Here is a 144,179-nt window from a genome sequence, read left to right on the forward strand (position 1 = left end):
GCCTAGTCCCTAGGGTTACCCAACGTGAACCTCTCCCCCATACATATTCGAATCACTCGCCAGTAATATTGACCATGGAGCTCTGACAATGCCAGACCTCTGCCTTTACTTGGCGATTCCCACCGTACTCTCTCCTAGACTCCGCCTTTAAAGTGGTCTGGGAAACATTCAAAGTTTATATTGGGGGTATAGTTATATCAAAGCACTCAGGGGTACTGAAATCCCTCCGGAGAATGTGAACACTCCTAGAAAAAGAAATATCGGAGCTAGAAACAGAACATCAGTGGTTGGGAGATGAACAATCGTTAAGGTACATCCAGGTTATACTAGAAGAGTACAATGAAATAGCAGCCTAGGAGTTTCAGCATATGGGACAGTATGTGGTGCTAGAGCATAGGGAGAAGGGAAACACCCAGGGGCAACGCTAGGGGCATTGGTGCGCCCTAGGAGAGAGGTAGAGACTCTGTTGGAAGAGTTAGATGAAGATGACAAACCCCTACATGGGCCGAATTATATAGCCGAGAGATTTCGCAAATACTATGCTGAGTTATATAGGTCTTAAATAATCCAGGATGAGGCAGCCATGAATGACTATTTGGAGCACATTAAAATGACGTGGGAGCATCTGATGGCTCCGCTGGACCCGGAGAAGATCCGTGCCGCACCAGCGGGTATGCAACCTGGGAAAGCACCAGGGATGGATGGGATAACTGTGGCTTTTTAAAAAGCATATCAAGATGTCCTGATACCACACTTAGTCATGCTCTATGAAGAAATGGTACAGACCGGAATAATACCCCTTTGATGCGCGAGGCCCTCATAGTTGCAATACCTAAACCTGGCAAACCTCCCAATGCCTGCTCCTCCTGTGGGCCTTTATCATTATTAAATGTTGACGCAAAAATATACGCTAAAGTATTTGCCAAAAGACTGGCGTTGATATTACCAAGGGTGGTGGGGCCAGAGCAGTCGGGATTTGTCCTGGTTCGGAGTCTGCATACTAATCTTAGGACGCTGCTGGAAGCAGTACAGATCCTGGATCCCGAAACAGAAGTGGCAGCAGTCTTTCTGGGCGCCAAAAAGGCGTTTGACTCAGTTGAGTGGGTATTCATGAGAGCAAACTTGAGACTGATTGGAGTGGGAAAAGTATTTCAACAATTGGTTAGGACACTTCACAACAAACTGGTGGCACATATTCGTATTGGTGCAATAACCACGTCCCAAAGTCCGATTACAAGAGGCACCCGTTAGGGCTGCCCACTATTGCCCCTGCTATACGCTCTCATAGTGGAGCTCCTGGCGTGCGAGCTCCAAGAATATCATGGTCACAGAGGGCCGCGATCCCCGAGCTACAGACTAGTCATATCAGCATATGCTGACAACATGTTGCTGTATGTTCGGGAACCAGGGAACAATCTTACGCTTATGTTAAGAGAAGTGGTACGATTTGGGGGGTCTTTCAGAGCTAAAGGTTAACTGGGATAAGTCCATCATTTTACCACTTACCCCCATCCACGACACCACCAGTATTGGAATTCCCCTTACGATAGACGACAGAAGCAGTACGGTATTTGGGAATACAGATTCATACAGACCCAGCAATAGTCATACTTGACGACTACGGTAAGGCAATACAAATGTTAGAAGAAGATGTGAACCGCTGGGTCAAACCACAACTCTCTCTCATTGGGCACATAGCTCTTATGAAAATGGTAGTCCTCCCTAGATTTCTGTTTCTGAACATACCTATTCTCCTGCCTAAAGCGATTTTTGCGACATTATGCAGTTTTCCTACAAAATTAGCATGGGCGGGAAAGCAGCCAAAGGTTTGGTGGGAGGTCCTCACTCTACCTTATGACATGGGGGGTCTTAATGCGCCAGAACTAGAATTGTCCTATAAAGTGGTGCAAAGCTCCTTCGCCTACTACTGGATTCATGGCCCACACGATCTGCCTAATCAATGCTTGGAGTGAGACGCCGCACACGCCCACACACTGCCACAGAAACTTTCAAGGCTCCAACCCGCCAAATTGGAGTCTTTGATCTACTAAACACTACATCACATGCACGGTGGAGCTTGTGAGATAAACAAGGAGCATATTCTTGTATTCCCGCATGTTACACTGGAATGGTGCACATGGCTCTCGTTGGTACTGGAAACAAATACAAGAACTGCCCTGCAAACGCAAGGGGTAACATTGGCTTTAAAAAACTAACACATGCCTTTGAGAGATCACACGGGACATTTGGGTCCATGTGCCAGAATATGTGTCCCAACAGAACTTATTAAAATATAAAATTTCATTTAATATTCACAATCACTCACACATTGTCAAAACTGACGTTCAATGCTAATAAGGAATGGGGATAGTATAATTGAGGATCTTAAAATTAGCCTGAAGATATTCTACTCAAATCTTATCCCCCATTGATATTAACGTGGCCCATAAATTAGTTGCTAATATTTTTTACTCCATCTACTTCTAATTTTCCTATTGAATAATGTGGCCCGTAGTTAATCAAATAACCTCAATAAATTTCGATATACAAGATACCAAAAAACAGAGTGGGATCAGTAACATAATCTGATCTCCGGGACAATCACAAATATATATAGGATCTCTTGGCTCATCTATATCAAGGAATGCATGGTTGTCTTGATATCACAAATTGGATTGGCTTTAAGATGACCTGTACACTGTGGTCTCTTTTTCGTCTTCCTTGGCTTACTAGTATCTACACCAATTTGAACCAAATACCTCTCTAAAATGGCGACTTGATATCGGCCCGATGACAGCAGAAGTATGTCCGTTCTTGATTTTCATTACTGCCCCATATGAGCGTTACTTAACGTTTTAAGCTCTCTCTATCCTCTTCCGGAAAAACCAGGAGAGGTATTATTATTTCCTCTCCCGCCCTTTCTTTTTCTTCTCTCTCTTGTTGGCAGAGCATAAATAGACAAATATAACCCTCCCTATTAAACGAGAGTCTTTAAATCTGAAAACTATTTGTTTGGTTTCCGGTTCAGTGTCGGAACATCCGGGTTAAATAAACGAGCCCGAGACTTAGAATCTCACCACGGGACCCTTTGCGGCACACGGCACCCCTGTGAAGATACTTTACACCACAGGAGATTTAACTCCAAGTAAGTGCACTACGCGTGTAGCTATGCTCTCGCCTCCCTCTCGCTTATGCTCTGCCGAATATTTAGAGAAAAAGCCGCAATTACTGGGTTCTTTTAACGTGTTCGAGAACGGTGACCTCACTAACCACAAAAAAAAAAAAACAGGGGCACATAAATGTTACCCCATGTCCTATATAATATAAACAATAAGGGGCCTTGTCGACTAAACAAGATTTTCCTGCTTTTTTCCGCCCTTTGTAAATATACTCTCAACCGCATTAATGTAATGCTCTCTAATGTGACGGCAAATTGGGTCGTCTGTACTTCCCTGCGTTTTTGTTTAGTTTGGCTCATCGTTGCCACCCGTTACCTTACATCTTCCTCGCTTAAGAATGGGGTACTACCAGGGACAAATGTATGTCCTTTTTTTGCTAGCCATACTGAAAAACGTTAATCCCTGTTCGCCTAGCTATTCATGTATATCGCTGTCCTCTAAGAACACAAACTGTTGCATTTCTGCGCATGTTTACTAAACTGAGCGCATAGCGGGGCGTTTGGGTTTTAATACACTTCCCGCTACAGCCTGAGATATGGTCACTTTACAATCCCTCCCCATGCACATGTTATTGAAAAATGTCGATAAGTAATGCTTAATATTTGCAAATGATAACCATCCCGCTGTCCTATGAAAAAAAGTTTAAATAATAATTTCTCTTCCATAAAAACATGATACAACCTTAAAACGCATTTTAGAACTAAAAACAGAATTGTCGTTGATATTGGGAAAGAAACCATTTATTGCTGGCTGATTTACTATAAATGCATATAGCTGTCGATTTTTAGCATTCACCTGGATAATGTTAGAAGCATAAGTGAAATGAACTTTGTAATATCGTTAATGCTGTGTGAAGGACTTTATGATACAAAATGGTGAGCTTTATGTAAAAAAATAATTGTTAATGATATAATTTCTAAACAGATTTAAGCCTCAGTAACTTCTGATGCCGGGTGTACTAATTAATGATGACAATTGGAATAACACACAGAATGTATAAATTAATTTGGAATAGGTACTGGTTTTACTGTCGTTTGAGAATTTACAAGAAACTCCCTTTGCACTGATGTTCTTTGGGTGCTCTACTCCCCTTTTTTTCCCCTTATTCCTTTCTTTTCTGAATAATGTGGTTTTATTAAAATGCTATTTGGAAACACACTAAAGCATTAGATCTAAAACATCTTATCACCAATACTGCATGTAAACTCCATCTGGTTTTCCTTAAACATCCTCACCCCTCTCTACATCACCACCCTACCATCACTGCTAAACTAGAAATTCTTTGTAACTCCTGAAAGCCAATGACAACACCTCAATACAAAGAATCAATCAGGCTTTTTATTTTTCCTGCTTAAATCTCCACTATGCACTTTTTAGGTCTCCCTCCAAAAATATTTTTTTTCTTCTCTCTGGGGTCATTCCAATTAATTAGCACTTTTCATTAAAATATACAATTTTCCTTTGTTACAGCCTTGAGAAAGCCCTGGTGCCACTCACCATGTAGGGCGAAACACGTGTCGGCTGTCAATGTTCGAATTTACACTAATAAAGTCTTTTTTCTCAATTGGAGCGACTCTGTAATTTGAATGGAACTTTTAAATTTTGAAAACAGGATTCAGCCTTAAAATAACACGTATATAGAAACGCCCAAAACCTCCTGCCAAGTGATCTCCCGGCCTGGTGTTAGCCTGCAGGCGCTAAGTGAGGTGGGTGGAGGAGTTTCGGCAAAACGTCCAGTCTCCCCCGAGGCCGGCTTCACTCCCCGCTGGTCGTCTGATAACCCTGCCACCAACGTGAGGAAAGCGAGGTGCCAGTTGGCAGGAAAGCCGGACAATCAGGACGAATACCCCCAGGAACCGCCTGGCCTGAGCAAAGGACTTCAAAGAGGGGGAGGCCCTATAACTGAAGGCCCTTCCCCACTGGCTGCAGCTGTCTTTTCGGAACCTGGAGAGCCCTGCTGACCTCGTCGCGGCTTGGTTGCCTCGGACCCCCAGAGCCTTGCTGACGTTGTCACTGCTCTGCAACTCGGACCCCCATAGCCCTGCTGACGTTGTCGCGGCTCTGCCGCTTGAACCCCCCAGAACCCTGCTGACGTTGTCGCGGCTCTGCAACTTGGACCCCCAGAGCCCTGCTGACTTCGTCGCGGCTCTCCCTTGTGAGTACGGCTCGTACCCGTGCCCGCACCCGCTGGTGCGCCTTGTGGATTCACAGCTGCCGGTACGCTCTGTACCCCTGCACGCACCCGCTGGTGCGCAACCGTGATTTCCAGCTTGTGAGTACGGCTCGTACTCCTGCCCGCACCCGTTGGTGCGCCTCATGGATTCACAGCTGGCGGTACGCTCTGTACCCCTGCACGCACCCGCTGGTGCGCAACTGTGATTTTTAGCCTGCGAGTACGGTTCGTACTCTTGGTCGCACCAGCTGGTGCGCCTCCGTGATCCGCATCCTACGAGTACGGTTTGTACTCGTGCCCGCACCCGCTGGTGCACCTCCGTGATCCGCATCCTGCGAGTACGGCTCGTACTCTTGGTCGCACCCGCTGGTGCGCATCCGTGACCTTCACCCGGCAAGTACGCCTCATACTCCTGGACGCACCCGCCGGTACGCAGTGCGGCTGCCCAGTTAGCCTGAAGGATTACCCCGACCAAGGAGTGCGGGCTGTACACTGGGTACGCCTCACGCGTGGGCACCTTCGTATCACGCAGCTCAAGGATTGGGAGTCGTACGCCTGATACGCCCACAGCAGCCTTCCATCAATACCCCCGTGGTTCAAGGATTGAGAGCCAGCCGTCAGCCGGCCCCACCACTGCTGATCTTCACGGTCTTGCGAGACCGACCCGGGCGAGAGGCTTTCAGCCCGTGGACTGTGAGTACTGAGAACCTATTGCAGCTATATCCTGTTCAGACTATCCCCTGGATCCTTCATGCCGAGGGATGCCCCCACCCCTATCCTGACAAAGTAGTGTACTTGTGGACCTTTTAATCTCGATGACAACTGTTATATAAAGAACCTTTTTGACCTATAATTAACTTGTGTGTTGTTCTTCTGTGGTATAGTGGGATCTCTCTGTGTGCAACTATAAATGCCTAACCCTCACATCTGAGGGTCAGACCCCAAACGCTTGGCAACATTCCTGGGAGGGAGAGGCCCCTGTGTGGTCAGCAGTACCTATCGCTGCCACCCAGGGACAACCCCCTTCCAACAAATTATTATTTTTTTTTTTTAACTAAGTGGCAGTGCTCAAAGCCACCGCTGTTGCTGCACACGTGCAAAGCTGACGCTGCACCATTAGTTTAGTGTCCTATTGGCTAGTTCTGCTGCTGGGGGAGTAAATCATTAGGGGCCACTTGTGGGAAGCATTTTTGCAGTCGGAAACGTCCAACCGCAAAAATGCTTTTACAAATGTACCAAATACAAATTGTGATTCAGTAACACGCTACCTACTCGCAATTTACGTTTGCGATTTGGTATTTAAAAGGGGCGTGTTTACGGCATTTCTTCCAATTACTGAATCCAAATGGACCACGAGCTTGAGATTCTTCCAACATGCTTACCTTCTATTATAGGGGGCGATGTCAACACCACCTTTGAACCGCTTGGCCAAGAAGACCAAATTCTAACAGATGAAGAAGATAGCAAATGGGGTATCCCGCAGTTAGAACTCCCTGTAGTTAATAGATGGACAGAGGCGGCTATCCAATTGAAGGCCCTATGCCTGGCTAGAGGTATTAGAGCAGCAAATGGAAGAACTCCATCAGATCGACAGGGTACCAACACATTTAATAATGGTAGGTCCGCTAGTCGAATAGATTATATCTATGTGGATGTCAGGCTATGGAACAGCGTGATTGACATGGTGGTTAAAACTCGAATAGAGAGTGACCATAATCCCCTCCGTATGGCCTTCAAAGCAAATGTAGGGTCAAGGAAATTAAATATAGGAGAAGGTAAAACCACCCTAGATATAGTATCTTCGAACAACCAATGCCACATTAAATGGGGTAGACTTATCGAGAGCTCAGAGAGATTAGAGGACCTAAAAAAGTTGTGCTGGAAGAGGTCGCTGAGATAAATACACATGTCAACAAGGAAAACTTTTCTGAAATTATGCTTGACGCTCATTCGACCTTTTTTACAAAGCTCCAGGGGTTTTTCAAGAGGGAGAATAAAATAGGACATGCCCAGAACAAAAAGCCCCCACAAGGATGGTATGATAAGACCTGTAGAGAAGCCCGTAAGAACCTCAGCTTAGAACTCAGGAAAAAGAATACTCTAGGGGTGAGAAAAGCAAGAGATAATTATAGGAAGGCACAAAAAGTGGCCAAGAAAAAGTGGGATGAGGCCCATTGGCGTGACCTGAAAACAGCCTGTGACACAAGGAACCAGAGTCACTTCTGGGCTCTGGTCAAATGGGAGAGAGGAGGGGTGGCTGAACCCCCACAAAATAACGTAGCCCAAAATCAATGGGTAGATTTTTTTAGACCCCAATATGCTTCTGTGCAAACTAATGATGAATACATTTTACCCCCCACAATCTTTTATAAATATCAGCTATTTACCATAAAAGAGGTTAGCATAGCATTGGATTGTGTGACCAGGGGCCGCTGACGTTGTCACGGCTCTGCAACTCGGACCCCCATTGCCCTGCTGACGTTGTCGCGGCTCTGCCGCTTGAACCCCCCAGAACCCTGCTGACGTTGTCGCGGCTCTGCAACTTGGACCCCCAGAGCCCTGCTGACTTCGTCGCGGCTCTCCCTTGTGAGTACGGCTCGTACCCGTGCCCGCACCCGCTGGTGCGCCTTGTGGATTCACAGCTGCCGGTACGCTCTGTACCCCTGCACGCACCCGCTGGTGCGCAACCGTGATTTCCAGCTTGTGAGTACGGCTCGTACTCGTGCCCGCACCCGTTGGTGCGCCTCATGGATTCACAGCTGCCGGTACGCTCTGTACCCCTGCACGCACCCGCTGGTGCGCAACTGTGATTTTCAGCCTGCGAGTACGGTTCGTACTCTTGGTCGCACCCGCTGGTGCGCCTCCGTGATCCGCATCCTACGAGTACGGTTTGTACTCGTGCCCGCACCCGCTGGTGCACCTCCGTGATCCGCATCCTGCAAGTACGGCTCGTACTCTTGGTCGCACCCGCTGGTGCGCATCCGTGACCTTCACCCGGCAAGTACGCCTCATACTCCTGGACGCACCCGCCGGTACGCAGTGCGGCTGCCCAGTTAGCCTGAAGGATTACCCCGACCAAGGAGTGCGGGCTGTACACTGGGTACGCCTCACGCGTGGGCACCTTCGTATCACGCAGCTCAAGGATTGGGAGTCGTACGCCTGATACGCCCACAGCAGCCTTCCATCAATACCCCCGTGGTTCAAGGATTGAGAGCCAGCCGTCAGCCGGCCCCACCACTGCTGATCTTCACGGTCTTGCGAGACCGACCCGGGCGAGAGACTTTCAGCCCGTGGACTGTGAGTACTGAGAACCTATTGCAGCTGTATCCTGTTCAGACTATCCCCTGGATCCTTCATGCCGAGGGATGCCCCCACCCCTATCCTGACAAAGTAGTGTACTTGTGGACCTTTTAATCTCGATGACAACTGTTATATAAAGAACCTTTTTGACCTATAATTAACTTGTGTGTTGTTCTTCTGTGGTATAGTGGGATCTCTCTGTGTGCAACTATAAATGCCTAACCCTCACATCTGAGGGTCAGACCCCAAACGCTTGGCAACATTCCTGGGAGGGAGAGGCCCCTGTGTGGTCAGCAGTACCTATCGCTGCCACCCAGGGACAACCCCCTTCCAACAAATTATTATTATTTTTTTTAAACTAAGTGGCAGTGCTCAAAGCCACCGCTGTTGCTGCACACGTGCAAAGCTGACGCTGCACCATTAGTTTAGTGCCCTATTGGCTAGTTCTGCTGCTGGGGGAGTAAATCATTAGGGGCCACTTGTGGGAAGCATTTTTGCAGTCGGAAACGTCCAACCGCAAAAATGCTTTTACAAATGTACCAAATACAAATTGTGATTCAGTAACACGCTACCTACTCACAATTTACGTTTGCGATTTGGTATTTAAAAGGGGCGTGTTTACGGCATTTCTTCCAATTACTGAATCCAAATGGACCACGAGCTTGAGATTCTTCCAACATGCTTACCTTCTATTATAGGGGGCGATGTCAACACCACCTTTGAACCGCTTGGCCAAGAAGACCAAATTCTAACAGATGAAGAAGATAGCAAATGGGGTATCCCGCAGTTAGAACTCCCTGTAGTTAATAGATGGACAGAGGCGGCTATCCAATTGAAGGCCCTATGCCTGGCTAGAGGTATTAAAGCAGCAAATGGAAGAACTCCATCAGATCGACAGGGGACCAACACATTTAATAATGGTAGGTCCGCTAGTCGAATAGATTATATCTATGTGGATGTCAGGCTATGGAACAGCGTGATTGACATGGTGTTTAAAACTCGAATAGAGAGTGACCATAATCCCCTCCGTATGGCCTTCAAAGCAAATGTAGGGTCAAGGAAATTAAATATAGGAGAAGTTAAAATCACCCTAGATATAGTATCTTCGAACAACCAATGCCACATTAAATGGGGTAGACTTATCGAGAGCTCAGAGAGATTAGAGGACCTAAAAAAGTTGTGCTGGAAGAGGTCGTGAGATAAATACACATGTCAACAAGGAAAACTTTTCTGAAATTATGCTTGACGCTCATTCGACCTTTTTTACAAAGCTCCAGGGGTTTTTCAAGAGGGAGAATAAAACAGGACATGCCCAGAACAAAAAGCCCCCACAAGGATGGTATGATAAGACCTGTAGAGAATCCCGTAAGAACCTCAGCTTAGAACTCAGGAAAAAGAATACTCTAGGGGTGAGAAAAGCAAGAGATAATTATAGGAAGGCACAAAAAGTGGCCAAGAAAAAGTGGGATGAGGCCCATTGGCGTGACCTGAAAACAGCCTGTGACACAAGGAACCAGAGTCACTTCTGGGCTCTGGTCAAATGGGAGAGAGGAGGGATGGCTGAACCCCCACAAAATAACGTAGCCCAAAATCAATGGGTAGATTTTTTTAGACCCCAACATGCTTCTGTGCAAACTAATGATGAATACATTTTACCCCCCACAATCTTTTATAAATATCAGCTTTTTACCATAAAAGAGGTTAGCATAGCATTGGATTGTGTGACCAGGGGCCGCGCCCCAGGAATGGATGCCATCCCAGCAGATGTGTTCTTAAGTGACCGCCCATCCTGGTGCCAGTATTTTGTGTGGCTAGCAAATTCTGTGGCTAGAGGCGCACCCATACCTGCCTCCTGGAAGGGTGTCAAAATTATCCCGGTTTTTTAAAAAGGAGATAAATCATTACCCAGTAATTACAGACCTATTAGTCTTATAGACTCTGCCCAAAAAATTATAGGTCGGTTAATACAAAATAAATTACAAATCTGGATTGATGAAAATGATATCCTGAGCGCCTTGAGACCTGCCGGTGAGTTGGCGCTATAGAAACCGAAATAACAATAACAATAACAATAACAATAACAATATCCTATCCCCATATCAAGCCGGGTTTCGCCCCTGTACAAGCTCAGTTGACCAGGTCTTTTTCTTTATAGCCCTGTACTGGAGAAACGTGTTACTTACCAATGGTACTCTCTACGCTGTGTTTGTAGACTTAAAATCAGCTTTTGATTTAGTACCCCGTTCCAAACTTTGGGGGGTACTTGCGGAAGCTGGTTTGCCTCCGGAACTATTGACGTTACTCGTCGGCTTACATGAGAACAATTTCGCGAGAATCAGGTGGGGTGCTCAGGGCGAGGTGACAGACACATTCCCCGTCGAGCGACGGGTACGGCAGGGGTGTGTCTTGGCACCAACACTGTTCTCAATTTACATCAATGGGATTGTAGACTACCTAAGCCGTTCCCCCACTGAAGCACCATTTTTGGCTGGAGCTCGAGTACCCGTTCTCATGTTCGCGGACGACACGCTCATAGTTTCCCGTACACCAAGTGGGCTCCAGAAGGCAGTTAATGCCTTCGGAGAGTTTTGCAAAGTTCATGGACTCGAGATAAATACATCTAAGACTATGTTCATGTGCTTAAACTAGCGGAACACCTTCAGGGGTTCTATAAATTTCGATGGTACCCCATAGGAACAGGTTGAAGCTTTTACATATTTAGGTATAAGCCTCCAAAATAACCTGAGCTGGAAAAAACATACTGACATGGCTGTATTAAAGTTCCATCAATTGGCTGGCATAGTGGCTCTTAAACATAAACCTTCATTGACCAAACCTATTACCCCTGCACTAGAAATTTACAATATGAAGGTAGTCAGTGCCTCTTTATACGGTTCGGAACTATGTGGTTTCTCCAATATGAAGCAACTAACACTGGCGGAAAATAGTTTTCTCCGTCGTTTGACTGGGGTCCCCCAAAGTACTCCTACCGTAGCATTGACCTATGACCTGGGCAGCAAAAGGATTAAGGATCTAGCAAGGCTGCGTCCGTTGCTATATTGGAGACGTTTAATGACCACACCAGAACTTGTGCAATTTGCAAATGCTCTAAAAGACATCACAAGGGCAGATCGTTTCCATTCGATCCTGTGGTTAAAAGAAATAAGAGCACTGCTTAGCAAGCTGGAACTTGATCACTTATGGAATTCTTCCGACATCGAAAATTTTCCATCTAGGGCCATGTTAAAGAACATGTATTGGGAAATGGTATGGCTATCTACCCAATGCACAGGCTCTAGCTCAAATTTAACAGCGCGTTATTTGAATATCAAATCCACACCTTCTTGTGAACTTTATTGGGACATTATCGAAAAAACCCTTGATAGAAAACTGTATTTCCAATTTAGGATTGGGTCATTACCAACAAAGGCGTTCACCTGTAAATGGTCGACAAATACAGATGATAAATGTCCCAACTGTAAAGATTTGATAGAGTATGCAGCCCATTTATTGTTTGTTTGCCCCTTGTATGCCATCCCATGACGTAAATGGATAAAACCAGTGTGCCTGAACTTAGGAACACGTAGATGTACAGAGGCATTAAGAATATTGGAAACAGACTGTACACCCCATTTGGCGATTGCTATCGCAAAGTTCCTAGGCTGGTCATGGATCATACGTACTCGCACTTTACAGCAGCTAGGCACAGTTTGAAGATACCATAGATATGGTTGATTATTATATTTTAATGCTGCTAATTTCGTAACAACAGTGATATGTTTAATCAGTTTTTTAACGATGTTTTTTTAACATTGTTATAGTATTTATTGTGTTGTGTAAGTAGGGATTCTAGAAATGCTTTTATGACTGTTGTCGAATAAAGCTTTGAAACTTGAAAAAAAAACATAAAAGTCCAAGTTACATTGTAGCGTACGGATCCCGTCCATGAATATCTTTGGTCAATGGTTACAATTCATTATAAAGTAGATTTTAAAAAAGTGCATAAAAACGTATCTACATCTAACAGAAAAATGACTGATAAAGCTGGTAGGTGGGCCATGGTACAAGTGACATTGGAATGCTTTAAATATATAATATGTGGGATTTATGCCTCTAACCAGGATGAACCAAGAATAATTGACCAGGTTAATATGGAGCTGCTTACATGGGAGGGGGAGCGGATAGTGTTAGGAGATTTTAACTGTATCATGAATTATAATTTGGATACTACTAGAAAGGGCTTGTTTCAGAGGATGCGTAAGACGAGGGCAGCGATTCTAGACTTGGCCACTATACATGCAATTAAAGATGCTTGGAGGTATTTATACCCCTATATAGCAGGCTATACTTATTATTCAGCTGCTCACAAACTGTGTTCTCGCATCGATATGGTCTTTGCTTCTGACTCTATTTTATCAGCCAGTACAATGTCAATATGCCCTAGGGTAACATCAGACCACAACCCGCTTTTATTTTCAATAGAAGTTGTTACAGATATGCGTCCACCTAGGCCTTTCTCGTTTCCTAGGTATTTATTCTCTGATCCTGAGTTTGTGAGCATGCTAAAAGAACACATAAAAGATTTTACTGATATAAATAGGTTCTCTTCATCTCCTTTGATGGCATGGGACGCTTGTAAGGCTAGCATCCGTGGGTTTACCCAACAGTTTGTCTGGCAACAAAATAAAGCTGGTAGAGCTCAAAACAAAAAATTACTAGATGATATATCTAATATTGAAGATAGGCTATCTAAGATGTTAACTACTAATACAGGGGCAAATGAGGTTGAGGCTTAAATTCAAAATTAATGGAACTAAGATTAGCATTGAAAAATCTTTTTAGGGAGAAATGTATCTCCAAACTAGCTAAATATAGGCTGGATCAATATGAAAGTGGGGAGAGGATAGGAAACATTTTGGCATACAAAGTGGCAGAAGACCGAGCCCAAATGTTGATTAAGGAAATAAAAGGCGACGACGGACAATTACATCAAGACCCCAAATTAATTTTATCTCAGTTTGCTTCCTACTACCAAAAGCTATACACACCTGAAACGTCCCCATTAGGAGATAATATAAAGGCCTATTTGATTGAAAATATGGTACAGAGTATTGAGGAAGAGCAAGCTGAGCGTTTAGAGGCAGATATAACAGCAGGAGACATTCAGGTAGCTATTGATTCCCTAGCAATGGGAAAGGCTGTTGGCGAAGATGCAATTCCCCTAGAGCTTTACAAAAAATGTATGGAAGAATTAATTCCACTCCTATTAATGGTCATTAAAGCCATTGGCAGAGGAGAACAAGCCCCAAAATCTTGGAACCACACGAAAATCATATTTTTTCTTAAAAAGGGTAAACTCCCACAAGAGAGAGGGTCATACAGACCAATATCATTAATTAATGCCGATGCAAAGATATTTGCGAAAACTTTAGCAACTAGGCTTGCACCATTACTGCCACAAATGGTTTCACCATTTCAACATGGGTTCATTCTTAAACGGGACACTACTGCCCATATTAATACTGCTATAGCTGCATTTGATGTTGCCAGGACGTGTCCCACCCCGCTCGGTATGATCCTTTTAGATGCAGAAAAGGCATTTGATCGCGTGGGGTGGGACTTCCTCTGGGCAGTTCTGGCCGCATTCGGCATAAAAAGACAATACATGAAATGGGTTAAATCCCTATACGATCAACCAAAGGGTAAAGTATGTTATTCAGGACTATGCTCACCTACTTTTCCAATTGAACGTGGTACAAGACAGGGGTGTCCCCTATCGCCTTTGTTATTTGCTTTAGTAATAGAACCTTTTTTGATTGCACTGTACAAACAAGAAATGATTATCCCGTTTAAAAATGGTCTTAATGTACTAAAAATAACTGCTTATGCAGATGATGTGGCAGTTTTTTCTACAAATGTCCCTGATGCGATACTAGGTATTGGCACCGAAGCAGAGAAATATGGTTTAGTATCAGGGTATCGACTAAATATTAGCAAAACGCAAGTAATCATAAACTTTCCCTCACCCACACCATTAGTAGGGGTATGTAATGTGGCAACATATCTTGGGGTAAAAATATCTTCTAACCCTGAATCAATAATAGCACTAAACTACGAACCTCTACTAAAAGAAACCTCTATTCTCCTTAAAAAATGGCATAAACTTCCGTTGGGGATTCTGGGTCGAATCAACTTAATAAAAATGAAGATCCTGCCTAGATTCTTATACCTTTTTCGGTCTATACCTTTAAGAGTGTGTAATACATATTTTTGTAGACTGGAGGGTATCATCAGTAGCTTCATATGGGGGTATAAGAAAGCACGACGGGCTTTATCTCTGCTTAAACTACCCTTTGATCATGGTGGACTTGGGTTACCAGACTTCAAATTGTACTATTGGTCTGCTTTTTTAACTCGTTTTCGCAGTTTGCTTGTCCCTGAAAAAAGCCTTTTTTTTCATAGATTCATACTAGGGGGGGAGGCTATGATGTTTTTGTATAGACTTAATGACCCTAACTACTTTAAACGAGTACGGTTTAAGACGATCCGAGACACGGTTAATATCTGGCGTTCCATTATTAATAAGAGTAATATCTCTCTTTTTCATGCCAAAACTCCCCTTTGGTCTAATCCAGGTTTGCCAGAAGTGTTTCATGATCCTGCTAACACTATGTTCTCTGATCATGGCATAAGTAATTTTGGAGATCTGTTTGATCATATTGGATTCTTTACTTTTGAAAAGCTGAAGATAACGTATAACTTACCAGAAGGGGCTTGGTTTAAATATAATCAGATCAAAGATTATCTTACTCGTAGGTTAGGCCTTAACAGCATAGCTGAATCCGAAGTCTGGAGCTGTATGTATAGAGATTCTGATAAAGCATTAATTAGTTATGGATATAGGACTTTTTCTGTTTTACACAAGGACGACATCAGCAAGGTGGCAGAAAAGTGGAGTACTAAGTTAGAGGTGAATGTAACCCCTGATATGATAACTTCTTCACTGAACAGTCTAAATAATGCAGTTCAATCGTCAAGTCTGAAATTACAGCTGTTTAGAACATTATTCCAACTGTACTATACTCCAGACAGGATTCTAAAATGGGCTTGTGATAACGATTTGAGTGATCGTACAAAATGTCCTAAGTGCGCACTTAAAGGGGCAGATATCATTCATATGTTTTGTTCCTGCCCTGAATTATCTATTTTTTGGAAGAATGTAGTTAGTGTTTTCTCGGCCAAAATGGCTAGGCCAATTGTACTCACCCAATTGGATATCATGATCGGGGTCGATGGGGAAAACAATACACCTAGGGAATTAATGAATATACTTTTGACATGTGCCAGACTAGCTATTGCTAGGGTGTGGATTCAAAATCATCCCCCCACGGTTATGGAATGGTGGCTTTTGGTTAAAGACATTTATAATATGGAAAGCTCTTTGGCGGTAACTAGGGGACATGGGAAAAAACGAAAAATGGAAAAAATATGGGGATCAATTATGTCCTAATGTTTTAACTGATACAATGATTTTCAATACTGTTTGGAGCTATGCTTTATCTATTTACTTATTTGTTTTTTTTGTTTTTTTATTATGCCTCTTCTGACCCTTATTATTTTTAGCTTTTCTGAGCTATTTGTATCTGATGTTACTCATGATGCTAATAAAAAATTTTGAAAAAAAAAAAAACGTATCTACATCTTATATAAATATCAAGAATGATCACACTTTCAGGACTACATCATATATGAAATGTAGTTGCAGCTAGATCTAAGCCTAACTGTTACCTTTAAAAAGCTAAGAACGTGCCATAAAGTGGACCCCGAAAGCATGGCTAAAAAGGTCAAAGCAGGGCACACTTGCGTGAAGTTAGCTTGTTTTAAAACGGGGATTACAAACATCTCTCTTGGCACCTCATAATAACTACAAAACATTAAAAAATGAGTCATATCCTGAGGGGATTTGCCATCGCAACCACATGGCAACAGAGTCTCGCCTTTTCTACTCTCCCGCGGGTCGGCGAGGAGAAGGTGAAATAAATCAAAAAGTAATCTTGATAACCTCTTCGGTGCTGGCGTTGGCTAATGGCCGTCGAGCGCACTACCTTCGTAGTGCTGCGCACGTCCGTTGGCTGCCGCGGCCCCGCCCACTGTGCAAAACCGCTGCACTGCGGCGGAATTGCCGCCGTGGTTAAGCAGTTAATAAAAAACGGTTATGCGTTTTGGGAAGCCCTACGAGATACGGTTCTATTGTGGGTACGTCTTAAGAATAATATATTTATGTACACTGGGCTTCATTAACTCACGCTCTTCCCTGTTCACCAGCCGCTGTCTAAAAAAAGTCTCCTTGGCCCAAAGAAGATCTTTTCTTTCTTTGAATTCTGATTACTATAGAGATCCGACCTACCAAGAGTCCTATATCCATCCCAGATGTATTTTAACCAAGGAATGTAGTGGGCATGGTTCAGAGCCATACAATCCCTTAGGATCTCTCTATTTAGGGTGGTACCCTTGTTCAACCAGACTTTGAGCCAATGAGTAAGCGGGCGAAATGAGTACATGTCAATTTATTGCATCTGGATTTACCTCACATCCTAGGGGGGTCCTTATCTGGGCCGACAATAAGGCAGGTGTGACGATAAAAAATGTACGCATTGATCCAAGTGGTAGATTTGTGGTGGCCCGTTGTTATAAGGAAGGCGTAGCAGTCCTGTTGGTTGGACTCTACGGTCCTAACTATGGTGCCCCGCAGTTTTACCACACACTCGGCGTATACCTGCACCAGGACGATGGCCTGCCTCAGATTTGGGGGGGGGCTACTTTAATTGTCTCCTGGAACCTGCTAAGGATAGATCAATTGACCCAACCCCCAGACCGGCAGCGACTGCAAAAACGATCACAGATATAATGGACTGTTTGGGAATGGTGGATATATGGAGACATTGCTCAAATACGGGGGGCGGGTATGTGCACTATTCCACCGTACATGACATACCCACTAGGATAGATTATTGGTCAATATTTAAGAGCCTAGTCCCTAGGGTTACCCAACGTGAACCTCTCCCCCATACATATTCGAATCACTCGCCAGTGATATTGACCATGGAGCGCTGACAATGCCAGACCTCTGCCTTTACTTGGCAATTCCCACCGTACTCTCTCCTAGACTCCACCTTTAAAGTGGTCTGGGAAACATTAAAAGTTTATATTGGGGGTATAGTTATATCAAAGCACTCAGGGGTACTGAAATCCCTCCGGAGAATGTGAACACTCCTAGAAAAAGAAATATCGGAGCTAGAAACGGAACATCAGTGGTTGGGAGATGAACAATCGTTAAGGTACATCCAGGTTATACTAGAAGAGTACAATGAAATAGCAGCCTAGGAGTTTCAGCATATGGGACAGTTTGTGGTGCTAGAGCATAAGGAGAAGGGAAACACCCAGGGGCAACGCTAGTGGCTTTGGTGCGCCCTAGGAGAGAGGTAGATACTCTTTTGGAAGTGTTAGATGAAGATGACAAACCCCTACATGGGCCGAATTTTATAGCCGAGAGATTTCGCAAATACTATGCTGAGTTATATAGGTCTTAAATAATCCAGGATGAGGAAGCCATGAATGACTATTTGGAGCACATTAAAATGGCGTGGGAGCATCTGATGGCTCCGCTGGACACGGAGGAGATCCGTGCCGCACCAGCGGGTATGCAACCTGGGAAAGCTCCGGGGATGGATGGGATAACTGTGGCTTTTTAAAAAGCATATCAAGATGTCCTGATACCACACTTAGTCACGCTCTATGAAGAAATGGTACAGACCGGAATAATGCCACCTTTGATGCGCGAGGCCCTCATAGTTGCAATACCTAAACCTGGCAAACCTCCCAATGCCTGCTCCTCCTGTGGGCCTTTATCGTTATTAAATGTTGACGCAAAAATATACGCTAAAGTACTTGCCAAAAGACTGGCGTTGATATTACCAAGGGTGGTGGGGCCAGAGCAGTCGGGATTTGTCCTGGTTCGGAGTCTGCATACTAATCTTAGGACGCTGCTGGAAGCAGTACAGATCCTGGATCCCGAAACAGAAGTGGCAGCAGTCTTTCTGGGCGCCAAAAAGGCGTTTGACTCAGTTGAGTGGGTATTCATGAGAGCAAACTTGAGACGGATTGGAGTGGGAAAAGTATTTCAACAATTGGTTAGGACACTTCACAACAAACTGGTGGCACATATTCGTATTGGTGCAATAACCACGTCCCAAAGTCCGATTACAAGAGGCACCCGTTAGGGCTGCCCACTATTGCCCCTTCTATACGCTCTCATAGTGGAGCTGCTGGCGTGTGAGCTCCAAGAATATCATGGTCACAGAGGGCCGCGATCCCAGAGCTACAGACTAGTCATATCAGCATCTGCTGACATGTTGCTGTATGTTCGGGAACCAGGGAACAATCTTACGCTTATGTTAAGAGAAGTGGTACGATTTGGGGGTCTTTCAGAGCTAAAGGTTAACTGGGATAAGTCCATCATTTTACCACTTACCCCCATCCACGACACCACCAGTATTGGAATTCCCCATACGATAGACGACAGAAGCAGTACGGTATTTGGGAATACAGATTCATACAGACCCAGCAATAGTCATACTTGACGACTACGGTAAGGCAATACAAATGTTAGAAGAAGATGTGAACCGCTGGGTCAAACCACAACTCTCTCTCATTGGGCACATAGCTCTTATGAAAATGGTAGTCCTCCCTAGATTTCTGTTTCTGAACATACCTATTCTCCTGCCTAAAGCGATTTTTGCGACATTATGCAGTTTTCCTACAAAATTAGCATGGGTGGGAAAGCAGCCAAAGGTTTGGTGGGAGGTCCTCACTCTACCTTATGACATGGGGGGTCTTAATGCGCCAGAACTAGAATTGTCCTATAAAGTGGTGCAAAGCTCCTTCGCCTACTACTGGATTCATGGCCCACACGATCTGCCTAATCAATGCTTGGAGTGAGACGCCGCACACGCCCACACACTGCCACAGAAACTTTCAAGGCTCCAACCCGCCAAATTGGAGTCTTTGATCTACTGAACACTACATCACATGCACGGTGGAGCTCGTGAGATAAACAAGGAGCATATTCTTGTATTCCTGCATGTTAAACTGGAATGGTGCACATGGCTCTCGTTGGTACTGGAAACAAATACAAGAACTGCCCTGCAAACGCAAGGGGTAACATTGGCTTTAAAAAACTAACACATGCCTTTGAGAGATCACACAGGACATTTGGGTCCATGTGCCAAAATATGTGTCCCAACAGAACTTATTAAAATATAAAATTTCATTTAATATTCACAATCACTCACACATTGTCAAAACTGACGTTCAATGCTAATAAGGAATGGGGATAGTATAATTGAGGATCTTAAAATTAGCCTGAAGATATTCTACTCAAATCTTATCCCCCATTGATATTAACGTGGCCCATAAATTAGTTGCTAATAGTTTTTTACTCCATCTACTTCTAATTTTCCTATTGAATAATGTGGCCCGTAGTTAATCAAATAACCTCAATAAATTTTGATATACAAGATACCAAAAAACAGTGGGATCAGTAACATAATCTGATCTCCGGGACAATCACAAATATATATAGGATCTCTTGGCGCATCTATATCAAGGAATGCATGGTTGTCTTGATATCACAAATTGGATTGGCTTTAAGATGACCTGTACACTGTGGTCTCTTTTTCGTCTTCCTTGGCTTACTAGTATCTACACCAATTTGAACCAAATACCTCTCTAAAATGGCGACTTGATATCGGCCCGATGACAGCAGAAGTATGTCCGTTCTTGATTTTCATTACTGCCCTATATGAGCGTTACTTAACGTTTTAAGCTCTCTCTATCCTCTTCCGGAAAAACCAGGAGAGGTATTATTATTTCCTCTCCCGCCCTTTCTTTTTCTTCTCTCTCTTGTTGACAGAGCATAAATAGACAAATATAACCCTCCCTATTAAACGAGAGTCTTTAAATCTGAAAACTATTTGTTTGGTTTCCGGTTCAGTGTCGGAACATCCGGATTAAATAAACAAGCCCGAGACTTAGAATCTCACCGCGGGATCCTTTGCTGCACACGGCACCCCTGTGAAGATACTTTACACCACAGGAGATTTAACTCCAAGTAAGTGCACTACGCGTGTAGCTATGCTCTCGCCTCCCTCTCACTTATGCTTATGCTCTGCCGAATATTTAGAGTAAAAGCCGCAATTACTGGGTTCTTTTAACGTGTTCGAGAACGGTGACCTCACTAACCACAAAAAAAAAAAACAGGGGCACATAAATGTTACCCCATGTCCTATATAATATAAACAATAAGGGGCCTTGTCGACTAAACGGGATTTTTCTGCCTTTTTCCGCCCTTTGTAAATATACTCTCAACCGCATTAATGTAATGCTCTTTAATGTGACGGCAAAATCGGGTCGTCTGTACTTCCTTGCGTTTTTGTTTAGTTTGGCTCATCGTTGCCACCCGTTACCTTACATCTTCCTCGCTTAAGAATGGGGTACTACCAGGGACAAATGTATGTCCTTTTTTTGCTAGCCATACAGAAAAACGTTAATCCCTGTCCGCCTAGCTATTCATGTATATCGCTGTCCTCTAAGAACACACTGCTGTTTGCATTTCTGCGCATGTTTACTAAACTGATCGCATAGCGGGCGTTTGGGTTTTAATACACTTCCCGCTACAGCCTGAGATATGGTCACTTTACAATCCCTCCCCATGCACATGTTATTGAAAAATGTCGATCAGTAATGCTTAATATTTGCAAATGATAACCATCCCGCTGTCCTATGAAAAAAAGTTTAAATAATAATTTCTCTTCCATAAAAACATGATACAACCTTAAAACGCATTTTAGAACTAAAAACAGAATTGTCGTTGATATTGGGAAAGAAACCATTTATTGCTGGCCGATTTACTATAAATGCATATAGCTGTCGATTTTTAGCATTCACCTGGATAATGTTAGAAGCATAAGTGAAATGAACTTTGTAATATCGTTAATGCTGTGTGAAGGACTTTATGATACAAAATGGTAAGCCTCAGTAACTTCTGATGCCGGGTGTACTAATTAATGATGACAATTGGAATAACACACAGAATGTATAAATGAATTTGGAATAGGTACTGGTTTTACTGTCTTTTGAGAATTTACAAGAAACTCCCTTTGCACTGATGTTCTTTGGGTGCTCTACTCCCCTTTTTTCCCCTTATTCCTTTCTTTTCTGAAAAATTTGGTTTTATTAAAATGCTATTTGGAAACACACTAAAGCATTAGATCTAAAACATCTTATCACCAATACTGCATGTAAACTCCATCTGGTTTTCCTTAAACATCCTCACCCCTCTCTACATCACCACCCTACCATCACTGCTAAACTAGAAATTCTTTGTAACTCCTGAAAGCCAATGACAACACCTCAATACAAAGAATCAATCAGGCTTTTTATTTTTCCTGCTTAAATCTCCACTATGCACTTTTTAGGTCTCCCTCAAAAAATACTTATTTCTCTTCTCTCTGGGGTCATTCCAATTAATTAGCACTTTTCATTAAAATATACAATTTTCCTTTGTTACAGCCTTGAGAAAGCTCTGGTGCCACTCGCCATGTAGGGCGAAACATGTGTCGGCTGTCAATGTTCGAATTTACACTAATAAAGTATTTTTTCTAAATTGGAGCAAGTCTGTAATTTGAATGGAACTTTGAAATTTTGAAAACAGGATTCAGCCTTAAAATAACACGTATAAAGAAGCGCCCAAAACCTCCTGCCAAGTGATCTCCCGGCCTGGTGTTAGCCTGCAGGCGCTAAGTGAGCTGGGTGGAGGAGTTTCGGCAAAACGTCCTGTCTCTCCCGAGGCTGGCTTCACTCCCCGCTGGTCGTCTGATGACCCTGCCACCAACGTGAGGAAAGCGAGGTGCCAGTTGGCAGGAAAGCCGGACAATCAGGACGAGTACCCCCAGGAACCGCCTGGCCTGAGCAAAGGACTTCAAAGAGGGGGAGGCCCTATAACTGAAGGCCCTTCCCCACTGGCTGCAGCTGTCTTTTCGGAACCTGGAGAGCCCTGCTGACCTCGTCGCGGCTTGGTTGCCTCGGACCCCCAGAGCCTTGCTGACGTTGTCACGGCTCTGCAACTCGGACCCCCATAGCCCTGTTGACGTTGTCGCGGCTCTGCCGCTTGAACCCCCCAGAACCCTGCTGACGTTGTCGCGGCTCTGCAACTTGGACCCCCAGAGCCCTGCTGACTTCGTCGCGGCTCTCCCTTGTGAGTACGGCTCGTACCCGTGCCCGCACCCGCTGGTGCGCCTTGTGGATTCACAGCTGCCGGTACGCTCTGTACCCCTGCACGCACCCGCTGGTGCGCAACCGTGATTTCCAGCTTGTGAGTACGGCTCGTACTCGTGCCCGCACCCGCTGGTGCGCCTCATGGATTCGCAGCTGCCGGTACGCTCTGTACCCCTGCACGCACCCGCTGGTGCGCAACTGTGATTTTCAGCTTGCGAGTACGGTTCGTACTCTTGGTCGCACCCGCTGGTGCGCCTCCGTGATCCGCATCCTACAAGTACGGTTTGTACTCGTGCTCGCACCCGCTGGTGCGCCTCCGTGATCCGCATCCTGCGAGTACGGCTCGTACTCTTGGTCGCACCCGCTGGTGCGCATCCGTGACCTTCACCCGGCAAGTACGCCTCGTACTCCTGGACGCACCCGCCGGTACGCAGCGCGGCTGCCCAGTTAGCCTGAAGGATTACCCCGACCAAGGAGTGCGGGCTGTACACTGGGTACGCCTCACGCGTGGGCACCTTCGTATCACGCAGCTCAAGGATTTGGAGCCGTACGCCTGATACGCCCACAGCAGCCTTCCATCAATACCCCCGTGGTTCAAGGATTGAGAGCCAGCCGTCAGCCGGCCCCCCCCACTGCTGATCTTCACGGTCTTGCGGGACCGACCTGGGCGAGAGACTTTCAGCCCGTGGACTGTGAGTACTGAGAACCTATTGCAGCTATATCCTGTTCAGACTATCCCCTGGATCCTTCATGCCGAGGAATGCCCCCACCCCTATCCTGACAAAGTAGTGTACTTGTGGACCTTTTAATCTCGATGATAACTGTTATATAAAGAACCTTTTTGACCTATAATTAACTTGTGTGTTGTTCTTCTGTGGTATAGTGGGATCTCTCTGTGTGCAACTATAAATGCCTAACCCTCACATCTGAGGGTCAGACCCCAAACGCTCGGCAACGTTCCTGGGAGGCAGAGGCCCCTGTGCGGTCAGCAGTACCTATCGCTGCCACCCAGGGACAACCCCCTTCCAACAAATTAATATTTATTTTTTTAAACTAAGTGGCAGTGCTCAAAGCCACCGCTGTTGCTGCACACGTGCAAAGCTGACGCTGCACCATTAGTTTAGTGCCCTATTGGCTAGTTCTGCTGCTGGGGGAGTAAATCATTAGGGGCCACTTGTGGGAAGCATGTTTGCAGTCGGAAACGTCCAACCGCAAAAATACTTTTACAAATGTACCAAATACAAATTGTGATTCAGTAACACGCTACCTACTCGCAATTTACGTTTGCGATTTGGTATTTAAAAGGGGCGTGTTTACGGCATTTCTTCCAATTACTGAATCCAAATGGGCTGTATGAAAGTTTTGCGACCGAATTAAGGTCATATTTTACTGACTCCTTGAAGGAGGTGGTAACCCATTTGCAAGAAGATAGGGGTCCTTTAAAGAATGGAAACAAATATTTTTAAGAGCAGGCAGCTGTTCCACGGACCCCACTGTCTACTCTTAAAAAATTAAACGGAAAAGCTTTTTTTTTTTTTTTTTTAAACGCATCCCATTATCCTTTAAGGAAAACAGGCTGCATTAAAAAAAAAAAAAACAGACTGCTTTATTAAAAATCAATCATAGACATGGTGGTCTGCTGTCCTCAGCAGGCTGCCATCCCTGTGATGGCTGTTATTCCTAATGGGTCTCAAATTGCGACCTACCACACTAATATGCATGAGGTAGGTCTATTTGTCACTCGCTAGCAATCGCTAATGAAACTCAAAAGAGTTTCATACATTAGGAATTCCGATTTCCAAATTTCGACTCAGAGAGAATCACAATTAGGAAATCGGTATTCCTGATGCTAGTACATCCTGCCCTAAGTCTTGTTTTATTTTGCATTCTTCGACCAGTGCCAGGACACCTTTTTGATAATAGTGCGCTTAATAAATGTGTAAAATAAATAAATAAAATAAATTCGAATGAGAAAAGCAAAAAAAGGGCTGGGATAAAAAAAGAAATAAAAAAATCAGTCTGGACACAGTACTTACTCCTTACAAGAGGTAAATCAAGTTATCCCTGGCGGCACTCAGGGATACGGGGCTTCTTGGTGGGTTCGCTGCTTTCCAGTTGGCTGCTGCAGCACTCTTCACTACCGAAGCCTGAGCGCTGTAGAAATTACAGAGCGACACAAAAATAAATGTGCGTCCTATAGAAGGGGATCTTAAATGAACAGAATGCTGACTCGAACCCATTGAAATGAAAGATACAGCAGGATTTATTTAGGAAAAGATGTCTACATACATCTGCAATAAACACAGTTCAACTACTAACTCTTAAACATATGTGGGAAAAGGTATGATGGGAAGGGAAAAGAGCCCACGTTTTTTTCTGCATCTCCAACGTTAATCAGGCACCACAAAGAGCAAGCAGCATCTGGGCTGAAGATGGAAGCAAGAGGGGCTACGGGCTTCGATTTGTTAGGACTTTGGCATCTGCAAATAGGGGGCTGTGCTGAGAGCCCTACCTGTGAGCTCAAAGTTGTTGTGACGTGTAAGTAGTAGTTTAGTGTGTGTTTTGTAAGGCAGTGAGAGCGCGTTGGGGCTGTGCCCTCATGTAATGCATGAGAGAGGTGGTACATGAATCCTATATTCGGTTGGTACAATAGAATCAACTAGCAGTGAGAAACGCTCAGCACATTTATAAAGAAATTAGATTAGTTGGCGCGTTTGTAGATTTGCCTTTTGATTGAAGCTCTTCTCGCACACAGTACAGCGAAAAGGCTTTTCTCCTGTGTGTGTTCCCTTATAAGCAAAGCGCTGGGAACACTCAGTGCAGTGATAAAGCTTCTTTCCTGTGTGTACGATTTGATGCCGTACAAGGGATCCCTTATCAGCAAAGCGCTTGGAACACAGAGTGCAGTGATAAGGCCGCTCTCCTGTGTGTGCTCTTTGATGCCGTACGAGGCCTCCCTTTTGAGAAAAGCGCTTTGAACACACAGTGCAGGGATAAGGCCGCTCTCCTGTGTGTGTTCTTTGATGCAGTACTAGGTTTCTCTTCTGAGAAAAGGTTTTGGAACACACAGTGCAGTGATAAGGCCTCTCTCCGGTGTGTGTTCTTTGATGCAGTACAAGGGTCGCCTTCTGAGAAAAGTGCTTTGAACACACAGTGCAATGATGAGATCTCTCTCCTGTGTGTACACTTTGATGCCGTACGAGGTCTCCCTTTTGAGAAAAGTGCTTTGAACACACAGTGCAGTGATAAGGCCTCTCTCCGGTGTGTGTTCTTTGATGCAGTACAAGGGTCGCCTTACGAGAAAAGCGCTTTGAACACACAGTGCAGTGATAAGGTCTCTCTCCGGTGTGTATTAGTTTGTGCTTTAGTAGAGTTGTCTTTTGATTGAAGCTCTTCTCACACATGGTGTAGCGATAAGGCTTTTCTCCTGTGTGTGTGCGTTGATGCTCATGGAGAATTTGCTTTTGAGTGAAGCTCTTTGCACATACATTGCAGTGATAAGGCCTCTCTCCAGTGTGTGTTCTTTGATGCTGTAAAAAAGTTGCCTTTTGAGTGAAACACTTTTTACACGTTTCGCAGGGATATGGCCTGAGGCTCGTGTGTCCTTTTTTGTGCCTCACAAGAAGTTTCTCATTGATAAATCCTTTGTCACATACATTACAAACAAAGCGTCTCTCCCTCATGTGCATTCTGCGTCGTTTTTTAAAGTAGATATTTTCAGTAAAATTCATCTTTCCTCCGGGACCTTTATGGCTTTCTTTCCCATTCATACTTTCTAGATGTGATTGTTGTTCTGCAAAATAGAAAAAAACATTGAAAATTTCATATGGAAAATACTTCTTGAAAAAGCTACATTGTTATAATATGGAAAAGTGAACAGTTACAATTCAGGGAAAAAAGTGTATGTTCTAAGAAGAAGAGTCACACTTCTCTTTGAGACACACATGGTGGCTAGTCCTACACAAAGTGCGGTGACCTGGTCCTGCAGCAGGAGCATGCTGGGAAATCAAGTGATTCACAAGAACCACTGTTGGACATGGGGTTTCTGGTTGGCTAGGGTAGACACCTAAGCCAGGCAGAATCCACCACTCTAGTCAGGGTAAGCCAGATACACACCCGAGATAACCTGCGCTCACCCTCTGGTAGCTTGGCGCAGAGCAGTCAGGCTAGTTTAAAGAGGCAATGTGCAGAGCATTTGTGCAACACACTAGAGCAGCAACACAGTGAGTAAACCACAAAAGGGAATCCACGCAGGATTATGTAAAAATAAATTCTATATTGTACATCAAACAAGACCAAAATGACTTAAATCTCTTTGTTCCACGATATGTAGAGGTGGTACATGGATATTTTGACATTTCAGTTAATATCCCTCATATCATCCCGGTAATTAACGTGGGGGCAATGAGAGGGAGCTCATTGAAAAAATCGATAGGGTTGATGGGCAAATGTTGATATTTGTATTGATAGTTTTTATTTAAATAGTTTTTATTGATCCAAGGATATTCCTTGTGGGGAGTGGAGGTGATCAGTTGATTGAACTTTTATGTCAGTTGGCCCCAGGGAATATTGTCATTCAGGCATCTCGTGTTAGTGCCAAGTCTAAACACCCACCTTTGTTCCTTTTCAAAAAGTCCCAGTTCAGATGGAAGTTGTTCAACTATTGTCCACCTTATGCCGTTTACACAGTGTCCTTTTTCAATGAAATGTGTTGCCATTTTTGTCGTTGTTTTCTTGCATCGTATGTTACTCTTATGCTCTCCAATCCGTAGTTTTACTGGTCTTTTGGTCATGCCAATGTACTCCAGACCGCAAGGGCAGGTAATCATATAAATTACGTTCTTGTTGTTGCAATTGGTTAGTTTTCGTTGCTCCCATTTGGTTCCATTTGCGAAAGTTAGATCTTTGCTCTTTTGAGTCAGGTTATTTACAACAAGGGGTGGTGATGGACAGAGTCTCTGAATTAAGCAGAGTACTCTCACCCAGTCAAGAGATCAGGGCTAGATCCAACACCGTTTTTTAGCTCATTGCACCATCCCAGTTTCAGAACCTGGCTGTATGCAAATTAGTCTGTCCCTGGCCCAGTGCATCATGGGAACAGGGCAGACCAGACTACAAAAGCCAATTCTTACACTGGGAAGGAAACAAGCTTCCGGGGACCGGTTTCTGCCATTTCAGGCGTCTTCGGCCTGGCTTGCTTGAATCCTGATGGTGCAATGAGCAAGGGACTCACATCTGAGTATACCCTTCCACGCTTAGGGTGGACAAAATTATTTACAACAAGGGGTGGTGATGGACAGAGTCTCTGAATTAAGCAGAGTACTCTCACCCAGTCAAGAGATCAGGGCTAGATCCAACACCGTTTTTTAGCTCATTGCACCATCCCAGTTTCAGAACCTGGCTGTATGCAAATTAGTCTGTCCCTGGCCCAGTGCATCATGGGAACAGGGCAGACCAGACTACAAAAGCCAATTCTTACACTGGGAAGGAAACAAGCTTCCGGGGACCGGTTTCTGCCATTTCAGGCGTCTTCGGCCCGGCTTGCTTGAATCCTGATGGTGCAATGAGCAAGGGACTCACATCTGAGTATACCCTTCCACGCTTAGGGTGGACAAAATTATTTACAACAAGGGGTGGTGATGGACAGAGTCTCTGAATTAAGCAGAGTACTCTCACCCAGTCAAGAGATCAGGGCTAGATCCAACACCGTTTTTTAGCTCATTGCACCATCCCAGTTTCAGAACCTGGCTGTATGCAAATTAGTCTGTCCCTGGCCCAGTGCATCATGGGAACAGGGCAGACCAGACTACAAAAGCCAATTCTTACACTGGGAAGGAAACAAGCTTCCGGGGACCGGTTTCTGCCATTTCAGGCGTCTTCGGCCCGGCTTGCTTGAATCCTGATGGTGCAATGAGCAAGGGACTCACATCTGAGTATACCCTTCCACGCTTAGGGCGGACAAAATTATTTACAACAAGGGGTGGTGATGGACAGAGTCTCTGAATTAAGCAGAGTACTCTCACCCAGTCAAGAGATCAGGGCTAGATCCAACACCGTTTTTTAGCTCATTGCACCATCCCAGTTTCAGAACCTGGCTGTATGCAAATTAGTCTGTCCCTGGCCCAGTGCATCATGGGAACAGGGCAGACCAGACTACAAAAGCCAATTCTTACACTGGGAAGGAAACAAGCTTCCGGGGCCCTGATCTCTTGACTGGGTGAGAGTATTCTGCTTAATTCAGAGACTCTGTCCCTCACCACCCCTTGTTGTAAATAATTTTGTCCACCCTAAGCGTGGAAGGGTACACTCAGACATGAGTCCCTTGCTCATTGCACCATCAGGATTCAAGCAAGCCGGGCCGAAGACGGCTGTAATGCCAGAAACCGGTCCCCGGAAGCTTGTTTCCTTCCCAGTGTAAGAATTGGCTTTTGTAGTTTGGGTTGCCCTGTTCCCATCATGCACTGGGACAGGAACAGACTAATTTGCATACAGCCAGGTTCTGAAACTGGGATGGTGCAATGAGCTAAAAAACGGTGTTGGATCTAGCCCTGATCTCTTGACTGGGTGAGAGTATTCTGCTTAATTCAGAGACTCTGTCCCTCACCACCCCTTGTTGTAAATACTTTTGAGTCAGGTGGCAACTTGCACAATTCCCACATGGGTAGTGACCCCCCCAGGCCATGTAAATGAAGCTGCGAAGACTGTTGTTGTTTGGGGCGTGTATGCCCTAGCATGTCCTTGAGATTTTTACCTCTCTTGTGAGCAAAGAGGGGTTTCTCAATGTTTAAGAGTTTGGAAACCTCATTGGTTTGGGAACTGTAAGTAGTCACACAGATGGGTCTTGTGGCTGCCTGGTTCGTCTGCGTTTTGTTTTCCAAAAGAGCTTCTCGATGATTATTTCTCGCCCTTTTCATGGCGTTGTTGATGATTCTTTCAGGGTACTGCCTATTCTGTCATTTGACTTTCAAGTCCTGTGCTAGTTCCTTGTAATCCTGGATTTGTGTACAGTTCCTCCTTAGTCACAGGAATTGTCCATACGGCAAGTTGGTTCGTAGGTGCCGTGGATGGAAGCTGTCATAGCGTAGGAGACAGTTCCTCGCCGTTGGTTTGAAGTGGGTGGTGGTACACAGTTTCCCATCCTTTGGGAAGATGTTTAGGTGGGGCAATAGTAATCCAGACTACAGCAGCATACAGGAAGGAGTGCCTAAGGCTACTGTCAGACCAACGGAACTACACCATCCTAACCCAAGATCCAACAGAATCAATTAGGATCACCATCGGAGCTTTGGTGGAGGAGGCCCTGGCACACAATTGGCTGTCGAAATAGGAGGCAGAATTTCTGGTTCAAAAAACACCAAAGACACCGTATTTTTACAGCATCCCCAACATTCACAAAGACCTGGAAAATCCACCGGGGAGACCCATTGTCTCGGGGATAGGCTCCATCCTAGAGCCTCTGTCAAAATTCTCGGATGCCTTTCTACGACCCCTAGTTCAAGGGACTAACACCTACCTTAAGGACACATAATCAGTCCTACAACTATTACAAGAACTGACTTTCGATCCGGATAACCAACTACTGCTAAGCCTGGACGTGGAGAGTCTGTATACAAGCCTCCCACATGAGGAAACCATAGCCATCATAGAGGAGGTTCTATACAGTGCCAACTGGAAATACCAAACCCCGAGAGACGTGGTGATGGAATGCATTACCTTGGCACTGACGAGAAACTTTTTCGAATATGAGGGGACCCTCTACCTCCAACGCCATGACACCAGCATGGGCAGCACATTTGCGCCGAGCCTGGCGGGTCTATACGTACACCATTTGGAGAGCACAAAAATCCTACATACCAGCAACCCATATAGACACCACATAAACACGTGGAGGAGGTACATCGACGATGTGCTTGTGATATGGCATGGTAACGAGGATACTGTATCAGAGTTCATGGTTTGGTTAAACCAACAGAACCGTTTTCTTAGGTTCACCCATACAGTGTCAAGAGAGACACTGGTATTCCTCGACCTAAACATCTTCCCAAAGGATGGGAAACTGTGTACCACCACCCACTTCAAACCAACGGCGAGGAACTGTCTCCTACGCTATGACAGCTTCCATCCACGGCACCTACGAACCAACTTGCCGTATGGACAATTCCTGCGACTAAGGAGGAACTGTACACAAATCCAGGATTACAAGGAACAAGCACAGGACTTGAAAGTCAAATTACAGAAAAAGCAGTACCCTGAAAGAATCATCAACAACGCCATGAAAAGGGCGAGAAATAATCATCAAGAAGCTCTTTTGGAAAACAAAACGCAGACGAAGCAGGCAGCCACAAGACCCACCTGTGTTACTACTTACAGTTCCCAAACCAATGAGGTTTCCAAACTCTTAAACAAACATTGGCACATCCTGACAAGTGGCAAACTAAACATTGAGAAACCCCTCTTTGCTCACAAGAGAAGTAAAAATCTCAAGGACATGCTAGTGCATACACACCCCAAACAACAACAGTCTTCGCAGCTTCATTTACATGGCCTGGGGGGTCACTACCCATGTGGGAATTGTGCAAGTTGCCACCTGACTCAAAAGAGCAAAGATCTAACTTTCGCAAATGGAACCAAATGGGAGCAACGAAAACTAACAAATTGCAACAGCAAGAACGTAATTTATATGATTACCTGCCCTTGCGGTCTGGAGTACATTGGCATGACCAAAAGACCAGTAAAACTACGGATTGGAGAGCATAAGAGTAACATACGATGCAAGAAAACAACAACAAAAATGGCAACACATTTCATTGAAAAAGGACACTGTGTAAACGACATAAGGGGGACAATAGTTGAACAACTTCCATCTGAACTGGGACTTTTTGAAAAGGAACAAAGGTGGGTGTTCAGACTTGGCACTAACACGAGAGGCCTGAATGACAATATCCCCTGGGGCCAACTGACATAAAAGTTCAACCAACTGATCACCTCCACTCCCCACGAGGAATATCCCTGGATCAATAAAAACTATTTAAATAAAAACTATCATTAAAAATATCAACATTTGCCCATCAACCCTATCAATTTTTTCAATAAGCTCCCTCTCATTGCCCCCACGTTAATTACCGGGATGATATGAGGGATATTAACTCTGAAATGTCAAAATATCCATGTACCACCTCTACATATCGTGTAACAAAGAGAAATCGATATATTTTTCCAATATAGCAAGAAAGAGGATTTGTTTGAATGTTAAACATACACGCCTTCCGTAGCGCTATTATAAGAAAAATACAGAAAATAGTGCAAAGAAACAGACACAGGAGACTACGCATGCGCGTATCACAACTAGAACGCCTATACAGACGCATGCGCAAAAGAAAGGAACCAATGCACTCGAAGGCGCATGTGCGATTCGAATACACTGCCGCAATGAATCGCGAGCAGAAATGACAAACAACCTTATATGAGCATAAGGAAACCGTAATTATCCAATTAAGAAATTAAATCTATGGCGGGAGAGGTAAAAAAGAAAACCAGCTTCGAGGCTCCTTCTGACAGTATCGCCAGAGCCACAAAGGGGTCAACTGGGAGGAATTTCCTTGCAGAAATCGTGAGTAACACAGGTGTTGGGGAAAACGCGAGTAGGATCACACGACGGAAGTGTGAGTGTGGTGATGATCTGAATATTTCTTCTTTTCCCAAACAGGTGCTAGTTAGCACACCAGACCCTGACATTTGGCTCATGAAGCTTTTTCAGCAATCCAAAAACAGTATGTTGTGAATATACACAAGCATGAATCATTTCCTCTTTTCTTGACAGGGGCACAATACAAACTCTGCCTGTATTTTATTTTATTTTTTGCTTGCCATCAGGTGTTACGCTCACAAACGAGTTTAAAAACCAGAACTAAGTTTAACATGTGTGTGTTTAATGTTTTATGTCAATATGTCTAGTGTGTTTTTTATAAAGTTTTGATCCCACTATAGGCACATTTTTGCAGCTATTGTTTGTCACCTGAAACCACTGGTCATTTTCCCTATGGTAATGGAGAAGTAGACTACCAGAAAAAAAATGTTGTCGCCTTCTCTTCACAGGTTGATCAACGGACAACATTTTTTGCTAGGTACATTGTTTTACCTGCACTGTAGATTTTCTCACTTTTATTAAAAATTATTAAATACGAGTTAGAGAAACGTGAGTAAGGTGGGGATTTGTGCACCCCGTCCTGAAGAAGGTGTTGTTTAACACCGAAACATGTTGACGCACACAGAGAGGAGGTAACGCACATTGTCAGCGTAATAACCTCCCACACTTTATTTTATTAGCACCAGCCCGGGGGCTTATTAAATACTCTTTAGTCACCCCACGAGCCAGGTCCTTTTTAACCCTCACTAATTTCTAAACCCCACTTAACACTCACATACATTTAAAAAAAAACTCACTCACACCACACATAGTCCACTAAGTGCTCCCGCGTATTCGTAGGTCGCAGCACGCCGTACCCCGTAGAGGGGTACGATGACCCCGATGATGAAGCATGACACCAAGGGGCCTGTTGGTGTGTGAGGGGACCTAAAAACAAGAAGGCTGTTCCCCAGTGTGGAGGATACAACTAACCCAAGGAATGGATTCTGTTTGTTTATTTACATAGACTTAGGGAGAACGAATCCCTTCTGATTTCTCTCTCTCTCCCCCCGTTGTTTGTTAAAAAAAAAAAAAACATTTCTTGAGAGCCCACGAGGCTCAGGGGGCATTTATTTGTCAAATCCCCCGAGCGTGACTCCAATGAAGCCGGCATTCGTGATTTAGCCCACGAGGGCTTCAGGGGGCATTGAGGCATTTCTTAAGAGCCCACGAGAGGCTCAGGGCACATTTGTTTATTTCGAGTCGCCCACGAGAGACTCCAATGTTGGTGCCACATTTGTTGCAAGAGCCCACGAGAGGCTCCAGGTTCCCACGTTGTTTGGGCCCCTTGTCCCTGTGGAAGCCCAGAGGAGTTCTACAGCTGCCCAGCACTTAGTGGGCAGCTGCTTCGTTTAGGCTTTCCCCTGTGCGCAATCTTCCTTTGGCTGCCCTGCACAGCTTGCCCTGACATTGCTGGATACAGGGCGTTTCAGCCCCGGAGTGGCCAGTCGGCCTGGGGGACAGTTCTAGTGTTGTGACCTTGCATGGGGTACATGTTTTTGGACCTATGTGATCTTTGCACAAAAGTGAGTTCCTGCCGAATGGGATTTCTGCATCATGTGTAATGTTTTATACCTCTGAATGCATGTGATGCTTAGGAGGTTGTTTTTCCTAATCTAGGTCCCACTAGTGAGTTCATGATTCCCTGCGTGATACATTCCTATGGTGGTTAGGGTTGCGTAGGTGATACTTACCTGTTACCAGTGGTTACTGGTTGTGTGTTTATTATCTAATGTGTTTGGTATAATACAAAGGCTATTTTTATATATATAACCTTGTGTAGAGTTTCCTTTGTGGTGGGCCTTGGGTGTTGTTGCTGGGTGCACGCGCAAACACTTAACCTACATTGCCTCCGGGATTAGCCTTGCTGCTCGCGTCACGTTACCTAGAGGGTGAGCAGGGGTCATCTTTGGCGTGTAATTCCCTTGCCCTGACTAGAGTGGTGGTTTCTGCCTGGCATTGGCGCAAGCTTTAGCCAACCGGAAATCCCATTTCTAACAGAGGACAGTAGTGGTCTCTCAGGCGCTTCCTGTGGAACTTGATCAGACAGAGCTTCTCTAGTGCCTCGTGATGTGCTGGCTTCGGGGTCAGCTTGGATCTAGTCCTGGTTCTCCATCGGAGCTCTGTATGTTATGGCTATCTAAGTAGTTGTTCTGGGACCCTTATGCAGCAGCTTTGGTGGTGGGCCGCTTCGTCTGGGGAAACTCGGCAAACCCAACCCGGCCCTCTTTCTGGGATGGCTCTCCAGCATGTTGTGAGACAATGATTTGTTGATGGTTTCGGGGAGGGCATAAATCTTTGCACAATACAAGTACATGAAAGCAGATAACACTGGTCGATTTTGTGCTTAAATGTTTCTTCACAAACACCTGGTTAATCTTTGCTTCATAGCATGTAAATTTCAGTGTAATGTGTACTGAACTATTTCTGTGTGCTTTCCTTGTCCAGCTGGAGTTTAATTACTCCGCATAGCGTATTGGTAGTAATATGCGTAATGGCGTCATATATTCTATTAGAAGCTGTTTCGAATAGGTTCCTGTCCAGCGACATGTAGACTTTCAGTGTTGCTGTCTTTATCTTTAAGCATTTTATGCAGGCTGGCATTGTGCTGAGACTCCACCAGTGCCAGCATCGATTCTGCACTTCAACTGATGTTACAGATGTCCCTCCCTCCATGTCAGGCAGATACTGAACCTGTCCTCCCAACCCAGGGACCTACCCCTGCGGTTGAACACTTGCCTGGTACCATCTCTACCCTACATATACCCCCACCGTTGTCTTCTAATAGACACGTGCCCTGATGAAGGTGAGACCTCCCCGAGGTCACACACCGAAACGTACGTCGGCACAACGACTATAACCTGGCGAAACCTATCTGAACTGCCTGTTCTTTCTACGCCTTTATTGTCTCTACATGTGGAGGAAGATACTCCCCATTGCTTATCACCATTAATCCATTTAGTTCATTTATAAATTTTGTTTAACCTAGATTGCTATTCATTAGCAAATAGATACAACACTGTATTTAGCAGAATTTTTCAGTTCATCTCTCTTCATTGTATTTAGACACATAGGTTTTTGCCTCTCTCTGACTAGTTTTAGAATTTTACTTCTTTTGAATGAATGGATCTTTGTAGGATCTGGACGCATGTGATTGAATGAGTGAGAGTGGTAGTGATTGTGCGAATGTTTATCTTTTGTTGTGGGGGAAAATCATCTTTTTGCCATTGTGGTTGTTATTAAATGTCTTGAATTGTTTATTTATGAATATTGATTAAAACGAACCCATGTATCCATATCCTTTGTTGTTTTGTTGACCTACTTTCTCCTTGGAGGGAGACCTACCTATTTAGTGACTTTGTAAGCACTCATTTTTCGTTGTATTGCACTTGCCTGGTACGCCAGAACTTTTGGGGGCGCACACAGCCTCAGTCACATGAGGGTAACACATGACTCATGTTTCGTGTGAAAGTCTGCCTGGCGCAGATCTCCCAACCCCTGTTCATCTGACAGCGCGCGAAGATCCCCCAGGACAGAAGTGGTGTCACCATTGCCATTTATCGGTGACTCAGCCCTTCTGGCTGGCCCCTGACCCAGTGGTTCTTTCACTGGGGAACACATACCCCTCTCACCCTTCAATGCGGACTTCTGCACCCTCCCAACTGAAGCGGTACTGCCAGACACCAGAACCACTGGAGCTCCGTTTACAGATGCTCCAGGGTTTCCTGACACTAGGAGATCCCCCTCAAATGGCTTCCTAGTACATCCTAGGCCCTCAACCTGGTGTTCCCTTAGGGTACCCTCCAGGCCCTGAGACTGGGTTTCGGGCAACAGGGGACACACAGTCCCACGCTCACTCCTACTCCACTGAGACAGGACATGAGCCCCTACACCCCTCCCACTACACTGGGACCTAGCTGGACTACACTGAACCTCTTCCCCCACACAGGGCAGGAAAAGATAACCAAGCCGCTACTTTTGGAATCACTCTCCAATGCCTTGGCAGAACTTTGGGCACTTACCCAGAAGTCTGCCTCCTGTGCAAGTTCCCAAGGATTAAAGGACCCACACTCCAACAGGTGTTGGCACAACCCCGGCTAACAACGACTGAGTATGTGCTCTTTGAAAACCATATTGATCAGTTTCTCAAAATCATGTCGTCACCCAATCAACCAGTGCATCATAACATTCATCCGCAAACTCCCCCCAAGACTGGTGAGACAGTTTCTTACTGCCCCTGAACTTCAACCTGTACTCCTCTTCTTGGGAACAAGGTACCATACTTTGGGAACTAGGAATGGGACTTCCTGCACTGGACTCCATATTGCTGCCACCACTGGGCCCCACCCTCATTGGTGAATCCAGAAAACCACAACTGCACTCAGGGGATAATCTACCCTCCAGAGCTAATTTCTCCCTGGCGAAGGCCCTCTCAGCCTCAGCCATCATCTCCTGCGCTAAGACCCTTTCGGTCTCTAGCTTTTTCTCCTCCACCCTCAGCTGCACTATCTTCTTGGCATGCTCTAACCTGAGCTTCTCCAAAGCCAGCAATGCTCCCTTTCTTCCCTCCTATCTACCCACTTCTCTGGGGACAGGGGAAAGGGATGGACCCAGCAAGGAACTCCCTATCTATGGGGTCCTCACTATCTACTAGAGTCCCTGTCCTGTCATTTTCTTCCTCCTCTTCAGACTCCTCAGGGTTCCCCTCACACCCACCACCCTCCTGGTGTGTGGCCCGGGCCTTGTCCTCCTCACTGCGCTCACATTCCCATTCATCCTTCTGCCCTTGGATTGGGTTTTCCCGAAGTTTTGACGTGGTGTCTGACCCACTCACTGCTATGTCTCTCTCCTCACAGAACCCCACCAACTCCCACATACTGTATCTAAACAGACCATAGAAATTAAAGGCAGACTCTATTTTGGCAGGACGCTCAGAGACACCAGCAACACAGGAGACCTAGGTGCAAGAGCTGCAACAGGGGAACGTAATTCAAATATGACACTTTTAGGAGACAAAATAAAATAAAACTCAGAAACAATAATTCCCAAACACATGATTATCTAAATGCAGGGGTTATAGTGCAACCAGTTGTCGCTGTGGTACTGCGCAAACGCACGTCCTATCCTCACCGCTGACCACCAATGTTAGAAATGGGATCTCTGGTTGGCTAAGGCTTGCGCCAAAGACAGGGAGAGACCACCACTCTAGTCAGGGCAAGGGAGTTACACGCCAAAGATAATCCCTGCTCACCCCCTTGGTGCTTGGCACGAGCAGTCAGGCTTATCCCGGAGGCAATGTGTAAAGCGTTTGCGCAACACACACACACACAGCAGCAACACCCTAGGCACACCACAAAAGGAACTCCACACTAGGTTATATAAAAAATAGCCTTTGTATTGTCATAAACACATTAGAAACATAATCACATAATATACACTGTGCCAACTGGCACTATGCAATATTCACAGGGGATTATATACAGGACCAGGCCAATTGGGCCCTGGTCATAACCATCAGAACAGGTAAGTAAAACACAAGTAATGAAACAACCAGTAACTACTGGTACCATAATGACCTCAGCATTATCACCTCTAATAAACACATTATGCCTGCATCACTTTGGGCATGCACACATTACACTATCTCCTTGGGCATAAACACATTAGGATAGACCTCATACTCATAAATCACCTTAGGGCCTGGCGCTCTACACACCTATTAGTCCCCCTGGCCAACTGGCCTTCTCAGGGGCTCAAATGCCCTATGTCCCAAATGTCAGGGCTGCTGCCAATGCAGCGGAACTCGCAGTGTGCAATTGCGCTGGGCAGAGGAGCGCATCTCACTCCTACCTCATTCAGAGATGCCCCCAAAGGAATGCTCGCCTAAACGAGGCAGCTGCCCGCTACTTGCTGGGCAGCTGTAAAATCCAAAAAGATGGGCACTGGCACCCTCTGTCCCCCACTGGGACTCTAACAAAATTAATGGGCCCAAACATTGCAGCTGCCTGTGCTTTGCAGGGCAGCTGTGGGAATGCACCGGCAGTCCTGGCACTCACTGTGCCTCTGGCACCCAAAACAATGGCCCACAAGCAATGAGGACAGGCACTGTGCACATGGGAGTCCCGCCCTGAGATGTTGCAGTTGCCCACTGTCACGCTGGGCAACTGTAACAAAATCTTGCCAACACGAGGAACAGCATGGGCCACTCGTTGGAGATTAGACTGGAAAAGGGCCCCAAACGTTGCAGCTGCCCGCTTCTGCGGTGCAACTGAGAAAAAGCCACAAGTACCGACAATGTGCCTCGAGCTGCACCAACACGGCGGTGCATTCAGCCCCCTCACTCACTGGGGGTGCACTGGCACCCGGTGGGTGGGGGCAGGCACTGACGTGACTCGTCTTTCTCCCAACCCAGGGCCCCTCCTCACCTGGTCGGGCGGTCTCTCTTCTTTTGGTCCAAGGAGCGCGGGGTAGGCTCCCGTCCACTTCCATTCTCCTTTTTCCACAGGAGAGCGGGGTAAGCTCCCGTCTGCTTCCAGCTTCTTGGCGAGCGCCCTGCCCACATCCAGGCCGCTCTGCCTGGCTTACGGGGCGGCCCCTCTTGTAGATCCCTGTGTTCTCGGCAGCAGCCTCACACAGGGGGCCAGAACCAGCGGGGTGGGCTCCAGCTTCGGTTTAAAAAAAAGTAGTAATGCGTGGAAACAGCGGCAACGTGGGGTGGGCACCCACACTTTCAATATAGATCATTGCGGGGTGGGAAACCGCCAGCAGCACACACAAATGCAAGGTGGGCTCCTGCTTCATTAAGGAGCTCAGGGGGGAAACCCACATGCCGGGATTCCCTTGCAGCCTCGTGCTGTAGCAGGGCCTGCTCCTCTCCCCTTAGGCGACCCAAATACAGCACTCACGAGGCGCTAGGCCACAAAAGTCCTCAAAAAGACAGGAATAAGAGAATCCTTGGTGCTGGGGAGACCCCAGCAAAGTGCAGCCAGGAAGGCCAGCACGCAGGGACCCCCAGGACACATCAGCTGGGTCCCGCGGTGGTTCCTCCTGGCAGAGTGTCCTCCCAAATTAGGAACAAGCACAACACTTTCATGCAGTCCCAGCCCCTACATTTATAGGACAATTTCCTTTGTGTTACAGCATTGGGCTTGGGAAACCAGATGCAACTGGTTTTGGAGCACTCTGTTTACCAGGCTCCTCTTCCCTATTGTTAGGTGGGGGCTCAGTGATCAGAGGCACCACAGGGGGCGGAGCCAGCATTGTGGAGGGAAGGCACAGCCCTATTCCCGTCCCAGGTGCAACTCCTCTCTTCCATCTGCATGCAGCTCTCTCTATTCATCACTGGGCTGACTCACCCTGTCTCCTGGAGCCACCACATCATCCAGCTCATGTCACTCACAAGCCAGACATGCAATTCAAATCAGGCAGGCAGACACACAGCAATGCCAACTTCTAAAAGTGGCATTTCTCCACCAGTCACCATAAATCTGTGCACACCATTGCGCAGCATTTATTCTCATAAGTTCATACATACTAAACTCGACCCTGCGCTCCTCTCATACCAGGAATTACCATGGGCACACATATCCCCATGCATTCCTATGGGAGGGCAGGCCATTCTCACCACACGCACTCAGAGAGCGCATGCACTCTACACTGGGCCACAGGTCTAAAATCACTACCACCATGTCAGAGCTTAAGGCAAAAAGTTCAGGGCTGAACCTGCCAAAAGGGCCAAGTCCAACACAGATGAAAAGTGGGTGGAGTCTAGGGAAGAGCGAGCGCTGCACTCAGCTTTAAATTTACACAATAAACCTTAAACGGCACGGCTGAAGCGGTGAAAGGAGAGGGGGTTGTTTGTAGTGTAGCTTCTGGTGTATGGGTTGATGAAGCAATAGGAAAAAAATTTGAGTAGACTGACACCAACATACTGGTTACCTTGGAGTTCTGTGCATTATATACTAGTATCTCCAAATCTGGGGGGATTGCCGCCATACAGCATTTTTTGGAAATCTTAGACGCCACTCTACTTGAGCATTCTCAAATGCTAATAGATTTGATTACTGTTGTTTTGGCTAACAATGACTTTTTCCGGGGAGTAGTATGATTTTACAGCAAGTTGCAATAACTTATCATGGCCAGATTATCAGGCACAATCTGTTTTAGGATTTCATCCGATGCACTTGGCTCTTCACAGGGTATCTATCCTTCAGGATCACAACAGTGTTCTTCTTGTTCTATCTGGTGGCGGCGACTTAACAGCTGCATTTCTTATTCCTATGTCTTTGTTACAATTGTGTAAGATACTTTGTATATCATCTTGCAGCCTTGAAAAAGTCTCTATGACGAAACACGTGACGGCTGCCTGTCTGTAATTAATTTTACGTCTCAGACGCAAGAAAGGTGAATAATTGTGGAAACAATAAATCACAACAAACATCTCTGATCTTGCAGTACTTCTTTACTGGCCACAAGGCATGGCCATTGGACGTCGCTGAGTGCTTCAGTATTCTTCTGCTCATTTGGAAGCGAGGTGCTGGCAGGATAGGCCTCTTTGACTTAACGAGGGGGATCAGCTGTCACTTATCGCTGTTGCATATCACAAAGGCTCTGCATGAGCACTCTCACAAAGGAGTTATTACTGGTCTTTTGTGACTCCAGACAAACTGGACCCAGGGCAAGGAGGAAGCGGATGCGTGACACGTCATGGCGGTGGAAGCCTCTAGAAACTCCTACTTCAAAGTAGGCGGAAGATATAAATATTGGACTCCAGACCGCAAAAGAATAAATGAGGTCCCAGTGCCACCTACTGTCCCTTCTAATACTTCATGAAAGTAAAAAGAACTCTCAACAAAGTCCCACAAAACTATAGTGTCAGAGACAATTTACATCAATGACACCTAGTGACCCTCCTAACATATCTCACCATTAAAATGAACTCCCAACGAAGTTCCACAATGCTAAAGTGCAAGATGTTCTCTTGCGAGTAAACTGTGTCTTTATATCGACACTGTTATTCTAAGCGTACCTGGGGATTGTTTTGCCCATCTTCTTCAAATATTATCTTGTGCATATACTGTTATCTCAAGTTGATGCTGCTTTCTATCCTACCATGTGCCTATAGCAGTGACCCATCCTTTGTGAGGTCTACGAGTCTATGATGATATTGATATACTACCTATGATGTGGGTGTATAACTTGTATATATGCCCTCGAATATAAACAGTGTTTCTGCAGACTGACCAATAAACTCCATCACAACCACCAGCTCCTAGATACCATGGCCACTAAGAACCCAGTAACATCAACAGGCCCTCTGGCGCTTTTCGGCATTCAAGGCCCCCTTTTCCTCAAAGGAATCCTACCAGATCGCCTTGGTGACCTTTTTCCACACGCCTCTGACACTCACATCCCACTCTTCCAAAGAGTGCCCACCAACCGTCCACTGAATGCCCCAATGTTACAATCAGGCGGTCATCTCAGCTGTTGGAGGCTGCCTCTTGACCACTATGCACAGCTCTGAATGCATCTCCTGAAGTCTAACTTTGGTTATACCCAGAAACACCTTCTGAGTATCACTTCAAGTTCGAGAGCATGGAAAACTACGCCCCCAACTCATTTCTGCAAAACCTCTCCAAACATGCTGCTAAAAAGTACAAACACAAAATCCTTAAAGAACACCCAGCGACACTAATAACAGACATCTTCTACAATCCAACACACGGAAGTCTTAAAATGGACTTCATCTTATACACTACGAAACCCACCAAAAGGAGAGAAAACGTCATTCAACACCTTCATGTAACTAATGCTACCAATGTCCCTTATGGATCTAAACAAACTATATCCCTATCCCAGAACTTTAGTGGAGATCGGTCCATAACTATATACAGAAATGGGAACATCCTAATCCAAGCCACTGAAAAAAATAATCTATTTTCCACTTTCCGGCTCTCTGCGCCGCCATGCCATTCGCTCCCACCACCACCCCTCCACCCTCTCCCATGCATGCCCTCATCTACTAGCTGAACCTTCTACTACCAAACCCCCTCGCACTGCCCCCACCTCTACCCCCCTACAGCCTCTCTGATCCCCAGACGCATTGAAGCTTCTGTTTCGATACCAAAACTACTTGCCCCCTCTCCATGGCACACCTCCACTGCCCAGCTTGACTTATCTATCCCTCTGGAATCGTCTCAGTCCTCTAACCACAGCAGGCTGGATACTACATTAGCAAAAAACACAGTTGATGGACAGAATGTAGAACAATGTCATACATTCGCCCCAGTACAAGGATCTGGGCCTAAATCCATCGTTTGTTTGCACTCCACACCACCCTGGGTTAGACACTGGCTGAAGAGGGCTGAAAGCCCGAAACCGGTCCTTGGATGCTTGTTTCCAGTCCAGGGAGGACCTGGCTTAGCAGTTCGGGCTGGACTGTTCCCATTGGGCACAGGGTCAAGACTGATTTGCATATAGCTGGGTTCAAACTGGAAAGGCATGGTGAGCAAAAAAACAATGGATTTAGGCCCAGATCTCTGTACTGGGGTGAATGTATAACATTGTTCTGCATTCTGTCCATCACCTGTTGTTTTGCATTTGTCACCCCGAGTGGGACGGGTATGCTCAGGCGTGAGTCCTGCGCTCTCCATGCCACTGGAATCAAGCTATCCAGGCTGAAGAAGGCTGAAAGCCCGAAACCGGTCCTTGGATGCTTGTTTCCAGTCAAGGGAGGACCTGGCTTAGCAGTTCGGGCTGGACTGTTCCCATTGGGCACAGGGTCAAGACTGATTTGCATATAGCTGGGTTCAAACCGGAAAGGCATGGTGAGCAAGAAAACAATGGATTTAGGCCCAGATCTCTGTACTGGGGTGAATGTATGACATTGTTCTGCATTCTGTCCATCACCTGTTGTTTTGCATTTGTCACCCCGAGTGGGACGGGTATGCTCAGGCGTGAGTCCTGCGCTCTCCATGCCACTGGAATCAAGCTATCCAGGCTGAAGAGGGCTGAAAGCCCGAAACCGGTCCTTGGATGCTTGTTTCCAGTCAAGGGAGGACCTGGCTTAGCAGTTCGGGCTGGACTGTTCCCATTGGGCACAGGGTCAAGACTGATTTGCATATAGCTGGGTTCAAACCGGAAAGGCATGGTGAGCAAGAAAACAATGGATTTAGGCCCAGATCTCTGTACTGGGGTGAATGTATGACATTGTTCTGCATTCTGTCCATCTGTGGTTCTGAAGATTCTGGATTCATGTAATCGTTCTGGACTCGAGAATTAAAACTTCGTCGAAACATGACGAATTTGGTATCAAAAGACCGAGAATGACGAGCATACCATGTACAAATATTTTCAGCATATTCGGGTGACGATTTCACCTCGAAATCGTCATTCACGTCCTGAACCCTTGGCCTCCATTTATGTGTTGCCCTTTACATAGGCCTTAATCCAGCTGAATTCAATTCCACAAGGACACATACTCCTTAATCGACTTTCCTATGACCTGTGCAAGTTGGAACCATTGCCCCAGGCCGAACTCGTTAGGTCAGTTCCCCTCCCAGTGGCCGAACAAGATAGCATCAAGGCTCAACAGGCCATAAAACCATTTCAGCGCGCACACCTGCCGTATCTTGCTCCCATCTGTCTCTACTCTTTTTGCTTCACTTACTTTATGATGGGGAGGTGCCTGTTTTATTGGGGGTCCACCGATATCTGATGAAATGTTGGGCCTTGCCGGGTGATTTGTTGTGGGCAGCACGACGTGAAATATGTACATGTCATCATGACTCTGCTTTTCCTTTGTAACCAAAACCTGTAAATGATATATTGCAAATTCGAAGAATGTTTGCCTGAAGCCGAATATTCTGTATAAAGAGAGAAGCCTGACTTTGTGAATTCGAGCAGTCTCCTGAGAATATACTTCCCCGTGTGTTGTACTTCTAGGACACTTGTTACCTTGGTTGCAGCCAATAAATCGATCTTTGACTTCACCTAGAAGACTCTGAGTTTCTGTGGTCTGGATCAGGAAGAACCCGAGGTCTCTGGGTGTACCCTGACACCGCTGGGTTACCGGTTCTGTGCCGGTTCTTAAAAACCCAGTACTTCAGTTGGCGCCCAACGTAGGGGCGATTCCAGTGGTACCAGTCAGCCAGAGGTTCGTGAGGAGCTTCGAGTGAAAATTCCGGAGGACGGCCAACCACCTCATCGACCCCTGCAAGTCGACGTGGTCCGAAGGTCTTTGCTGCGAGGTTCCCCGCTTCCCGACGGCTACAAGGACTGCTGCCCTGGCTATCGCCCTGATTTGGACCATTGAAATTTGGTAGAGCGAAACACTAAGACGAGTCTTCTGGTGACGTCATCGATATCTCAGTTAAGTATAAGTGGAGCGTCTCCCAGTCCTTAGGTCTTAGTCTTGGGTATCCTTTGGGATAATTGTTGGTACTTGCAAGCACCAAAACCGAAGGACTCGTGTATTCACGAGAAAAATCGTAATCGATAATCCTTTGAAGTTTGGATCTAGACTAGAGAGCAAAGATGCCTAGTCTTACACTTGGAAACTTGTTTTGTCTTGGTTGTAATAATAGGGACTCCCGATTGGAGGACTCATGTCCGGTTCCTCCGGTTGGAACTCCAACTTACGAGTTATATGTGAAACATGGGGTAGGCCCCATCACATACAACGAAGTGTGGATCAAATACACCAGAAAAGATGGTGTTTTAAAATGGCCCCAATATGGTAGCTTTGATACCGAAATCTTAGATAACCTTGAAGTTAAACTTTTCAAAAAGAAAGCCCGGCCGGCGATGTTTGACTCTTTCCGCCTATGGCGTAAGGAGGCCAAACAAAAGGAAATCAAATTAGCTAAGAAAAATAAAAGAGAAGGAGGAATTTCAGTAATGCAAGCTGCTACGCAGTTTAAAGACGATGAGGAAGAGCAGATGAGTGAGCAGTTGCACAGGCAACGTAAAATGGCAATAGATAAATGTTATCCAGTTTTGCCGTCTCTTCAGCAAGAGACAGCAAAAGAGCGTGAAAAGGATCCATTAATGTCGCATTTATAAGTTCACCACCCCCCTATGCGCAAAATGCCACGGCACCCCTGCAACCTTTAGTTGTGCAATCTGTGCCTCCTATTCCTCCGCAGCACCCATCAGCTGTTCTTCAGCTGACTCCTGTCCCTACGGTGCAGCCTCCTCCAGGCCCACCGACCTCACCTGCTTCTACGATTTTGCCTAATGTACTTTCTACTTGTCCTAATGCTCCCTCTACGATTTTGCCTAGTGCTCCTTCTATTTTTCCTGATGCCTCCTCTGCTATTGTCTCTGCTCCTGCCTTATCTCACCCCGTTTTTCCACCTGTCCTTCCTTCAGTTTCACCTTCCATTCGGCAGAAAATGACCAGCACTGTCACTAACCTTTTCTCACCTCTTTTTGGGTCGCCTACTACGACCCCTAAAATGGAACGAAGACAGTTGCGAAGTCGACTGCCTGACTATCAAGAGAGAGACTCATTGAATTGTTTAGCACGGAAAAGGGTTATGGACACCGTGAAGTATGATGTAGAGTCTGTCATGGAAGTCTTCCATCAATGGGAAGCACCGACACAGAGATATGTTTTTGAACAGATGTGTGTTTTCCTTTGCGAGGATTTGGAAGACAATGATCTGGAATGCAACCCGCAAGAGTTGTGTCGTGTACGGGTTAAGTTTGGAGTGGTGAGGAAAATTGAATTTTGCCTTGTCATGTGTGCCTACGTGTTCCCCACCCTATGTTATATGTGCATGATCGATATGCATATATCCCCTTATGATCGATTAAAGACGCAATTATAGTTGTGTCCAACGTTAGTATGTCAGTTATCCGGTCCCCGTGAAAGCAACGTGAATTAGGCTTCTAGGCCTATGTTGCCAACGTTTTACATTATGCCCGTTACACTTATCGAATTGTCCCCGTTTCTAGGCCTCAAAGGGCCTGAACACCAGATTCAAGCTCCAGTCTCCTGAAACCACTCCGAGGAGCGATGCAGCCCCTCCCGCATCCCTGACCCTTCGCTTACTTCTTGCCGCGCAGCGCGGTGCCCGGCCTGGCTCTGCCTGCCTGTCTGCCAAGAATATGTTATGCCTACAGTTATCAGTTCAGCTCTCCGTCTTCACATTCCTAAGCTAACGAACCGCATAAACATCTTCAGCTATAGTCTAGTCTTCCTGTCTCCATGCAAGTGAATTACTGTATTAATATCCATAGAAGATTCATAGCACACGCAATACATGAAGAATATATGCATGCACCAGCCTTAGTGTCAAGTAGCCTTTGCTCTGATGACTTTTAGATTCTATCAACATGTTCTCTAAACACCAGATACCAGATATGCTATAGGTACATGTCGTCCTGACATCTTAGACTTTAGTCTCCTCTTCTAGTGCAGAAGTCAGAGCCCCCAGCTCTCCCTAGTTACACGTCATGGCCCGTTTGCGCGCACCACTAGGTTAAAGGTTCCAGCTGCCCAGGTAGCCCCCTCCATGTATCCACCCATTTATGACACTTCTGTGACGTCTTCATCACATGTCTACGTACACGCCTTCTTTGTACGCCCATTTGTTCTTATCTTACGTTTGTCACTTGTTACGCCTACTGTATTCAATGCAATTGTAATGTTTTCCTATATATACTATGTAATGTTGATGAAACGTTGCAGCTGCCATTCCATGCCATTCTATTTCAGGCTGTTCCGATCCTGTCCCTTCCCTTATGCCTGATTAAAGCCTGTTCGACTCAGATACCCCGGATCCTGCCTCTTATTTATTGAGCTATCTGTTTTATTTTATGCATAGAAAAATAGTACCGGTAATTAATTATTTATTTACCACAGTGGGCATGATTGTAGGTCCCGACGTAGAGAAAGCGGTTGAAATATTGCTATCATATCGGAGTAAGGGGAGCAGTTCTGGGTCACAATCTGAGCCTAGTGCGTTTAGTAGGAAAAAGGCGCGACAATACCCCATGAGAGAAGTCCCCCCACAATGGAGAGAGGGCGACACAACTGTTAACCCACCTATTCTGCCACACTTTCAGCGTGTATGGGTACATGTCCCATGGAAGCGAGCTGAAGTTTTAGCGCTCAAACAGACATTACCTGATCCGCGTAAAAATCCTGCAGGGTATTACAAAGAGTTGTCACAGACTGCTGGATCATGTATAATGAATTTAGCCGATATCGATATGTTATTTGGGAATGTTGTTCCACAGCCTCTATGGGGTAAAATTCGTCATACAGATCATGATCAGGAGTTAGGTGATTCATGGGCTAATATTGCTGCTGCAGATGCCCGACAAGTTGGTGGTGCTAAGCCTGAGTCTTTGATGGCAGAACTCCCTGGTAGAATAGTTGATTACATGAAAACGATAATGCCTGCAATACGTGTAAATTGGGATAAGTTGTCTGCATGCAAGCAGAAGAAAGAAGAAACAGTCTCAGATTTCTTCACCAGGTTTGAAGAAACATTTGTCGACCACAGCGGTCAAGATATGACCACAGAAGGTGGTCAGAGATTGTTTGTCGATAAATTCGTGCACAATCTGCTTCCAGAATTGTGTAAAAAGTTAAAGGATTCAGAAAGTTCTTGGGCAGTCTCATCTTCAGCGCAGATATTAGCTACTGCACAATATTACGAAAATGGAGACAAGGACGAGAAAGATAGAGTAGAAAAGAAAACTAAAGAGCTGAAAACAAAGGTTTTGCTACAGCAAGCCTATCCGCCACGTGGTGGTGGTAATCAGAACAATAATGGTCAGAATCACTACCAGAATAATTTTCAGCAGCCTCAACAGTATCAGAGGAACTCGCAAAGAGTCGAGTACACTCAGCCACGTGTCCCTGTAGGCCTCAACCAGTGTTCGTATTGCAAGGAAGGTCATTTCAAGTATAGTTGTCCTATTTTGTTACAACGTGCAAATGGTGTTTCTGGTGTAAGAGGTCGTGGTGTTCAGCAAGCGCCTAGAGGTAGAGGACGTGGAAACGTCCCCCAGAACGCACGTCCCCTTCCACCACAAAATTCTATGAATAGGTTCGATCAGCAGAACAACGCAACTGACAGGACAGCCCAATACTATGTTGATGATTATTATACAGAAAATTAGTATTTGGAGGTTAATGATTGCTAGGACAGCCATAGACAAAGAGAGGGAGTTGTTTCAGTTCCAGTAGATCAGAGTGGACCCTACGTCGAGGTGATTACATCAGGTGTGTCAGAGCCTTTTCTGTTGGATACTGGTGCTACAAAGGGTTCTATTATGCACTCCAAACTCCCTGGCGCACCTTTGTCTGGCGAAATGAACGTTTCTGTAGGTTTTTCTGGCGCCCCAGTTAGAAATCCGATTTCTGACCCTTTGTCTCTTTCTGTTGGTCCTTGCGAATTCGAAGCACCCCTCATTCTGACAACAGGTTGTGGTGAAAACTTGCTAGGATTGGATTTGTTGAAAAGATTGTATGCGACTTTGTACTGTTCTCCTTCAGGAGTACAACTTACTTTAGGCAAGACGGTGGTTTCTCCAATGTATTTGTCCAGGGATAAACTTCCAGCAGAATTGTCGTTTCTTCCAGATATTCTTTGGGCCACTGGTCCTAATGATGTAGGCCTTTTAGAAATTCCACCATATGTTGTAACATTGAAAGCCAACGTTAAAATGCCACGAATTCCCCAATACAAAATCACGAGTGAAGGTGAAAAAGCTTTGCTAGCGATCGTTTACGAATTGATTGAAAAGGATGTGATTGAAGAAACACGAGGCAACGTTTGCAATAGTCCTGTTCTGCCTGTTTTAAAACGAACTGACCCTTCCCAGCCACCTGTGTACAGATTCGTGATTGATCTTAGAGAGGTGAATAAAATAGTTGTGCCACAATTCCCAGTTGTCCCCGACATTACCACATTATTGACTATGATTCCAGCTTCTGCCTCTTGGTTTTCGGTGATTGATCTGAAGAACGCTTTCTTCAGCATCCCGATTGCTGAGGAAAGCAGGGATATTTTTTCCTTCAGTTTAGGAGGTTGCAGCTTCCGCTTTAAACGCGCTCCTCAGGGCTACTGTGAAAGTCCATCAATATACAGTCAAGCTCTAAAAACACAGCTTGATACGATTGTTTTACCTGAAGGTGCTACTCTTGTACAGTACGTGGATGATTTGCTCATTGCTGCAGACACTGAGGAAATTTGTAAAAAGGCAACGCTGTCATTATTGCCTCATCTGTGTGATCTTCATCACAAGGTGTCACTTTCCAAACTGCAATATTGCCGACAAGAAGTGACCTACTTAGGTCACCTCTTATCGAAGGAGGGAAGGAAACTGACCCCAGAAAGAATTCAGGCAATAGCGAAATTGAATGTGCCAAGAACACAGAGAGAAGTGCGTGCTTTCTTGGGCATTACATCGTACTGTAGACAGTGGATTCCAAATTTTTCGTTATTAGCCAAACCCTTGGTGGCATTAACGTGCAAAAATACACCCAATCCCATTCCTTGGTCTGAAGAGTGTCAGAAAAGTTTTCTCGAATTGCGCACAGCATTGTGTTCGGCTCCTGTGTTAGGTACCCCCGACTACAGTAAGCCTTTCACATTATATGTCCACGAGAAAGAGGGCTGTGCATTGTCTGTGTTGACTCAGTTGTTTGGAGGTAGGCAGCGTCCATGTGCCTATTTTTCGTCGACTTTGGATCTGGTAGCTAAAGCATTGCCAAGTTGTTTAAGAGCCACAGCAGCAGCAGCTGTTTCTATTCGACAGTCTGCTGGTCTAGTAATGAATAATACACGAGTCGTGATGGTCCCACATGCAGTAGACACGTTGTCAAATAGAACCAAGACACAGCACTTAACTAGTGCTCGACTGTCCAGTTACGAATTGACATTACTAGCGAGTCATGTGCACATAAAAAGGTGCAGTGCCTTAAACCTAGCTACGTTGTTGCCAATTGCAGAGGAATCAGATGTTTCAGAACAGCACGATTGTTTTCTCAGAACAGAGGAAGAGACGAAAGGGAGAGAAGATCTATCCGATACTCCTCTTGCTGAATGTGATGGTACATTATGGGTGGATGGTTCATGCTTTAAACTCCCGAGTGGTGACACAACTGAAGCATATGCTGTCACGACTTTGCATACAGTTGTTGAAGCTGCACGTGTCCCACATAATTCGGCTCAAGCAGCAGAATTAATTGCACTCACGAGAGCATGTGTATTGTCCAAAGGAATGAAAGTGACTATCTACACTGATAGTCAGTATGCATTTGGAGTGGCTCACAGTTTTGGGCGATTGTGGAGAGAACGTGGGTTCCTAACGTCGCGAGGTGTGGCGCTGCGGCCAGGGCGACTGACGTTGGAATCTGGGGACCACGGTTCGATCCCCGGCTCCGGCGGCAGGTTAGCCCAGCACCATGTGACTCTGGGCAATAGCTCGCTTAATCTTCCCGACGGCCCCCCAGCGCCTAGAGACCCTTACGGGTGATTGTGCGCTTTACAAATGTGGACTTTTTTTTTTTTATGGAGCTAAGATTCAGCATGGTCAGTTGGTGAATGAGCTTCTTGAATCACTGACCTTGCCCCTGCAAATGGCGATTGTGAAATGTAGTGCTCACAAGAAGGTGACTGGTGATGTTGGTCGTGGAAATGCATTTGCTGATGAGATCGCGAAAGAAACTGCAAAGAATGTAATGAGCCAAATGTATGTTGCAGGCCTTGCAAGATGGACTGGTGATGTTGGAATGTGTGAAGACACAATAGAGAGTGTGAAGTCCATTCAAGCTGAGGCCACAGAGAAAGAGTTGAGCACGTGGAGAGAAAGTACGGGTAGAATGGATGCAAATGGTTTCTGGATTGAATTATCAGAGCATCAGAGATGGTTGTTACCCGATGCATATGTGCTTGCAGTGGTTACAATGGCTCATGGGATGGCTCATATCAGCGTGAAAGGGAGTTGTTGGCCCCAGTATGGAAGAATTCAGGGATTCCCAAGTGTGCAGAGAATGTTGTCAAGAATTGCATGGTATGTCTGAAACACAATCCTGGTAGGGGAACCCCAACTCCAGCTGGTCATTTTGCACCTCCTACGTATCCGTTCGAGGTTTTGCAGCTAGATTTCATTCACATGGAGAGGTGCAACAATTTAAAATACGTACTCGTTGTTGTTTGTGCCTTCTCAAGATGGGTAGAAGCCTATCCCCTAAAAGACAATACTGCCCTGTCCACAGCAAAAGCCCTTGTGAAAGAGTACTTCCCCAGGTTTGGAATGCCTAGAATGGTCTGGTCTGATAATGGAAGTGAATTTGTGGGTTGTGTGATGAAGAGAGTGTGTGAAGGGCTAGGTATTCAGCAGAAGTTTCACGCTGCAAATCACCCCCAATCAGCTGGATTAGTAGAATGTTACAATGGCACTTTAAAACTTAAACTGGCCAAAATCCAAGCGAGCACAGGTCTTAAATGGCCTGACGCTCTACCCTTAGCACTCCTGTCCACTAGAATGACTGTGCATTCACGAGTGAAACTTAGTCCATATGAGATAGTTTTTGGCAGGCCAGCCAACATATGGGGAGTGCCTAGACCCACAAAATTTAGTGAACTGGAACACCCTGTTTTGCTCGATTATCTGTATGAATTGACGGCTAAATTGCGTGTTTTGCATCAACAGGTTCACAGCACCCTGCCTCCGGTCTCTGAGACTCCGGGTCACGCCATTGACCCCGGTTCCTGGATTCTTGTCCGAAACTTTCAAAGAACGAAGAACGACCAGCCCAGGTGGACCGGGCCTCACCTCGTCCTTCTTTCTACAAGAACAGCCGTTCGGGTGGAGGGGAAGACCAACTGGGTCCACGGGATCCATTGTAAGAAGATCCCTTTCCCTCTGCCTCCTGACCAGTGGGTCCAGAAGGGTGCCGCTGACCCAGAACCTAAAACAGTGCCACACGCCGCCCCCTTTAATGATTTGCATGTAAAAAGTACTGACTCTGAGCGAGAAAGTGAAAACATTTTGCACAAGGCTGTGCCGCCACCCAATCGATTGAACACTACAGAGCCTGACCTTTTGTTCCAGGATCAGACAATACCAGGAAGACAACGATATAATTTGAGACCGAGGAAAACGAACTAATAAAACAACTTCTTTTTCAATTTGAGACCAAGATCCATGGACTAATAAATAGATATTTCTTTTTCCTCCCAAGTACTATTTTTGAAAGTGCAGCTCTCCCATCTAAGAAACTTGCTTATTTTTGTTTTTTCGAACCGCCATCCGGGTTCCGCTGCTAGGGCAGCGGTTGATTAAAGTCTTTGGGTGCAGCTGACGACGTTAGGTCTGTAGTTCTGGTTGGTCCAAGGGAGTTGCCCTAGACTGACAGAAGCATCCCTTAGCAGAGGCAACCTACCACCGCGGGCAGCACTTTAGAGAGGATGGAGTTTCCCGACGTGGAGAGACCTGCCAAACGGACTAATTTTAAGCACGAATTGTGCAACATGATGACAAGGAAAAGTTTTATAATATTGTGTATTTTTATGCTATTCAGTGTAATGATATTTTTGATAAGTTATGTTTTATTCTCTTTTCGTGTAACATTTGCACCCACTGCATCACCCATACCTCCTCCTACTGTTTCGTCACATTCTTTCCACCCTCTGCCTGACCACGAATCAAATAGGAGATTGGAGTTCATTAATAACTCCTTTGTTCAGTTGTTACACCAACACCAACTTGTAATGAACACAACTAACTGTTGGGTGTGCGGTCTTATGCCTCACACCACGGATAAAGGTATCCCTTATCTGGTCCTGCCATTCAGTCACAATGGTTCTGTATGGGCATATAGGACAATGTTCATATATGCACACGAAATCTACCCCCTGCGTTCTGTAACAGACAATCCTAGGAAAAGTGCTCCAGTCAAGGGTATAGTAGACATGATTAAGGAAGGTATTTCTTATGAGACTATCCCGAGAGATGAGACGCTATTATACATAGGATGGAACATGACTGGATATGGAGCTACTCTGAGTGAGAAACAGCAAGCCAAGAGATCATCCCCGATCTGGATTGTACCCCATCAGGGTCATCTGTGTCTGCAAGGTAATGGCACAAATCCCAGGGCTCAGTTAGGGAAGAGTGTCTGTACTGAAACGTATGTTTTTGGATCTCAGACTTCCCCTGCGTTTTTAGCAGCTAAGGGTACCTTTTTCATCTGCCATGATAGAGCCTATACATGGTTGCCCCCCGACTTTTCGGGCTCATGTTTTGTTTCCTTTCTGTTGCCTCCCACCTACACAGCAGCGGCAGACTACCACAGGACAAGGATAGTTAGAGGTGTTTTGAGTGAAGAAGACACTGCAGGTCAAGAATTTGGGGACTTTGCAAAGGGTTTTCTGCCGTTCTGGGGATCCATGGCTAACAGCAGGAACATAAGGCAACTGACAAGGGTAGTTGAGTCCACCGTGATTGAAACTGCTGGTGCCCTTAGTAACTTGACTGCTGAGCTCCAGTCGGATCGACTTATGACCCTCCAGAACAGGGTCGCTTTAGATGTCATACTTGCAGACCGAGGTGGGGTATGCAGATTGATCCAATCTAGTTGCTGTATCTTCATCCCAGATAACGCTCCAACAGTGTACCAGGCCATCTCCAAACTACATAAGATTTCCGAATCTATTCATGTGGATAAAGGAGATTGGTCGTTAATGGGATGGTTCTGGGAACTGATATCTGCCTGGGGATGGAAAATTCTAATGATCATTGGGATGGTCTTAGTCGTTCTTTTCCTGTTCTGTCTATGCATACAGTGTGATCCTGCAATATGTGGCCTTTGCGTCACATCATGTATAAGGAAGCGTGTATCAAGAGATGAACTGAGTACTAGAATGATGTTACTGTCAGGTACGCTCCACAGGATCCGGATGACGAATATAAGGCCCACCTCCAAACGTCACAAACACTCTGATAACTTATCAACAGAGGATTTGAGCCATTAGGTGAGGGGTAAATGCAAAATAATAAACAGGGAAGGGAAGGAAGGGGACAGCTGGGAAAGGGAAGTACCTGAAATGACAGAACATACAGAGATAAGAACACTGTTCATACAGCACTGTTAATATCTAACATACTTCCTAATAAACTAGATACCTGTGGGGAAAAGCAGGACTTGGCAAATAGGTTTTCTCTGATCCCCCTCTTGTCAGTTCTGCTTGAGTCCTATATGGAATATACATAGGTTAAGAGCAATATCATATATACTACTGTAACAAACGGACCAGACAAGACACCTCCTATCATACCTGAGTAAGAGCTTAAGCTTTTGGAAATAAGGAGTTCCGGGTGTGGGTTTCCACCATAAAAGATTAACTGGACTGAGGGGGAAAAGTATAGAAGCAAATGTGTAAAAATACAGACCACGGTAATGCGTGGGAAGCAAAAACCACAGCACTCCGCTCTGTTTTGGAAATGAACACCAAGTCACATATTAGTCCTCAGGTACAAAAAATGGTAGGGTTCAACAAACAAAAACGGAAGGTTGTTGAATAGTATTATGATAGGCTAATACCATAAGAGCACAACCTCCTCTAGACTTGACAGTATGCTCTCACGGCAACGCGTAGCTGCGACCGCCACCGCGCTCCGCAAGTGATATGAAACCAGTGTGATCACACCTTAACAAGCGCTTGTTCTGGATACACGGAGCTGCGACCGCCACCGCGCACCACCTACTCAAGGTAGTAAAGAAATAAAGATTGTAGACAGAAATACACTCAATGTACAAGAAGACACGGCGGCGTGTGGTGCCCTCTACCACTCCGCTCCGCTCTTCACTCCGAATCAAATCAATCATTAATCATTCTCCGATACTAGTTATGAAACGGCAGCGTGTAGTAGAATACCACCACGCTCCGCTCAATCGAGTACCCAAACAAAGGCAAAGCGCGGCAGTTCCTTCACTGCACGCACCGAGAAACGGCAACGCGTGGGAAGCACCACAGCGCTCCGCTCAACGACGGTCTAAGAAGGGCGGGGGACCGCTCCTACCTGATGCGGAAAATCACCACGGCAGCGTCCCAGGAGTCCAACACGATACAGCAGAGAAGCGACCTCCTTCCTCCTGCTCGAGTCCTAAACACAGAATAACACGCAACAGGAAGCGTGTCACACAGTCTAAAGTAGCCTCAGCCGAGGCTTCTGGGAAATGTAGTCTTTTCATGCCCGAATAAGATGACAGTCTTATCTTCCACTTAGCGCTGTAATGCAGGCGCTTAGTCGGGCCCTGACAGTTACAGCAACATCTCAATGACTTTAGGAATATAGATCTGGACTCAGATTAACATGAGGATAGATTAATTGCCTATGTAAGGGCAAAAGGAGGGGTTGTGGTTCTGAAGATTCTGGATTCATGTAATCGTTCTGGACTCGAGAATTAAAACTTCGTCGAAACATGACGAATTTGGTATCAAAAGACCGAGAATGACGAGCATACCATGTACAAATATTTTCAGCATATTCGGGTGACGATTTCACCTCGAAATCGTCATTCACGTCCTGAACCCTTGGCCTCCATTTATGTGTTGCCCTTTACATAGGCCTTAATCCAGCTGAATTCAATTCCACAAGGACACATACTCCTTAATTGACTTTCCTATGATCTGTGCAAGTTGGAACCATTGCCCCAGGCCGAACTCGTTAGGTCAGTTCCCCTCCCAGTGGCCGAACAAGATAGCATCAAGGCTCAACAGGCCATAAAACCATTTCAGCGCGCACACCTGCCGTATCTTGCTCCCATCTGTCTCTACTCTTTTTGCTTCACTTACTTTATGATGGGGAGGTGCCTGTTTTATTGGGGGTCCACCGATATCTGATGAAATGTTGGGCCTTGCCGGGTGATTTGTTGTGGGCAGCACGACGTGAAATATGTACATGTCATCATGACTCTGCTTTTCCTTTGTAACCAAAACCTGTAAATGATATATTGCAAATTCGAAGAATGTTTGCCTGAAGCCGAATATTCTGTATAAAGAGAGAAGCCTGACTTTGTGAATTCGAGCAGTCTCCTGAGAATATACTTCCCCGTGTGTTGTACTTCTAGGACACTTGTTACCTTGGTTGCAGCCAATAAATCGATCTTTGACTTCACCTAGAAGACTCTGAGTTTCTGTGGTCTGGATCAGGAAGAACCCGAGGTCTCTGGGTGTACCCTGACACCGCTGGGTTACCGGTTCTGTGCCGGTTCTTAAAAACTCAGTACCTCACATCACCTGTTGTTTTGCATTTGTCACCCCGAGTGGGACGGGTATGCTCAGACGTGAGTCCCGTGCTCTCCATGCCACTGGAATCAAGCTATCCAGGCTGAAGAGGGCTGAAAGCCCGAAACCGGTCCTTGGATGCTTGTTTCCAGTCCAGGCAGGACCTGGCTTAGCAGTTCGGGCTGGACTGTTCCCATTGGGCACAGGGTCAAGACTGATTTGCATATAGCTGGGTTCAAACTGGAAAGGCATGGTGAGCAAAAAAACAATGGATTTAGGCCCAGATCTCTGTACTGGGGTGAATGTATGACATTGTTCTGCATTCTGTCCATCACCTGTTGTTTTGCATTTGTCACCCCTAGTGGGACGGGTATGCTCAGACGTGAGTTACGTGCTCTCCATGCCACTGGAATCAAGCTATCCAGGCTGAAGAGGGCTGAAAGCCCGAAACCGGTCCTTGGATGCTTGTTTCCAGTCCAGGGAGGACCTGGCTTAGCAGTTCGGGCTGGACTGTTCCCATTGGGCACAGGGTCAAGACTGATTTGCATATAGCTGGGTTCAAACTGGAAAGGCATGGTGAGCAAAAAAACAATGGATTTAGGCCCAGATCTCTGTACTGGGGTGAATGTATGACATTGTTCTGCATTCTGTCCATCGCCTGTTGTTTTGCATTTGTCACCCCGAGTGGGACGGGTATGCTCAGACGTGAGTCCCGTGCTCTCCATGCCACTGGAATCAAGCTATCCAGGCTGAAGAGGGCTGAAAGCCCGAAACCGGTCCTTGGATGCTTGTTTCCAGTCCAGGGAGGACCTGGCTTAGCAGTTCGGGCTGGACTGTTCCCATTGGGCACAGTGTCAAGACTGATTTGCATAAAGCTGGGTTCAAACTGGAAAGGCATGGTGAGCAAAAAAACAATGGATTTAGGCCCAGATCTCTGTACTGGGGTGAATGTATGACATTGTTCTGCATTCTGTCCATCACCTGTTGTTTTGGATACTACATTAGCCCAGGAGCGGCCAGTGCAGGTAAGAGCAGTGGGGGTCTGGGGGAATGCGACAGACAACGACAAGGGAAAATTAAATAAATCATTTCCCCCTCGTTGTCATCTATTGAATCCCCCCACCCAGCCTCACCACTCTTACCTGCATGGGCCGCTCTTGCATTAGCCTCCGCCACAAACTCTGACGAGCTCCATCACACTCCACTTCCTACCACTGACCCAACCACCACTCAACTGATCCCTACAACAGCCCAGTTTGAACTCGCAATCAACACTATTCTGGATGAAATCTCGTAAGAACGCAAAGATTACCTACTTCCTGCCCCAGCTTCACGCATCTATAGCGAACACTGATCCTGCCACAAACATACACTCTGATCCCCTATCCTTTACCCCTAGACAAACTATCCCCTATATCCATCACCAACTCAAACATAGATGCACCACGACTGAAATCACGCTACGGGAAGCTGAAATGCTGATCAACACGTATGACAATGCCCCGAGCAAGCCTTGTCGCCGCCAGATCCCGGTCATCCTTGGCACGAGTAGAACCCTGAACACCACTCGCCCTCCCAGGCGGCCTACCCAAATAACAAACATCCAACCCTGTCAGCCTGGTTCAAGATCACTACCTACACGTTGCTGCATGCTACTAAACTGTCAGTCAGCAGTTAAGCATGCCACTCAAATAGCCGAAACCATCCTAGGACACAAAATTGACTTCTGCTTTCCAACTGAAACCCAGCTGAACGACCACTCATCCTATTTTATCAATTTCCTCAACCCACAGGGCTTCTCAATCATCCGTACAACCGCTAAGATCGTATTGGTGGTGGATTAACCATTATACACAAAAACTATCTGTGCTTACCTCCATTCTTCAACACGAAATACCCTACCTTTGAATATGTAGGAGTTCAACTCTTGTCCAAAGACCCCAATCTATCAAAATTCATGTCATCTATCACCCACCTGGTAAAAAATGACAAATTGTTGAGGACTAAATAAACCTATTAACGCAAAACTGCCTTAAAGGCAACACAGACATTCTATTAGGAGACCTGAACCTGCACTTGAACAATGCCGATGATCCAACAGTACAAGCCCTATCCACCCTCCTGGAAGCGAACGATCTCACCCAACACTGCAATAAACAAACTCATACCAAGGACTCTACCCTTGATGCAATCATCTCTAAGCAGAACACCTTATCCCTCCGTTCTATCCTAACCACTGACTGGACTCACCACCACCTAATTCTTTTTAATCTCAATGCCATCCAACCAAAGGCCCATCCCCAAAATACCCGGCACAAGGACTGAGCGAGGAACATACATTGAATCTCCCAGGCAGAGTTAGAAGCGTTAGTCAGTTCCAAAATTCCAAGGTGATGATCTCACCGCCCACTACAACAGACAAGCATTTACAATGCAATGGTCTCGGCATTATTAAAGGTAGAGCTATTGGCATTGCTCATGACATTTTTTTTTTTTTTTAAATCATAAATAAATGGCATTGTCATTTACAATGCCAATAGCTTAATCACTTGCAAATGCATGACCTATTGCATTTACACCCACACAGAGCCACACACACAAAGCCACACACACACACACATACAGAGCCACCCAAACAATCTGCACTCTGCACTCACAATCTGCACTCTGCACTCACAATCTGCACTCTGCACTCACAATCTGCACTCACAATCTGCACTCTGCACTCACAATCTGCACTCTACACTCTGAATCTGCACTCTACACTCTGAATCTGCACTCTACACTCACAATCTGCACTCTACACTCACAATCTGCACTCTACACTCACAATCTGCACTCTACACTCTGAATCTGCACTCTACACTCTGAATCTGCACTCTACACTCTGAATCTGCACTCTACACTCACCAAGCACCAGAATGGTTCCATAACACGAGAGAGAATCAAGCCCCACCAATTTGAAAATCACTGTAGGGTGAAGACAGTTTAGCTGTCTGTCACAATTCTTTAGGCAGTGTGATTAACTTCGAAGTAGCCCTTTTTCATTAATAAGGATCGTCGCAATCCCAAACATGTCTTCTTGGGCTGTGGGATAAAGCACATCGCCTTATACGGATCTCAAAATATACCATACCTTCTTAGGGACTTAAACTTCCAGGCAATTGCTCTTCTCAGTAAAACTGGATTTCAGAATCAAATAGTCTCGAAGTTTATCATACGCCTCAAGCATACTCAAGTTTGAAGGTTCGTGGGGAGAGAGGACATTGCTTAGTTCTGAAGCATTAATAGGGGGCTTTTTATACAGGTAAAGTGCACACTCAAGTATCCACAAGATTTAACCCTCAACCATATGTGGCTTTCATGCCCAGCACCCCACTGGAGTTGCACCACTCTTCAGCATGGGTGCACTTTCACCATAGAACATTAGTAATTGCAAAATAATTGTTCCTGTGTATTCAGAAATAGGCAAGACATGCCATGATTTCGACATCTGTGTTGAAGTAAACTCATTCCAAGGTTTTTTATGCAGCAAGCACACCCTTTGCCATAATCTGTTGAGAGTCAAAAAAACATGAAGTATGCGGGCACAACAATTCCAATGTTCTCACATTTTTTCCCTCTCAGTTAAGCTTTTCTTTCCAAAGTCAAAGTAATTGTGTTAAAGGTGATTAGAAGCACATGAACACATGATTTCATACACAGTATTCTTAGATTGAGCATATTACAATAATTATTATAGGAGACAGTGCACGCCTGGGGTTTTGTACAGATGAATAAGTAGCTTATCGCGTATGAGGACTGCACCTTAGTATTTCATCCCAGTGCCACAGTAAATACCCCTCCTCCCTATAGTAGGTAGTAGAGGCCTTCCGGGAATCCATAAGGAAGCCATATTGGACCCACAGTGCACTTAAGGGCTGGGCCACTGAGAGTCCTCCCTTTGTTGCCTTTTTCTATGGTGAATCCCTCCCTAACACTAACCCTTAAACAACATGCCACTGATCAGTGTACGTTCTATTTCTTGCTCTTGAGTTTTTGTACTAACGCTTCCGATGGTGCACAGTGTTCACAATCCACGAACAGGTCTGCAGGAAAGTGGGTGCGCAACTCACAAAGCTGGCAAGGGATAGCCACCTGCACAATATCCTGGCCTTACTCCGCTAAACAATGGCGACGAATCGATTTAAAAATCACGAGGCAGAAGAAAAAACAAGCAACAGATGCTTCTTTGACAAAGGACCTTTTTATTCTGGCTAATTAAGCAGTTGGAAGGCCACGCTATGAAAGACGACTAATTAACCCCTAGGAGAAGGAAGGCAATACTGCACAGGCCCAGCTGATGAATGTGACAAGATTAGCATTTCCCTAAAGTTGATAGGCAAAACCTAGGCGCAGCAACGGCGTTACAGAGCAAGCATGCTCCACTGTGCTTGGGATGACATCTAAAAGAATGCTGGACCGGGAAACATGACAAATGCCATACACTACAAATTTCAGAATCACCTCGTATCCTGCTGCCTCTATGACATAATCCCAGTCACAAAATCCCATTCTTAGTTGAATGTCACTCTCCTGTTTGCCCTCTGCAGGCAGCACTGCCTCCCCACACGTAAGGATCACAGGAGACCATTATCCACACAACGTACGCTACCAACACATACGCAACCCCTTATCCCTGTGCATACAATCTCACTACTCACCGCTGTAGCCACCACTCCCCAGCCCACGGCACAGTACACTCAAGGAAGCAGCCATAGCTGCCAGGCTGGCGCTTTTGCAGTGACGACACCAGTGCGCGCCGCTCGCGGGAATAATTGAATCTGAGGGAAGCGAGTGTACAGCGATCAAGTGGCAAGCATAAACTCAGGGAATCTGAGAGTAAGCGTAAACGTTTCAGTCCGATGTGTGCATGCGAAGGATGAAGTAAGGCGTACTCGGAGGCTGAGCCAAATGACACATTTGCATGGCTTGCATGACACTTAGTATCCCGAGTAAAAGCAAGGCAGTAATGCCGGTGTAAATAGATACATTTTAAAAATGACTCCCTTTTAAGAATCAAATGTTTTCTAAAGTCCTTGAAATATCTGCACAAATTACTAAAGTGCTGATGCCAGAAAGGTGACAGTAAAACAGACAACGCGCGTTAGGTGTAGAGATCCTATCAATGCAGCTCATGGTCAGTATCACAAGCTGGGGCAGTTAGGCACAGATCAGAACTACAGTAGGCATATGGTATTGAGTGCAAACTTAGCCAAAAGGCAGCGGAGCGCTGCACAGGTTCAAAGGCAGGAATACGTTCAACGAGTCATCGGAGAGTAAGCTGGTTCTTGGAGAAAAGTGAACTTTTTCTTCATTTTGCTGTATTGTTCGTTAAGAAGGCGAATCTTAAACTCTATCCTAAATAGGTATCCTGGTAGGCATGATCTCTGGTATCACAGCTCGCGGGTATGTATGTAGGGAGCTGCCGAAAGGCATCAGACATGAAGACTACAGCCCTCCCCCAATCCCCATTCCCTGAAGAAGCTCTCTCAGCCCGTTCCGATGGAGGTGGGGAAGGTGCGCCAACCGCAGAAACAAAGACGGCTTCCGGAGAGCCCGCCCGCCCGCTTTCCCCATCCCGGTGAAAGTCCGAGGTCCACTCACCAGCCAGCCAGAGGGGTGAGAATGAGAGGCGGAGCCGCACAGACGATGCGGGGAAGGCACAGCCCCAGCTTTGTGCATGCACTCGAGGACCGGCTGCGGCGAATACCCCAGAGAGTGGACCATGGCAAAGACAGCTCCCGGAGAGCCAGCCCGCCTGCCTTCCCCATCCCGGTGAAAGCCCGAGGTCCACTCACCAGCCAGCCGGAGGGGTGAGAATCAGAGGCGGAGCCGCACAGACGACGCGGGGAAGGCACAGCCCCAGCTTTGTGCATGCACTCGAGAACCGGCTGCGGTGAATACCCCAGAGAGTGGACCATGGCAAAGACGGCGCCCGGAGAGACCGCCCGCCCGGCTTCCCCATCCCGGTGAAAGCCCGAGGTCCACTCACCAGCCAGCCGGAGGGGTGAGAATGAGAGGCGGAACCGCACAGACGACGCGGGGAAGGCACAGCCCCAGCTTTGTGCATGCACTCGAGGACCGGCTGCGGCGAATACCCCAGAGAGTGGACCATGGTCGCTGAGACTGTTGATGCAGTGGGAACCGTGTTTAATAGACTACGCACTTAAGAACACTTTTTATTTTCCTAGAGCGGCAGCAAGGCCTTGTGTGAAAGTACAGCGCAAATTAAGAACAAGGGATAGTTACCTCATGTCCAACACTGCTCGAGCAGCAAAATGGCGGCCCCAAACATCCGAAAATTTTGGATTCGGGGCGTGCTTTTGGGTTCTGAGTGACGGGTGACGTCACAGGGCTAATGAACAAAAAAAACACGCCCCCGAATCCGAAAGAGACAGGGCTTTTTTGGAGTGACTCCATTCTCCTCCAATGGCTGGCCTCCGTTTAGGAAGCCAGCCAATGGAGGAGAATGGAGGAGAGAGGCGGGTTCAAAGCCCCTAACTCCAAAACATTAATTCTTCGGGACTCCGCCCCACACTGCTTCGCAGTGAGAAGCGACAGTCCCTCGACCTAAAAAATGGGAGAACTACTTGACATAGAATCCCCTTTGAAACTCAAGAAATCATAAGTATTCCTTCCAGATCTTGGTTTAACAACGACCTCAACAAAGAGGCAACAACTCCGATTGGCTGAAAGAAACTGGAGACAACAACTCTTGTTAACACATCTTGCGATACTGGGAGCTAAACGCATTAAATACAAAAAACATATCTTCAGAGAAAAATCCCCCTTCTTCTGAGTACAACTTGACCATTCTAGGAACAGACCTAAAGACCTACTCAACATCATCAAACAGCAAACCTCCTCTTTCCCTCAACACTCAATAAATGACTCTACCATGTGCTGCAAAGAGTTAGCAACATTCTTCTCTGAAAAAATATCTAACATTGAAATCTCTCTTGACCCACCCATCTCTCCGCCCTACACCAAAGATGTCCCCCTAGCAAAGAGGGTCTACCCAAGGCCCTACCTCCAACTAATGGTCGTCTCACCAAACTCACACTATGCCAGTTGGACTGAATTCGACGATGTCCTTTAAGAAGAAGTGCTCAAATTATTTGCTTGCATTAAACCAACATCGCACATCCCCTCCCTCCTGAGCGTATCAAGAATCTCAGTCACATCATATCTCGCCTGCATGGACCAAAATCATCAACTCCTCCTTTTCGAGAAGCTCCATGCCAACCTCCCTCAAACTCTGCCAAGTCACCCCCCTCATCAAACAACACAGACGCCGACTAGAACAACCTTAACAATTACAGACCTATATTTATTCTCATTTACCTTCAGAAGCAAGTCTCATCAACGCACAAGAGTGCCTGACAAACTTAGAAGTCCATACGCTGGTACTTTTCAGACTGGATTATTGGACCTCTTTCCTGTCTGGCCTTCCCCGAGAAAATTAGCATCACTGAGAGAAATGCTTCATACAGTTATCCACTTTGTGACAGGTCACAAAGTTTTTAAATCACATATCTTCTATACTTCGCATCCTACAATGGCTTCCAATTGAAGCAACAGACCAATGTAACACTGAATGCATCACCCGCAAAGCCCTCCACAACTCCACACCCTCCTACGTGGTTGAAAAACTCAAAATCCCTGGATCTGAATAAGGATCAAGAATTCGTAAAGTCCTCCTGCTGGAACAAGCGACATTCAGGCAAGAACGCTTTATAAAGCTCGCCTTCTCTGCCAGCGTTACAAGGATCTGGAACTCCCTCCCACAACCACCTTTTAAATGTAAATGTGTGGGACAGCTGCCCGTAAGCGTCCCGGCACTGAAGACCGCTGGGGAACCCGTCCTGGCTTTCCCTGTGAGATGGTCCCTTCTGGGTATCTCCAAGGTGAAACCAGGCATCCCCGGCGTCTGTGGAGGGCCGTTGTAGAGATGAGGCAAGCTTAATGCCCAGAGTTGCCGAGTGTGATCCCTGGTTAGAGTAGACACTGAGGCAAGAATTATCGAGTCCGCTGACCCTGGTCCATGACCCTGCCGCGTCGGGAATTAAACCCTGGTCCCGGGCTGTTCTCTGCTTCCGGGTCTGCCGCCTCTAACCAGTGAGCCACACCCCTCCACGAACAACCTTGAACAACCACAAGTCTTGCCACAATTAAAAAGGAACTCAAAATCCTCCTATTTGAGAGACGCTTTGAATAATAAATCTGTGATCGCTTTTCTGCATCCACTTTTCCAATGTATCCAGATATTAACTGTTTGAACTTTCTCCCCTGACGTGATCTGTGGGAATAGTCTATTGCTTATCCGTTATTTTATGGCACATCTAATCTGCATTTTGGTGTGTCTTCTTTAGAAAAGTGCTTCAGTGACCTCCAGCCAAGATTGTACTATATAAAACCACAAAAATAAACACATATGGTATAATAAAGAGAAACCGGAAAAACTATCTTTTTGAAAAGTTCGTGCAGATATGTCAAAATTTATTAGCAAAGAAATAATTGCTTTTCAATAGAAACTCTTATAACCACAAACTACGTGGGAGGGAAGGAAGAAAGAGCGCGGAGAGAGAGAGAGTGAGAGAGAGAGAGAGAGAGAGAGAGAGAGAGAGAGAGAGAGAGGGTGAGAAAGAGAGAGAATCTACCTCACTCCATCCAATCCACCCGATCTACCCCATTCCACCCAATCTATCCCTCTCCACTCCATCCATTCCAACCCACTCCATCCAATCCACCCCACTACAATCCAACCAATCTACCCCATTCCACTCCACCCTAATCTATCCCACAACACTCTACTCCAATCTATCTAATTACACTGCACCCCATTCTACCGAAACCTACCCCATTCTAATCTAATCCACTCCACCCTACTCCAATCTACCTTACCCCACTCCACCCCAAACGTACATATCCCAATCTACCCGACTCAAATCTACTCCAATCAATTCCACCACCCTCTACCCCACCCCAACAAAATCTAACCTACACCACTCTAAATGACTCCACTCCATTCTACTCCATTCCAATGTACCGCAATCCAAACTACCCCAATACTGTGCACTCTAATCTACTCCACTCCAGTCTTCCCCACTCTACTCCAATCTACCTCATTCCACCCCACTCTTTCCCAATCTATCCCACTCAAATCCACCCCAATCCATCCTACTCCACGTCAATCTACTCCACTCCACCCAAATCTATCCCAATTCAATCTAACCCACTTGACTCCAATCTACCGCAGTCCACTCTACCCCAATCTATCTACCCCACCTGACCCCATGCCACTAACTTTTTGCCATGCCGAACAGCAGTCACACTGGTGTACATAATGGCTAAAACTTATTGCCAAAGTCAATAGCTTTCGGATAGGAGACACCTATTTGCTTTGACAATGCTTATTTTCACTGGCTTTTTTTATCATATACACACGCAACAGTTCCCTCAGCCAACTCCAAGCAGGCACAGGTGTTCAACGGTGCCCGGGCACAGCAGGGGATTCCCTAAAGGGCCTGGCTTATGTTTTTATTTTTAAGGGTTTCCAGACACTTTCCTGGGGTTCTCGGACCCTTGCAAATGAACATCACAAATGTCCACCAGGGTACAAGGCCAATTACTGTGCCTGCGCTGACACCTGCCTAAGGTTTGCGGACCTCAAGGGTCATGATGTGGAATCCAACCTCTGTCTCAAAATCAGAAATTTCTTTCTACATTTTAACATTAGGCAGCCCCTGTGCCCGGGAGAGACAGGATGGCACCACAGCTCTTTATGGCTTCTTTAGTATTCTTACAGGATGCGGGGAACAAGCCTCTTCATCATGTAATGGTTCAAGATATAGCCAGCCAATCAGGGAGCTTCAGGTCCGCAGACCCAACTTTGGGTTTAAGTATCCAAAATGGATGGGCGAAAAAGCTCCCTCAACCAATCGGATCCAATATATTTTTACATTTGGGTCCACGAGTCCAGATGCACGGACTATTCATGGGCTAAAGGTCCAGCTAGCTCTATCCTAAAGGACTAGTGGCTTAATTTCAGGACCACCAGTTATTATATGCGTATATATATATATAATTATATTACATGGGATTCTGTAATCCCTGTATAAATGGCAGTCTCAAATTTCTTTATAATCAGAAATTTGTGATGCACCAAGTCAGTGATTATGAAGAAAAGACGTCAGAACTCGGCTTTTATAAGTTATTACAGTCGAGTCCTGAGGGCACAATGCCTGCTGCCAGCGCCAGCAGCTGATGTGAAAAGAAGGTCAGGTCACGAAGCATAATTGAAGCAGCTGTTTAAAGCAAGAAACAGAACTTTGCTTTTATTACTTCTGCTGTATGTTACTAGCTTATTATGAGAAGCAGAGGGAATATGTTTATTACTTTCCTTAGATAAAGGAAGGGTGGAATCTTTCTGTATGTTTCTACACGTTCGGAGCTACTGCAGCTTTTTTTAAATGGACTTTTATTGAACTGTTTCTAATATCTTTTTGCAACAAATATCTAACAGTTTTTTAATGTTTACTTTTGCACAAGAGGTTTTATGTTCATTCTTCATGTTTGCAAACATGTTAGCTGCTGCATATTTAGGAGCTACGCACCAAGCTTTGTGGGAAAAGTGATGGTGTGACCATGTATTATACGGGATAAAGTACCACCTGGTGCATATTATAAGATTATTGCAAGTCACCTCAGAGTTCCATAACCTTATAAAGGAATTCTGCCTTCCTCGTTCCTCTATATGGTTATGGAACAACTGGTTGACTTGCAATATCTTAGAAGGTGCGGCAGGGGGTACTTTATCCCTAATATATTTTCACTGAATATGGTTAAAGTGAAGTTGTAGATGGCTTTGTTAAAACACCTTAATGGGTCTTTAAAAAAAATCAGAAATTCACTTACAAACAAGGGTAAAGTGTATATATGGTTAAGACTGAAAGCTGAACAAACTCCTGAAATTTGCAAGTTATGGTTAGAACCACAATCCGTCAGTCACACTACGGGTGTGCAAACCCCAACTCAGTATGTTACGTGTGATGATGCGATGACATTTTACACAGTTAGTGAGTTTGCTAAAGGCAGGATGCTGCTGTAGGGAGATCATGGCTACTTTTGTCTGCCCCTAAAACAATTAACTCTCTTTACTGAGCTAGAGGTTGGGAGGGTGAACTCACAAGTGACACATAACCAATCACTTTGTGTATCTGTCTACCATGAGGTGGTGTGCACTCCTGGAGAACCCTGCAGTGGCAACAACATCCCTGGTCGGCCCTACTGTTGAGGCTGAATTCAGACTAGGATTTTTCTATCAGGAACTGGATATGACTGCGTCTTACCCAATGTAACTGTGCAACTGGAAACACAGTTCCCTCTCTGGCCTGCACATGTCTGCTATTCTCAATGAACACCACATCACTTGCATCCGACTATTAAGTGCGATTCCGGCCAGTAATTCCTCCCATGAATAGCGCTATTTCCAGTTCCTCAGCCTTGAATGGGGACGGACAAGGAAGGACGGGAGCTACTAGCCTTTTTCTCTCATGCAGAGTCCCATAACCAGGCCTGTTTCTGCACAGGAAAGATGCAGTCCTGTGTGGAAACAGAGTAGAGTGCAGGGACACATCTGCACCCTGTGTACTCGTACTCTGGGGGTCAGTATAGCTCAGGGGGTTCCATCCAAGCCAAAATGATCCCCTCGGAGACTTACTAAAATCTGCCCATATGCATTCTAAAGAGGTTACATGTGTTAGTACACTCCGCATGTCCATGTATAGCGAAACACATACCTGGGGTGGCTTTGGTCGGCAATAAATGTGATTTTGTATTTCCTCTCTCCATTGAGTCTTCATCTGCACTATTTGTATCCAGTCCTAGGAATAATGGAGGTACACACTGACCCCGCTCCTCTGGACAGAGCCGTTCTGCCTTGCAGTTCTGATGTTGATGCTGTGATTGAGGGTGCAGTAACTTGTTGTTCTGATCTGAGCCCTGTGCATCAGTACAGGGAGTTTCTAGCTTGTAGTTCCGATTTGAATCCTGCTCCTCAGGGTGCAGTGGTTCCACCGTGTTGTTCTGATCTGGTTCCTGTGCTTCAGGAAGCACTGACTCTAGCTCTCGGTCCTGTGCCGCAGTGTGCAGTGGTCCTAGCTTGTACTTCTGATCTGAACCGTGTGCATCAGTACAGGCCGTTTCTAGGTTGTCATTTTTATCTGGTTCCTGTGCTTCAGGACGCATTGATTCTAGCTCGTAGTTCACGTTTGAATCCTGCGCATAAGGAAGTTCCTGCTTCAAGCATAGGTGTTGCTGGAGGCACTGGGTTTGTTGTGACCCCAACTCATCAAAGGACAACAGAACAGACTCTAAGTGTTCGTCTGGTGACATCCCATCAGGTGACAGGAGTTGTAGGCTGCGGTTCTCATGGGGATCTTGGAAATCAAAACACATCAATTCTTCCTCCAAGGGATCATCAGGTCCGGTCCCATCTGGTAGCGTGGGTTGTATACGGTGGTTTTGCTGTGGTTCGTGTCCTTCAGGAAATAGCGGGTGTGGGCAGAGGTTTTGTTGCTGGTCCCAGCTATTAGCAGACAATGGGGATGGTTCTTGCTTCAGGTGCCCATCTGGCTCCCACTCTTCTGGGAACGCTGACTGTACGCTCTGGTCTTGCTCTGGTGCCTGCCCATCAGCACATTCCGAGTGAAGACACCGCTTTGCCTCCAGTGATCTGCCTGGAGGATCTGTCTGACGGCACCGGGATAGAGGACAATCCTGCTGTACTCCATTTTCATCTGGAAACCCAGTTTGCATGCACTGGTCTCGCTTCCACTTGTGTACGTCTGGAAACACAGGTTGCAGGCACTGCTCTCGCTTTGACTCGTGTACATCTGGAAACCCTGGATGCATGCACTCATCCTGCTGCGACTCGTTTACATCTGGAAACCCAGGTTGCACGCACTGGTCCTGCTGTGGGTCACATCGATATGGAAACATTGGCTGTAGACAAAGGTTTGGCTCCTCTGGACGCCCTTGAAGATAGGTTGGAGAAGAGAGCGTGCAGTCCTGCTTTGGTTCATGCCCGTCAGAGAACACCGGCTGAAGACACAAGCTCGGTTCCCCTGGCCTGTCCAGTTGAGGTGTCGCAGGAGAACGGCTAACAGTACAATCTCTAATGCTCGCTGGACAGACCACCTCCAAAGTCACTCCAGCATTATCGAGGGAACCTTGATCCTTTTCTATCCAGATTTTGTTAATCAGCCCAGCGACTCTAGAAGGTACGTCCTTCACAGTATTCATCAGGTTCTCCAGTTTGGCTTCCAACTCCTCCAGCATGGATAGAAGGATAATGTGGGGCAGGTTCTCCGAAAGCGGTTCCAGGTCATTGTCCCTCTGAGTATCATTTCGTGATCTTGAAGCTGAGACGTCATGAAGAGGATAAGATGGGACTGTGGCTCTTACGGATTCACGTGAAGACAGCGCTGTCACTTTCTTTCCTGGAGCCCGTCTTCTCCCCATTCCGGTAAATTGATGTTCAAGTCTCAATGTCTGCAGAGGAGAGGAAAAGAGAAAAGACAACACGTTATCACAGGAAAACTAGGTCAAAATACTCCTTCCCATCTCACTAACACAGTGTGATCAGAGGAAATTGCGAATTTCTAAAACCAGAAAAAAATTCAATCATTCAAATTTAACAATATCCATAACATAGTTCATATATTATGAAACGCACGGATTTGAAATGCATTTTCAACACTATGGCCCTCATTAGGATAGCGTTTTTTCCGCATCCTCCGGGCCGGCGGAAGAGTCCGCCGGCCCAGAGGATGCGGAAAAACCGCTGCAGAGCCTTCACAGACCCCCCACCAGATTAGGATGGCTGGGGGGTCAGGAAGACCGTCCGCAGCTTTTCCGCCGCCGTCGCTTTCCGACCGCAGCGGAAAAGCTCTAACATGACCGCCAGGCATATTAGGATGTCAGCATTTCTATGCCTTTCCACGGCGGCATTTCCGCCGTGAAAAGGCATACGGACTTTTGTTTGGGGGCCCGTTGCGGGCCCCCAGGGGTGATGGGGGGGTGGGGGGTGCACATGGGGGGTACCTATGGTACCCCCTGCATTTGCGTGCACGAAGCGGCAGGCACCTCGAGGTGCCTGCCGCTTTGTGCATGCAAATGCACTGCTTTCATTTTTAACCTTGCGGCGGGCACCCGCCGCAATGTTAAAAATACAGGATGTGACCGCCACCCTGGCGGTCACATCCTAATTGCACAGGAGGGACCGCCGCTGCCCCTGCGGACGGTCCCTCCTACTCTGGGGTGGCGGACGGACGCAGGTCCGTCCGCCATCCTAATCGACCCTTAAGTCTTTTCCTTGGTCTGCTCAAATTGCACACTTTTATGAAAAAAATTTAATACTGTAACAGCCTTGCAGCAATGAAAGGTTTGTAGTACCCTGGCAGACAAGACTGCGCTATCATCCTCACTTGCACTGTACACCTCTCTTTTGCAATATTCAGGTCAGTGACTGAAGCACGCGCCAACATACCAAATCTCTACAGGATCTACAAAACGCTTCTAATGTCATTACATATATAGGATTATGTTCAACCTGGGGTTTCTTGGAACTGAATCAGAAATACATAAAAGAGGAGACAACCAATCAGGCCAGGGAAGAATCGAGCATGAATAGGCTTGTGGGCTGTCAGATTTCTGGGACAACACTTGAAGTTAGATTCAAAATGGTTTTCACCGGGAGAGAGATCCGAATGGAAGGAGCTTGTACCACAAAGCTGCGTCCACCTGATCTGATCCTCTGTAATTTTGGAATAGAAAGTAGATTCAAGTGAGGCGATCTCTGGTTTTGTACGGGTGTATGCATTTCCACCTGGCTTGCAATGAAGTGAGGGGCTAGACCTCTCGACCCTTTAGAGGTGAGGCAGAGGGTCTTAGAGGGGATTTGTTATTTCAATATAGGTGTGGCGCGTGCCCACCTCTGAAGATGATGCATGTTAGAACTGGCTATTTCTGGTAGGCTAAGGCTGACGCCAAAGCCAGGCAGAAACCACAATTCTAGTCAGGGCAAGGAAGTCACACGCCACGATAACCCCTGCTCACCCCCTTGGTAGCTTGGCACGAGCAGTGAGGCTACACTCGGAGGCAATGTGTAAATCAATTTGCGCCAGCACACAACAGCAACAACATCCTAGACACACCACAAAAGGAACTCCACACAAGGTTATGTAAAAATAACTTTTGTATTGTCAAAACACAGCAGATAGAAATCGCACATGTACATTGTGCCAACTGGCACGGGCAATATTCATAAGGGATTATTTACAGGACAGGGCCACATGGGCCACTGTCAGAATCAACACTTTTAGAAATAGAAATACTGTCAGAAATTTAGAATAAAAGGATATAAAATTACTGTAGCACAAAGTAACAGTTATAAATCACAACCAGTATCTACTGGTAACAGGTAAGTACCACCTACGCAACCCTAACCACCTTAGGAGAATGTCACGCAGGGGACCAGGACCTCACTAGGACCACCTGTACTAAAAAGAACAACCACCTAAGAATAAAATACACTTAGGGGTATAAGCAAGAACACATTACCCATGATGTATGAAACACATTCAGAGGAGTAGTAAAGGAAAACCACCTAAGTATCACACAGCGTTTAGGGGTCTAGGAAAGAACACATTACCCATGATGCATAAATATACATTCAGAGGAGTAGTAAAGGGAAACACATGATGCATAAAACTACACATTCAGAGGTGTTAAGAGCAAAGCACATGATGCAATAAAAAATACATTCAGAGGTACCACAACAATACAATAGCGCAGAAATCACATGATGTCTAAAAACATTCAGAGGTGCAGGAATAACACATGATGCAAGAAATCACATTCAGAGGTGCAATAACCATACAATTGCGCAAACCCTACATAAGCCACCACCTGTGGCAGTCCCTAGGCCAACTGGCCTTGTTGGGGCTAGGACGCCCTGAGTCTCAATGTCAGGGGCCTAAACGGTGCAGTGCCCACTACTTGCTGGGCACCTGGGAACATCCCAGACCTAAACGGTGCAGCTGCCCACTAATTGCTGGGCAGCTGGGGAACTTCAAACTGCGGCAAGGGCTCTCACTGGCCCTAGACAAACTGCGCCGCAGGGGTTGGAGCCACACAGGCTCTCAGACAGCTGAGGGGCGTTGGAGCCATCTGGCTCTGTGAATTCTCTGCCCCCAAGAGCCTCACTGGGCTCTAACAAACCAAATGGGCCCCTGAGCCTCTCTAGGCTCGACAAATATCACTGGGACCTCGTGGGAGTCCCTCGCAGAGGGGACTAGAATTAGCAAAAATGCCCCCAGAGCCTTTGAGGCTCTGAATCTGCTAAATGCCCCCTAGAGCCCTTGTGGCTCTAAACAACTGTGGGGCCATGGAGCCGTTCAGGGCTCGAACTCAAGATATGCCCCTGAAACCTTCGTGGCTTTCCAGCGACAACGAGCGCGAGATCGCGCTACTGGGGGGGGGGCGGACACCGACAATGTGTCCCGGCGCCCCTCCCTTCTCCTCTCACGCCACACTTACCAGGACTGGCGGCGCTCTGTGGCGGCTCTCCTCACTCGGGGCTCTCCCTCCATTCGGGGAGCATCGCGCCGGACTTCTCTCTCCGGGGCTCCCTCCTCTGCACGGGAGCCCCGCAAACACTGGTGCGGCGTTGCTGGCGGCCCCGGGGCTCTCCCTCACTCCTGGGAGCCCCGGGCCGCGGGAGGCCACGACTTGGCCGGCTTCTCACTGCGGGCAGCATCTCCGGTCTCCCTCACGGCACGGGAGACCGGCAAGGCGGCAATGGCTTCCCCCCGGCAGGGGGAAGCGGAAAACATGTCCTTCCGGCCCCGCCCCCAACCAGGCGGCGGGCCGGACATCTTCTTCCGTTGTTTTCCCCCGGGCTGCGGCGGTGATTCAACAAGGCCATAACGAGGGGTGGGCACCCTCGAAATCATAAATAAACATAGAATCGAGGTGGGCACTCGCTAAATAATTAAATAAACGGGGTGGCACCCGTAAAATAAAGCATAGCGATATCGGGCATGAAGCAGGGTGGCACCTGCAAAACCTCACGCAAAATGCGTGATAGCGACACGCTCGCTACGGGTCCAAAATAAAGCGCTTTCAAGCGCTAGGAAACAGGCAGAGCGCTCCCAGGCGCTCAGGGGGAAGCACAGCGCTTCCTGCAGGAAGATGCAGCTTCTCCATGCTGCAAAAAGGTCCCAGGGATTCCCAGGGGGCAAAGCCAAGTCCCCCCATCAGCCCAAGCAAGGCAGAGGGGTCCCCCAAGAGTCCTCCAGGCATCCAGGAAAGTCCATCAGGAGTCCAGGGGCTGGGCAGGGCTCAGGGATTCCCCTGAGCCCAAGCAGCAGCACGCCCCTGGCAGATTCAAGTCCAAAAACAAGAACATTTTGGAAGGGGACACAGCCCCTTCTTATACAGAGAAAAGTCTTCAGGCAGTGTGAGAACCAGCTAGAACTGGTTATAGGAAAGTCCTTTCAGTATCAGGGACAGAGGTGACAGTCACCCAGCGGGGAGGTGGAGCCAGCATTGTGGCAGGCAGGCACAGCCTCATTCACTCTCAGGTGCTATCTACACCCACTTCCTTGGCAGCAGATGCTGCCCTTCATCCACGGGCTGACTCAGACAACCTCCTGGGGCTCTGCAGCCCATGTCACCCTCAAACCAGACAGTCAATCCACAAGCAGGCCCAGGCACTCTGGGCCAGTCTCACCAGCCAATCACACGCCAGGCACAAATTACACAAATATGCCAACTTCTCAAAGTGGCACTTCTAGACTAGACACAACCATGCCACATACACCATTACGCAGCATTCAATCTCACGAGTTCGCACATATCAAACTCGACCCTGCACTCCCCACACATCAGGAACTACCATGGGCATACATATTCCCCATTCATTCCTATGGGAGGGCAGGTCACTCACCATACATACACAGAGAGCACACGCACTTTACACTGTACCACATTGAAAAAGTGCGCAGAGGCCTAAAATCACCAACCCAGGTTCCAGAAACAGGCTAGGAAAAAAGCAAAAAGTTTCGGGGTGAACCTGCCAAAAGGGCCAGGTCCAACACAACCCCCTTCCAGCCAAAACGCAGGGTAGACCAATCACTCCACTGATGGGCTTCTTGTTTTGGGCGACAAAACACGGACACGGGCCCGCACGGCAGGGACACCTTCCAGTTTTTCGCCACTATGAACCTACATGGTTTCCTCCAAACAAGAACTCTCTGACCCAACTAGGATACCCCACTGGTACTCTCTAGTCATCCACGGCCAAGACCAGGCCCTAGGCCATCCAAATGTCACAGGTCCTAACCACTTCACAGAGTGGGGGGCAGTAACCCCTGGCACACAATAGCCATTCTCCACTCTCCCTCTCAGTGTAGTTACAACTACCACTGATCCTTCAACCTAGGGACCATACCCTCAGGCTGACCAGAGGTCACGGGCAAGCATGCCCCACCCTACCTCTACTTCTGGGTTCCCGCACCCTCACAGGGAAGCACTCACCAGAACACACCTCTCCTACCAGATCAGGACCTCACTCCATCACTGGTCTACCACCTGGAAACTATTTCACTTCTGAGGTACAAAGCACACAGCACAGTCCCTCTTCAAGCAGGTGGGGGGGACACAGCACACAGCAAAGCCCCCTTTCCTCTACCTTAGTGGAAACAACAAACTGCAGGTGGGCCCCAGAACACACAGCAAGGGCAGCACCCTCAGTCTCTACAGCTGATCTACTTTGGTAGAGATTCCTCTTGACCTGGAAGCTTCCTAATCTCCCAACCTAGGATCTAAACCCTTAGGTTGCACCGGGGTCAGAAGTAAGGACACCGTCCCTCTGCACCCCCTTCCAGAGTTCTGCACCCTCCCACCTTGGAGCGGTACCCCTGGAAGCCAACAACCGGTCAGGACACTGATTACAGATGCCCTTCCCTCCAGGTCAGGCTGAACCTGAACCTGGCCTCCCCCCTCCTCAGGGAACAACCTCCAGAGGCCCCACAAATGGTCAAGCACTCTAGACGGTTAAATGCCCAGCGAACCAGGACTTCTGCACCCTCCACTTAGGAGCGGTACAGCCCAACACCAGGACCGCCGGAGTTCTGATTACAGAAACTCCCCGTCCTCTAGACACAGGAAGATCCTCCTCAAATGACTTGTAAGTACAGCCTAGGCCCCTGACCTGGCGCTCCCAGGGGAACCCCCCAGGCCCAGAGACAGGGTTTCAGGCCAACGTGGGACACACCGTTCCACACTCACTCCGCCTCCACTGAGACAAGACGTGAGCCCCTACACCCCTACCATCCTAATGGGACCTAGCTGGGCTACACATGAACCTCTTCCCCTTCACAGGATCATCAGATACACAAGCCACTACTTTTAGAATCACTCCCTAATGTCTCTGCAAGACATCTAGCACACCGCCATACATCCACCTTCTTGTCCAGTGCCTCTGCAGGACCTCCTGCACACCACCAGAGATACACCTCCCGTGAAAGCTCCTTTAAAAAAACTCACACCAACTCCTCCAGTTCAACACAGCACTCATCCACACACTCCCCCCCAGACTGGTAAGACAGTTCCTCACTGCCCCTGACTTTCAACCTGTACCCCTCTTACTGACCACCAGGCACCATACTCTGGGAATGGGACTACACGCACTCGACACATTTTAGCTGCCACCACTGGATCCTACCATACTGGGGAATCCAGACCCACACACACTACACCTCCCAAGCAAGCCATTTCTCCTCCACACTTCCTCTCTTCCATCTAGCCACACAGGGACAGGACTAGGAATTGGACACTGGACCCAGCAAGGGATTCCTAATCTATGGGAACCTCCCCCTCGACTGGCGTCCCGCCCTGTCATTCTCTCTCATCTGCCACTAAACATAAAGCGCAGGAACACCATCTGAAAATGACATTCTTGAGGAAAAATAAAATCACAAACAATAATCCCAAACATGTGACTATCTGAAAAACTGCAGAGTTTTGTAATGTAGCCAGTTGTCGCTGTGGCACTGTGCAAACACAAGTCCAAATCCGCACCGCTGACCAACAATGTTAGAACTGGCTATTTCTGGTAGGCTAAGGCTGATGCCAAAGCCAGGCAGAAACCACCATTCTAGTCAGGGCAAGGAAGTCACACTCCAAGATAACCCCTGCTCAACCCCTTGGTAGCTTGGCACGAGCAGTGAGGCTAAACTCGGAGGCAATGTGTAAAGCATTTGCACCAGCACACAACAGCAACAACATCCTAGGCACACAACAAAAGGAACTCCACACAAGGTTATGTAAAAATAACTTTTGTATTGTCAAAAAACAGCAGATAGAATTCACACATGTACATTGTGCCAACTGGCACGGGCAATATTCATAAGGGATTATTTACAGGACAGGGCCACATGGGCCACTGTCAGAATCAACACTTTTAGAAATAGAAATACTGTCAGAAATTTAGAATAAAAGGATATAAAATTACTGTAGCACAAAGTAACAGTTATAAATCACAACCAGTATCTACTGGTAACAGGTAAGTACCACCTACGCAACCCTAACCACCTTAGGAGAATGTCACGCAGGGGACCAGGACCTCACTAGGACCACCTGTACTAAAAAGAACAACCACCTAAGAATAAAATACACTTAGGGGTATAAGCAAGAACACATTACCCATGATGTATGAAACACATTCAGAGGAGTAGTAAAGGAAAACCACCTAAGTATCACACAGCGTTTAGGGGTCTAGGAAAGAACACATTACCCATGATGCATAAATATACATTCAGAGGAGTAGTAAAGGGAAACACATGATGTATAAAACTACACATTCAGCGGTGTTAAGAACAAAGCACATGATGCAATAAAAAACTACATTCAGAGGTACCACAACAATACAATAGCGCAGAAATCACATGATGTCTAAAAACATTCAGAGGTGCAGGAATAACACATGATGCAAGAAATCACATTCAGAGGTGCAATAACCATACAATTGCGCAAACCCTACATAAGCCACCACCTGTGGCAGTCCCTAGGCCAACTGGCCTTGTTGGGGCTAGGACGCCCTGAGTCTCAATGTCAGGGGCCTAAACGGTGCAGGAGCCCACTACTTGCTGGGCACCTGGGAACATCCCAGACCTAAACGGTGCAGCTGCCCACTAATTGCTGGGCAGCTGGGGAACTTCAAACTGCGGCAAGGGCTCTCACTGGCCCTAGGCAAACTGCGCCTCAGGGGTTGGAGCCACACAGGCTCTCAGACAGCTGAGGGGCGTTGGAGCCATCTGGCTCTGTGAATTCTCTGCCCCCAAGAGCCTCACTGGGCTCTAACAAACCAAATGGGCCCCTGAGCCTCTCTAGGTCGACAAATATCACTGGGACCTCGTGGGAGTCCCTCGCAGAGGGGACTCGAATTAGCAAAAATGCCCCCGGAGCCTTTGAGGCTCTGAATCTGCTAAATGCCCCCTAGAGCCCTCGTGGCTCTAAACAACTGTGGGGCCATGGAGCCGTTCAGGGCTCGACCTCAAGATATGCCCCTGAAACCTTCGTGGCTTTCCAGCGACAACGAGTGCGAGATCCCGCTACTGGGGGGTGGGGGGGGACACCGACAATGTGTCCCGGCGCCCCTCCCTTCACCTCTCACGCCACACTTACCAGGACTGGCGGCGCTCTGTGGCGGCTCTCCTCACTCGGGGCTCTCCCTCCATTCGGGGAGCCTCGCGCCGGACTTCTATCTCCGGGGCTCCCTCCTCTGCACGGGAGCCCCGCAAACACTGGTGCGGCGTTGCTGGCGGCCCCGGGGCTCTCCCTCACTCCTGGGAGCCCCGGGCCGCGGGAGGCCACGACTTGGCCGGCTTCTCACTGCAGGCAGCATCTCCGGTCTCCCGCACGGGAGACCGGCAAGGCGGCAATGGCTTCCCCCCGGCAGGGGGAAGCGGAAAACACGTCCTTCCGGCCCGCCCCCAACCAGGCGGCGGGCCGGACATCTTCTTCCGTTGTTTTCCCCCGGGCTGCGGCGGTGATTCAACAAGGCCATAACGAGGGGTGGGCACCCTCGAAATCAAAAATAAACATAGAAGCGAGGTGGGCACTCGCTAAATAATTAAATAAACGGGGTGGTACCCGTAAAATAAAGCATAGGGATATCGGGCATGAAGCAGGGTGGCACCTGCAAAACCTCACGCAAAATGCGTGATAGCGACACGCTCGCTACTGGTCCAAAATAAAGCTCTCTCAAGCGCTAGGAAACAGGCAGAGCGCTCCCAGGCGCTCAGGGGGAAGCACAGCGCTTCCTGCAGGAAGATGCAGCTTCTCCATGCTGCAAAAAGGTCCCAGGGATTCCCAGGGGGCAAAGCCAAGTCCCCCCATCAGCCCAAGCAAGGCAGAGGGGTCCCCCAAGAGTCCTCCAGGCATCCAGGAAAGTCCATCAGGAGTCCAGGGGCTGGGCAGGGCTCAGGGATTCCCCTGAGCCCAAGCAGCAGCACGCCCCTGGCAGATTCAAGTCCAAAAACAAGAGCATTTTGGAAGGGGACACAGCCCCTTCTTATACAGAGAAAAGTCTTTGAAGTCTTTGTGCAGGCAGTGTGAGAACCAGCTAGAACTGGTTATAGGGAAGTCCTTTCAGTATCAGGGACAGAGGTGACAGTCACCCAGCGGGGAGGTGGAGCCAGCATTGTGGCAGGCAGGCACAGCCTCATTCCCTCTCAGGTGCTATCTCCACCCACTTCCTTGGCAGCAGATGCTCCCCTTCATCCACGGGCTGACTCGGACAACCTCCTGGGGCTCTACAGCCCATGTCACCCTCAAACCAGACAGTCAATCCACAAGCAGGCCCAGGCACTCTGGGCCAGGCTCACCAGCCAATCACACGCCAGGCACAAATTACACAAATATGCCAACTTCTCAAAGTGGCACTTCTAGACTAGACACAACCATGCCGCATACACCATTACGCAGCATTCAATCTCACGAGTTCGCACATATCAAACTCGACCCTGTACTCCCCACACATCAGGAACTGCCATGGGCATACATATTCCCCATTCATTCCTATGGGAGGGCAGGTCACTCACCATACATACACAGAGAGCACACGCACTTTACACTGTACCACAGTGAAAAAGTGCGCAGAGGCCTAAAATCACCAACCCAGGTTCCAGAAACAGGCTAGGAAAAAAGCAAAAAGGTTCGGGGTGAACCTGCCAAAAGGGCCAGGTCCAACAATGCAGTAAACAATCTGTGTCGCTGTGAATTACTTGTAGTCTATGAATGGTGATACTGGGCATTCTTACAAATACTCGGTTGGCATAATGCGATCTAGATATGACTGCGGCCATCGGTATTGATTTTCTCGTCTAAAGTGGGAAGAGGGGGGTTAGTTTCTAAAGTAGTTTCAGCATAAATCTGCATTTAGATCCTACTGCTCCAGCAGCTGGGTCTTGCTAAGATTGCTGTCGATTATCACTCAGAGGCTTTTGGCTGTGGATTTAGGCTCCGGTAACAATCTCTTTTTGTTGGAGAGTAAAGTTGGTTCCAAAGATTGGTCTTATTCTTTAGAATTACAATCTCAGTTTTGTCAGTATTCAGTTTTAGTTGATTCAACCTCATCAAGTAATCATTAAATTGTATCATATTTTGAAACTGGAGTGGTAAGGCGGACATTCTGCCCACACAAATCAACAACTGAGAATTATCTGAGAGCTGGTGTAGTTATAAAGCCTTGAGGACAGTTGTCTGGCCAGGTTAAGGGAGCAGAGGTATTGCCCTATAATTCTTGGTTATATCCGGGACTTCTCCCTGGTTTTTCAGTAACATGAGCTCCACAGCATTTTGAAAAGCGCTTGGAACGATCGGTTGAGCTGCTGAATTGATGAAAACGCTCTGCAGGGGATTACTCAAGAACTCGCTTTTCGACGGAGATGCAGCACCCTCAGCGCCCAGATACCCTTGGGGTGCACTTTATAAATGCTGATTGATTGATTGATGAGGTCAGAGATTCCATGGCTGCTAGAGGGCAAGGGTCAGTTGGTGACCCGGATTTGACCTTGATCATAAATTCATGAAGCCTGTTTAAACAAGGATAAGGAGACTCGACTTCAGAACTACTGCTGCTGTATTTGTTTATACTATCTTTAAAGAATGTTTTTGTTAAGTATTTAGATTGTCACAGAATGCCTCGATAGGAGTCAGGGAAGTTTTCATTTATTCTGGGGGCGACTAATCATTCAGGATATCAAAAAAATATTTTTCTTATTTGTCTATTAAAAGGGATTTGCATGTGCGGTTTTGCCTTCACATTCTGCAAGTTCACTTTTAAATGTGATGTTGCTCTCTTCATCATCCCTTTCCCGCCAGTGTCGACGCAATGCAGGTTTCGCCTCCTTTAACTCTGGCTTGTAACAGGGCACTGGTCTGGTGCGGTTTATAACACGCTGTTGGATTTGAGGGGTGTGGGTCACTAGCACGTCTGAGCCACAGAGTGGATTATTGACTTTGGAGAGAATGTCTTCAATTGATGGGAAGAGGGGGGGGGTTGAAAGTGTTGATAACACTGGCTCTGTATTAATGTGTCGCTATGTGCATATTGTTTTAATTTCCTGCTTGTGGATCAAGTTAGAAAAATCTACCGGAATAAAAACATTGATCAAATAATGATTGGACCATATGCAAGGATGGATCATTATATTAGGTCAATTCGAATTATACGCCAAGACCAGATCTAAAGGATTTTGTTTTATGTGAGCTGAGCATGTAATGCGTTGGTGTAAACTCAACACCATTAACTCAGCAAATTCATTATTAGTATGAGTTAAAGTCATCAATTCGACAATTGAGAAAGAGAAGTCGATCTACCCCTTCAGTTTGAGTAATTTGTTTCAGAGATGTGTGAATCCACTGGTGAATAATTGCTGCTATCTCACTCCTTTCTCTGAGCTTGTTCTCTTTTGGTTTTCTTCGGGTATGGCTTCTGGAGATCTGGAGTAGATTCCTCAGACAACCAGGATTCAGTTAAGAACAGGATATCCAGCTTAGAAGATTCTAATAATTTGAGTATTTCCACCTTATCTTTGCCTAGGGTGGGTGGGTTTAGTAAAGCCGCTTTTAACGACTGCTCAATCTAAGGATGTAGAAGAGTCTTATTGTTTGTTGGTCCAAACTGAGGGCTGTTGAGTACCAGATTACTCTATATGTGTGGCTGGCATACACGCCATTTGCTTCTAAAGTCGAGACAAGCATGGGGGAGTGTCACGGAGCCGGGCTTCCTGACCTGGACGAGCTCCCTGACGCTGTCGGACGGGGTGTGTCTGCTAACGTCTCTTCCTTTCCACCCCGTCCGCAGGATCCCTGTGACGTCTCATGGGCTTCCCCGGCCCTGCCTCCAGCTCGTCAGCTTCAGTATTCAGCCTCCGTGACGCTGGGGGCGTTCCCGCCGACTTCTTCTGCAACCGACCAATCCGGCGCCTGGACGTCATCCTCCGATGGCCAATCAGGGGAACTCGGGCCGTTTAAGGAAACCCCGTTTGTCTACTGCAGCGCGGACCCTTCGGAAACGGAGCGAGTAGAGGAGGAAGACGCCGCCAAGGAAGAAGAAGGAGGAACCGTCGTCGAACCGCTGTTGAGCCCCCTGGAGCCGAGAGTCGACAAGCCAGGAGGCCACCGTTTCTATGAGCCGCCCCGCCACACTTCCAAGGGAGAAGTGTGGCTACACAAGGTACGAGGGCGTTTCCAAGGGTTGTTTTCCTCACGGGGTGGGACCGGGTAGCCTGAGGGTGGACACTCTTGCCGTACCCTGTCATCCTGCGCCTAGAAACAGCTACAGATGGTGGTAGAACCCTGGTGTTCCCTCACTACCCTACCCCCCTCTCATACTTTGTATATATCGGATCCTGGCCCTAACGTGGCTCTTTTCTGTTTTGTTTTCTCTTTCGAGTAACCATCCCTGGAGCAAGCCGGCCTTCTCTCTCCTCGAGGCACAGACTGGAGATGATGACCTCGACAGTTCGCCGCTAAAGGGACTCACGACCTGTGTTCATTATACTAAAACCTTGTTTTGCTTTAAATCCAACCGGTGGTAGAGAAACTCTTAATAAAACCCGGTTAAAGACACCTCTATATTTGTGGCGGCTCTCCTTCCCCCGACCCCCATTCCCACAAGTGGTGCCGTGACTCGGATCCCTCAGTGAACCCCCCATTCGAAACAGAATGGAGACTCTGTTGACCCAAATGGAGGCTGACAGAGCCGCATTTACTCAAGCTATTCAGACCCAGTCCGACAACCTTATGAAACTAGCGGAAGGACAAACACAATTGATGACTGTGATAGGACAGGGAAGGACTTCAGCTCCCCCTCCAGGCACTGTTGTACCACTACAAAAATTCAGTCCAGGCGAGGACCCACTGGCTTTCTTTTTGAACTTTGAAAGAGCGGCAAGAGCCAGTGCCTGGCCTGGGGATAGGTGGCCCTTCTACTTGGCGCCCTTGTTGATTGGCGAAGCCCAGGCGGCTTATCAAACTGTAAACCGTGATGGAACAACGGCTTATGCTGTCGTGAAACAGTATATCCTCGACAGGTTGGGGGTGGACGAAGAAACCCATAGACTCAGGTTCCGTCACGAAAAGGGTACACCCGGGGATTTACCCAAAACTCTGTTTTTTAAACTAAAAGAATCAGCTGACTTATGGCTCAAACCCCAGGAAGGAAACGTTGATGCCATAATGAACAAGATCTATCTTGAACAGTTCATTGAGTCCCTTCCCTATAGCACCCAGAGGTGGCTTAAACAACATGCCGGTTTAACCCTAGATCACGCTATAGAAATGGCGACTTGTTATGCAAGAGCCCAAGGAAGGCCATATACGAGGGAACCAGAGAAGAACACCAAGCTGTTACCTCCCATCAAACCTGAAAAAAAGACATTCCAAAAACCCATTCCTGAACCTGTGAAAACACGGTTCCAACGACCTGAACTGCCTAACACCGGCCCTCAATGTTATGAATGCGGTGAATGGGGCCATATCGCTCGCTTTTGTAGGAAGAAAAAAGAAAGAGAAGAAGAACCTATGGACGTGAGCTATGCCCCCAGGTCCATCCTGTACGCACAAGAAACCGGAACCACTTTTTACGTACGTGTTTTATTGAACGGTGCCAAAGTAAGAGCGTTGTTGGATTCCGGCTGCAAACAATCAGTCATACGAAAGGAGTTGGTAGAACAGGCCTCTCTCCTTCCTGGGAGAAGGGTCAGTATCCGTTGTGTCCATGGGGACGTCAAGGAGTATCCTGTGGCAAAGGTCACGTTGACAACGCCCTCAGGGACACCAATGGACGTAGTGGTGGGGGTTATGTCTAGTGTACCCGAACCTGTAATCATAGGGACGGATAACCCCACCTTTAGTACTCTGTTGTTAGAGGCTCTTCACCACCTCTCCCTTCCTAGCGAAGCCTTGTTAGCCGTAGAGCCATGGGCCATGGACACTCATTTTAGAACAGCCCAGTTAAATGACGCCAGCCTTAGTAATGCATGGCAGGTTGCCCAAAACAGACAAGATCCGACCACCCGGAGTTATCCCACCTTTGTTGAGAAAAATGGTCTACTATATAGACTCGCTAAGGCGGACGCCGATCCCCAATTGTTGGTCCCGCATAGCTTTCGTGATCAAATCCTGTTCTTTGGTCATGCGCATCTGTTAGCTGGCCACTCAGGGGCGGAAAAAACTGGTCAGTCCATCTTACGCCATTTTTTTTGGCCAGGCATTTATGCCCAAGTCCAGAAATATTGCCAGGAGTGCAGGATTTGTCAGAAACGTAATCCGTACACTCCTCCACCTGTCCCTCTGATGCCCATGCCTATTATAGGTGTTCCCTTCGACCGAATAGGGATGGATCTGATCGGCCCTTTGCCGAAATCCTCCCGAGGACATCAGTACGCCTTAGTCCTAGTGGATTACGCCACGAGATATCCCGAGGCATTCCCGCTTAAGGCTGCTACGACCACCACAATAGCCCAGAGGTTGGTTGAGGTCTTCTCTCGTATGGGTTTTCCGAAGGAGATCATTACCGATCAGGGCACTCCGTTTGTTTCACGGTTAATGCAACAGGTGTGCAAACAGTTAAACATCAAACACATCAAAACGTCTGTGTATCACCCACAAACAGACGGGTTGGTTGAGCGCTATAACGGCTCCCTTAAGTTGACATTAAAAAAACTGTTGTCAGGTGACGGGAAGAACTGGGACCAATTGTTGCCTCTGGCTCTCTTTGTCCTTCGCAGCCAGAAACAATCCAGTTTAGGGACTTCACCGTTTGAACTACTGTTCGGGAGACCCCCCAGAACTCTTCTGGAAATCACTAAAGACAGCTGGGAGTCTGTGGGAGCACAGGAAGCCGAGGCCCTGTTAGATTACACTAGGCAGTTACAGAGCAGGCTCCATAAACTACGGACCCTGGCTCACGACCACTTAGCAGTGGCACAAACCAAACAGAAAACCTTCTATGATCGGGGTACAAAGTGGAGAGTATTGGACGTAGGCGATTGGGTGTTAATCCTCTTGCCTTCCTCTACCCACAAAATGAGGAAGGAGTGGCAGGGACCCTTTAAGGTTTTGAGAAAAATAGGACGCACGACATACTTAGTACAAACGGGAAGAGGTAAAACCCAGATGTATCACATCAATTTATTAAAAAAATGGTTAGGTACACCTCCTCAGGATGTCCATGTGTCGTCTCCCGTTTCCATTACAAGTCACACCGTTGGTGATGCTCCTATCAACCCTGAGTTATCCACTACCCAACAAGAAGAAGTGACCGCCTTGCTCATGTCTCATGCAGCGGTCTTCTCTGATCAGCCGGGCCATACACACTTGGCAGAACACTGTATACCTACTCTTCCCAATGTGGTGGTAAAACAAAAGCCCTACCGCATCCCCGAGGCGAGACGCAAAGCGTTCCAAGAGGAGGTTGACAGCATGCTGAAATCCGGGATCATAGTGCCTTCCCACAGCAATTGGTGCTCTCCGGTGGTCCTGGTGCCAAAGCCTGACGGCAGTATCAGATTTTGCATCGACTTTAGGGCAGTTAATCGGGTGTCTAAACAAGATGCCTACCCTTTGCCTAGAGTCGATGAGCTGCTAGAACGCCTTGGTGAGGCTCGGTATATAACCACCATCGATCTCACCAAGGGGTATTGGCAAATACCTCTCGCTCCTCAGGATAGGGAGAAAACGGCGTTCTCCACCCCTTCTGGTCACTTTCATTTCACGGTACTCCCCTTTGGGCTGCATGGAGCGCCGGCAACATTTCAGAGGGCCATGGATACACTGCTGGGCCCTCACTTACAATATGCGTCAGCCTACCTGGACGATATTGTGGTGTTCAGTAAGACATGGGAGGACCACTTACAACATCTTGGGCTCATATTAACCGGTCTGAAGGAGGCCAATCTCCATATTAACGCAAAGAAGTCCCGATTTGCTTTCCAGCAGGTCAAGTATCTCGGGTATCTCTTGGGGGATGGAAAGATTAAACCTCAGACCGTGAAACTGGAAGCGATCAGAGCAATACCCTATCCCTCTACGAAGAAAGAACTCAGGGCCTTTTTGGGGTTGGTGGGTTACTACCGTCGCTTCATTGCCCAGTTCGCAGGACTGGCAGGACCCCTCACTGATCTGCTTGGGAAGACTACTAAATCCGCTACACTCCCCTCTCCTTCTATCGCGCAGTCTTCGGCCTTCCAGGCTTTGAAGGACGCCTTGACTTCCTCCTCTGTTCTGGTGTCTCCTGATTTCCTCAAACCGTTCATACTCCAGACGGATGCCTCTGGAGTGGGTATTGGTGCAGTACTGTCCCAGGAGGATGCGAACGGAGACGAGCGGCCTGTGCTCTTTATCAGTCGCAAACTATTTCCTAGAGAGCAAGCTTATTCCACTATCGAGAAGGAATGCCTGGCTGTCCGCTGGGGTGTGGAAAAATTGAGGTACTATCTCGAGGGGAGGCCCTTTGTGTTATATACTGATCATGCTCCCTTGACTTGGCTCCAACGCAACCGTGGGAACAATGACCGCATCCTGCGTTGGTTCCTGGCCCTACAGCCTTACCAGATTGAGGTCCGACACAGGAAAGGTTCCCTGCAGGGCAATGTGGACTTTCTCTCCCGGTATCCGATTCCCCCCGATCGGGTCAATCCTGGGGGTGGGATATGTCACGGAGCCGGGCTTCCTGACCTGGACGAGCTCCCTGACGCTGTCGGACGGGGTGTGTCTGCTAACGTCTCTTCCTTTCCACCCCGTCCGCAGGATCCCTGTGACGTCTCATGGGCTTCCCCGGCCCTGCCTCCAGCTCGTCAGCTTCAGTATTCAGCCTCCGTGACGCTGGGGGCGTTCCCGCCGACTTCTTCTGCAACCGACCAATCCGGCGCCTGGACGTCATCCTCCGATGGCCAATCAGGGGAACTCGGGCCGTTTAAGGAAACCCCGTTTGTCTACTGCAGCGCGGACCCTTCGGAAACGGAGCGAGTAGAGGAGGAAGACGCCGCCAAGGAAGAAGAAGGAGGAACCGTCGTCGAACCGCTGTTGAGCCCCCTGGAGCCGAGAGTCGACAAGCCAGGAGGCCACCGTTTCTATGAGCCGCCCCGCCACACTTCCAAGGGAGAAGTGTGGCTACACAAGGTACGAGGGCGTTTCCAAGGGTTGTTTTCCTCACGGGGTGGGACCGGGTAGCCTGAGGGTGGACACTCTTGCCGTACCCTGTCATCCTGCGCCTAGAAACAGCTACAGATGGTGGTAGAACCCTGGTGTTCCCTCACTACCCTACCCCCCTCTCATACTTTGTATATATCGGATCCTGGCCCTAACGTGGCTCTTTTCTGTTTTGTTTTCTCTTTCGAGTAATCATCCCTGGAGCAAGCCGGCCTTCTCTCTCCTCGAGGCACAGACTGGAGATGATGACCTCGACAGTTTGCCGCTAAAGGGACTCACGACCTGTGTTCATTATACTAAAACCTTGTTTTGCTTTAAATCCAACCGGTGGTAGAGAAACTCTTAATAAAACCCGGTTAAAGACACCTCTATATTTGTGGCGGCTCTCCTTCCCCCGACCCCCATTCCCACAGGGAGATACTGAAATCTGTGTACCTGAAAGACAATAGATCTTATGCTGAATATGAGAAATATTGTCTTTGGCAAAATGCTTGCAACACACACGCAAAATCTTTGCAGCACATACGCACAAAAACACATTGCTCTTTAAAAACTCAATTTACTTATAGACTTACAGACGTGACACAAACTCCAACTCTCACTTGTACAGCCGCATACCTCATTTATAAATGGATTAATGTAACAAATATCTCTTAACCACAACTTCAATGCTGCACATGTACACAGGCATTGTACTCTGCCGTACACACACGAAAGTGAAACACAATTCATCTCCAGGCACAAAGACCTACACACTGGAAATAAGTAATCAGACGGATCAGTCGCTTACACACTCATATAGATTTAATCCACCCGAGAGGCCCAATCACAAAACAACACATACACACTGTCTCGCACACACAAATCACTTCCATACATTTTGTATTGAAAGGTTAGGCTTCGTCCAAGCCATTCACAGCCATCCCCTACACCCAGAGACCAACATACAGGGCGGGCACAGATCTGCACAATCACATGTAACACCCCAAATAATCACGGCTCACTCTTCACACAAAGTTCCTGCCGTCTCTTCAACAGAGCTGTGACATCCCAGAGTCTCTGAGGCAACGCCCAATGTGGAATGCTGTTGAGGGAGTTGGAAGGTGTCAGTATCTGAGGAGGAAGCAGATGTGTGGGTGGAGCATTCTGTAAGAAATAAACTACTCCTTTCTATCACCATCACGGACACGCGATACTTCATATATTAGCGACAGGCGGAAATATGGGAAAATGTGCAAGGCTTCAATATCGCATTGTGAGAGTACTGAGGGTATGTTAATTTTATGTCAAAAAAGCCATTGAAGTAGTTGATAACATGGAGAAACAGTGTAACTTCTTCAAACTCCACACATTGCATGTGCGCTGCACTTCACCGCACTAACACAACCTGTGGAGTGTTTAAGTGTTTACCGGTCCGCCACGGCAAGTGCCGGTTGAGCGGAGGGACTTAAGGCCATCTGCCAGCAGCATCTGACTGGAATTTTCACTCGGTCTGGGCGGAGAGTCTCACTACATTGGCCCCGCCCCCTCCTGTCATTTAAACCTGAGCCGGGCACGGACGCGCGCAGCGAAACGCTTCACACTTATGGTAGTGACTGCCTGCAGCTCGCGCTAGCACCCTTGCGTGTTGTATTTTGAATGTTTGATTCTGTCTTTTTTTTCCTTTAAACCAAGTGTTTTTCCTGAATTCTAGGCATTATTTGTCAACTTTCGTATTATGCTCCACGTACCTGCACTTCCTTGATCAGCTGGTCCCCGGTCCGCCACGGCAAGTGCCGGTTGAGCGGAGGGACTTAAGGCGATCTGCCAGCATCTGACCGGAATTTTCACTCGGTCTGGGCAGAGAGTATCACTACATTGGCCCCTCCCCCTCCTGCCATTTAAACCCGAGCAGGCATAGGGAAGGCATGGCTTGGCAGTTCGGGCTGGACTGTTCCCATGAGGCACAGGGTCAGACTGATTTGCATATGGCCATGGCTGAACTGGGGTGGCAGAGTGTGCTAAAGAACGGTAATGGAATAAACCCAGATCTGTTGACTGGGTGTGAGTGTTTGATTGGTTCAGATGCTCCGTCCATCACCACCCCCTTTTGGAAACAGCCATTGTGGCTGCTTTGAATAAAGCTTTCCCACTGTCTAAAGTAAGAGTCAAAAGTAAAGCCTCTCCCTGGTTCACGGCTGCACTGAAAATTGACAAGCAATTAAGTAGAGCAGCTGAACGCCAGTGGAGAACAACTAAAACTGAGGAAAATCGGAAGACCTACAGGCATTTTCACTGTAGCTACATAAAAATATTAAATTAGCAAAAAAGTCCTACCTAACCCAAAGAATAATGCTGCTCACTCAAGCAAGGAACTTTATAAAATACTACAAGAATTCACCTCTCCTTCTGTGGAACAGTCCTCCTTCTCTCCCTCCCAAGAGTGGGTAGACTCCATTTCATTTTTCTTCAATAATAAAATTAAAACCATCTATTCTTCTTTCCGCCTTGACGATACAGATTCTCATTATTCAGTCAACGACTTGTCCATGTTGGCCATACCTTCGGAAACAATAAATGTCCCTGTGCTTAAGGAATTTGAATCCATAACCACTTCGGAAGTATCAGAAGGCCTGACAAAAATCCCCTGGAGACCCTTTCCCCCCTCGAACCTGTACAAAGCTCATGCCTCTAATTGCCAATGATCTAACCCAAATCTTTAACATGTCGCTACAGCAAGCTAAGGTTCCTCCGATACAGAAACAAGCTCATATCAAACCCATTCTTAAGAAACCTTCAGCAGACCCCAACCTTCCGGCCAACTATCGCCCAATCTCCCTCTTGCCTTACTTTGGGAAGGTGCTAGACCACCTTATTATTAAACGGCTAACTGTCCATCTGGAGAAACACGGTCTACTTGACCCCTCACCATGTGGCTTTCGGGCCTCCATAGTACGGAGACTATTGTTGGCAATATAAAGACTTACCCTGGAGAAAAAGGAATCGGCTGTCTGGTTCTCTTTGAACTGTCTGCCGCCTTTGATACCATATCCCACAGCATTCTGAAACATCGGCAGTGAGAGGTGGGTATCAGAGGAAAGCCTATGCCTGGTTTGAGAGCTATTTGGCCGACAGGTCTACCATCGTGGTTGCCGATTCAATGACCTCCTGTAGTTACCCGGTTACTGTCGGGGTTCCACATTGTTCAATACTCAGTCCTATGTTGTTTAACCTTTACCTTACTCCTTTAGCTGGAATCATCAGAGCACACAGCTTTCAGACCGTGTCCTATGCTGACGATACCCAATTGTTGTTCACCTGTGACTCTGACCACATCGGCACCCAAGCTCGCTTTAAGAGATGTATGGTCCAAATCAACAAATGGATGAGTACAAACAAGTTACAATTAAATAGTAGCAAATCTGAAATTATCTTGTTTGGAAGGGCTGTGGAATTTTGGTCGCCGGATTAGTGGCCCTCGGAACTAGGCATGTGCCCCCTTTCCAAGCCATCTGTACGTAATCTGGGGATTTCATAAATCTGGCTCGGCGCTTCTTTCTCCTCGTCGCACATCAACGCGCTACAACTAATTGGTGCACTGTGTTGCACACACAAAAAAAAATCTGCTCCGTAGTGTGCATGCGTGGTCTGCCCAGACTTAACTCTCACATTTTCTTGTGCATGTTTGGTGTGCCCAGAATTAACCCTCACATTCTCTTGTACATGCTTGGTCTGTCCAGTTTTAAACCTCACATTCTCTTGTGCACGCTTGGTCTGCCCAGTCTTAACCCTCACATTCTCCGTCAGCTGGTGGCAATTACAGTGAAATTAGTGTGTTTCATCACTCTCTCAGTACTTCACTTCACAGCCCGCTTAACCTATCTCTACTTCTATATGTACCTCCACCCCCCTTTTATCTCTGATCTCTTTACCTCAACTTTGTCTACCTCACCTATCATCCAATATACCTCACTCTGCTCCACCTTTCTATACCTCTCTCTCATGCCCTTGCCTCTCTTTCAGTGTCAGTACCTACACCTTTATCTATCACTCTTAATCCCCGCTCTCTTACTCAACTCTCTCTACCGTATCCCTATCTCTGTACCACACTTATTTTGTTTCTCTATTACATCCCTGTATCTCTCCTTCTTCCATTTCACTTCTCACACAAACTCATCTCTAGCTATACCTCACCTCCATCCTCTCTTCACGTGCTTCTACCTAATCTCTCTCACCATCTCTCTCCTCCCTTTCTGTGCCTCACCATTCTCCTCTCTTTTCTAGCTAATTTCTCTCTGCCTCACCTCTCTCTGCCCCACCAACCCCTCACTCACTACATACATTTTAGATTTAACTCATTATTAGTTTACTGCCTAATCTCTCCACCTCTCTTTCTCACCCTCTACCTCTGTTCTCTTTCCTTCACCTCTCCAAATATATTACTACTTTCTGGCTACCTCTATTGCTCTACCTCAACCATTAACTATTCTCTCTTTCTTTCTGTGTCACTCGCTCTTTCACTCAAACACACATCATTCTCTGGACCTCCTTCTCCACTTCACCTCACCCCCTCCATCTCCACTATCTCTCTCAAACTTTATCTGTACGGATCGCTCTACCTCACTGTCTCTTCCTCTTTAATTTTCCCACAACTTGATATCTCCATATTAACATCACCTCTCTTTCTCTAGTTCATATAGGTTTTCAAATACCTTGTTTCGCACTTCATCGGATTCCTCTTTCTACACTTCACCTCTCTGTACTCTTGTTACCTGAAATGTTGTGCTCTACCTCTTCCCATTTTGCTCTCTCTATCGTGCATCGTCCACTTCTTGCTGCTTTTACCTCCCTCTAATTCACCTTTTATCTACGTTGCCTCTCTCTCCTCACCCCCCCCACCCCCTTGGAAAACGGTCCTCTTCTGCCTCTCTACATTACCTTCTCCATAAACTCTACCTATTTCTCTACCTCTCTTTCACATCTTCCTCTATCTACGACTCTTCATCTTTCCATCTGGCTACCTCACATTTTTCTATAATCTTTACCTCTCTCCACCTCTCATATCTTTCTACATTATTTCGGTCTCTCCCTTCCACCTGTACTTAATGTCTCTCGCTCTACTGTTCTCTTTAAGTCTCAGTGCATCTCCTGTATCCTGGCCGGTCCCATTATCGTACTCAACAGGGTCACAGGTAACTGCTTAGCTGGAGAAGTGTTCACAAATATAGAAGTTAAGACATACAAGGCAGGAGAAGGGAAATAAAGGGGAGTTATTAGATGGGACTGTGAAAATCTTCAGAGCAGTGCTTTGATTTTTCGTTGCGATAGCAGGAATGCCAATGGTGAAAGGGGCTATATTGACGGTAACACATTTTCAGCAACTAAAGCTACAATTTCCTGTGCTATATGCATAGGTCTTTTTCTTGTAATATTATGCACTAGTCCACTAAACGTAGCAGGTTTCTAGGAAATAGGTATAACAAGCTGGCTGGATATCCACATAAAATGTTTTTGCAATTGAAAGATCTAGACCCAAACTCTAAAATAAATATCTTTATCAATGTTTTTGCAATTTTCTTTTGATACTACTTGGCTGGTGGACTCTAGCCAGCTTGGGCTTTTAGATGCTTTTGCCGGCCCGCGTTCTGAAGGTTTAACAGGATTCAGTCTTTTTTTGGCATCACAGGGACTTCAATTGAGCCTAAAAGTGATAATACATTCAAATGTATTCCAAATAGGGAGCCCCAAATATGTGTTGCTCGGGGTTCTACGAACCCTTAATATCTCAATGAACTGTAAGTTATAGTTTTATAAGCTAGTTTGAACAAGCGTCACGAACTGAATGCAAAACAACGGCCTCAAACTCAACACAGAAAAAACAGAAGAACTGATCTTCGGGAACACCGACTCTTGGAGGTTTGCTGAACTAGGACCCTCACCCACTCCTACAGACCATGCCCGGAACCTCTACATCCTCCTGGACAAGCTCACTGAAAAACCCCCCCATCAACGCAGTCTCCTACGCCTGCTACTTCACTCTTTGCACGCTCCGAGGGATCTTCAAATGTCTCACAATCAGCATCAGAAGCACCATCACTCAAGCCCTCGTTACTAGCCGCCTGGACTACAGCAACACCCTATGCAGGAATTACCACACACACCCTGAAGACACTCCAGACCATACAGAACTGAGCAGCCAAGCTCAGAGTCGACCTCCCCAGACATACCCACATTACCCCACACCTCAAGAAACTCCACTGGTTCCTTGTCCACAAAAGGTGTCAATTCAGGACGCTGACCCCCAACTGCAAAGCCCTGCAAAACCAAGGACCAACATGCGTCAACCACCACCTAAGGTTCCACCAACCCTTCAGACATCTGCGCTTCACCTCCCTGTTTCACACCGCTCTGCATCCGCCAAAGCAACAATAGAGGACGCTCCTTTTCCTACCTCGCAGCGAAGTCCTGGAACAGCCTCCCCCTCCCCCTCCAGCCTCATCCTCCATTCAGGGAGGGACTCAAGACCTGGTTGTTGAACTGATTCACCGAAGCAACCTGGCTACCAGGGCCTGGATACCCTAGTGGGTATTTAGCTGGACTTTACAAATCTGCTTTAACCGCTCCCACGCTCATTACGAGCTCAGCTCGTCATGAGCCACAGTTCTCGTGTGCTCATGACGAGCTGAGCTCGTCATGACCGTTAGAACGCTCAGACACGGGGATAATTCCCCTGCTGTGCTGGGCGTTCTAAGGAACGGGCGTGGTCACACACGAGAAACATGGCTCATGACGAGAGCTCGTCATGGGCACCGGGGCGCTGTGCGTGCCCCCCCCCCTCCTCCCAGCACAGAGGGTGAATCGGCCCCGCAGCTAAGGGGTTAATAAAACCCTCACAATACTTTAGGGAACAAAGTTAGGATTCAAAGAGTTCAATGTATAGAACTGTGAGCAAAAGCGCTTAAAATGTATTAAAAAGATTAAACTAATATTTCTCTGTAAAAATACGCTTTTGTTTCCTTCTAGCACAACTGTTAATCCATTAGTGTGTTAATCTAACCAAATAAAAAAAACAAGGGTGTATTTGTGAAAATGAGTAAGAACCCCAAATGGACCCATTCTGGACCCTTTCCCAATATAAAGGAGTTTAAACCCACACACTGAGACCAGATTGAATCTTTGATGTACTATAACAAGGTCACACAGTGACCCCATTGCACAGTGCACCATGAAGTCTTACATTTCAACAAGGAAACATAGCATTCTGGGACATGTAGTTTAGGTTTAAGCACTGTTAGTATGGATTCTAAAATATCATAATGCAATGTGCTGTTAATGACCCATGGCTAACTGAAGGGAGTCATATAAAACAGGGGCCATGTAGAACTGCCCCGGGCCCTCATCCCCCTCTGCCCCCTCCTCACTCCCTCTGCCCCCTCCCTCCCTCCCACTGCCCCCCTCCCTTCCTCCTCTGCCCCCCTCCCTCTGCCCCCTCCCTCCCTCCGCACCCCTCCCTCCCTCCTCTGCCCCTCCCTCCTCTGCCCCCTTCCCTCCCTCCCTCCTTTGCCCCCCCTCCCCTCCTCTGCCCCCCTCCCTACTCCTCTGCCCTCCTCCCTCCCTCCTCTGCCCCTCCTCCCTCCCTCCTCTGCCTCCCTCCCTCCCTCCTCTGCCCTCCTCCCTCCCTCCTCTGCCCCTCCTCCCTCCCTCCTCTGCCCCCCCTCCCTCCCCTCCTCTGCCCCCTTCCTCCCTCCTCTGCCCCTCCCTCCTCTGCCCCCTCCCTCCCTCCCTCCTCTGCCCCCTCCCTCCCTCCTCTGCCCCCTCCCTCCCTCCCTCCTCTGCCCCCTCCCTCCTCCCTCCTCTGCCCCCCTCCCTCCCTCCCTCCTCTGCCCCCCTCCCTCCCTCCCTCCTCTGCCCCTCTCCCTCCCTCCCTCCTCTGCCCCCCTCCCTCCCTCCCTCCCTCCTCTGCCCCCCTCCCTCCCCTGCCCCCCTCCCTCCCTCCCTCCCTCCTCTGCCCCCTCCCTCCTCCCTCCTCTGCCCCCTCCCTCCCTCCTCTGCCCCCTCCCTCCCTCCTCTGCCCCTTCTCAGTCTCACCCTCCCTCCCTCCTCTGCCCCCTCCCTCCCTCCCTCCTTCCCTCCTCTGCCCCTTCTCAGTCTCACCCTCTCTCCTCCTCTTCTTTCTCTTCCATAATAAACTGAACTGTTTCACTTCCGGGTCAGCACGTGCTGCTTTTCCCTGACCTGTGAGAGTAATAATAGTAGAGTCAGAGTCACTTCCGGGTCAGCGCCAGCAGCAGCAGACTGAGCCTCTCCCGGGCCTTTGTAGGTAATAACGTCCGGGTCATTGGTGGCAGAGTCAGAACAAACAGAGGAGGCTGCGGAGCTCTTCTCTTCATGTGAGTGTGAATAGTCTCCGGGTCATTGGTGGCAGAGTCAGCACCAGCAGTGAGTCCTTCCAGGCCCAGCCTCCACTGACTCCAAAGCAGAGGTTTATAAATGTATCTTTGAATTAAATGTTTAAACATTTCACCCCAGACAAGAAAAAGAGCAAAAGAAACTAAAGAGCGTCAGTTCATTTATAAATGTAAATATGAAAGAGAAACTAAAGAGCGTCAGTTCATTTATAAATGTAAATATGAAAGAGAAACCAAAGAGCGTCAGTTCATTTATAAATGTAAATATGAAAGAGAAACTAAAGAGCGTCAGTTCATTTATAAATGTAAATGTAAATATGAAAGAGAAACCAAAGAGAGTCAGTTCATTTATAAATGTAAATATGAGGAGTGACAGCCACAGTTTTAAGACGGGATCCAACTTTCCATCCACTTAATAAACCCGTCAGTTTCCCAAGTCAGCATCAGTATTGAGGATCAGGTTTGGCGCAGCGGCCAGAGCATCTGACTCCAGAGCACAGGGCTCTGGGGATAGGTGTGGCACAGCGGCCAGAGCAGCTGACTCCAGAGCACAGGGCTCCGGGGCAGGTGTGGCACAGCAGCCAGAGCAGCTGACTCCGGAGCACAAGGCTCCGGGGACAGGTGTGGCACAGCGGCCAGAGCAGCTGACTCCGGGGCACAGGGCTCTGGGGACAGGTGTGGCGCAGCGGCCAGAGCAGCTGACCCCGGGGCAGAGGCTCTGGGGACAGGTGTGGCGTAGCCACCAGAGCAGCTGACTCTGGAGCACAGGGCTCACTGCTCGAGCCCCAGCATTGGCCGCAGCTCAGCATCATGTGACTCTGGGCAACAGCTCACTTCATCGCCCCGACGGCCCCAGCGCCTGGATACACTTAGGGGTGATGAGTCGCACTTTACAAATCTGCAATTTAGGGACATGCTTGAGTAAAGGAGGAGTTTGCTGAATTCAATCACTTTTAGGTGCTTTTATTTAATCTTGAGGGGAAACAGCTTCTGTATTTAATGTTACTGGTGTTTCTTTTTCCTAGGCTGCTGTACGTTACAGGGAGAGGGTGCTGATGGCTTCTTCCACTTATCTTCTAGGGATCAAAGAGTCTGCCTTTCTGTATTTAGACTAGGTGAAAGCTGTTCTTTGTTGATTCTGAATTTAGGTGCAAGAGTTTTCATGATGCTCTGCCTGGGCGGAGGCATTTTCCAAGTATCAGCCGTGCCAAGTGCCACGCATCAGGGGTTAGTGTAACACATTGTAGTGCATCTCACCGAATTCCTGCACTAAAGTACGTTTGTAATACTTTTTTAGGTCTCGCGCCTAGCGTTGCACTGCGCAGCTTTGTCACGCAGCGCGAGACATTGTGGACATGAAAAACGGGGATTTTTAACACTGACCTAGGAATCGCACGAGCTCGTGCGTGTACGATTCCTTTTGTGCTACCCCATTGGCCTATGCGTGCGTCTTTTTACCAATAGGCCATGTGGTTTCCATTATTATGCCCTGACATGGGCGCGATATTTGAAAGCACGTCTCACAGTGGCGCGCGCACACACCACTCGCGGGCTTCTTTGTTTTCCAAGCTGAAGTGTAAGCAAACGCTTTCCCTGCCGCTTGTTTCATGAGTCTCTGCTCTTTAATATGTACTTTAAACCAGGAGGCAGTGGGCTGACTGTGTGTAGGGAGGTATAGGTCCATTATTTAGAACGATAACATAATGTAGAAAATCTGGTATATGACAAAGCCAGGGAAGTCGGTTCCCCAGAGGCTGTTGACTCGGTCTAGGACCGGTAGGAAAGTACAGCGCATGCTCCGTGAAACAAACCTTCCCGACAGCGGCCATAAATCACTCACAAGTGCAGCGCCCCCTCTGGAGCCCTCCGCGGTGCGCCTGCGGAGACAGGTCTGACGTATGTCAGAAAACAGCCGTGTACACGCCAACCTCTGACCAGCCTGTCAGCAGTATAAATGCGTGTAAAAAAAAAAAGGACAGCTTTGTGGAGACCTCTGATATAGCTTGTGGGGGCCATCACCGAAGAATGTGTGGCCCTGAGCGGCACGCACCTGTGGAGGGCTCTGAGCCCAGCACCCTCCCAAGCCCTGCGGTGATAGACGGCATGGTTTGTACAAATGGAGGCCCTGAACTCACAGGTTAAAGGTCACCAAGGTCAAAGCGAACAGCAGCCGACCTAATAACAATAAACTCCCTTGTTTGTTCTGTGAGAAGTTGGCCTGATGTGCAGTGTTCACTATTCTAGTGATCACTATATATCAGTCCAAACAACCCTTATTGATGATTGGTTGTAAGTCAACCTTATAGACCAGCAATCCTAGTAGCATGGATACGAGCAGTCTAAGGCTAAGACTCTAGAGGGCGTGTTAAGCCAGCTGTTTTACCATCACATTACCCCTTGAACACCCAGTGAAAGGACACCACACAAGTTGTTATGAAAATAAACAGTGTATTTATTTATAACAAGACTACCCTGGCTCTTTATGAGACAGGGAGCTAAGCACACAACAAAACTCTTACGAAAATACTTTAAGTTGCACAATTTACACAAATGCCCGAGGGGCACGAAAAACCATATACTACAAAAGTGGAATGCGAATTACTAGCAGGTAAGTAACGATTCTCAGAGGCTTTAGAAACGCTAGGCCTACAATACTGAACACTCAGGTTAGGATCAGGAGGCCTAGGGACACCACGTGCAGAGTGGGAACTCTCACGCGTAAGGCGGGAAAAAGCCTATGGAAGCTAGAATTCACAAAGTTAGTGTTCTCGGGCGAACCCGACTAGGTAGGTCAAAAACGAAAGTGGATCTGGACCCTTGGATAGTGAGGCTATGCTGAGGCACCGAAATGCCGAGTTTACCTAGCCCAGGGGCTGCGGCTGCATAGGTCTGAACAGACGTCGGGATTCTTCGTTGACGAACCAGGAGCCTGAAGAAGAAGTTGCTGGCAGGCGGCCAGTGAAGAAAAGTTCGAAGAGATCCAAGCCTGGATCAGGGAAGAGGAAAACCTGAAAGCAGAGGGGACCAAGTTCTTGAATCACTAGCCAGTGATTAAGTGGGCACCAGGATGGCACCGGGCGAAGTCACCGCAGTCAGGTGAGTGGGCGCTGCTGGGCTCTGCAGTCTCTCGGACCAGGAGGCGTTGTCGGCGACCAGGATGGAGGTGCGAGCTGTCCCACGAAGGTTCTTGCTGTCGACGTCGCTGGACCCAGGATTGGGGCAACAAGTCTTGGCAAATGCAAGGACCACGCGGTGGACCTAAAATGGCGTCTTGAGTGGACCAGGAGGGTCCAGGGTACTTCTCCGATGGAGGGAAGCAAGGGCCAGTCTGGAGCAACCAGACCAGCAGCAGTGATGTCGTTGGGCATCGTTAAGAAGGCCACAAGCCAGCGGGCTAGTAGCCAAACAACGCGGTGAGCAGCCAAAAAGCAGAGGGGCCCCACGCAGATCGTGGAGAAGCTGGGAGGCAGAACTTCGGTGCTGGGGCTGCCCAGGGTCGGGGCTTCTCGGACCCCAAAGCACTCACCAGAGGATTCCTCGGCGGTCGTGCTGGAAAGAAGTCGTGCAGTCGTGAAGATGGCCGGTCCCTCGAGGTCTCGTCGCACCCACGGTTCTCAGCTTGGCTGTAGAGGTGGGTAGAGGTCAGAGGTGCCAGGGGAGCCGGTTCTCGTCGAGCTGGGCAGTCGGATTCCGGAGGAAGGACTTGCAGCAGACCGCAGTGTTCTTAAGATGGTGCCTGCGGATGCAGGGTGACTACTCCTTAGTCACAAGGGAGAATCTTGAAGAAGAAATCTTGAAGTCCTTTCGTAGAAAGTCGTGTCTTGATTCCAAAGATGATCTAATTTGGAAGGGGGCCTGCTCCTACCTTTATCTTGGAAAAGGGGGCTGGCACGCGACTAAGTCCTGCCCTATGGGTGGGACCAGGAGGGGGGTGGTTACACCCCTCTCCTTTGGCGGGCTTTCCCCAGCTCAGGGTCTGGTGTGCCCCTGGAACTGGTTCAAGCCGGCCTATGCACAGTGAGCACCGGGGTGCCACTTGCAGTCACCTTCCTCTAAAGCCCTGCCTACCTAGAATACACAAAACCCTGTCTGGGACGGTGCTGGCACCGCCCCTGGCAGGAAACCCTTTGTCCTTGCCTCCTGCTCTGGGAGGACTCCCAGCAGCAGGAGGGCAGACTTGTGTCTCGGTGGCAGCATCGATTTTGTGGAGCTAAGGCTCTGTTTGACTTTAACCGGGGTTATAGGCTACATACATGTCGTGTCCCTCTAGAAGGGTGGAATGCTAACCCCGTCGCCAGAATTGGCGAGGGGTTAGTATTCCAATTCGTATGACACCTTACTCGACATGTTTTGATAAAGCGATCCCAGAGTTGGCATATAACCGCGAGGATTATAATGCACTTAAGAGTATATGGTATGCGATATCATGGAAACGGCTAAGGGATAGATCCCGAAAGCCGCAGACAGGCTCAGCTCATGCCAGAGCACCATCTCACACGATTCCAAGCACTCTGCCTTCAGGATTGTCAAGGCCTGCCATAGGAGTGACTGATAGGAGATCTGTGTGCCCATTTAGGTTTAGATATAGGTATACTATATCTAAAGCAAAGGGTGATTACACCACCTTGCCCCAGCTGTCGTGCAGCCAGTTGTGTCAGATTTGGATGGCCAGCCAGGGGTGGCATAATACATGCTGCAGCCCCTGGTAGGCCCTGGGTACACCTATGCCCTGGGTACCTAAGGTACACTGTACAGGGACTGATAAGGTGACTCAGTATTCAATTAGATATGTACCTAAGGTACATGGAATCCATTTTACAGAGAGAGCAGTAGGCCTGGGGCCCTGAATAGCAGGGTCCCAGGTCAACTAAGTCAGAAAACCAGCAAAACACCAGGCAAAAAGTTGGGGGCAACCATAGTCAGGGATCTACCTTCCTACATAACCCCCCCCAAACGAAAGGAGATAAGGCTAGCCTTGCCAGGTAAGCCTATATTGCCTGAGTGGCCATATAAGGAAGTACCAGCACTGGCATGGTTACCCCCTATCTCATGGTCCACTAAGCAATCCCTCACCCTGAGGGTGTCTGAGGGTCTCCACCATAGGGAATCTCTACCTGTGGTGTGTTTTGGCACAGTAAAAGGCTGGAGCTGAAATGGAGTACTGAAGTGAGGCTCCACTAATTTTGGGCTCAGCTTCCTCCAATCATTATCCACCATAGAGGCCTTTCTTTCCAAGACTGAGTTGTTTTGGGCTCTCAGGGTCAACCTCTGGCTACCTACAGCTGGAGGTTGGGTCCCTCTGTTTGGCTTACTGGAGGGACAGGTCAGGTCTGGGGCCCTCAGGTCCCAAGTTTGGCTGTGCCCAACAGTGTCCATCTGTGGGAGGTCCCTAACTAATTTTAAGGGGGATCCCTCAGGAGTGTGTTTTATTTTCACTTGGCTAGGTCTGCTAGCTTCAGTGCCCTTAATCTGCTGATTGGGGAATTCTTTTGGACAGGGGGCCCTTTGGGGTCCAACACTGGCCTCCCTGACCTCTACAGCCCTGGGCTGACTGAGGCAGGGTAGAGAGGGGCAGGTTACCTGCTCCAGACTGGGTCCCACCTTGGAAGGGTCCACTGACATCAGGGGTTCTGCCAGGCTAGGCCTGACTACCTCTGTGGCAGTTTCTTCACAAGGGGTCAGATCAGTTCCCTGAGGAGGCTGATCCTTTCCTAAAGTCTGGTGGGAGGGAGATTTCTCTTCCTCCTCAATGCTCTCTGTCTGAGTGGAGTGATCCATAGTTTCAGGCTTCACTACACTGTTATCTGTCTGAGTTTGAGCTGTGGCCATCACAACTCTCCCAACCTTTTCAGGAGGGGGCTCAGTTTGGGTGTGGGCTGTTACCATTACAGCCTTGACAACCTGTTCTGGGAAGGAAGTTGTCTGAGATTGGGTTGTGACTGGCACAACCCTCCTGACCTGTTCAGGGAGGACATCTTGGACTGGGGCTGTGGCTATCACTGCCCCACTAACCTTACCATGGATGTTTACCATTTTAGAATGGGATTCCTGTGCTTACTTGTTTGGCTGCTGCCGTCCTGTCGCTGAGTCTTCGCTGTGCTCCTGAGAACGCCTGAGAGCTTGCCCTCACTTTCAGCGCCTTCACTCACCACCACTGCTAGCGGTACCCGCTGCGCGGGTCCCGCGTCGCCTGAAGGCTCCCTCTGACAGCGCTACACCCTGAACTGAGACTTTGGGAGCTAGGACCTGCAGGGCTGCGAGCGTGTTTGTGGGCGCAGGACTCAAAGTCCCAGGAGCGCCCACAATCTACCAATCGTCAGCAGCTGGGACGCTCTCCCTGCAGGCTCCTCCCCTGGCTGGTCAGTCGCGGTATTAAGCCGCCTTTTCTCCTCTAACAGCGGATTCCTGTGCTTACTTGTTTGGCTGCTGCCGTCCTGTCGCTGAGTCTTCGCTGTGCTCCTGAGAACGCCTGAGAGCTTGCCCTCACTTTCAGCGCCTTCACTCACCACCACTGCTAGCGGGACACGCTGCGCGGGTCCCGCGTCGCCTGAAGGCTCCCTCTGACAGCGCTACACCCTGAACTGAGACTTTGGGAGCTAGGACCTGTAGGGCTGCGAGCGTGTTTGTGGGCGCAGGACTCAAAGTCCCAGGAGCGCCCACAATCTACCAATCGTCAGCAGCTGGGACGCTCTCCCTGCAGGCTCCTCCCCTGGCTGGTCAGTCGCGGTATTAAGCCGCCTTTTCTCCTCTAACAGCGGATTCCTGTGCTTACTTGTTTGGCTGCTGCCGTCCTGTCGCTGAGTCTTCGCTGTGCTCCTGAGAACGCCTGAGAGCTTGCCCTCACTTTCAGCGCCTTCACTCACCACCACTGCTAGCGGTACCCGCTGCGCGGGTCCCGCGTCGCCTGAAGGCTCCCTCTGACAGCGCTACACCCTGAACTGAGACTTTGGGAGCTAGGACCTGCAGGGCTGCGAGCGTGTTTGTGGGCGCAGGACTCAAAGTCCCAGGAGCGCCCACAATCTACCAATCGTCAGCAGCTGGGACGCTCTCCCTGCAGGCTCCTCCCCTGGCTGGTCAGTCGCGGTATTAAGCCGCCTTTTCTCCTCTAACAGCGGATTCCTGTGCTTACTTGTTTGGCTGCTGCCGTCCTGTCGCTGAGTCTTCGCTGTGCTCCTGAGAACGCCTGAGAGCTTGCCCTCACTTTCAGCGCCTTCACTCACCACCACTGCTAGCGGTACCCGCTGCGCGGGTCCCGCGTCGCCTGAAGGCTCCCTCTGACAGCGCTACACCCTGAACTGAGACTTTGGGAGCTAGGACCTGCAGGGCTGCGAGCGTGTTTGTGGGCGCAGGACTCAAAGTCCCAGGAGCGCCCACAATCTACCAATCGTCAGCAGCTGGGACGCTCTCCCTGCAGGCTCCTCCCCTGGCTGGTCAGTCGCGGTATTAAGCCGCCTTTTCTCCTCTAACAGCGGATTCCTGTGCTTACTTGTTTGGCTGCTGCCGTCCTGTCGCTGAGTCTTCGCTGTGCTCCTGAGAACGCCTGAGAGCTTGCCCTCACTTTCAGCGCCTTCACTCACCACCACTGCTAGCGGTACCCGCTGTGCGGGTCCCGCGTCGCCTGAAGGCTCCCTCTGACAGCGCTACACCCTGAACTGAGACTTTGGGAGCTAGGACCTGCAGGGCTGCGAGCGTGTTTGTGGGCGCAGGACTCAAAGTCCCAGGAGCGCCCACAATCTACCAATCGTCAGCAGCTGGGACGCTCTCCCTGCAGGCTCCTCCCCTGGCTGGTCAGTCGCGGTATTAAGCCGCCTTTTCTCCTCTAACAGCGGATTCCTGTGCTTACTTGTTTGGCTGCTGCCGTCCTGTCGCTGAGTCTTCGCTGTGCTCCTGAGAACGCCTGAGAGCTTGCCCTCACTTTCAGCGCCTTCACTCACCACCACTGCTAGCGGTACCCGCTGCGCGGGTCCCGCGTCGCCTGAAGGCTCCCTCTGACAGCGCTACACCCTGAACTGAGACTTTGGGAGCTAGGACCTGCAGGGCTGCGAGCGTGTTTGTGGGCGCAGGACTCAAAGTCCCAGGAGCGCCCACAATCTACCAATCGTCAGCAGCTGGGACGCTCTCCCTGCAGGCTCCTCCCCTGGCTGGTCAGTCGCGGTATTAAGCCGCCTTTTCTCCTCTAACAGCGGATTCCTGTGCTTACTTGTTTGGCTGCTGCCGTCCTGTCGCTGAGTCTTCGCTGTGCTCCTGAGAACGCCTGAGAGCTTGCCCTCACTTTCAGCGCCTTCACTCACCACCACTGCTAGCGGTACCCGCTGCGCGGGTCCCGCGTCGCCTGAAGGCTCCCTCTGACAGCGCTACACCCTGAACTGAGACTTTGGGAGCTAGGACCTGCAGGGCTGCGAGCGTGTTTGTGGGCGCAGGACTCAAAGTCCCAGGAGCGCCCACAATCTACCAATCGTCAGCAGCTGGGACGCTCTCCCTGCAGGCTCCTCCCCTGGCTGGTCAGTCGCGGTATTAAGCCGCCTTTTCTCCTCTAACAGCGGATTCCTGTGCTTACTTGTTTGGCTGCTGCCGTCCTGTCGCTGAGTCTTCGCTGTGCTCCTGAGAACGCCTGAGAGCTTGCCCTCACTTTCAGCGCCTTCACTCACCACCACTGCTAGCGGTACCCGCTGCGCGGGTCCCGCGTCGCCTGAAGGCTCCCTCTGACAGCGCTACACCCTGAACTGAGACTTTGGGAGCTAGGACCTGCAGGGCTGCGAGCGTGTTTGTGGGCGCAGGACTCAAAGTCCCAGGAGCGCCCACAATCTACCAATCGTCAGCAGCTGGGACGCTCTCCCTGCAGGCTCCTCCCCTTCTTTGTCTGATAGTATATTTTCAGTACAGAGTCCCGCTGCGCGGGAGCGCGCGGGAGGGCGCCGGGAGAAGCCCGGGACAAGGGCGGGTCCGTCTGAGGCCGTCAGAGGCCGAAGTAGGCTGGGCTGGGCCCCCTCTCTTTGATTTTAGTTTTAAATCTATATTGTTGATTTTGTTAAATTTCCAATACTTGGTTGTTTATCCTGTCAGCTCTACTGTGCTAGTTTCTTGTTTAATCTTTTTAGCATCTTCCCTAGTCTAAACATGACGGCAAAAAAACTCCGTTCAGGTCGCGTCCTAGTGGGGAGATCTGGTTCTAAAACTAAATCGAACCCTTTACGTAATAAAATTACCTCTTCAATGCTTTTGAAAGGCCAATGCCAACTTTTTAATCTTTGGGATAAAGGGAAGGAAAAGGTGGGTGAGTCTGGCCCCTTCAGTGATACCTTAGAGGATAAAGTTCCCGAGCTAGCAACAGTTATTAGTAAGGATAACCCTATTTCGGGCTCGGTTCCTGTCCAGCTTCAGTCCGTTTCTCTCTGTTCCGAGTCAGGGGGGGCTCTCCCCTCTCCCTTCGATGCCCTCTGACTCGCAACAGAAGTTGGAGCTTCCTTATGAGACCTCGGGTTGTAATGTTAGGAGATCTGATAATGTAAGCCTCCCTCAAGTTTCTCAAATGGTAGCCCCTAAACCTTTAGCGAATAATATTTTTTCTTCAGTTTTACCAACTAATTCTGCTATCGCAGAGGGTGATTATACACTCCCAGATATTGATTTGATAGCACATAAAGGTTTGCAAAGACCCGCTCAGGACAATGCCCATGTTGTCAATAATGTAAATGAAGCTATAACAAGTTCAACTCCTTGTCTTCTTAGTAGTACTCCCTCAAATAAATTAGATTTTTCTTTAGCTCAATTAAACTTTACTTCCTGCTCTGGCCCTAATTTGAATAATTTTCCGGTGAGTCCTTCTAGTCCTCATGGGAAGTTAATTTCCAACTCATTGTCCTCTTTGGAATCTTTAATTTCTTCTATTTTGAGTTTGCTTGAAAAATTTGTGGGAGGGTCGGAATGTATCTTCGATACTGTAACTCAAATCCTAAGAGTTCTTTTGCAGACTAAGAGCGGGTCAGTTTCTGACCATCTTCCATTGCCAGCTAATCCTTTGGAGATGCCAAATAAGAAATCCCCCGATGGAAAGGTAATATTGGCCCCTGTCAAAACGCTTCCTGATCTTGAAGGTCTGAAAATAATCAATCCAGTAGTAACATCAGCAGATGCTAAGGTTTTTAAGGAGGTCTCGGCTGGAGCTAACTGTATAGTTACTGATAATGACGAGATAGAGGTGTTACCTGTTTACCCAGTTATTTTAAATTCGGAAACTCCCTCTCTCTTCCCTATATTTTCGTTTCAGTCAAAAAAAGAGGATGAGGCTCTTATAACCTCCCCTGGAACTTCTGAAAAGATAGTTTCCCCAAAACAAAAAAAGAATAGAATAAAAAAGAGAAAACCCATTCGAAGATTTTCTAAGAAAAGACAGAGGAAACTCCTGTTTGAAAAAAATTTGGAACCAATATTAGAAAATTCCGCCCAGACGGAGCAATCCTTTGTTACTCAGGAACATAGGATTGTTTCTCCTGAGGCAGTTCTAACGTCCATAGGGTCTGGTTTCATAAGTTCTACAAACCCCTTCCTCCCTAATACTTTATTACCCCCGGGTATTCCTTTCCCCTCCTCTCTCAATCCCTTAGCAAGACCTTTTCTAGATACTCCTACAACTGCAGCTATTCCCCTGCTGCCTACTAGGGAAAAAACAAATGTAGATACATTCTTTCTTGAATTTTCGCCCTTATTTGATACTGACTTAATTTTAAACAGATCAGCTTTACTTAGCTGTTTTAAAGATATTGAAGGTTTGAAATTAATTCAAACTTCAGATCTGGCTGCGGTACTTCTCCTTAACACTCCCGAAGGGAAAACTGCAAGGGTGAAATTCCAGTCTAAAGTGGTGCTAAACCATATTTTACAGTGGGCTGAGGAGCTCCAAATTAGAGGAATTGATGTTACTCCATATTTTATGGAAAAACAAAGCCAAAATGTACCTTCCAATTTGTCTTCTTCCTTTACTTCTAATTTGAGGCCTCTTGATTTGTCCCTAGTTAGATCAGAGGACTTAAAAATATGTGTGTCTAAAAATGAAAGACAAGTTCTCTATAAAACCCCCCCCCGCTCAAACAAACTCTGAAGGACGATCATTCTAAATGGAGTTGGTTACCAGGAATTTTGTCTAGTAAATCCTCTTCCAGTTCCAAACCGCCTTCTAATTTTTAACAGCGATTTGAGGTTTATTTCTTGGAATACAGCTGGTTTTAAAGATCATAAGGAAAAACTACGTTTCTTGCGTTCCCTAGATGCAGACATAATTTGTCTACAAGAAACGTGGGTGGAAGATAATTTAATACTAGAAAAAGAGTACTTTGTCTTAGAAGTTAGCGCAATCCACTCTAGGAGGGGTGGAATAGCTTGCCTATTATCAAATAGAATTAATTGGAACTATACTCACTATCCTGATCCAGGTAAACTGTTCCAGGCAATAACTTTAAAAAATGTATTTAAGGATTGCCCTAATAGATCTCTTGTTCTGATAAATGCCTATATCCCCCCAAACTGTTGCTTCAATAATGGTTTAAAAGCACTCCTCTCCTTTATAACTAAAATAATGGACTCTTTCCCTTCCCCTTATGTATTAGTTCTTGGGGACTTGAATTGTAACATATCTAATTGCGGGCTTGACTTGTTTAGAAATAAACTTAGGGAAGAGTCTTTGACTATACCTCAGGCCCAGTTCCCAGCTAATATCAAAACCAATAAAAGAGGTAAATTTCTTCTGGAAGGTCTATATAATGTGGATTGTCTAATAGTAAATGGGAGACTCCCTTCTGACACCCCGGCAGCTTTTACTCATAACTCTAATAAGGGAAACTCTATTATTGATTATGTAATTTCAGATTGTACCTTTTTCTCTTCCTTGAAAGACCTTTCGGTTTTAAAAACTAATCTCAGTGACCATAATGCGCTGATGCTCTCGGTTTCCCTCAGCCCTCCTATGTCGGATACTTGGAGCATCGATACGGAAATGGTAAATTTTGGTTTAAATTCAGGGAAATGTTTTGGGAATTCTTGTTCTTATGAGAACTTGTTAATGCTTTTAAACTCTACTATAGAGAATTTATCCTGCTGGGAGGGGAGGGAACTAGTGGGATTTGCAGATTTTTTAGAATCAGTAACTTCATTAGCCAAAAAGAGCGCCCCCGCTAAAAAACCCTTTGTAGTCCCCCAACCGCTTCGGGTATTAAATAAAGAAATAAATAAAGTATTAAGGGGGCAATATTTATCTTTTAGTCAGGAAGCTAGCCAGAAATTAGCACTCTTAAAAAGAAGGAGATCCCGACTTAAGGCCAGTTTGAAACGAAATAAGGAGGATTCCTTATGGATCCAGCTTAGGGAAGCTTCATATAACGGCCAGGCCAAGTCATTTTGGTCATTAATTGGCAAAGGATGCGGTACTAGGGTCAGTCCTACGCCTATTGCAATTGAAGAGCATATTTGGGTCCAATTTGTTGAGAATTTGTACAGTAATAACAACTTACAATTAAATAAGGATGTTTCTTATGTTGACTCTCGAGTGTACGAGTCCCCCTCGGAAAAGGAAATTGAATTTGCCATTAAAAATATGCGCTCCTCTGGTGCGATGGGTCCCGATGAGGTTCCCATCTCTGTTTTAAAACAACAGGGGGAGCTTTGGAGCAAAATACTTTTTCCTGTGTTTAAATCTTGTTTTGCTAGTGGAATAGTCCCCCCTTCCTGGGAAGGGAGTATCCTTGTCCCTCTATACAAAAAAGGGGCAAGAGACCTCCCTCAAAATTATCGTCAAATTGCCCTACTTGACGCTATCGGTAAGGTATTTGCAAAATGCATTCTCACTTTAATCAACAATTGGGTAATTGAGTTTAAAATTTTGCCCTTTGAACAAACTGGTTTCAGGCAAAAACATGGAACGTTAGATAACTTGTCTGCACTTCAGGTTATCACGGAAAAATATGTGAAAGTTCGTGGAGGGCACGTGTACGGTGCATTCATCGATTTCTCCACGGCATTTGATAAAGTGGACAGAACTTTGTTGTGGAGAAAGTTATTTGATCTAGGGATGCCCCCCTCTCTTATTTCATTAATCCGTGCTCTTTATTCAGATACCTGGTGCAGAGTGTTGCTTGGCGGTGAATGAGGTCTATCCAGAATAATACCCACTTCCAATGGGTTAAAGCAAGGTTGCCTATTGGCTCCTTTGCTCTTTTCATTATATACAGTTGATCTTCCTCTGGCTCTCTCAGCATGCTCGGGTATTGCCCCATCCTTGGGGGGGGGCCCGATTGTATGCCTTATGTATGCTGATGATATTTTGATTCTTGATCTAACCCCGAAGGGCCTGAATAATCGCCTGCAAGCTCTCCATGAGTATGCTGGAAACCATTATTTGTTGATAAATGCTGAAAAAAGTAAAGTGATGTGCATGTCTGGAAGGAAGAAATCCAAATTTCCTAACTTTCCATGGGCAGTAGGGGGCCAAAAACTGGAAACTGTGAAATCTTATACCTTCCTTGGTAAAATTGTGATGAGTAATTTAAGTGAGAAAGCTCACATGGCCAATAATTCGCAGAAAGCTGTTTCGCAGGGAAAGAGTTTGATATCCTTGTATAAAGCTACAGGTAGAAGGCATTTCTCTATACTATTAGATGTATTTAGAGCAAAAGTTCCTGCCTCCCTTCTTTACGGAATAGAGTTAATTGACCAAAAAAATTGGAGCTTCTTAAACTCATCGGAAGGAAAAATTTTACGCAGTTTATTATCTGTTAGTACAGCGAATTCAACTTCGGCCTTAAGACAGGAACTCGGCTTACGAAGCAGCTGGGTCCAAGGGCTAGCTGGTATCGTACGCTGGGTTTCAAGTCTTGCAAGGAGTGAGCCTAACACCCTAAGACATCTTTTAAAAAGGGAGTTGTTGGGAAACTTCAATAATTATTCATCAATTGTAAAAAAATTTAGATTCGCTGTGGGTCAATTGCAATTGGATAAAGATGTTTTATTTTCTCTATCTCCTTTTCAGTTAAAATCTCTTCTGAAATCCTCTACGTGGGAATTAGGTTTCAGACTAGATAGAGAGTCTCGGATGGTGAAAAAAGGCTGTACGCCTGTTATTGAGTCCTGTCTTTTGAGGAAAGCACAACCCTATATTCAATGGAATATTCCTCACGGCGTTAGACGCCTGTTGTTTTTAGTAAGACAGGATTTGCTTCCGTTGAAATCTCTTTATTCCAAATGGTATGGCCATTCACCGATCTGTGATTTATGTCAGTTGTATGATCAAGATTTGTCCCATGTCATCTTCGTTTGTCCAGCTTTGATGCCTTTTAGGCGAAGATGGTTAAGACCAATTTGCCTCCATCTCAATATTTTGTCAGCCACTGCTTTTCGGGCGGCTATGATCTCTCCGCCAAATGAAATGTTTTGTTTCAAACTGTACAAGTTCTTTAAGTGTTTTTTGGATCTGTATTAATGTATGGTTCCTGATGCTATAATTCATTTTAAATTTTTTTTTTCTTTTTATTGTTTCTTTTGTATGTATATTTTATGTCTTTTATGTGGACCTCGTAAAGAGTTCCGTTATCATAATAAACTTAAACTTGAAACTTGAAACTTGAAACTTGAATGGGTTTCTTGCTCTACTTCAGCCCAGGCTGAGAGCTCTAAATCATTCCCCAGTAGGCAATCTACAGGCAAGTTTGGTGACACTGCCACTCTCTTGTGGCCAGTGACACCTCCCCAGCTGAGATTGACCACTGCCATGGGATGATCTCTCTGTACTCCATCAATATTGGTCACCTGGTATGTGGCACCAGGCAAAAGTTGCCTTGAGGGGACTAGACTCTCAGTCACCATAGTGATGCTAGCCCCTGTATCTCTATAGGCCTCAACTTTTATACCATTGATGAGGGGCTCCTGTCTGTACTTGCCCAAAGTGTTGGGACAAGTTGTGAAGTTGGCAAACCCCATGCCAGTCTCACAGACAAGAGTATCTAAGTTTGGGGACCTGGTTAGGCCAGAGTCCCCAGGAACTCCCAAAGTAAATGCACCCAAATTCTTGGGGGCACTCCCACCACCTGGGGGATTACTACTAGTAGTAACAGGAGGTTTGGGAATGTTACTTGGGGGTATGTTCTCCTTATTGTTGTTCTTTGGGCAACTGCTGTCAGTTTTTAAATGACCCACCTGCTTACAGGGATAACAATAAGGTTTCTTCTGGTTATTAGAAGGATTCTGGGACCCACCCCCCTCAGAGGATTTTTGGGGCCCTGATGTGGTTTGATCTGTAGATTTATTCCCACCCTTCTCTTGAGGCTTGGTTGATTCCTTTTTCTGGTCACCACCTTGGTTCTTGGGCCTAATCCTGGTTCTGACCCATTTGTCTGCCCTCTTACCCAATTCTTGTGGAGAGGTCAGATCAGAGTCTACCAGGTGCTGGTGTAATAACTGGTTCTGACAATTATTTAAGACTTGCTCTCTCATAATAAGATTATACAATCCTGTGAAGTCAGTAACCTTGCTACCCAGTAGCCAGCCTTCCAAAGCCTTAGTGGCACAATCAACAAAGTCAGACCAGTCCTGAGACTGAATTTTCTGGGTGTCTTTGAACAGCAACCTGTACTGCTCAGTGGTTAAGCCAAACCCATCAACCAGTGCATTCTTCAGGACCTGGTAATTGTTAGCATCCTCCACTCTTGTAGTGAGGAGCTTATCTCTACCTTTACCATCAAAGGAGAGCCACAGTATAGCTGCCCACTGACTCTGGGGAATGCACTGCACAGTGCAGGCCCTCTCCAAAGCAGCCATCCATTTCTGGATGTCATCCCCTTGCTTAAAGGGGGGCACTATTTTTGTCAGGTGTTTAGTATCTAAACCCTTCTCTCTATCTCTTGGGAGATTGCTGCCACCAGTGGGAACTATCCCACTCATCTGCTGCTCTCTAGCAAAGGCAAGCTTTTCTTTGGCCAGGGCAAGTTCTTCCCTTTCAATCCTCAGAGTAGCCTGTCTCATCCTAGCTTCATGCTCTATTCTCTGAGGGGAAGTAAATCTCCTCTGTGGAGGATTCCTTCTCCTCTGGGAAGAGGCATTAGAGTGCAGAGATCCATTGGAGTCCCTAGAAAGAGATCTATCTCTCCTAACTCCAAGGTTAGGCCCACTTCGGGTTAGTACTGGGGGTCCCCCAGATCCTAGCCCAAGTAAGTCTAAGTTGGCCCTAGTTAGCCTTCTGACTACCTCAAGACCTTTGTCTACCTCATCCCCAGAGAGTTCCTCTTGTTCCTCCTCCTCAACTGCATTGGCAGTGTTGGGGAGGTCTGGATCTCCAGAGGTACCCTCTAAGGCTGGCATATTCCCATCTAGCTGAGAAATCTTTCTCGCATCATAAGTCTCTAAGAGACCTATTAAAAAGGGAATGGTGGGGTTAGACCCCTGTTTCAGTTTCCTGGAGGTACACACTTGTCTCATCTCCTGGAAACTGAGAGCTGCATATCTTGAAGTGACCTGTGGAGGGTCAAAAACCACAAGAGGGGTCTCAGTAGACTCTCCCTGGTTAGACATGCTTTTCTAGTGAGGTGTAAGTGGTGCACTTACCTACACTATATGTTTGCCTACTGATCCCTTGCTAGAGTTGTAGTTTAGGGTGTGCTAGGCCCTAGGAGCTACAACAGCTGGTTCAGTAGAACTCAGAGTATTCTAAGCTAAGTTATATGTACCTTTAGTACTTATGTGATCTTTCACAAGATATTCTTAGGACATGTGTGGTAAAACAACAGCAAGCTCAAATCCCAACCGCTGCTCACCAATGTGAGAAGTTGGCCTGATGTGCAGTGTTCACTATTCTAGTGATCACTATATATCAGTCCAAACAACCCTTATTGATGATTGGTTGTAAGTCAACCTTATAGACCAGCTATCCTAGTAGCATGGATACGAGCAGTCTAAGGCTAAGACTCTAGAGGGCGTGTTAAGCCAGCTGTTTTACCATCACATTACCCCTTGAACACCCAGTGAAAGGACACCACACAAGTTGTTATGAAAATAAACAGTGTATTTATTTATAACAAGACTACCCTGGCTCTTTATGAGACAGGGAGCTAAGCACACAACAAAACTCTTACGAAAATACTTTAAGTTGCACAATTTACACAAATGCCCGAGGGGCACGAAAAACCATATACTACAAAAGTGGAATGCGAATTACTAGCAGGTAAGTAACGATTCTCAGAGGCTTTAGAAACGCTAGGCCTACAATACTGAACACTCAGGTTAGGAGCAGGAGGCCTAGGGACACCACGTGCAGAGTGGGAACTCTCACGCGTAAGGCGGGAAAAAGCCTATGGAAGCTAGAATTCACAAAGTTAGTGTTCTCGGGCGAACCCGACTAGGTAGGTCAAAAACGAAAGTGGATCTGGACCCTTGGATAGTGAGGCTATGCTGAGGCACCGAAATGCCGAGTTTACCTAGCCCAGGGGCTGCGGCTGCATAGGTCTGAAAAGACGTCGGCATTCTTCGTTGACGAACCAGGAGCCTGAAGAAGAAGTTGCTGGCAGGCGGCCAGTGAAGAAAAGTTCGAAGAGATCCAAGCCTGGATCAGGGAAGAGGAAAACCTGAAAGCAGAGGGGACCAAGTTCTTGAATCACTAGCCAGTGATTAAGTGGGCACCAGGATGGCACCGGGCGAAGTCACCGCAGTCAGGTGAGTGGGCGCTGCTGGGCTCTGCAGTCTCTCGGACCAGGAGGCGTTGTCGGCGACCAGGATGGAGGTGCGAGCTGTCCCACGAAGGTTCTTGCTGTCGACGTCGCTGGACCCAGGATTGGGGCAACAAGTCTTGGCAAATGCAACGCCCACGCGGTGGACCTAAAATGGCGTCTTGAGTGGACCAGGAGGGTCCAGGGTACTTCTCCGATGGAGGGAAGCAAGGGCCAGTCTGGAGCAACCAGACCAGCAGCAGTGATGTCGTCGGGCGTCGTTAAGAAGGCCACAAGCCAGCGGGCTAGTAGCCAAACAACGCGGTGAGCAGCCAAAAAGCAGAAGGGCCCCACGCAGATCGTGGAGATGCTGGGAGGCTGAACTTCGGTGCTGGGGCTGCTCAGGGTCGGGGCTTCTCGGACCCCAAAGCACTCACCAGAGGATTCCTCGGCGGTCGTGCTGGAAAGAAGTCGTGCAGTCGTGAAGATGGCCGGTCCCTCGAGGTCTCGTCGCACCCACGGTTCTCAGCTTGGCTGTAGAGGTCAGAGGTGCCAGGGGAGCCGGTTCTCGTCGAGCTGGGCAGTCGGATTCCGGAGGAAGGACTTGCATCAGACCGCAGTGTTCTTAAGATGGTGCCTGCGGATGCAGGGTGACTACTCCTTAGTCACAAGGGAGAATCTTGAAGAAGAAATCTTGAAGTCCTTTCGTAGAAAGTCGTGTCTTGATTCCAAAGATGATCTAATTTGGAAGGGGGCCTGCTCCTACCTTTATCTTGGAAAAGGGGGCTGGCACGCGACTAAGTCCTGCCCTATGGGTGGGACCAGGAGGGGGGTGGTTACACCCCTCTCCTTTGGCGGGCTTTCCCCAGCTCAGGGTCTGGTGTGCCCCTGGAACTGGTTCAAGCCGGCCTATGCACAGTGAGCACCGGGGTGCCACTTGCAGTCACCTTCCTCTAAAGCCCTGCCTACCTAGAATACACAAAACCCTGTCTGGGACGGTGCTGGCACCGCCCCTGGCAGGAAACCCTTTGTCCTTGCCTCCTGCTCTGGGAGGACTCCCAGCAGCAGGAGGGCAGACTTGTGTCTCGGTGGCAGCATCCATTTTGTGGAGCTAAGGCTCTGTTTGACTTTAACCGGGGTTATAGGCTACATACATGTCGTGTCCCTCTAGAAGGGTGGAATGCTAACCCCGTCGCCAGAATTGGCGAGGGGTTAGTATTCCAATTCGTATGACACCTTACTCGACATGTTTTGATAAAGCGATCCCAGAGTTGGCATATAACCGCGAGGATTATAATGCACTTAAGAGTATATGGTATGCGATATCATGGAAACGGCTAAGGGATAGATCCCGAAAGCCGCAGACAGGCTCAGCTCATGCCAGAGCACCATCTCACACGATTCCAAGCACTCTGCCTTCAGGATTGTCAAGGCCTGCCATAGGAGTGACTGATAGGAGATCTGTGTGCCCATTTAGGTTTAGATATAGGTATACTATATCTAAAGCAAAGGGTGATTACACCACCTTGCCCCAGCTGTCGTGCAGCCAGTTGTGTCAGATTTGGATGGCCAGCCAGGGGTGGCATAATACATGCTGCAGCCCCTGGTAGGCCCTGGGTACACCTATGCCCTGGGTACCTAAGGTACACTGTACAGGGACTGATAAGGTGACTCAGTATCCAATTAGATATGTACCTAAGGTACATGGAATCCATTTTACAGAGAGAGCAGTAGGCCTGGGGCCCTGAATAGCAGGGTCCCAGGTCAACTAAGTCAGAAAACCAGCAAAACACCAGGCAAAAAGTTGGGGGCAACCATAGTCAGGGATCTACCTTCCTACATGTTCCAGAAAAGAATATTATATTTGTCCAGCAGTACCCAGGGTACAGTACACATCTTCACAATGCCTGGGGGAATGGTTGTCTTATACCGACCGGGCTCACAGTTCTGGCCTGGGAATGTCGTCTGATTGTATTTAAAGTACAGGACAGCGGATGAAGTTATGTATAACTTCTTAAAGGTGTCGGTAATATATCAGGCTTCAGAGCCTGTACAAGGCGATTTACATAATTTAATTTCCTATTTATATGTTTTATTTGAATGTTAGGATTTTCTTTGTCAAAAAGAAAAGAACAGAACATGCCTGCCTTCTATGCTATTCATAAAAGGGGGTGGTGATGGACAGAGTATCTGAATTAAGCAGAACACTCCTACCCAGTCAAAAGATCAGGGCTTGATCCATCACCGTTTTTTAGCTCACTGCACCATCCCAGTTCAGAACCTGGCTACATGCAAATTAGTCTGGCCCTGGCCCAGTGCATCATGGGAACAGGGCAGACCAAACTACCAAGCCAATTCTTTACCGGAAAGGAAACAAGCTTCCGGGGGCCGGTTTCTGGCATTACAGCCGTCTTCGGCCCGGCTTGCTTGAATCCTGATGGTGCAGTGAGCAAGGGACTCACATCTGAGTATACCCTTCCACACTTGTGGTGGCCAAAACGATTCATAAAAGGGGGTGGTGATGGACAGAGTATCTGAATTAAGCAGAACACTCCTACCCAGTCAAAAGATCAGGGCTTGATCCATCACCGTTTTTTAGCTCACTGCACCATCCCAGTTCAGAACCTGGCTACATGCAAATTAGTCTGGCCCTGGCCCAGTGCATCATGGGAACAGGGCAGACCAAACTACCAAGCCAATTCGTTACCGGAAAGGAAACAAGCTTCCGGGGACCGGTTTCTGGCATTACAGCCGTCTTCGGCCCGGCTTGCTTGAATCCTGATGGTGCAGTGAGCAAGGGACTCACATCTGAGTATACCCTTCCACACTTGTGGTGGCCAAAACGATTCATAAAAGGGGGTGGTGATGGACAGAGTATCTGAATTAAGCAGAACACTCCTACCCAGTCAAAAGATCAGGGCTTGATCCATCACCATTTTTTAGCTCACTGCACCATCCCAGTTCAGAACCTGGCTACATGCAAATTAGTCTGGCCCTGGCCCAGTGCATCATGGGAACAGGGCAGACCAAACTACCAAGCCAATTCTTTACCGGAAAGGAAACAAGCTTCCGGGGACCGGTTTCTGGCATTACAGCCGTCTTCGGCCCGGCTTGCTTGAATCCTGATGGTGCAGTGAGCAAGGGACTCACATCTGAGTATACCCTTCCACACTTGTGGTGGCCAAAACGATTCATAAAAGGGGGTGGTGATGGACAGAGTATCTGAATTAAGCAGAACACTCCTACCCAGTCAAAAGATCAGGGCTTGATCCATCACCGTTTTTTAGCTCACTGCACCATCCCAGTTCAGAATCTGGCTACATGCAAATTAGTCTGGCCCTGGCCCAGTGCATCATGGGAACAGGGCAGACCAAACTACCAAGCCAATTCTTTACCGGAAAGGAAACAAGCTTCCGGGGACCGGTTTCTGGCATTACAGCCGTCTTCGGCCCGGCTTGCTTGAATCCTGATGGTGCAGTGAGCAAGGGACTCACATCTGAGTATACCCTTCCACACTTGTGGTGGACAAAACGATTCATAAAAGGGGGTGGTGATGGACAGAGTATCTGAATTAAGCAGAACACTCCTACCCAGTCAAAGGATCAGGGCTTGATCCATCACCGTTTTTTAGCTCACTGCACCATCCCAGTTCAGAACCTGGCTACATGCAAATTAGTCTGGCCCTGGCCCAGTGCATCATGGGAACAGGGCAGACCAAACTACCAAGCCAATTCTTTACCGGAAAGGAAACAAGCTTCCGGGGGCCGGTTTCTGGCATTACAGCCGTCTTCGGCCCGGCTTGCTTGAATCCTGATGGTGCAGTGAGCAAGGGACTCACATCTGAGTATACCCTTCCACACTTGTGGTGGCCAAAACGATTCATAAAAGGGGGTGGTGATGGACAGAGTATCTGAATTAAGCAGAACACTCCTACCCAGTCAAAAGATCAGGGCTTGATCCATCACCGTTTTTTAGCTCACTGCACCATCCCAGTTCAGAACCTGGCTACATGCAAATTAGTCTGGCCCTGGCCCAGTGCATCATGGGAACAGGGCAGACCAAACTACCAAGCCAATTCTTTACCGGAAAGGAAACAAGCTTCCGGGGACCGGTTTCTGGCATTACAGCCGTCTTCGGCCCGGCTTGCTTGAATCCTGATGGTGCAGTGAGCAAGGGACTCACATCTGAGTATACCCTTCCACACTTGTGGTGGCCAAAACGATTCATAAAAGGGGGTGGTGATGGACAGAGTATCTGAATTAAGCAGAACACTCCTACCCAGTCAAAAGATCAGGGCTTGATCCATCACCGTTTTTTAGCTCACTGCACCATCCCAGTTCAGAACCTGGCTACATGCAAATTAGTCTGGCCCTGGCCCAGTGCATCATGGGAACAGGGCAGACCAAACTACCAAGCCAATTCTTTACCGGAAAAGAAACAAGCTTCCGTGGACCGGTTTCTGGCATTACAGCCCTCTTCGGCCCGGCTTGCTTGAATCCTGATGGTGCAGTGAGCAAGGGACTCACATCTGAGTATACCCTTCCACACTTGTGGTGGCCAAAACGATTCATAAAAGGGGGTGGTGATGGACAGAGTATCTGAATTAAGCAGAACACTCCTAACCAGTCAAAAGATCAGGGCTTGATCCATCACCGTTTTTTAGCTCACTGCACCATCCCAGTTCAGAACCTGGCTACATGCAAATTAGTCTGGCCCTGGCCCAGTGCATCATGGGAACAGGGCAGACCAAACTACCAAGCCAATTCTTTACCGGAAAGGAAACAAGCTTCCGGGGACCGGTTTCTGGCATTACAGCCGTCTTCGGCCCGGCTTGCTTGAATCCTGATGGTGCAGTGAGCAAGGGACTCACATCTGAGTATACCCTTCCACACTTGTGGTGGCCAAAACGATTCATAAAAGGGGGTGGTGATGGACAGAGTATCTGAATTAAGCAGAACACTCCTACCCAGTCAAAAGATCAGGGCTTGATCCATCACCGTTTCTTAGCTCACTGCACCATCCCAGTTAAGAACCTGGCTACATGCAAATTAGTCTGGCCCTGGCCCAGTGCATCATGGGAACAGGGCAGACCAAACTACCAAGCCAATTCTTTACCGGAAAGGAAACAAGCTTCCGGGGACCGGTTTCTGGCATTACAGCCGTCTTCGGCCCGGCTTGCTTGAATCCTGATGGTGCAGTGAGCAAGGGACTCAAATCTGAGTATACCCTTCCACACTTGTGGTGGCCAAAACGATTCATAAAAGGGGGTGGTGATGGACAGAGTATCTGAATTAAGCAGAACACTCCTACCCAGTCAAAAGATCAGGGCTTGATCCATCACCGTTTTTTTAGCTCACTGCACCATCCCAGTTCAGAACCTGGCTACATGCAAATTAGTCTGGCCCTGGCCCAGTGCATCACGGGAACAGGGCAGACCAAACTACCAAGCCAATTCTTTACCTGAAAGGAAACAAGCTTCCGTGGACCGGTTTCTGGCATTACAGCCGTCTTCGGCCCGGCTTGCTTGAATCCTGATGGTGCAGTGAGCAAGGGACTCACATCTGAGTATACCCTTCCACACTTGTGGTGGCCAAAACGATTCATAAAAGGGGGTGGGTGATGGACAGAGTATCTGAATTAAGCAGAACACTCCTACCCAGTCAAAAGATCAGGGCTTGATCCATCGCCGTTTTTTAGCTCACTGCACCATCCCAGTTCAGAACCTGGCTACATGCAAATTAGTCTGGCCCTGGCCCAGTGCATCATGGGAACAGGGCAGACCAAACTACCAAGCCAATTCTTTACCGGAAAGGAAACAAGCTTCCGGGGACCGGTTTCTGGCATTACAGCCGTCTTCGGCCCGGCTTGCTTGAATCCTGATGGTGCAGTGAGCAAGGGACTCACATCTGAGTATACCCTTCCACACTTGTGGTGGCCAAAACGATTCATAAAAGGGGGTGGTGATGGACAGAGTATCTGAATTAAGCAGAACACTCCTACCCAGTCAAAATATCAGGGCTTGATCCATCACCGTTTTTTAGCTCACTGCACCATCCCAGTTCAGAATCTGGCTACATGCAAATTAGTCTGGCCCTGGCCCAGTGCATCATGGGAACAGGGAAGACCAAACTACCAAGCCAATTCTTTACCGGAAAGGAAACAAGCTTCCGGGGACCGGTTTCTGGCATTACAGCCGTCTTCGGCCCGGCTTGCTTGAATCCTGATGGTGCAGTGAGCAAGGGACTCACATCTGAGTATACCCTTCCACACTTGTGGTGGACAAAACGATTCATAAAAGGGGGTGGTGATGGACAGAGTATCTGAATTAAGCAGAACACTCCTACCCAGTCAAAGGATCAGGGCTTGATCCATCACCGTTTTTTAGCTCACTGCACCATCCCAGTTCAGAACCTGGCTACATGCAAATTAGTCTGGCCCTGGCCCAGTGCATCATGGGAACAGGGCAGACCAAACTACCAAGCCAATTCTTTACCGGAAAGGAAACAAGCTTCCGGGGGCCGGTTTCTGGCATTACAGCCGTCTTCGGCCCGGCTTGCTTGAATCCTGATGGTGCAGTGAGCAAGGGACTCACATCTGAGTATACCCTTCCACACTTGTGGTGGCCAAAACGATTCATAAAAGGGGGTGGTGATGGACAGAGTATCTGAATTAAGCAGAACACTCCTACCCAGTCAAAAGATCAGGGCTTGATCCATCACCGTTTTTTAGCTCACTGCACCATCCCAGTTCAGAACCTGGCTACATGCAAATTAGTCTGGCTTTGGCCCAGTGCATCATGGGAACAGGGCAGACCAAACTACCAAGCCAATTCTTTACCGGAAAGGAAACAAGCTTCCGGGGACCGGTTTCTGGCATTACAGCCGTCTTCGGCCCGGCTTGCTTGAATCCTGATGGTGCAGTGAGCAAGGGACTCACATCTGAGTATACCCTTCCACACTTGTGGTGGCCAAAACGATTCATAAAAGGGGGTGGTGATGGACAGAGTATCTGAATTAAGCAGAACACTCCTACCCAGTCAAAAGATCAGGGCTTGATCCATCACCGTTTTTTAGCTCACTGCACCATCCCAGTTCAGAACCTGGCTACATGCAAATTAGTCTGGCCCTGGCCCAGTGCATCATGGGAACAGGGCAGACCAAACTACCAAGCCAATTCTTTACCGGAAAAGAAACAAGCTTCCGTGGACCGGTTTCTGGCATTACAGCCCTCTTCGGCCCGGCTTGCTTGAATCCTGATGGTGCAGTGAGCAAGGGACTCACATCTGAGTATACCCTTCCACACTTGTGGTGGCCAAAACGATTCATAAAAGGGGGTGGTGATGGACAGAGTATCTGAATTAAGCAGAACACTCCTAACCAGTCAAAAGATCAGGGCTTGATCCATCACCGTTTTTTAGCTCACTGCACCATCCCAGTTCAGAACCTGGCTACATGCAAATTAGTCTGGCCCTGGCCCAGTGCATCATGGGAACAGGGCAGACCAAACTACCAAGCCAATTCTTTACCGGAAAGGAAACAAGCTTCCGGGGACCGGTTTCTGGCATTACAGCCGTCTTCGGCCCGGCTTGCTTGAATCCTGATGGTGCAGTGAGCAAGGGACTCACATCTGAGTATACCCTTCCACACTTGTAGTGGCCAAAACGATTCATAAAAGGGGGTGGTGATGGACAGAGTATCTGAATTAAGCAGAACACTCCTACCCAGTCAAAAGATCAGGGCTTGATCCATCACCGTTTCTTAGCTCACTGCACCATCCCAGTTAAGAACCTGGCTACATGCAAATTAGTCTGGCCCTGGCCCAGTGCATCATGGGAACAGGGCAGACCAAACTACCAAGCCAATTCTTTACCGGAAAGGAAACAAGCTTCCGGGGACCGGTTTCTGGCATTACAGCCGTCTTCGGCCCGGCTTGCTTGAATCCTGATGGTGCAGTGAGCAAGGGACTCAAATCTGAGTATACCCTTCCACACTTGTGGTGGCCAAAACGATTCATAAAAGGGGGTGGTGATGGACAGAGTATCTGAATTAAGCAGAACACTCCTACCCAGTCAAAAGATCAGGGCTTGATCCATCACCGTTTTTTTAGCTCACTGCACCATCCCAGTTCAGAACCTGGCTACATGCAAATTAGTCTGGCCCTGGCCCAGTGCATCACGGGAACAGGGCAGACCAAACTACCAAGCCAATTCTTTACCTGAAAGGAAACAAGCTTCCGTGGACCGGTTTCTGGCATTACAGCCGTCTTCGGCCCGGCTTGCTTGAATCCTGATGGTGCAGTGAGCAAGGGACTCACATCTGAGTATACCCTTCCACACTTGTGGTGGCCAAAACGATTCATAAAAGGGGGTGGGTGATGGACAGAGTATCTGAATTAAGCAGAACACTCCTACCCAGTCAAAAGATCAGGGCTTGATCCATCGCCGTTTTTTAGCTCACTGCACCATCCCAGTTCAGAACCTGGCTACATGCAAATTAGTCTGGCCCTGGCCCAGTGCATCATGGGAACAGGGCAGACCAAACTACCAAGCCAATTCTTTACCGGAAAGGAAACAAGCTTCCGGGGACCGGTTTCTGGCATTACAGCCGTCTTCGGCCCGGCTTGCTTGAATCCTGATGGTGCAGTGAGCAAGGGACTCACATCTGAGTATACCCTTCCACACTTGTGGTGGCCAAAACGATTCATAAAAGGGGGTGGTGATGGACAGAGTATCTGAATTAAGCAGAACACTCCTACCCAGTCAAAATATCAGGGCTTGATCCATCACCGTTTTTTAGCTCACTGCACCATCCCAGTTCAGAACCTGGCTACATGCAAATTAGTCTGGCCCTGGCCCAGTGCATCATGGGAACAGGGCAGACCAAACTACCAAGCCAATTCTTTACCGGAAAGGAAACAAGCTTCCGGGGACCGGTTTCTGGCATTACAGCCGTCTTCGGCCCGGCTTGCTTGAATCCTGATGGTGCAGTGAGCAAGGGACTCACATCTGAGTATACCCTTCCACACTTGTGGTGGCCAAAACGATTCATAAAAGGGGGTGGTGATGGACAGAGTATCTGAATTAAGCAGAACACTCCTACCCAGTCAAAAGATCAGGGCTTGATCCATCACCGTTTTTTAGCTCACTGCACCATCCCAGTTCAGAACCTGGCTACATGCAAATTAGTCTGGCCCTGGCCCAGTGCATCATGGGAACAGGGCAGACCAAACTACCAAGCCAATTCTTTACCGGAAAGGAAACAAGCTTCCGGGGACCGGTTTCTGGCATTACAGCCGTCTTCGGCCCGGCTTGCTTGAATCCTGATGGTGCAGTGAGCAAGGGACTCACATCTGAGTATACCCTTCCACACTTGTGGTGGCCAAAACGATTCATAAAAGGGGGTGGTGATGGACAGAGTATCTGAATTAAGCAGAACACTCCTACCCAGTCAAAAGATCAGGGCTTGATCCATCACCGTTTTTTAGCTCACTGCATCATCCCAGTTCAGAACCTGGCTACATGCAAATTAGTCTGGCCCTGGCCCAGTGCATCATGGGAACAGGGCAGACCAAACTACCAAGCCAATTCTTTACCGGAAAGGAAACAAGCTTCCGGGGACCGGTTTCTGGCATTACAGCCGTCTTCGGCCCGGCTTGCTTGAATCCTGATGGTGCAGTGAGCAAGGGACTCACATCTGAGTATACCCTTCCACACTTGTGGTGGCCAAAACGATTCATAAAAGGGGGTGGTGATGGACAGAGTATCTGAATTAAGCAGAACACTCCTACCCAGTCAAAAGATCAGGGCTTGATCCATCACCGTTTTTTAGCTCACTGCACCATCCCATTTCAGAACCTGGCTACATGCAAATTAGTCTGGCCCTGGCCCAGTGCATCATGGGAACAGGGCAGACCAAACTACCAAGCCAATTCTTTACCGGAAAGGAAACAAGCTTCCGGGGACCGGTTTCTGGCATTACAGCCGTCTTCGGCCCGGCTTGCTTGAATCCTGATGGTGCAGTGAGCAAGGGACTCACATCTGAGTATACCCTTCCACACTTGTGGTGGCCAAAACGATTCATAAAAGGGGGTGGTGATGGACAGAGTATCTGAATTAAGCAGAACACTCCTACCCAGTCAAAAGATCAGGGCTTGATCCATCACCGTTTTTTAGCTCACTGCACCATCCCAGTTCAGAACCTGGCTACATGCAAATTAGTCTGGCCCTGGCCCAGTGCATCATGGGAACAGGGCAGACCAAACTACCAAGCCAATTCTTTACCGGAAAGGAAACAAGCTTCCGGGGACCGGTTTCTGGCATTACAGCCGTCTTCGGCCCGGCTTGCTTGAATCCTGATGGTGCAGTGAGCAAGGGACTCACATCTGAGTATACCCTTCCACACTTGTGGTGGCCAAAACGATTCATAAAAGGGGGTGGTGATGGACAGAGTATCTGAATTAAGCAGAACACTCCTACCCAGTCAAAAGATCAGGGCTTGATCCATCACCGTTTTTTAGCTCACTGCACCATCCCAGTTCAGAACCTGGATACATGCAAATTAGTCTGGCCCTGGCCCAGTGCATCATGGGAACAGGGCAGACCAAACTACCAAGCCAATTCTTTACCGGAAAGGAAACAAGCCTTCTATGCTAACCAGCAGTACAGGAGTTTAAGTGAGCCGGGTCTCAAGAAGTCTGAGCACCAACAGTTTCTTAAAAGGGGCCTTGAAACGGGTGTCTATCGGGCTCTGTTTTGAGGCCTGGCACAGGCGCCCTTTTTTTTCTGAAATGCAGTGACAGTAGGCTGCTGTCACTGGAGTACAGAAACAAGCATTTTTTTAACAGGCGTTTGTATATTGCTCAGTAATAACATCTGCAAACTGCATACATGGATACCAATTCACCAGCACACTCAATCTACCAGGTAATATTTTCTATAATGGTTTGTTTTCTGCAGTCACCAGCTTCAAAGCACAAACATCTCTTGCTCCTCCACCTTGTTCTTGAGGCATTTACGGTGGAAGGTGTCCTGTGTAGGCCCGTGACAGGAGGCTCGTAGCCCGCGCGCGTGCCCGTGCGCGTGACTGCGTGGGTGCTCCTATGACCACTGCACCGTGTGATGCGAGGGGGAAGCTTCTCCACCAAAGGCGCAGCTACACTCCATGCGCCCCTGCACCCCTGCTTCAGCCCTGGCCCTGTGTTGTGTGGGGAAAAGGCTGCCTGTGGTGGGTCTAAAACTCTTACCAGTGACGCAGCGTCACTACTGCCCACATTGCCGTGTGGGTAAGTTTTCCCACTGGCTAATGTTAAAAAAAAGTTTATCAAAAGATGTGTGTACCAGAACAGAGCATACATCATCACTCAGTGTTCATATGCTACTTTGAATATCAAAGTGAGAATAAATATTATCTCCTCAACAAATAATTCATGTTTTATTTATGTGTTATTGATGGGATGCATGGAGAAATGTGTGTAGGGCAGAAAACAAGACAAGAGGTGGGCAGAGTATGAAGTAGTATCTTTTTCTAATTGTTGACTCCCATGGACCCCCCAGGACTTGTCCTCTTCCACTTGTTTATATTTTCTTTCTGCTCAGGGACCTGTGTAAAAAATCAGAACAATTCTTCAGAGCTCTTCACACACATTCATGCGTTTCCCTTCATCATCACGGCAACTGCTTCATAGTCGCCCCTGTCATCGTTAACCACGGCAGGCCACGCGCCTCTCTCTCTTTTTCTGCAAGCGCCCACATAATACTGAAATGAGGGTAGCATTCAGACATGCTTGTCCACAGAGTGGACGCTGTTCCTGACTGGTGAGCACTGGTGCACCCGGGGGCAGGCCGGGTGCTGGGGCAGGGGGCAAGGGCTGCTCCTGTGTCAGGAGCCGTCACTGCTGTGCTGAGGCTGTGTAGCTGGTGCCATCTCTTGCTCCACTAAGCCTGGTTATACTCGGCTTCGGAAGGACGCACTATCTCTGCGGGCCACGCTGCCCAGAAGGTCACTGCTTATCATGATTTGACCTGGGCATAACTTGCTTGGCAGCTGGGAGGTTATCCGTTTACAACTCACTGGAGTAGAATACGTGTTGGCCTATGTGTACTATTGGTGATTCCGCCGATTTGATTTTGAGAAAAGGAGTGTTAGCTTTTACCACGGTCCAACAGATTAGAACATATTTGTTCCATCACTCATCAATTAACAGTATTTTACTGGCAAGTGTTTCATTACCAGATTGTCACTCGACTTTTGGGTTACCACTATCAGGAACACATAATTTCATTGGGAGCTTGAGAGACCGCAGTTACATGGTGGTGATCTTTAAAATTTCATTGTAGGTGTGATCAGGCTTGGTCCCTACACAGTCCTGATCTCTGTGACACACACCTTTCTTATGCCTTGAAAAAGTCTTTTTGATAAGACGAAACACGTGTCTGCAAAGTCGTGTGCTGGGAGCTTTTTATGAAGAAATTGATTTTGGAATAAAGACTATCTAACAGCAAGATTACTACATGTGCTGGATTTTCTATTTTGGATTAATGTTGTTGAAAATGTCTTTATATTTGAGTTAAATGGGGTTATTCATACCCATGGATGTGATATACATGTTTATGACTAGAAAGTAACAAGTGGTGTGCTGTCAAAGCCCTATTTTCTTTTCTTGTGTTGATGCACATTTTGTGTGCGGATAACACTGTTGGGTAGTAGGTGTTTTCAGGGCGAATCTAGCACCCATACCTAATCTTTTGTGTATGATACTTATACTTTTGTTTAGGATACTTATACTTCACGCCTATATTACATTATTACCACAGACTGGTCGGACGAATGTGCGGACATTTCCCTGTTAGGGAACACTACTACCTACCTTTTGTTGTGAAATATTTTATTGATGTGTTATTGACGGAATGCATGGAGAAATGTGTGTAGGGCAGAAAACAAGACAGGAGGTGGGCAGAGTATGAAGTAGTATCTTTTTCTCAATTGTTGACTCCCAAGGATCCACCCAGGACTTGTACTCTTCCGCATGTTTATATTTTCTTTCTGCACAGAAACAATTCTTCAGAGCTCTTCACACACATTCATGCGTTTCCCTTCATCATCACGGCAACAGCTTCATAGTCGCCCCTTTCATCTTTAACCGTGGCAGGCCACGCGCCTCCCTCTTTTTCTGCAAGCGCCCACATAATACTGAAATGAGGGTGGCATCCAGACATGTTTGTCCACAGAGTGGACGCTGATCCTGACTGGTGAGCACTGGTGCACCTGGGGGGCAGGCCGGGTGCTGGGGCAGGGGCAAGGGCTGCTCCTGTGCCATCTCTTTCTCCACTAAGCCAGGCATCGGCTGCCCTCCACGACCACTCAGAGGCCACGGCTGGTGAGCATACCTCAGGAGTGGCACCAGTCTCATCTGCCCAGGCCACATCTGGATTGTGAATGGGGTCTGGGCCTGCGCTGCTGTTGGGACTCTGTCGATAATCTGCTGGGGAACCTGTGGGGGAGGAGGAGGTGAAACGCGTGTGGGTGGGGAGTGTTTCTTAGCTGTCTTCGTGCTTTGAAGTCAAGCTGTCTGTCATTTTAGACACATTTCAGTGCTGTTTTCTCGTACCTGGTCAGCATGCACGCTCCTACCCTTGTGTCCATATTGTTACACCGTGCCTGTCTCTTCATAGCTACATCTCCATCCTGCTTCTCTGCGGTGAACACTAATGCTTTGCCAGAGGGGGTCACTTTGCAGTTAGCCTGAGGCTCCCAGTGCTTGCCCTCCTCATGTACACAGCTCCCCTCTGCACAGCCCTGATCTACCCCGGCAGCTCTGGCCCCGTGTTCACCCTCTCCCTGCCACCCTGCCCACTCTTCTTGCTTCAGCTGCCTGTCCACTCTGCTTAGCTGACTGTTGTACCTTTCCGGCATCTTACTCCCAGACACATTCTGCCTAGCTGACTCTGGTGTCCCTACATCCAGTGTCCCCCGGACATAGTCTGCCCACCCTCCTTCTATCTATTACTACCTCTCCTGCAGGTACATTGTGCCTCAACCTTGTGTCCCCCAGTGTCAAACTGGCACTTTAATATATCTACCTATATGACATCTGTCCATTCAAATCATATTTCGTTCTGCTCAGTTGGTTCCTGTTCCTCTCTGATTACAAACTCCATGCTAAGACACTGCCCTTTCTGTCCCCGGTGCCCGTCCCTCTCTACCAGCCCAATCTTCCCACCCTTCTGCTAATCCCGGGTCAGCCATATATCCCCAGTCATGTCACATTTCTAAACTAAGCCAATTCACAGCCCTGTGCATTTGTCTCTTTCAACACGCATTTGGATCCGTCCTCAAAAATACTACAAAGATTTTCTGTAATGGTTTCTTTCCAATATTGTCTATTTTGTATGTGCGGGTCTATCCATTTTTGGATACACTACTACCAATTTCCTCATGCTACGCATTCGGATTTGTTCTACCACAATACCTCCACATGTCCTGCCCGTCCCTCATTGCTCAGCCTAGGTACTGCCCATCTGCCTCTGCTCACACAGTCTATCCTTCAAAAATAATCTGGTTGGCTCTAACTCCCAGGCCACGGGTTCCCCCAAATCAGATGCCGCCTAGCTTTGTCAGGCCACCTCATGCCTGGCATGCCAACTCCTGTTCCTTTCTTCCCAGCCATCCTGTGTTCTTCTCTAACCAGCCTCTTCATGTCAGTTCTCTGCAAACCTCTTCCTTTCACTTCTACCCATTTCCTGTCACACCCTCTGTCACTCTCTTCTCAAACCACTTCCTGTAACTCTCTTGCTAGGCCACTTCATGTTCCTCTTTGCCCAGCCACATCTTTGTACCAGTCCCGTTCTGCTCTTTCTGTCCGGGCCGTCCCTCTAGCCCCTCTCTGTCCATTAACTTCTCACTTTTCTATTTCCAGCCACCTTAATACACTCTGCGTACTCACCTTCCGCCTGTTGCAGGGTTTCTGTACTCACACAGAACTGTGCACAGAGGAGTGGAACCTCGGCAAATTAGGATGTCCCAAAACTTACCTTAGCAACCAACTCACCCCTTACCGAGCTAGCTACAGTGTCTCATTGGACATATCAAACACCCAATGTTTAGACAAACCAGAACATGAACTTACAGTACCTCAGGGTACGTGGGACTCATGAACACTCTTTCGTTATATTATCATTACAAACCAGATCATGGAGTAAAGAAGACACATGTGCATTTGAAATGTTTATTTACTAATGCCGTCTTCTCAGGCGCAGTATCTTTGATAATACAAGTATACTTATTATCAGTAGCAAAATTATCAGCATAGTTACTAAGACATAAAAAGCGAATGGTGACAGCATGTTAACATGCTGTAATGAATAAGAGTTAACAACACTTATATCTCACCCTCCCTAACACATATATTATATTATTATCTAAGAAGGTCTCTTTGGGTTGTTTTAGGGCGGGCCCATACCTTAGTGTCCTAGCATGAAGGAATCACATCAGCATACACCAGCTCTCTCTGCATGTGCACCGCATCAAGTGTGTTAACAATTCTCGTGCAAAGCAATATCAATCCCGCCTCAAGCCCAAGTTGGCAAAGGCTGCACTTGTGTTATGACTATGAAGGCGTGGAGATCAGACCTCATAACAATTCCATATCGTGTTGCTCCTGAAACTTCAGCACTCTCCGTGCAGACATGGTTTATTAAACAAGACTGATATCAGAGCAATAACATATTATTCTCACATACACCACGGCAAACCACTAGGTTGAAAGCTAAGTCAACAATTAAGGGTCGTGTGCAGAAGTTGCAAGAAAGGAAAAATGGCGTTTAAATCTGAAATGTACCTATGCTAACTTAACACGATATAAGGATATATAGGAGCTATACAACACCCCCCCATGATCCGAGAACGGACTAAATAAGGTAACAGAAGTGCCATCACATGAGAGCAGAATCCATTTATAAACGAGCATGAATAAAAATTCAATTATAAAAACTAATGCTAAAAAATAGCCCACAAATATAATGTGGCTCAAGCCAATAGGCAAGCAAAAATAAAATGTCTTGACCAAAAGTCAATAAAATCAAGGAAATGCTATCAATCAGCATGTCAATTTGAGGCAGTGTCTATGATAAGACTGTATATGAAAAGTAAGCTGCAACAGCCTCCAGGAGGAAGTCACTGTCCTCATCCGAAAACAGTTCAGCCATCCAATTTAAAAGATGAAAGGAACATACGTGATCTTCCAGCACCGGATCCTCTATAACCATCAGAGGACAGCTCGGTGGGTTCTCAAGAAAACTTAGTTCCAAGAAATTTTGCGCTGCCGACAACACATCCCAGGGACCCATTAGTCCATGTGCCACCGCCAAGGCCATAATCCTTTCGTCAGAACAAACCAACTCGTGAGCAATGATAGGACTCATCAGTTGATCAAAATCGACGTCAGAAGATGCTGGTCCGCAGAGACACAAATCAATGGCCCAAAGGAAATCGCAGGTCAGACAGCGAAATACAGGCTGGACACAGGTGAAATAGGAGAACCGAAAAGATAATCCAAATGCCGTGCTTAGAGTCGCTAACGGCAGTGTGCCATAGTAATCAAGCATGCGGTTGCGAAACCGCGTCAGTAGTAGCTGTGCGTGGTCTTGCACAGGAAGGGCATCCATATTTAAAAAGGCAGAAAACCACCAATGCGCCAGCCGCTAATGCAAGCAAAAACGGGAACCCTCCAAATAAGGATGAAAAAATAGAATGGAAGAAGGCAGGGATGACTCCAAATATCTTCTCAAAGGAAGTCACGAGACCACCGCTAACAACTTTAAAAAAATGTGCTAGGCCCGTTGTGGAGGATGCGTTAAAGATAGAACGGACCATGGCTCCGAAATGCAAAGGCAAATCAGTGTTTAATAGAGCCTGAACCTCCGTACGGGTGTTAGCAATGTGAAGCACGAAAGTTTCACGGGCCGAGCTCAAGGCCACCTCTTTCTGGGACAATAGAGCTCTTATTCTAGCCATGCCGCTGAATTCTGCTCCCAAGGTCGGTATCTGTGGCCAAATGGAAGACTCCCTATGTTCACGTGTGGGAGGATAAAGAACATTTCTGCAGCAAATAACTCGCTCACTAACCGTTACTATGAAAGCTATACCTTTAATCAAACCACAACAGTTTTCATTATTGAGCATTAAATAACTACCATTCTCTAACAATTTAAACGTGGGGATGATAGCAGGAACCGGCGTGTCCTGTAAAACGCAAGCCATATTCGGTCTGTCCTTGTTACATGAACCGTGTAACTGTATGTGTCTACACATTAAAGAATGATCTGGCGTCTCAGTACACTCATCCCCTGTTAGATAAACCTCTTGTTCATCCTTGAAACATCTGTATGTGTATGGGAGTGACCAGACCTCATGAAGAAAACCGCTACCTAAGGGTTCAAAACGACCTATTGGCACATATTTCATACAATTTGAAAACTTATATAAAGCAAAAGGCAGCGTTATTAAACCGTGGATAAGCCACGTAGCAGCAGTGGCCTCTGCCACAGAAAAAGGTAAAGATTCCAACCTTTCAATATGGAGCATAGAAAAGGAAGCATCACGCATTGAAAGCAAGCGTTGTTTGTCTGTCAAATTAAACGGTGCAAATAAAGAGGAAACGTTCATGTATCCCCAGGGAACTTTACCCATTTTCAGAGTCTGAAGTGTCCATGCAAACTGCATGATCGAACGTAATTGATTTTGACCATGGTATAATACAGATACTTCATCATGCACAATATCAACAACAGACGACACAATATTATCTAATGTGTAAATTCTAGAGGAAAGCACGTTAATGCTATTGTCAACAACTGCAAGAACTTTCTCAAGATTTGCCTGATCAATAGCCCTAAGGCGTGAAGCAGCCTCAATCTGTGAGAGTTTCCAAATTTCATTGTAAACACCATATAACCAACGTTTCGACCTGCCACTAGCTGGGCCCTTAATGAAATCATTCAAATCCACGTCTGCATTCAGTTTGGAAAGGTGATACTTAACCGCAGGTAAAGTTGAATGTTTCAGCCAAGCTTGACACAACTTGCCCACTGAGTAAGTGGTGACAGTATGACTCAAATCAAAACGGGGATCAGATCTAACAGTCTTAAAACCGTCAGTTATATTTAAAAATCTCTTTTGGCAAGAATCAGCACTACGGTGCCAAAGCAGCCAACCCTTGGGATTCATACTGGAAATGTTAAAGGAGGAATTCAGAAGCAGAGCCTGTATATCTCTAATGGACAATTTAGTAAAATTACTCCAATTCTCATATTCCTCCAACTCCGGGAAAGACGGGGTGTTTAACCTTTTAGATGTAGCCAATCCAAAGCATGTGGTCTGGGAAATGGTTTCATTTAAAAACAACATATGATTTGGGATGAGACATGCACGGTGCAAAGCCTCAGTGCCTTGTACCTGCCAGGCCCTTGAGCCCCAAACTGATTTAAGGTCTATGGTATCCTTCCATAACTCATACCCTCCAGTAACTAATTGATCCAGGAAGGCCTTTGAATATAACAATTTTGTATTTGTAAGTCGAACCTTGGACAGTGGCTGTTTGTGAAATTTAAAATAAAAGGACTCGGGATTGGACTGATTAAAGTCAGTGAAATAAGTATACTTTTTAAGAAACGTTTCTGAACTCCCTTGTGTTGGTGCTGGGCAATGTTCCCACTGAGTAAAATTAACCGCATCCCTTCGGGAAGATGTCTTGTGTAAGAAGTGATTGCCATAATGTTGGTAACAGAACAATTCACCATAATTAGCAGATTCTAAATATAAATCCTCAGCATCAAAAGCAGCATAATATTTCAAATCAGAAAACAAACTTTCCACAGCATTAACATCCCAATCATCAGAACGAATGTTTTGTTTCACCACATCCCCCATATTAACTCTTAGTACATTAGGGACATTAACGACTTCCGTTGGGCCATGAATCTGAAAACGAACTGCATCCCACGCGATTCCATCCAGAACAGGCCACGCTGTGATGTTAACCAAAGTCAAGTCTCTTTTTAATCTATGTGTAGAATGTGAAGAGGAAAGTGGGGCCAAAGTTCCATTTAAATGAGTAATGCAAGTTCTCTCCTCGACATAGTGTCCATTCATAATCCGAAAAAAATAAAACACAAAACCAATTGACATAAAAAGGTAAACTGAAAAAAGGACCAGCCAAATGTATATCCAAGGAGGTATCAAAAAATGTTTTTTAAACAGGCTAGCATATACTGCAATTTTAGAGGGTTTTTTCGAGGCAAGGGAAGCAGAGTCAAATGAAAATCTGGATTCCGTGGCTAAACGAGCTTGCAGGTCAGGCATGGACAAATCAGTGGGGTATGTATAGTCTGTCTCATCAAGGTTAGTTCCTGGTAAATTATTCAATAATGGACTGGAAACAGCAGGTAATTCGATGGCCACCTCAGGTTCATTATTAGAAGCATTGGGCATAATTGAATTTCTCACAATGGAAGGACAGGAAACAGCCGGTGTCATGCTAAGAAGAATCGGCCACTCTGTGTATCTTGACATTGTCAATAGAAATAAACCTGTTTTCCTTACGACCTGGAAGTGGTGGTAAAATGACTGTTCTTGTGCCCTTCACTCCAAGCACTGGGACTGGAGCTCGATAGGAGGGACCAAACTCTTTCTTGTTGTCGATCTTCTCTCGAACCAGTTCTCCAACTTGGGGTAGCCAGCCAACTACCGGGATCTGCAACGCATCATCCGATGTGGAGGGCAAATGTTCCTTTGCAAGAGTGTCTCTCGTCTTTTGTAGATTCTGTAAAACATTGCAATGTTCATCTGCGTCAAAGGAAGTGGCGCGAACCAACGAGTCTAGACCGTCAAGGTCAGGGACGAACATCTTGATGCCAAAGAGCATTTCGTATGGGGTCCGCCCACCCAGAGACCTTCTAGGGAGATTATTAAGAGCACGCTGCACGCCATAGAGGTGAGCCAGCCAGTTTCTGCCAGTGCCTATAACTCGGGCTGTCAAAGATTGCTTTAAATCACGGTTCATTCGTTCAACTACACTATTACCCTCGGGTCTGTAGGGTGACGAAAACTTGACTTGGACCCCCATCGAAGTCATGGCATCCTTATATGCCTTAGAGGCGAAAGCCGGACCCTGATCCGAATGGAAGGTACCACAGGCAAAAATCCCTATAAAGATACGCAAATCTCTGATGACAGTCCGGGAATCAGCGCTGCGATGTGGCCATACCCACACAAAGCGTGTGCATGAGTCAACTGCTACTAAGATGTATTTATACGCAGTATCAGATGAAAATGGACCGCAGTGATCTAAATAAACACAGCCTAGTGGTTTATTAGAAATGTACAACTGAGTCTGAGGCGGACGCGTAGCAGTTGAAGGTTTAATCTGCTGGCATATGTCACAAAGAAGGACATAATCACGCGTCTGTTTGTACAGTCCCCGCCACCAGAAACGTTGTTGTAGTTGCGTTACAGTGGCTGAGACGCCCGCATGCGCAGACGCCACACCTTCATGAGCCGCCGTAATCAAGTCTGTTCTGCGATCCGTGTTGGGAATCAGCCGTTCCCCAACATCAGGAATTGTCACAAAAGGAACCTTTTCGGGACTTAAGTGGTATTTATACTTCGAAGGGAATCCCGAAGGATGTTTACTTCCCTTCTCAGAGGCAGCAACCGCTGCCAAGATGTCGCTATCAATCTTGGTTTTAGACCTAGTAACTGCTGCAACTAAGTATGTAGATACTGCTGATTTCGCCGCTTCATCAGCAAGCGAGTTGCCAACAGCGTGAACTCCCACGCGCTGATGACCGAGAGTATGAATCACATAAACGAGTGGCAACATAGCCTTAAGCTCCGCCACTCGAACCCAGATCATTTTATGTTTTATTGTGCTACCCTTGGAATCATGAAAGTCATTTTGAATCCAAAAGAACAAGTTTTCATTGTAAGACTGGACACAGTAGTAAGAATCACTTACAATTAGAGTAGTAACACTTGGATCTGCGTACTCCAAAGCTAGTAATAGAGCACGAAGCTCTGCCAATTGTGCGGTGCAATCGCCCAGGGGCAACGTGTGTACCTCCCTGGAAATGAACTCATCATCCAACATAGCACCGACCACAATGGCGCATGCGGAAACGTAGGCATGTTTAGAGCCATGCGCAACCTGCGCCGACCCATCAGTGTAAATGATGCAATGGAAGTCTTCCAAAGGTCGCATCGCCAGAGGAGCAGGGTGAACGAATTCATACTGCAAGTACTCCTGCGACCGTAAGGAAGCGTCAAAAATAAACATGACATCCGTGGATGACAATGACGCAGCCCACTGAATCCACCGAGGGTGCAAAGCCTTCGAATTTGGTACACTTGCTTTCGTGACTGCCTCCAAATGAGGACAGGGTGTTACCACTAGCATGCGTTTCCCCTGTGACAGAGCTCGTTCCTTTAGAATAGCCATCTGTACAGCAGTTAAAACCTTTTCTATGGTGGGAAACCGCATCTCAGCCGAGGTGTACAAGTGTGACTTGTAAGCAATAGGTACTGTGTCACCTTCATTAAAAGTGAGGTATGTGAAACCCACCGTCCCAGGAATTATTCTTATTACCAGGTTGGTGTGGTTATCACGAGTCAGTAAATATTTAGAAGCGAGCAGATCAGCCTGCAAGGATTGCAAAATGGCTGAATGCTCAGGCAGCCAGCATGATTTTGAGAAAGTTGGTTGTATCAAAGCATACAGAGGCTTGATACGCTGGGCATATTCCGGAATGTAAGTTCTGCCGAAATTCAAAAAGCCCAGTAAGGATTGTAATTTTTTCAGTGTTGTTGGTGCGCGCAATTGTGCGCACTTCTCCAAGAAGTGAGGAGCCAAACCTCTACCTTCATTGTTGAGCTCATAGCCCAAAAACAACACTGTGTGTTCAGCAATGTGCGATTTTGCAAAGTTGAATTTGTAACCCATGTCTGCGAAGTTGCAAACAAGAGAATTTACACGACACAGATGCTCCCAAATATCGTCGTCTGTGAGATATATGTCATCCACATACGAAAAAGCATCAGGATCGAGTGCCTCCAGAATAGAGACAATTCGAGCGGTAAATACACCAGGACTATTCTTGTAGCCCATTGGAAGACGCCGGAATTGCTTTTGGACTCCAGCGCTTGTAAAACTGGTCCATTGGGAGCTAAAGCTGTCCAATCTGTGGGCATAAAAACCATTGGATATGTCAAGCGTTGTCTTGAAACGCTTACGCACGAGACTATCCACTAGGGCAGAGCCGTGGGTATTCTGTACAGCACAGTTACGGCAATGCGAGTTCAAATGCCGGTAATCCAAAACCAAACGATATGATCCGTCAGGTTTATTCACAGTAAAAAGGGGATTATTCATCGGTGACACACACGTTTCAATAACTCCCTGATATTCCAATTGTTCAAGGATTTCCGCGACGGAAGATTTTGCTTCACGCCGAATGGGATATTGAGGTTGAGGCTGCGGCTGAGACCGCAACGGAATTTCGTGGCAAGGCGACAATTTATCCCAACCACATTGGTTACGGTACAGAGCCGGCGCGAGAGCCCGAGCCCACTCTTCTGCAAAATGCTGCGCATGCTCTTTCGAGACAGTGTTCGCGAAACTGGGTAGGATTACCTCCTCCCCTCGCGGCGCCGCGAGCACAAAAGGTGGGGGCCAGTCAGCCTCCGAAAGTAAAATATCATATGTAGAAGACAGATTCTCCCAAAATACACCTTTAACGGTACGCTGTATGTCACCTTCAATTAACAGGACAATTTCATATAGTCTTTCAGGGGGAGCAAGTCTCGTATCCGCTGTTTCTATCACAACGTAGACATCAGTCGCTGTCACCCTCAGTAGTGGACGCAGCGCCTCTCTGACTATGGTTATCTCCGCCGCGCTGTCCAGCAAGGTCAGAGCCCACGTCAGATTCCGAAGCCGCGTTCTCACTATCTGTGGCATATCGATGCGCTGTTAAGGCTGCGACTTTCTTTTTCGCAAACTGCGGACGCCTAGGCGTAGAATCCTCCTGCTTCACTGCGCCGTCCGTCTGGCGGGACTGGCCACGTCCTTGTTGGCCACCACGTCCACGTCCACCCCCTCCTCCTCCACCGGTCTTCGGGGCCGATGTGTCCTGAAAGGAACGAGGAGAGCGTTGATCAGAACCCTGAAAACGATCAGGTGATTTAATCATCGCGCGGTCGCGCAAATCATAAACTTTTTCGGATGGCGCAGGAGCTTGTATTGCAGGAAAAGTACCCTGAGTCTGCATTGTCTGCTTCCCCTGTGTCTGTTTTTTAGGCCAATTTTGTTTCTTGGACTTTGGCTGGGCATCTGTCACCGCAGATTGCCCCTGTGGTTGTTTTTTCTCCTTCACCGGAAAATATTTCAGACCTCTACTTGTGCGGCCAATCGTTTTATAAGCGGCCACCACAATCTTTGCTAACTGGCGGGGTTTGTCGGCATCGGGCAGAGCAGCCAAAGCATTCGACACCTGAAAGTTAACTGCATCTCCTTTAACATTGGAGAGAATGAGATCACTTACAATCTCAAAAGAACCACACAGGCGCATACCCAATTCAACTGCTGCCTCTGGACCGTGATCATTCTGAACACGTCTAACGATTTCAGGCAGGGCAGTCATAGACGGGGTGCCGAAGCACCTTGTATAAACTGCCGCAAATGTTTTTCCCCAGCTGTCACAGTCAGCAAGTTCAGGAGTAATATCCTTCGGGAGAGTAATCGTCAACATTCTATGTTTATCAGCAGGAGTAGAATTCGGAAAAACCGCTTCCAGTTGATCAAACTTCTCTGCTAGCCAGAATGGGAAGTCATCGTTGTCAACAGGACGCGCACCAAAAACCGAATTTACCATCACTGGATTGAGACGCATTCCGCCTCGTTCCATGGGAGCGGCCGCACCCCCCTGGGGACCACCAGGAAGATGTCGACCGATGTATTGCACTAAAGCACGAATCACGGAAATGGAAACTACATGTAGCCTGCGAATTTCTGCCAGGGTACAAGCCCCGTGATTCGGGTGCGGGGTAAAGCCACCCAACGCAGGCCAATTAGTACCTGGAATTGAGAGTGGACCTAACCTCGCACGGGACAAAGAGTGGGGGAGGGCGCCATCAAACCAAACTCGATGCTGCCAATGATCAATAGGTATTTCCAATGCCCTGTATGGCGTATATTCAGCCGGGACATCCGAGGCGGTGTAGGAGTGGTACAAACCAGAATTAGCGTCCACAGCCGGAAACGTAACCCAAGAGTAAAACAACTCGTAAGGAAATGCCGGATCTGCACTTACCACGAAAATCACAGCCATCCCATCTACTGGGACCTGGTACGTCTGAAGATGGTTGCGTACCGCTACGCGACTATGCTGCGCAATAGCCACCGCTGCCGCCATTACAGAATTGGAAACAAGAAAACACAAAGAATACTTTGTAGCACAACTGGGTAGTAATTCAAAGAAACCGTGTAAGTAAGAATCAAGCTTGAATAAAGACCTATTTCAAAAAATAGGTAGGTTTCACCAACACCCCGTTTTCCGGAAACGGATGTGAAGGGGTTAAGGCATGAACGATAAACTACTCGAGTGTCATGATATAAGACCACCGAAACCGTTGGGCGCCATGTTGCAGGGTTTCTGTACTCACACAGAACTGTGCACAGAGGAGTGGAACCTCGGCAAATTAGGATGTCCCAAAACTTACCTTAGCAACCAACTCACCCCTTACCGAGCTAGCTACAGTGTCTCATTGGACATATCAAACACCCAATGTTTAGACAAACCAGAACATGAACTTACAGTACCTCAGGGTACGTGGGACTCATGAACACTCTTTCGTTATATTATCATTACAAACCAGATCATGGAGTAAAGAAGACACATGTGCATTTGAAATGTTTATTTACTAATGCCGTCTTCTCAGGCGCAGTATCTTTGATAATACAAGTATACTTATTATCAGTAGCAAAATTATCAGCATAGTTACTAAGACATAAAAAGCGAATGGTGACAGCATGTTAACATGCTGTAATGAATAAGAGTTAACAACACTTATATCTCACCCTCCCTAACACATATATTATATTATTATCTAAGAAGGTCTCTTTGGGTTGTTTTAGGGCGGGCCCATACCTTAGTGTCCTAGCATGAAGGAATCACATCAGCATACACCAGCTCTCTCTGCATGTGCACCGCATCAAGTGTGTTAACAATTCTCGTGCAAAGCAATATCAATCCCGCCTCAAGCCCAAGTTGGCAAAGGCTGCACTTGTGTTATGACTATGAAGGCGTGGAGATCAGACCTCATAACAATTCCATATCGTGTTGCTCCTGAAACTTCAGCACTCTCCGTGCAGACATGGTTTATTAAACAAGACTGATATCAGAGCAATAACATATTATTCTCACATACACCACGGCAAACCACTAGGTTGAAAGCTAAGTCAACAATTAAGGGTCGTGTGCAGAAGTTGCAAGAAAGGAAAAATGGCGTTTAAATCTGAAATGTACCTATGCTAACTTAACACGATATAAGGATATATAGGAGCTATACAACACGCCCCTTCTGTTAATCCTCGTCTTGGTCCTGTCTTTTGGTTCTCTCCTTCTCTTGCCCCTTCCTTCTCTAGCCTCTTTACTGCGTGTGCCCAGATGGCCTTTCCTAGACTCCTTTAAGATTCTTGGCCATACAGGGGCTGCTGCGTTATTTTCGGTTGTTCCGTGGCACTACGCTTACTTTAAGCTGCCCCTGCAGCACTGCCAATGGCCGTTACTCTCACAATGCTGCATATCTAGCCAGCCCCTGGGTAATACTCCCTCCCTCTGTTACCAGAGTGCTGCAGCTGTGGGTGCTTCTATGTTAGGCTGTCGAGGATAACTTCACTCAATGATACACAGTTCCAAACCAACACAATTTCACAACACATACCTCCAATCCACACCACAGAATTCCACATCATGCCACAAAATTCAACAGCACACCACATAATTAAACTCCTCAACACGCCACTCCACAACACATAATACCCATCCACATAAGTGCACTTCATGACACACACTCACACTCCACATAATTCCACTACACTCAATATTACATCATTGCTATCCACATAATTCTACTGTACACCATGCCACACAATTCCGCAACTAATAATTCTAATCCAACCCACATAATTTCACACCACAAACATCCCCTCCAAACCAAAACACATGAAAAAAAGACGTTGTCAATTTAAATGCAAATAGCTCTAACTCTCACAAATGCGAGACCTATTTCACTGCAAATGCTTGTTAGTATTTCTTGAGGCGTTTTGCTTTCACTGAGGCTTGAGTGCAGCCAGCCTGTATTTGTTTAATCTTATTGCAGTCTTGGCCGCACCAAGAGAGGTGACTGGGTTGTCATGGAAACGTCTTCTGGGCCCAGCTTATTACAATATATGGGCATTGTTTCTGGTGCACACGTCAAGAAACAATAATCAAAGTATCTCTGACCCTGAGAACATGCTCTGTTCCCACCTCCAGTCGAGGGAAGGACCGGCCTTTAGGACAGTGTGACTGTGCCAGGACTGGTCCCACAGGTCAGTATGAGGGCCTTTGTGTTGGCCACTTGTGGGTCTGTTTCATGGACTTGTGGGACCTTTATTTACTGTAGATTTTCCTGATATTATCACATGGACAGTAATTTGTATAGCAACCAAAACCCTGATCCCCAGCGCAATACCTGCATCCATTGGGGTGTTTCAGCACCCCCAGCGTGCCTTAATGATTGTGCACCCCTCCAATTTGAAGACTGTGAAGAAGACCTACATTGGTCGATTCCCGAGGCTAACATTTCACCAACCGCTGGTGCTCCAGATTAAATCCCCCACCCTAAACCACTCCCTAAGAGTTTGTAACGGTCAAACTAAATCAGACACACCCGGGAAGCACACTTTTAATCAACCAGGACACTCTTCTATCATAGACTACATCCTGACATCTGTCAGCATGTGACACCGGGTGGTGGACGTTGCTGTTCTGACCCGACACAACAGCGACCACAATCCTCTAATCTTGGACTTGGAACTGCCATTTAATGAGGAAGTCTCTGGTCTAAACATACTGAAAGATGACAGAGTAACCTAGACCAACAATAGAAGAAGAGTCCGGTGGTCAACCATACAGAAATCCCGTGATAGGATGGCTTCCCTATAGGTCTTAGTGATTCTGTATCTAGTGGCAGCAGAACAGTCCATTCCCAGTGATGGTACATTCATCTCCTTCACTCGAGTTGCAGAGACCCATGAGGTGTTGATTTCCACTCTGGCTGATATATTTTCCCCCCGTCATACTGAAGTGCATGTAAAATGACCAAACACCCCTGGTTTAAGGACAGTTGTCGGATGGCCAAGTGAGCATTGATAGAGGCAATCAAAACCAGAGATAGACCCCTAATCAGAGAAAAGAGGGCGCTGTACAGAGCTAGCATCACAAAAGCAGAACAAGCATTGGCATAGCCAATAGGTCTCGCCTTTGGGACTTTATAAGTGTTTAGTTATCCAGCACAATATCCTTGGTGCAACAACATCAACTGTTGCATGGCTAAACACTTATAAGGTCCCAAAGGCGAGACCTATTGGCTATGCCAATGCTTGTTGATAATAAGGGGCAGGCTGAGGAGTAGTGCAGCATCTCATGACTCTGACTTCTAGTTTACACTTGAAGTGCTGAAGAGTACGTTGTATTTTTGCTGCTAAAAAGCTGTAATGGCAGGGACGTTTGTCATCCTGAGATCTGACCCACCGCCTGACGAGGAAGGGGTGATCCATAGCACCCCGCCCTTGTCATGTCTCTTTACCTGGCTGCCGCTGCATTACAAAGCCTTTCCGCAACAGCAGGGAAAGGAGATCAAATGAACATATGCATAGCCAGAGCCAAGGACCCCCTCCCCCAACCATCCAGGCGTTTGCTTTAGGTATTCAAGAAAGACGACTTTACGTAGCAGTCACCGCGCCATGAGCCGGCAACGTGAGGTCAGTTGAATCGCATCAGTAAAATGGAACACACTGTTTGAAAATGTAAAAGTGGTTGTGTTTCTTTTTACAACTCAGTTGTGATAGTAAGCGCTATATAAATGCAATTCAAACAAATTTAAACAACACGGATTGTTATAACCTGAACTTTCTCAGTCTATTAAAACTATTTTCAAAGTGACGTTGTGCAGAAAGGTTTCACTTTTCCCCCATAAGGCTGGCATAAAAGATTTTAAAAAATGAGTTTTCAAAAACTGAGATAACACATGATGTGACTAAACCTGAAATGGAAGTCACGAGCTTTTAAAAACTCTCACTGTATTCCAATACGATGCTGCAAAACGGCATACCATTCAATCATTTCCCAAACAACCTACTTACATTTCGTGGATGCTTCCAATTCAGTGTTTACTGTGAGCTGAAACTATTGTCCCACTCACAGCAGACAAACAGAAACAGAAAAAAGATTGACAAAGAGAATAGAGAGAGCAGAATAGATCTCTAGACAGATGAGAGTGGGATACATAATGAAAGCGAGAGAGAGCGGCGCCATACAGTCCTACATAGATATGGAGGCAGATAAGGATGGACAGAGGGTCAGAGACAGAGGAAGGCAGATATGGTTACAGATAGAAACAGACCTAGATAGTGAACTATGTATAGAGATTGGTGTGTAGAGAGAGATGGAGAGATACATAGGCATTGCTACTAAGAGACATGGATATGTGCAGATAGATATCTAGCCAAAACCAACCTCCACGAGGGAATGAAGGCCGCCGCCAACTGGATGAGGAGCAGCCGTCTGAAGCTGAACTCAGACAATACGGAGGTCCTCATCCTCGGACCCACCCCTCAGCCTGGGACGACTCCTGGTGGCCGACCACACTGGGAACAGCACCAACACCCACCGACCATGCACGCAACCTAGCATTCATCCTCGACTCCTCCCTCTCCATGTCTAAACAGGTCAACGCCGTCTCCTCCTCCTGCTACTACACCCTCCGCATGCTCTACAGGATCTACAAGTGGATCCCGACCGAAACAAGAAAAAAGGTGACACAGGCCCTCGTCAGCAGCAGACTGGACTACGGCAACCGACTCCACAGGAATCCCAGCCAAACACCTATGATGACTACAACGCATCCAAAACGCCTCCGCCCAACTGATCCTCAATGTTCCCCGCCGCAGCCACATCACTCCCCATCTGAGAGACCTACACTTGCTCCCCATCGACAAGAGAATCACCTTCAAGCTCCTCACCCAAGCACACAACGCACTCCACAACGCTGGACCAGCCTACCTGAACAGCAGACTCAGCTTCTACACCCCCACCCGCCAGCTCCACTCCGCCAACCTCGCCCTCGCCGCCATTCCATGCTGATCTTAAGTCTTGGGTGCTTATGCCCTTGACATTATACAGCAGATCAGCAATTTTCAAGATGGTGGAGCTTCCTCGGCTGCTTTACCAGCTACAGAATCACCCATACCTGATCCCGACCAGATGGTACCGGCTGGTGAATTCTGTGCTTGGGCAGTTTCTGTGGGAGGGGGGCAAAGTGTGTGTGGCTCTACGAGCATGCTTTCTATCCACCTATTGTGGAGGACTCGCGTCCTCAGACAATCTCTCGTATTACCAGGCCTCACACCTCCTTGTCCTCAATAATTGGTGGTACGGCGACAGGAGAGACCTGGCATATCCGCTGGAACGATGACTCATGGGGTCCAATACACTGCATACTATCTTATACTCGGCGCCGCTGTGAGGTGGGATGCCATCAGCCACGCGTGTGGTATTCCTGATCTGGAGGCAGGCGCTGCGCCGCATGGGTTGGTGGGATACCCTGACTAGGGAGACCCCCTTTGGAAGAATGGGTGCCTGCCCGAGCTGGCGGCCTTGCAGGGCTTCCGGGGATGGGATGATATTGGTATTTCAACTCTGGGGGATGTTGTGAGGGGCACGACACTCAGGTCTTTACGGGACCTATAGAGTGAATTTCTTATGCCCCAGTCACAATTCTACTGATACCTCAAGTTTTGCCATGCTCTGTCCCCTAGTCTGGAAGGTTTGGAATCTCTCCCTGAATTCAGCCCACTGGAGGCGAGAGACTTTATGGGGGATCTGGAAACCAAAAAGATCTCCTGGATCTATCAATCTCTAGTTACGCATTGCTCCACCACACTTCAGAAGCTGCGGGGGGACTGGGAGAAAGATGTGGGCACACTGGAGGAGGATTGGAAGGAGGCCCTGGCTGCCCCACGGGGAGCGGCCATAGTGATC

At 47.3% G+C, this 144,179-nt stretch overlaps 1 protein-coding gene across 1 annotated transcript; it reads right to left on the reverse strand.

The window, feature by feature from the left end:
* Positions 1-25,248: 25,248 nt before the first annotated feature.
* Positions 25,249-70,519, reverse strand: LOC144767974 (uncharacterized). The gene is made up of 2 exons (XM_078651339.1): positions 68,772-70,519; positions 25,249-26,779 (listed from the first exon to the last, which is right to left on the reverse strand). Exons 1-2 carry the CDS (start codon positions 70,492-70,494, stop codon positions 25,683-25,685), a joined length of 2,820 nt encoding a protein of 939 aa, XP_078507465.1. The 5' UTR covers positions 70,495-70,519; the 3' UTR covers positions 25,249-25,682.
* Between the last annotated feature and the right edge of the window lie 73,660 nt (positions 70,520-144,179).

The sequence above is a fragment of the Lissotriton helveticus genome, chromosome 1_1 (assembly GCF_964261635.1).
Source record: "Lissotriton helveticus chromosome 1_1, aLisHel1.1, whole genome shotgun sequence".
NCBI lineage: Eukaryota > Metazoa > Chordata > Amphibia > Caudata > Salamandridae > Lissotriton > Lissotriton helveticus.

What these genes read in the sequence shown, in the direction of transcription:
- LOC144767974 (XM_078651339.1), bottom strand. Translation starts at nt 70,494, where the DNA reads ATGGGGAGAAGACGGGCTCCAGGAAAGAAAGTGACAGCGCTGTCTTCA. An exon ending in GCCGACCAAAGCCACCCCAG is followed by an intron (nt 26,780 to 68,771) that starts GTATGTGTTTCG and finishes TCTATTTTGCAG; the next exon opens with AACAACAATCACATCTAGAA.